Source organism: Rhododendron vialii, chromosome 6a (genome assembly GCF_030253575.1).
Source record: "Rhododendron vialii isolate Sample 1 chromosome 6a, ASM3025357v1".
Taxonomy (NCBI): domain Eukaryota; kingdom Viridiplantae; phylum Streptophyta; class Magnoliopsida; order Ericales; family Ericaceae; genus Rhododendron; species Rhododendron vialii.
This window is the reverse complement of record NC_080562.1, coordinates 39,194,301-39,317,453: the sequence shown is the minus strand read 5'-3', so window position 1 is coordinate 39,317,453 and position 123,153 is coordinate 39,194,301. Positions and strand designations below refer to the sequence as shown.

Below are 123,153 nucleotides of genomic sequence, written 5' to 3'. Positions count from 1 at the left end.
GACCGTACCTTCTTTAATTTTAATTATTTGAAAGAGTACAATTAATTTCTTAGTTTTTATTAATCTCAACCAAATCGACAAGGGGTGGCTACCTAAGAGCCAGTTTAATCAGTAACAACCCGAGTTTTTAGTCAGCACACATGCATCACCGTCTCTGTGGATTCGACTTCGAACTTATCGGATATTATGCTACGTCGGTTTCCGCCCTATGCTTGGGGCAACCTATTAATTTAGGACTAGGAAATCGTCAAGCATTGAAAATGTAAAAAAGAAGACGAAAATATTTTTCGTCGCCAACTTGGTCCATTTGGCGACGAAATATTTTTTTCATCACCGAATAGTTATTTTTGGAGACAAAAACTAAATTCGTCTTCTTTTTTACTCTTCTGGCGACGAAAATTTTATTTCATCGCCAAATAGGTACCTTTGGTGACGAAAATATTTTTTTCGTCGTTAAATAGTTATAATTGGTGACGAAATAATTTTGTCGCGGAAGTTGTCAAAACAGTGACGAATTTATTTTTTCGTCGCCAAATATACTCATTTAGCAACGAAATTAAATTTTGTCGCCACTTTTACGTCATTGAACATACTTTTTCTTGTAGCGAAAAACAAGAGATTCAACTTGAGAGAAAAGATGGTTAGAGTAAACTTTTCGAATTGCCCAATGTTACTTCAGGCTGCAAAAGTTTACACTCCTCCACTCTTTGACTTGTTCCACAAAGAGTTTGACAGAGGCACAGGTTGTACATGTAAAGTGATAAAATTGGAGGTGTTAGGAGATGAAATTAGATGTGTGATCCAAAAGCATGACGAAGAAAGAGAATATGTTGTGTTGGGTAGTGTGGAACTTGATGCAATAGAAGCTAAAACTCTTACAGAAGTTCGTTGTATAGTTGTCAAAAATTTGAGAGCTTTGGAATTTTATGTGGTCATGCAATCAGAGTGCTCTCACACATGAATGTCATGGAAGTACCCGTGAAATACATATTAGGTTGATGGAGGCTAGATGCAAAGAGTTGTTCATCTAAGGGAAAAGAAGTTATGGTACGTGGAGGAGAATGATTGAAAGTTGGTAATATCGGCACGGTATAGACATATTTGTCCTAAAATGGTGACATTAGCGGCTCGGGCATCCGAAGATGATGAAGCATATAAGTTGGTGATGGATACTATTACGCTTTTGTGTGCACAAGTGGATGATATCACTCTTCCCAAGCATGGAGTTGGTGCTTCAAGTAGTGGTCCCGACATTGACATGGGATTAGATTTGATCGATCCTAATTTTAAAAAAGCATAGGGCTTGAAAAAGAAAGTGGCTAACCGTGGAATCAAAAGTGGTAAAAGACTAAAGGCTTGGCATGAGAAGATTAAGAAGAGGGCAAATGGTGTTCCAAGATCTCACTTTAGTCAGGTATTAATTAACCGTAGAATGTTATGTCACAATTATTGTTTCTTTCCTGTGATCTTATTTTTTCTACTTTGATAATAGGATGGCGAAACACCCTATTATCCACAAACGGCGCATTTATTGTCTCAAGCATCTTGCAGTACACAAGTTTCAGAGTTCTTTAATGTACTTAACTTTCAACTATTGTTTGGTTCCGATTATGATATTAAAATCTTACATTTTACAATTGGCACTTTGCAATTTGGAATACTATGTTTTGCGGGTATGTGTGAAATTGTAGAAATTTGGGCAGCCAAACGGAGCCCTTATTGGCTGAAACATTAGGAGCAACATAGCAACAAAACTACGCCGTCTTGCTATGCAGCACGGGCTACACAGCATAATCCCCGGATCCCAAGGTATTATTGCCCCAACGCATGCATGTGCGGTATGATCACTTACAGATAGTGATGTGGTGTGACGGGACAATATTACTTGGCAGATTCTGAATGCCAACAAAGTGTTAATAGGTAGTGGCGAATTCAAAAATATCCTATAAAAGGAGTCACTTCTCAAGCTTAAAGTTCATAATATTTTTTGTAATCCTACATAACAAGAACATGGGATCAGGAAAAGAATATAACAAGAACATAAAATATTTATATTAAGAAAAAATGAATGGACTAGTGTGTTTTTTGTACTCGTAATACATTATTTATATTTTTTATTTATGTTGTAGGTATGATGGCTTATGTTGGTACTTCGTTTAGATAAGTTCTCAGTGGGCGGGTTTGACTACCCGTTAGCTACAAATTTTGAATATAAGTTTTTTTATTTCAGCATTCGAAGAAACAAAAGGCAAGAATCAATACAGCTTTTTGAACTCGCAACCTCACGCGTAGAGGTGTAACCTTAGCCGTTAGTGCTAGACGTTCAATGAATTATAACTTGGGTAGTTGAATATATATTACTCCGTACTAATTTCTTTGGTTCAAAAAAATAATCCCAACAATTTTAGGAGGGTCGTGTAACCTCCTGTGCTTTAATTGAATCTGCCCTTGATAAGAGAGTACGATAAAATTTATATGCAACTGTAGGCTAACTAAAAATTTCAAGTGGGTTAACTAAAAACTCCAGGTACTAGACAAATTCCCGCCGCACCGAAAAAAAAAGAAAGAAAAGACAACTACGCTTTTATTGCACAAATTATTTTTCAAGTTTGGTTTTGGTCAATCGTTGGAGATAAGCCCAACATCATGGGAATTACATGCATCAAACTTGGTTATTTATTGAGTTGTAGGAGTCTAGTAAAGTAGTAATGCGTATCCACAAAATTTGGTCCGTCCATAACCTAAAAACTTCAAGTGGGTTAATAAGTTTCATTTACAGGTTTTGGATAAGTTATTGCTACTTCTGTAGTTCAACTTCCACACCGTGTAGTGTGGCCGATCTGATGGCTCAAATTTTCATCCTAACAATAAACGATTAAAATTTGCTGATTACAGAACAAGACAAGAAGTCAACCTCCACACACCCAAACACGGCTTCAAATACAATCACCCAATAAACAAACTACCATCAGCCATCATTTCCATCTCAGAGACCACTAGATACAAGTCTGAAGAAATGCAAAGCAATCCAGAGAAACATACCGTCCGAAGACTTCAAGTTCCGGTAGCCAGAAATCGTAGTTTCCGGAGTAATTCCATGGCATCATCGTTTCCTAGGCCTCACGACATATGTACACAGTCATCATCTCTCAGGCCTCAGCACATGTGTACGCGCTCATCATCATGTAACTCAAGACCGTTCCGAGGTGTCCGTCACGAGATTCCAGTTCTTGGAAACAGGTTGAAAAGGCACTGTGCAGACAAAGAGATCCTGAGGAGGGCATTGACCCTGCCAGTTCGTAGGCAAAGTAGGCGGTTGTGGAATTTCTGGCCGACGTCAAGCCGGCTTTGTAACATGTCAAAGACTTAGATTGCTTTTCCAATTCATTTTTGTATTTGAGGTCCACAAAAATTCAACTAGGCATAAACAGGAAGCGTAATTCCGGGTTTCTAAATTTGCAAAGATGTTCACAGGACTTGAACCTTTTTTATTTTTCTTTTTTTATTTGTGTGAATTGGCTGATATCCACATTTCCTACGTTTATCAAAGGGGCAAAAATATCAGTTACAGGCATAATTCAACATGAAGAAATTAGCAATCTAAATGAGAAACTTAACAGCAAAGCCTGCACAGAAAAGCAGGAAGAATTTGACAAGTTGAAAACAAATTCCAAAGAATAAGAGAATGTTCCAGTCCAGAAAGACAGCAGATTAAGTAGTCTCGAGTCTCTCGACCGGGAATACCAGGCGATCTTGACCTTCCACTACCTTGGCGGATCGAATTAGATCTCCCGTTTTAATCTCAGGAAGAATTTCTCGTCCAACAGTTGTGTATCTACAGATTGGCGTGGGAATTAGTTTTTACAAAATGTAGTTTGATTCACCTGACCGAAGAAAATCAAGATTTGAAAAGGAAGTAGGTAATCGTTCTTGTTCAATGATTTCTAAGCGCTCTGTCATGATGGATACCAATTTGTTCGATGTTTCCAATCTGTTCCGATGATTGCTCCGACAATTCTTTTGACTCGTTTTGCTATGGGTTTTTTTTTTTTTTTCAAAAGTGAGAAAATTGTATTGATAAACGCTTAGCAGCACTAACAAACGGAGATCATTACAAATAATTTGGACAAAGCTAAACTAATCGTTTAACAAATACAAAACGAGTAAATCACAAAACAATTGATATCTTAAGGATAAAAGACACCAAATATCCAGATGATGATCAGATGCACTCCAACCAAGTATGAACGTACCAATGAACTTTCAAGAACTACAAATCTGTCAAGTCGTCACGAGTTACCCAGCCAAAAACATCGTGTAGGGATAGAAAGCTGAAGCACAAATATCGTTGTGAAGCAACCTCGATTGAGAGAACCCGATTTGTAGACAAAAATTCATCCAACGACGAAAATAACAACTCTCGTAAAATGAGAGACAAAATTCTCACAGATCAGATGACAAGTCGTTGATATGGAAAAAAAAAGGAAAAAACAAAAAAAGAGAGTTGAAATAGTACCATAACCTTCCTCTTCTGCTGCCGCACACTGGGTTGGAACGCGGGGTGTGATGGAAAGGGAGAAGAAAAGTTGTGGTGGCTAGGGTTAAGAGAAAGGGAGAGAGAGAGATACGGTCGGCTAGGGTTGAGAGTCCAAAGGTAGTACACAGTAGCTGCCACCACACTTTTCATGAGAGTGCTTCTAAGCACTCTGGACTGGATGAGGAGTAATTACTCGAGCCTTTATCATCTCCTTCTCAATGTCCCGTGGGCTTCCCTTTTCCCTGCCAATTTGCTGGGCTATTTGGCGCCATCGTAACAATCACATCTTTTAAAAAGCCTAATGAGAGTCCTATCCCTCTTTATATTAGAGTTAGGACAATCATTTCTAAAGCGGTGGAGTGGTTTTTGTTAATGGTTAAACTGCGTATCAGGAGAGAAATTAGTTCCCTAGAGGGTTGGGTGTTGCTACCTGTGGGTAAGCTCAAACTCAACACGGACGGTTCCTTTAAATTGAATGCAAAAAAAAGGTAAAGCGGGGGGACTCATTCTTGATGATAGTGGGCCTTTGGGTGATCGGTTTCTTTCACTCTTGTCGGCTTCTTCTAGTACTATGGTAGAAGTCTAGGCATTAGGGAAGGTCTCAAGCTTGCCAAAGATAGGAATAAAGGCTTTTTTGGCTAAATAATCTATTTGGATTATTTTTTATATCATTATTCAATTTTTTCGTATTTGTTTGGTTTTTTTTTTTCCGTGTAAATTATTGCTTCGTTATGACAACAGAAATCTAAAAAGTTGGCTTATTTTTGTTTTTATTACAAAAATTGGGTTTTAATGTTAATTTTTTACTTTTTAGATTTTTCTCATCATGACGATGCAATAATTCAAAAAAAATTGACAATAAACTAACAAATGCCAAAAAAAATTTTGAATAAGTATAAAAAAATAATTCAATTGGATTTTAGCCAAAAAAGTCCTAAGTTCCTTTGAACATCTAAATTGAAAACCCGTTAGATTATTAGGGTATCACCAATGAGTCAATGACATAATCAAATTTGAATAATTAACACTTGACACCACATCTTTTGGTTATTTATTTAAGGGATTGCTAAACTTAACACAGTAAAAAAAAAAGAAAAAAAAGAAGTCCCACAATGTTCCATAATAAAAACACCTTTTTAGTAGAAAGAGCTGGGAATAAATATAAATGGGTGAGTCCAATGATAGTGATATTCGACCAGTTGGTTTGACGCTCTCAAATTAATTTCCTTTGAAGTTTGGACACCTAGATTATTCAAAGCCATTGAGCTACCGTCACGTGATGTCCCCAACCTCTACTCAACCACATATTTCTGTGGGGCCTGAAGCTAAGTGTGAGGACCCCATAACAATGCGAGGTGTTAAGAGGCTTTGCCCCCTGAAATAGTCCGGAAGTATTGCCACGTGATACTCTGAACCCCTTTACAACCACATATTTCTATGGGGTCTACCATTAAATGTATAGACTCCACAAAAACATATGGTTATAAAATAATCTGAAATACCACATATCGGTACTCTAGGAACTATTAAATAATTACTCATTGGCCGCAAGGGTATTGAATAATCTCTCCATCTTACTACAGATCCTCTAAGCGCTAGTGTTGCTTTTTCCTTGCAAGTCACTGGTGGCGGATATTTCCTTTGTCGTTTTTTACCGTTCCCTTTCAAACTTGTATATTTTGGGAATGTTCGGGCTACTCAAGATGCGGAATTGTCCAATATAAATACATTTCAAGTCGTAACCCTCAAAGGTATAAAAAAAAGAAGTTTGCTACAAGCAATCCACTAGAATTGCTTCGTTTGTAACTTATTCTTTTTTCTATTAGGTGCAACGGAAATTCGTAACTTATTCAAACATTACTAAGAGTCTAATATAATTAAATACATTTTAATTGTTTATAAAGTCGTAATCCTCCAAGGTATAAAAATGAAATTTGCTCGAAGCAATCCACTGGATTCTTTTTTATATTAGTGCAACGAAAATTCGTAACTTATTCAAGCATTACTAAGAGTCCAATATAAATACATTTTAATTGTCTATAAAGTCGTAATCCTCAAAGGTATGAAAAAGAAATTTGCTCCAAGCAATCCATTAGAATTGCTTCATTTGTAACTTATTCTTTTTTCTTTTAGTGCAACGAAAATTTGTAACTTATTCAAACACTAGCGGATGCCAAACGAGATATAGTCTCAACTTAAATAAGTTGTTTGCTCTACCAGTCCAATATAACCTACTCACTCTTTGCCTCACTTTAAGAAGCTCATGCCAAGGTAGAGAGAAGAGATAAAAATAAATAAACATTCTCTTAATAGGACGGCTACGATCTTAGCTTGAAGGCGATCAATGGCTGTAAATGTGCTCATGTTTGTATATGTAAACAAAATCTACTTTGTTTTATAATATAGATTACTAAGAGTACTTACCACCTAGCAATCTTGACTCCACTCCTGGCATTAGCTAGCATTTTATTGGGTAGATGGTATTCAAATCAATTGCACATCCATCGGGCCGGGCTTGTACTAGATAATAACAAGATTTGTGAATGTCCAAGATCAGCCCATTAATGATCGAGCTTCATTTAATAATATTTTCAAGCCCGGCCCTGTCAAAATTTTATTTTCCAAACCCGTCCAATTTGTAACGACCCGCATCGACTGACCTGCTAACCTTTCGTCTAATCACATGGCTCAAAAAGTTAACGTCAGGTTAATAGTAGTTGATGGACATTTTCTTACATACCACATTATTTTCCTGTACATTGCCAATATATGGGACATTGCACAACTTAGTTGATCTGTTTTTTGATTGTATAGTGTCCAAGTATATATTCATCATCCCCACAATTGTAAATTAGATTTTATAATCATAATAAGTATAGTTGTACAACGACCAAGGATAAATGTGTATGTAGGCATTTAAAAAAGGATATTGTCTATATATAAGTATACTAGTACGTGGCTTTTTCTTCCTCCCTAATATTTTTTGATAATATATATATATATATATATATATATATATATATATATATATATATATATATATAGACACACACACACACACTCCCTCTTTCTCTATTTAACGATCCTTCGTTCTATTCTAATTAGATAAAGAATAAGTGTTATTTCTAAATCGATTATAAATTTTATCTGCAATATGGATCTTGTTTGATAGAGTTTCAAGTAGTTTTACTGGACAATATTTTCAGAATCACAAGAAACTTTATGAGAAAAACTTTTTAACAGGGCCTCTTGGAGATAAAGTTTATGGAAGCCAATCTCGATCGTTCAAAAGTGTTTTGGACGATCCAGATTAGAGAAACTATTAACGGTATGAATTTATACGGTAATAGTTTGAAAACATATCTCAATCGTTGATTGCCAAAATGGATAGATTAGATTGCACGAAGCCGTGAATAAGTTTCTCCCAAACTTTATATATTGAGAGATATAATCTATTGAAAAGTGACATAGACTCCTAAAAATAGCTACTCCCTCCCTCCATTTTTTAGAGTTCAGTATTCTATTTTGGGTTGTTATTTAATAAGTGTTTATTTTGTAAAATTAGTGGGTAAAAGTTGGTGCATTTTTCATTTTGCCTCTAAAAGTAAATTCTATTTTGAAAAGTTAGTGAGTAAAAATGTAATGATGATGTCTTCATAGAGGGTAAGTAGAGAAAATGAATAGAAAAGTTGATGCGAAATGTGTAATGATGATGTCTTCTTAATAAGTTAGAGTTATGAAGCAGGACAGTTAAAAATGGACGGAAGGAGTATTAAATAAAGATGAATGGAGTACGACATATCATTTTTCTTATTTTATTGGGCCGGGCCGGGCCAAGGTTGATTTTTGTAGATATTCTAATGCCCATCCTATTAACTAAAAGAGCTTAAAAACTCAAACAAATTCAACCCTATGAGCCTAAATACATATCTTAAACTCTTAAAAAAATGGACAGATTGGGCGGGCTAGAAGGCCAGTGTGCAGCCGTAATTAAAAGGGAAAATGACAGTCAAGGACGTGTTTTGATAATTAATACTCGTCAAGGGACATTTTCAGCATTAACAAATGTATGCATATGCATCACACGATTCACACCTACGTCTTTTTTTTTTGAGTAGGTAGCACGTCATGTATACACATGTTTACATCGAGTGTTCTATCTTCACATGCATCACACGATTCACACCAACGTCTTTTGTTTTTTTGTTAGTACGTTCGAAATTTAATTAACTAAATTAGGAAGGTTTACAACAGAGTCATAGCAAAGATAAAGGACAGAATAGACTGAGATAAGGCCATGAACACTAATCTAAAACCTACCTAAGAAGGCCATCTCTAATCAAGAACTCGTGTAGGGAGATGAGCATAGTCACTGCAATAATCAACTTGTCATTTTGTTTGGCTCCCAAGCTAGCAAGATGGTCGGCACATTGATTGGCATTGCGGTAAGTGTAGGATAACTTGGTGCTTGTGCGATTTAGCAGCCCATGAGCTTTAGTTATGATGATACTTTGAGCGTGATTACCTAGATTGCCTTCAATGATGAGCTCAACAGCCACAAGAGAATCAGATTCGATAGTAACATTTGCCAAATTTTTCTCCAGGATAATAGTAAGCCCTCTATAAATTCTCCAGAGTTCCGCTTCAAGGCTAGAGTCGCATATGAGCTTACCAAAGAACCCTAGGACCCAGTCTCCCTTTGAGTCTCAAAACAATCCTCCAAAGCCTCCTTTACCGTTTGATTCGTACTAGCAACCATATGTGTTTAACTTGATTGAATATGTACAAGGAGCAATCCAATTTGCACATTGTGAATGGGGCGGCCATGCATGTGGAGGGATTTAAAGGCTTCCTCAATCTTGCGTGCATAAGAGTCTTTGTACATAAGCATCAAATTTTTTTCAAAGCGGCTAGCCCTTTATCAATTGAGAGCCCTGCTTTGGGTACAATACTTTTGTGTACAACACTTGTACAAAACTAGTGCTCTTGATTTTTAATTTCAAAATCTATACCAAAATTAAGCACTAATAATTCAAAGGTTTTTTTTTAATGTGTGCCTTGAGGGCAAACATTAAAAATCGTGAACTAAAAACAAACAAACCCCACAAGTGTTAGGGTACATGAAAATGGTCCATGAAACTGAAATAAACGGTTCAGATGTGCAGGGCCGACCCAACGTATTTTGGGCCCTAGGCCAATTTATAAAAGGGACCTTCTATTTATTGTTAAAAAAGTAAAAATTAATAATGGTTTTTTGCTAGTAGATAGGAGTTAATTAAGATATAAAACACTAATTTTTTATTTTTTTTGGCCCTACACGTATTAGGGTACATGAAAATGGTCCATGAAACTGGAATAAACGGTTCAGATGTGCAGGGCCGACCCAACGTATTTTGGAGCCCTAGGCCAATTTATAAAAGGGTCCTTCTGTGGGCACACGCCCAGAAAATTCTGTTTTCGTGTATAACATCGGGTGCGCCCTTTTTTGGGAAGCGCGGCAAAACGCTACAATTCAAAGTCGCCACTCGGGTTTTGCGGTGAAACACTCAAGGAACCGAACTTGAAACATTTTCTACGTTGTTTGATTTTGAAAAGGTATAGACCTGTCCGTCGTCACCTTCGATATCTGAGATTCGGGAGCCAGGTTACGAGAGGGAAAGGGTTTTATGGCACCCCTCTTGCCCAATCCGAAGATCAGTCTCTATTCGGGCATTTTTGTAAAAATATTTGCATTTTTCTCTCATTAATCATTTTTAGCCAATTAGGGCGGGGGAACAGTTAAATGAGATTAAAATTGTAAAAAGTTGCATTGATGTGGCAAAATGGCATGGGTGATTTGCTTTATTGAAACAAGTAACATAGATTGAGAACAAGTATCTGTGAGCGTTTTAGACAAACTGGAACACACTGATATGAAATGATGCACGTGCACTGGCGATGCCACTGCATGCAGAGATGACCTGCATACGTCAGTCCAATACTGGCGTGCGCCGGTAGGCCTAAACTCACAGCTTCCATTCTCAACCCTCTGGGCTCTGGAATGGACCAGTACACACCCATGACAAACCACGCAGATAATAAGGCAGAATAAATACAGTTACAGACAGTGGAAACAACTTTAAAGAAACAAAATGGACATTCACCCCATAAACAGTGTGGGGAAGTAAATAGAGGTCAGATTGAACTACCATGCAGGGGCCACCCAGTGGATCGTGACATAACTGTCGTACGCCTGTTTTAAGAGACCGTACGCTAGTTACTTCATTTGTCCAGTGCTTGGCTTTGCATTATCTGGGCTCTGAAATATGACCAGAAGGATCCGAGAGGCCTTCCCAAAGCAGAAGAAACAAATAACAACTAACAATCTTAAAATATAGAAAGCTGTAAACTGGTTAATATGCATGCTTACAATGATGAATAGACAAGAAATAAAGCATAAAACAAATATTCAGACCCCAGTTCACAACTGGAGTACGTCGGTTCCAGACAGACCAAGTTAAAAAAAATTGTACGTAATGCCACGGATCGGCGTACGCGTGCTTATGACTGGCGCACGCCGATTCTAGTCTGCTTCGTTCGCTCCGATGATAATAATAATGCGGAATAATACCCCAAGCGTAGGGCTTAACACGTCGGTTGAAGCATAATAAACCGGAAATCCGGGATCGTACCCAAGGGAAAAATTATATGGCTTGGTCGGATTTGTAGATGCAAGTAAGGGCTTTCGGCCTTTAGACGGCCAACTTTGTTTTACTTTGAAAGGTGGAAATAAAAGGGCTAAATTAAAGCGAATTAACTAGGGAAAAGATAGGCTAGGTCTAGGAATTATTAACACCCAAGACTCGAGCTAAACTACACTCTTCACCCAATTACACAATTTAAGATACTTGATTAAAGTTCTCAAGTCGGAAAATCGAATGATTTGAGAACCAAGCTAGCTCTAGAATTCATTTGACAAATACCTCGTGCGAAAGAGCTCTAAGCATCTTATGTGGTGGGTAGTCGACGCTCCCACCTACACAAGATCAAAGAGGTTAACACCTTGGTGATTTATCAAACAAACCCGAACCCCACATCAATTTTCAAATCAAAGTTTGAAGCTTTATTGGGTGTAAAATGCAATTTTCGCCCGGGCCATGAGATGCTAATCATCCCATGACCTAACCCTTGAAACTACTCACCCATATCTAGAGAGATAGGAGCAAGCAAAAATCTAGCTACCATAATGAAATAACAAGACTTGAATTAAACTAGAGACTAAGATAGATCGGGAGAAAATAAACAACTTTAATTAAGGCAACAATAACAAAAATTAACAACTAAGGGCAGAAAATTAAAATATAAGTGCTGGAAAAATGAAGAACAGCAAGAACAATTCAAAATGCAAATTGAATCTAATTCTAGATCTAAAATTAGGTAAGCAAATCTAAGTCTACTTGTTTGTACAAAATAATGACAAAGGCTTTTATACTCCGAAGGTCCGCGCCTGGAATATTCCCAAGATGCTCAGAAAATCCGCTCTTAAGCCCCTCGGCATCGATGGCAACGGCCTTAGAATGCTCTACTATGGGGTTCGGCATCGATGGAAGATGATTTGTCCCATCGCTGCCGAAGTGGTTAAGGGGTATTTGCCACTAAGGGTCTCGGCATCGATGGGATGTAAAAGTTTACATCGCTGCCGAGGCCAATAGTGGGTCATTGCCTTGGCCGCCTTCCTCTTGCTCGGGCAAATCTGCTTCTTGCTCGGGCAATGATGGGTTCTGCTCGGGCAACTCTGCCTCTGCCTTGGCCATCGGGTTTCTGCTCGGGCAAATGAGTTCCTGCCTTGGCAACTTCAACTTCTGCTCTGGCCATCGGGCTTCTGCTCGGGCAAATCTGCTGCTGCTCGGGCAATTCCTTGGCCATCCATCTTCTGCTCGGGCGATGACAGGCTCTGCTCGGGCGATGACAGGCTCTGCTCGGGCAATGAACCTCTGCCTTGGCCATGACAGGTTCTGCTCGGGCAAAGACATGACTTATGCAACGAGCAGTCCCTTTTGTGGCAATTTACCTACAAAATAGAACTAGGGCACTATACGAGCAAACACGTTAATAATAACTAATAAGTAATTAAATTAGACTAAAACTAGAAACTAGCGCACCCTACATTACATTCTCGGGTGCTTATCATAGTCAGAAACGGCTTTTTTGAAACCTTGCTAGTTTTAGGGCTAAGAATGGTATTAATTATCAACCTTGACCCTACCAGCCCCCCTCAGGGATCAGAAGAGATAGTTTACAAAGATTGGTATACCTTTGATTTAGAGCTTGATGGAATGTTTGAGTTTTGAACTTGGAGTTTGAGGGATGGATGATGAGCAAAAATAGTATAGATAGTGTGTGGAAGAGTGTCTTTTGCTTATTCTTTCAATGAATGAAAGAAGAAGGAGCAAAGACCAAGGAAGAAGAAAGAAAGAACTTGAGAGCTCCTTATGAGTGTAACCCTTTTTTTTGTGAACCCTTTACAAGGATGAAGAGAGGGGGTATATATAGGAGTGGAGAGGGATGTAACCAGTTGTGTTGAAGGCTGGTTGGTTTTGGAGGAAGAGTCTCCCATGTATTTAATGAAGATGAGAGGTGATGGGAGGTATGTGGGGGAAGAAGGGAACATCCCCTGCACGTATCCACCCACCAGACGATGTACAGGATTCTGAAGGACCCAAAAGTCTGGAGCACATGGTTGAATAAAGGTGATTTGACTAGCTTTAACTGGAGTACGCCAGTTCAAGCCTGGTGAACAGTCAAAGTTGACCGATGACTGACGCGTGGCAACGGACGAGCGCTCGCCAATATAATACCAGCGTATGCAAGTAGGGCTTTGTTGAGGCCTTTTGGTTCTAGTTTAGAGAGTTTTGAAAGGGGTCAAAAAGGGTTTCGGAATGCTCAAAGTTCAAACATACTACCGTTTCCGGGGTGTTCTTGATCCGTTTCATCATCGGAGAATCAAACACCGTAAGTAAACTAATTTGGAAAGTCCAAAATAGGGTGTCTACACCTTTTAATGTAAAAAAATAAAAATTAATAATGGTTTTTTGCTGGTAGATAGGAGTTAATTAAGATATAAAACACTAATTTTTTATTTTTCTTGGTAAAAGTCATGTGTGTAAAAATATCTTGAGTTTATTTAAACTTGTAAAAGAAAGAACCAATTAAGGGGGAAATATAAGTTGCTCAAAAAACAGAAAAGGCATGTTCCCACAAAATAGAAAGTGAGGCTCTAAAGGCTTGAATTTGGGTACTTTACATGGAACACTCTCGTAACTACCACTTGGCTGCATAGCAGGATACATTTCTATTATACAATAAATGTTGGCCTGAAACTATAAGGCTCTGAAGCTTGTGTTTTGTTTGTTATCCTTTACTCTGGTTCAATAATCTGGGTGTCCGGACCAACTAAACGCAGATCATCCATACCGAAATTACAAGATTCAAAAAAAATTACTTTCTTGCGGTTTGACCCAAGAGTTGAACCGTAAAGACTTATGCATGAAAAAAACCCGCTAACCAACCGGACTAAAGCTCGGGACTTGCTATATCTTATCTTTCTCCTTCCGTGTTTTAATTCAGTTTCACTCCACAACAAAGTGCAGAAAAAGAGACTATTGAAAATGGTCCCCCATCCGTACCATACTGATCATCGAATACACGGTCCCTTTTTAAGATTTTTTTATTTATTTAGATCCGCGGTCCCTTTTTAAGATTGTAGGGCCCAAACTCCTCGGTGGGCATGTTTACCAAAATGGGGCCCAAGTTCGGGCCTCTAATTGGAGGTCCTAGGCCCGGGTCTGCAGATATGATCCTTTCATTGGTTTTTTTTTATTTTTTATGTACAGTACTATCTAAGGGCCGTAAACGAGCTGAGCGGAGCTTTATTGAGTTCGAGCTCGGCTCGAGCCTTAACGAGCCGAGCCCTTATCGAGCCAAGCTGAGTTATTTACTAATCGAGCTTATTTAATCGAGCCGAGCCACCCTTAATGAGCCGAGCTTTTGATGAACGAGCCGAGCCGACTCGGCTCGTTTCGTAAACGTGCCGAAAACTCGAGCTTGAGCTCGGCTCGTTTACGTAACGAGCTGAACCGAGTCTTAACGAGCTGAGCCGAGCCGAACTCGCGAGCTGTTCGGTTCATTTACAGCCCTATATCTAACATAGGAAATAGTGAAAGAAGTTAACGAGGGAGAAACTTGTTCTACTAAGACCAAAATGCCCTTGCTTATAAAAAAAATACCAAATTAAAATGTCATTTCCTCATTTCTTTAATAAAATGATACTTTTGTCGATAAAAAAAAAATGCCGTTTTACTTTTCTCTTCTCTGTCCTCCATTTTCCAAGCCGTTTCAACTCCAACATTTTCTCTTAAAAAAAAATAACTTGTGCCCTACTCTACTTCAATTCTGCATTTTAGAAAAACACGTGTACTTTGCCAGAATGCCTCGTGAAGGTTTGCGTTCCCAACAGAATCTAGTCGTCTATAAATAGCAATCAATGGTGCTCTTTATTCTACACCATTACTCAGAGGGTGGAAAGGATTAGAGACTGTTGATCTTCTCTTATTCCTTCCAATTCCAATTTTGTGTTTCATTCCACTTCTATTATTCCTTCCCGTTTCACAGCCACCCAACACAGAAAAATGGAATTCTCTGCTATCCCAACTGCATTATTAACCTCATCAAGTGAGGCACCGCCACCCGTTCAGGTCGCACAACGTCGACCAGAATCAGTTTTTCATCCTAGTGTTTGGGGAGATCATTTTCTTGTTTACGCTTCTGCTGACATGGTAAAATTATTTGTATTTGTTTTTCTTTGAATGAATATATTTTTTCGATCAGATTTAAATGAAAATTAATCACGCATTACATACTAGTATATACTCTCCACATCATTCTAGCCTTCTAATAGTGTAAATTAATTTTAATTCACATTTGGTCCATTACTTCAATGGCGAAATAGAGAACGGTGGAAAGGGATCGGAATACTAAAGAGTTCTGTTATTGGACAAATAATTTAGGACTTCTTTGTGTTTCGATCAAAGCAAATTGGGTTATCGAAAGGTAATTGATTTTCGCACTCCTTTTTTTTATGACCTGTAACGCCCCGACTTTCTGGAAGCAATATAAAATAAAATCTTAGGAAAATTTGCTAAATAAATATAATTTTTCAAAATAAAGTTTAACTATTACAGTCACAAGATAAATTTACTGATTCAAAATACATTAATTTCAGAGCTGACTCTAGACTTGATACAAATCCGAAACATACTTGATCTTCGTTCCTGATATTCTTTCCGTGTTCAACTGCAACATCTTTGAATTCTCTCAATTGAATCCTGTGCCCATTGACAAATTGATTGCCGAAGCAAACGATTTGCCAGGATACAGACGTATCCATGAGTGATAAATCACCCAATAGAATAATCCAACCTAACTACCCCCTTACTTTACAGTTAGCAAGCAGCAGGATAATAGTAGTGCGAAAAAGTAAAACAGAGTTTGTTCCATATAAACAGTTTATTACTATCCATTAACTTGACGTGTAATCTAAGATCTCCTCCATGGGATCTTTCCTCCTCAACCGCTAGCTATGCTCTGTCCCATGAGCTCACTTTCATTTGATGTCGCGGATTGCACCTAAGTTATGTACCCAGTGTGTATCCTTTTCATTACAACAAAAGAAAGCTTATCATGCCCGAATAATAACTAGGGTTTTCCTATCTTATTGCACCACATCACAATCATCACATTCATCACTAGGCTTACTTTGCCAGTATCAATTCATCACTGGACACCCGCCAGTTTCAGTTCATCACTGGGCTTACTTTGCCAGTTTCAAACCATCACATCCAACTCATCACATCTCAAAATTCCGCTTGCAGGCATTCTAAAGAAAACAAAACTTTTCAATTCATCCATTACCTAGCATCGTCTAAGTGAACTCTATTCGCATACCACCCCATGTTTCTAGGGTCCATTCTAACATTCAAATCAAGTGTCGGTGCAATATACAATTAAATCAAATAATAATTAAAACAATTAACGAGCAATGCAATCACACAACTTTTTATGAATGGACCGTTGCCCTTATTCTTGTATGGCCAAGATGATAATAAGTAAGAGCTTTTTAAAAGAATTAAAAAAAATATTTTTCTAGACTCTCATTAATTATTTCTAAGTAATTAGATTAATTAAAAATTAATTTAATGCATTAATTAGGTAAAAATATTAAAATAATTAACATGATCTGATTAAGAGTCCTAGAGGTCCTATACGACCAGTTGAGTATCAAAAGTTGGGTTCGGAGGGTCGCGAGATTATTTTAAATGAAGACGTTAAATAAAGTGGCGGAAAGTGAAGTAAATAGATAATAAATAATTTACTAATTAAAATATGTTGAGGTTAACAAAGTTTCATCTTCGGAATGTAGGGAGTCTAAATAAAATTACTCGTGCATTAATAATAAGGTTTATATGGTCGTAAGGTAATTTTAATTGGAAACACTATAAAAATAACAATAAAAAGTAATTTAAATAAAAAAATATTAATTTAACAAGATATCATCTTTAAGATGCAAGGAGTTTAGGAAAAATTAGTTTGGGTGTTAAAACGTTTTTTGAAAGGTCGCAAAGATTTTTCGTTTGTAAACTTTGATAGATAAATAATAAATAATTTAATAAATAGATAATTAAATAAAAAAATATGATCTCAACAAGTTATGATATTTGAGGTGTGAAAAGTCTAAGAAAAATAGTCCGGGCGTCAAAAATGAGGTTTGGAAGGTCGCAAAGTTGTTTCGAAACATTTAAAACCAACTCAATCAACCAGATAAATTAAAGTGATATAATTAATACGTTTTATACTAAGTTGATATTACATTGTAAGACAATAATATCATGTCAGTTGTTTTTTATAATATTAATATCAGAAAGATTTTAAAATAAATATCATAAGGGTCATCTTTGTCGTAAATAATTACAAATAAAGTGTCGGACTAAAAAATAATATCATAATAGTGAATACGGCAGAAAACGCGCAGTGAACTATTTTTTTTTTTGTTCGGGATATATGGTTAAGTATATAAACACTTAATATACTTGGAGAAGAGGTTGGATAGGATTATAGTACCTTGAATTGGATCGGATTGATTTAAAAACGAATCTTGAATTTTAGGAAAGAAGACTTCGGGTTCCTTTGATTGGGAGACTTTGGGATCGAATTGAGAGATGTTTGGCAGTGCTAGGGGTCGTAGGAGATGTTTGGATTGATCAATTTGAGTTTCGGTAGGACGAAACTATGAAACCCACTTTTCTCTCTCTCTCTCTTTCTCTCTCTAAAACTCCATGGGTTGGAACTTCGTTTTCTTCTGTTTTTCTCTTCTTTTCTGGTCGGTGGAGTGTGGAAAATATCGTGGGTCAATGGAGTGGGGTATTTATAGAAGAATTTTGGTGGAAGAGGATAAGAGTGAATTTAATGTGGTTGGATTCATGGGATTTGGAATGTACGAATTGGGCTTGATTTTAGGGTTAGGGAGAAAGTAAAGACTGAGTAGGAGACAGAGAGACGGAAGGAGTTTGAGGTGAGGGAGGAGAAGGAGTGTGCATGCAAGCATGTGTGTGTAGAAAAAAATTTAAAAAGAATGCATGTATATATTGCATGGATAATTGTATTTAAAAAAAAAATTGCATTAAAGAAAATAATTCTAATAATATTATATTTAGGAAAAAAAATTGGGTCAAAAATCCGGGTCGTTACATGACCACCCTCTCTTTCAATGGCCAAATAGCTAACACTTTCACGCTTAAAATGACAATATTATAAATTCACATCACAAAAAGACAAAAAAAAAAAGAGAAGGAAGTGTGGTTATAAAAATAGAAAGTGTGAAAATCACTACCCTATTGACATTGACAAAACTAGAAAAGCCTAACATGACAGATGAGTAATATATATAGTATATAAGAAAGAAACCACCATTCAAGCTCAACTAGATTAAAATTTGTGTGTGATGGGCTCGCCCTGTTTGGAAAATGATTTTGATCGTGTTCAATTTTAAAGGCCAAGCTTGGAAAAGCAAGTATTCTATTTCTAGGTCACGTAGTTTTCGTTTTAATTTCGGTTCTCACACCTATCCTAGATGCGAATGTACTTTCTTGAGGTAATAAAAATAAATTTTAATTTTTAAAAAAAAAGTAATAAAGTTATAAGTAACAGAATAAGTACTTTTTTGTTAGACAAATCAAATACAATTCCAAACCATCAACAAATGTATTCACAAAAGTTCAACTCACAATCTCATTATACCTAAGTGTAATTATGCAACCATTAAACCAACAGTTTTGACGTTCGATCTGGTCCACATAATAATGTTAATACATGGTTATATTTGTTTGTTTGTTTTTCTAAAATTTTTTGGCAGGAAGTGGATATCAACATGAAGCAAAATCATCAACAGCTTAAAGAAAATGTGAGAAAGCAGCTAGTGAAAGCAAAGGATAAATGTTCACAATAGCTAGACCTTATTGATGCGATTCAGCGCCTTGGCGTGGCCTACCATTTTGAAATAGAGATTGAGCAAGGATTACATGAAATATATGAAACCTATCATCAAAGTGGTCACAAAAATGTCAACAATGATGAGGATCTTTACATTACTGCTCTCTCGTTTCGATTACTGAGACAACACGGATATCGTGTCTCTTGCGGTAAGTCACTTTTGTCTGTTGTACAGTTAAGGAAAGTGATTTTTTTAATGGCAACGGAAAATTACATTGTTATTAAAGATAAACAATGAAATTGAGAACGATCAATAGAGAAAAAAAAAAACGTGAGAGCTGTTATCTTCACAACTTAAAAAGCATTTTTTAAAAAATTCTCCCTAGATTCCCCCTACTTCCAACATTTCTCTCTCTATCTCTCTCCACTTATTACTCCTACTATTTTTCAAATCTCAATCCAAACATAGCATTAGAGAATGCATATATATTGTTTAAGTGCTGTTATCGCTAGAACTCAATTTACCCTTAAGGCTCAGTTTTTTATAATAAGCAACAAGAAGAGAAACAAATAAATGTCATTACCATTATGGAAACAGATTTCCATCCATAGCATCAAAAAGTAGGTCACAGTAAGCCAAAAAAAAAACACGAGCATATACATGACGATAAAGGAGAGCTTAGAAATCATATATTCTGGGAATACATATCCAAAATGTTATCTTTTTATGGAAACATGAAAACATATTAGTCTATTACTTAGTTTCTTTGCTTGTGAAATTTTTTTTTTTTGTCGGCAAAAGGAAGATTTTATTAAAGCTCTTTTTGACTACTACTAAATACCGATAGTCGCATGGGTCATAATATATAATTGCATAGAATATATATAACTATATCGTCCGTTAAAATAGACACCGGTAATACTGTATTATATTTCCTCTCTAATTTGGAAAAAATAATTGCCTTTATAACTACTTTCATGAAAGTTTTTGAAGCCGGAACTACTAATTCTTGTTACAATCGCCGATAATTTTCATATTTCTAATATACTATTTTTCAATTGATCATGTTTCTGAGTGGTTTATGCAGATGTATTCAACAAATTCAAGGACAATGAAGGGAAATTTAAGCAATCGTTGATTGGTGATGTGAGAGGATTATTGAGTTTGTACCAAGCTACATTTCTGAGTGTACGTCAAGAAGACATACTAGATGAAGCAATGGAATTTACCTCCAGTCACCTCAATTCTGCACTACCGAACTTGAGCAATAATCCAATTGCGGCACAAGTAGTTCATGCTCTATATCAACCCATCCACAAGGGCTTGACAAGGCTCGAGTCAAGGCTTTTTATTTCCTTCTATCAAAAAGATGATTCCCACAATAAAGTTCTATTGGATTTTGCAAAATTGGATTTCAACTTATTGCAGAAATTGCACCAGAAGGAGTTAAGCGAAATCACAAGGTGGGTATAATACAACTTGTTCAATAAGTCTCTCTAGAAACTCTTCTTTTTGGCATTTAAAAAAAAAAAATGCTACATATTATCGGTTCATCTTCGTAACGAAATTCATAATTTATGAAAGAAAAAAAAATTCAATTTTACAAATTCATTCCACCCCCTACCCCTCTCAATTCCCCACTCCTATAGGACCGATTGATTTCCTCGTAACAAATGAGATAGATTTGAAACTTGCAGTTGAGATAAAGTTCATTCAGTCCTCCAATTGAGATGAATTGAAGAAGAAAATGAAAATTTGCCTAAAAGAAGAAGAAGAAAAATACTACTAGTACAGTCGAGAAGAATTTGTTTTCTATCCAAAACAGGGCATTAATACATTGGATTGGATGATCTTATATTTTTCATGGTTCAATTTTTGGTTTAGGTGGTGGAAAGAATTGGACGTTGCAAGGACACTACCTTTTGCAAGAGACAGAGTGGTGGAGTTGTACTTTTGGACATTGGGAGTTTACTTTGAGCCTCAATATGTTCTTGCTAGAAGAATTCTAATCAAAATGATTTGTATGATTTCGATTATTGATGACATCTATGATGCTAGCCAGGCTACCATCGAAGAACTTGTGCTCTTCAATAAGGCAATTCAAAGGTTAAATTCCCCCTCTCCCTCTCCCTCGTGGTCTAAATTTTGATTTTACCTATTATAAGAATCGAAACCCCTATGGAATGTTCAAGTTGAGATTTTAAGACCATGTTTGAATCTTGAATTTGTGATAGAATTTGCGTCATAGGAAAATGTTTTTTGTACTCTACTACTTTCTTATAAATGCTGTCAAAAAATTGTCTTTTAGTCCTTCATATCACACCACTACAAAAAAAAAAAGAAAAAAAGAGCGACAGTGACAAAAATATTGTCACTAAGTTGTCACTAAAAGTGTGTTGCTAAAAATTTTTAGTGGCAGCTTTTCACCTAAAGTGACAAATAGTTGTCACTCAGTTTAAGGTGCTTAATTTTAGGTCCAGATTTTAGATTGTAAGCTACTAAAAAGTTAATTTCCATTTTTTTCAGTTAACAATACTGGTTCTACTTATAACTTATTAATCGTAATCATTTCCCAAAACCTATTTGATTTTCAGGTGGGAAGTTAGTTTGTTGGATCAACTTCCGGACTACATGAAAGTTGTTTATCAAGCGGTTTTGGATGCTTACAACATGATTGATGAAGAAATGGCCAAGCAAGGAAAACCATATGCAATCTACTATGCAAAATCCGCAGTTTGCCTCGAAATAACTTACTTGTTTTGTTATATTATATTAGTAAAAATATTGAAATTCCGTCCAATATTCACTCATTAATTGTTCTCGAATTCCAGCTGAAAGATATGGTCAGAGGATACTTTGCTGAAGCCAAATGGTACCACGAAGGCTATGTTCCAAGTTTCGAAGAGTATATACCAATTGCAATATTGAGCGGTGGTCAACAAGCGCTTGCAATCACTTTCCTTCTTGGAATGGGAGAGTTGGCGACCAAAGAGGCCCTTGATTGGCTGTATACTGATCCTTTAATTGTTCACGGTGCATCAGTGGTAGGTAGGCTCATGGATGATGTGGTAGGCCATGAGGTAAGATAGAATGTGTTTTCAGATCGGGATACATATAGTGTATCGTTTTTTTCATTTTATAAATCGTATCAAGATATATACGTATTGTATATCGTAAGATACATTAATCATAATTAATATAAAATTAAAAAGAATTTATACCTATGCATATATTGGGGAAAAAAATGTTTTAAGAGTCGGTTTGAAGTCTATCAACTGGAGTATTTCACATTGAGGATTTTAATGCCTTAGTTTTTTTTTGGTAAATGACTACTGCCTTAGTAATGGAAAGAAAAGAAGAGCTCTTTTATAAAAGGACATTGATTTTGGAACCAGTGCAAAGTGGAGCGCCTGCGTATAAAAGTGGAGCGCTAAAATCAATTTCCTATATGATTCAAGCAAAACATAATCGAAGTACGGTCCTTTTTTCTATTGCCAAAGAGAGGATCATTTGCGCGCCTTTAACTTATGTAGTAGGGGCAAAATAAAGCTGCCTTTAATGTAACAATGTGAGTTGGAGTCACGAGAATCAGCCTTTTAATATTAGGGTTGGCTTTGTCGGCGGTTTTATTAATGGCATTAAATAACTGTCATTAAAAGACACTTTTAACGGCATTAATAAGACCGCCGGAAATAATTGCTCTAAAACGGCGGTTTTTCTGGGACTGTTTTTTTGAAGACTTTCACCGGCGGTTTTTTAAAGGAACAACAAAAGTTAGGAGCAAGGTTATGCAAGCTCAAGGAGAAATGTCATTATTCAGCACATATTTATATGCCTATGTTCTTGTGAACTGTCAATCTTTGTAATATAATCATGCCTGGAACTTTCTGGAAAGAGGTTGCATATCTACTTGATCCTCTATACCCAACACAACAAGAAAAATGAAAATTACTGACGAAAAAGTGGCGACGAAATTTAATTTTGTCACTAAATGAGTATATTTGGCGACGAAAAAATAAATTCGTCACTATTTTGATAACTTTCGTGAGGAAATAATTTCGTCACCAATTATGTCTGTTTAGCGACGAAAAAAATATTTTCGTCACTAAAGGTACCCATTTGGCGATAAAATACATTTTTCGTCACCGAAAGCTTAAAAAATGTGACAAAATTATTTTTCGTCGCCAAAGATAATCATTTGGTGACAAAAAATATATTTCGTCGCCAAATGTAAGCAATTTAGTAACGAAATATTTTTTTGGTCACCAAATGCTTAACTTTGGTGACGAAAAATAATTTCGTCACCATTTTAACGCTTTCAGCGACAAAAAATATATTTCGTTGTCAAATGGGTACCTTTCGTGACGAAATTTATGAATTGCGCTTTGTCACTAAATGTATTTCGGACATAACTTTTTACTAAAATTTCCGATTGAGATAATTCAAATTGGGTTTGAACAATAACTCAATTGCCTACAACTTTCATGCTTATCAAAATCGCTAATTCTAATGTTTAAAGGTCCAAAATTACATTCGAAATATATTTTCATGTTAAACATATGTGTTATATATTAGATATTTCAAATATTTACTGAAAAGTGTATGTAGTATAGTTGGTTGGAGCTTGTGCGAAAAACTCAAGAGACTCGGGTTCGAAACCTAGCAGGAGCAAGAAAGATGGATTTCTTTTCCCATATGAAAACATCTTTCGCAACGAAAAATTTCATCACCGATTTCTTATATTAGTGACAAAAAATTTTGTCACCAATGTGACGCATCGGTAACGAATTTTTTCGTCGTCAAAAAGCACAATAAGTGAGGAAAAAAATTTCGTCACCAATTATTCACTTTTTGGTGACGAAATATATCATTATTAAAAGGCACTATAGGTGACGAAAAATAAATTTCGTCACCAGGTAAGAATCCTCGACAACCTTTAGTTGACAATTTTTTTTTTCGTCACCTATATTATTTGTGACGAAAAACATGCAATTTGTGACGATTTTCATTCGTCACCCAATTGAATTTTTCTTGTAGTGCAAGTAACTCATGTCCTAACAAATTGTCATGAGTCTCATGACACATGATCAAGTCTCGAGATTCAATTTGTTTTCAAAGATTAATAAATTTTCTTTGCTATTAAAAAAAAAGTCTCAAGATACGAGATTCAAAGGCTATCAATGAATAAAAACACGGGGAGGAGTTTTTATAGGGGTACATACTACCTTTTAATCATGCTAACACATTTGTGTGATGGTGCAATTACAATTTGAGCAAAAGAGAGGTCACGTAGCCTCGGCAGTTGAATGCTATATGAAACAACATGGTGTAACAGAAAAAGAGGTAACTGTTGAATTTGGAAAGCGAGTTACAAATGCATGGAAAGACATGAACTCAGAGTGCCTCAACCCAACTGCTGCCCCAATGCATCTCCTCGTGCGAGTTCTCAATCTTGCGCGAGTGGTTTATGTTATTTACCATGACGGAGATATTTACACTCATTCTAAAACCAAGCTCAAGGACTATGTGACCTCAGTGCTCGTTGACTCTGTGCCAATTTGAAATCTCTGCAACAGGTTGAGCCCGAAGATCAAGTCATATGAACACTTATCTGTATCGATTTCTATGTCGTCAAATAAAACATACGGAGTATATAATGAACACTTATGTTTATTATTATATATAGATTGCTCTAGTACTGCTTGAAGAACTAAAGCTAGAGATGCTTCTAAAGGCCTTGTTTTGATCAAATAAACCAGTGGAATGCATGCTTTTATTGTTTTTTAAGCTAGGTTTAGGGATCCTCCGTGTTTATTGCGTGCAATGTACGGATTATTCCATCCAGAAATAAAGTTGTCTTTGCTGTTGTTTAAACGCCTACCGAATCGTCTTCGGGGTATTTTGCTTATATGACGATCACTTGTTCGGATTTTTTAATCCAAGGAGCTTTTCCATTATTTTGGTCAAACGTTTTGACAAGAAAAATGGAAACAGTACGATCATTGTCTCATCAAAAAAACGAGGGGGGGGGGGGGAAGAGGGTGGGGCGCGGGGCGGGGCAATACGTTACCCAGGTGACGAGAGAAAATTGTTGCTCTCATTATTATTTGGTAACGTCGCAGGGTGTCCTGAACCAGTTTCCGTGCAACTTGGACTAATAAGCCCCTCCCACAGTCGTTCGTTTCACACAATTATACATGGAGGTGAGGCGGTTCCATGAGTTGTTGACATGGAAAATTAATTCAACATGAGACCTTAAAGAAGAAGAAAACACCTAAATCCTAAACCAAGACCACTTAGTGAATCCTTAGGATTTTTTTTTTTTTTGGGGCAAGGTAAAATTTTATTAGAAACCCACATTACACAAATTAGGGGCATACCCCTAATCCAACATAACAAACAAGACCTAAGGGGCATTTCCCAAAGAGAAAAACAATAGACAGGAATTTAAGAGTTTACACGAATATCAGAGGCAACTGCACTAATAATTTAATCTTGAGTAGAACTCATTCCTTGAAAAATGCGCCTATTCCTCTCCCTCCACAATTGGTAAACAAGTGCAACACAAGACAACTTCACCAAAAGGCTTTGTAGGTTAGCACCACCCCTATGAACATTGATCTACTGGATCTCATTGAGCAAAAGGAAGCAAGACCAATGGATGCTATTTTTCACCAAAAAGTATTGCCACTCACAAATGGAAAACAGGCAACCAAAGAACAAGTGCTCATACACTTGTATGCTAAGGCATTTTTAGTGAGATGCAGAGTTCTTGGTTGAGTTTAGAAGATTAGACCACCTAGTTTTAATTTTTATGCACTTGTTTGCTAAGGCATTTTTAAGGGGTTCTGACATGCAGGTCCTCTTTTGTAAGACTATAGCCGTCCAAGCCCTCTGCCAAACATGAATTAACTATCTAGGCCCGTTTTCTCCTAATCCTAGCTATCATATAAAGAGTGGAAGGAACATCACATGCATTGCAGTACCCAATTCATGAAATTTCGCCCAATACTAGCTCATTGTCATCAAAATTCCAGTTGAAAGATTTGGTTGGAGTATACTTGACTGAAGCCAAATGGTGTCACGAAGGCTATGTTCCAAGTATGTATGAGCATATGCCAATTGCACTACTGAGTTGTGGCCACCAAGCTTTTACATCCCCTTTGAATTTGCAAGCGCATCTGATGTGAAGTGTTCTATGATTTATATATGGACATCCAATGTAGCTAATTAACTTCATTATTCTTCTTTCTTCATTACTATAGTGATGTTCATCAGTCAATCCACACAACTAAAAATAAAAAAGGTTCAAGTCCTGTGAACATCTTTGCAAATTTACAAACCCCGAATTATGCTTCCTGTTTATGTCTAGTTGAATTTTTGTGGACCTCGAATAATGAAAGGAATTGGGAAAGCAAATCTAAGTCCTTGACATGTTACAAAGCCGGGTTGGCATCAGCCAGAAATTCCACCACCGCCTACTCTGCCTACGAATTACCGGCGGCGTCAATGCCCTCCTCAGGATCTCTTTGTCTGCATGGTGCCTTCTCAACCCGTTTCCAAGTACTGGAATCTTGTGACGAACACCTTGGACCAGTCTTGAGTTACATGATGATGAGCGTGTGGCCTAGGAATGAAGGAAGAGTTGATACCTTTAACAAGCTTAGCATTACCATGGAATTCCTAAAAAAATTGAACCAGATCATCCTTCATAAAACTCCAAGCTTTTTTGATGAAACTGAAGTTAAAACCATCAAGCCCTGGAACCTTTGAGCTATGACAGTCTTTGATTGCAGCAAGAATTTCCTCGGGGGCAAATTCTCGTTCCAGAAGGCTAGCTGATGTAGGAGAAAGTATTCTGGGAAATGAGCCTTCGATAAAAGATCGATTCAGCTTGAATTCCTTAAGTGAAAATTTTGGAAAAATGATTGACAGCAGCTGCTTTAATCTGTATTGGATCTTCAATTACAACGCTTTCCACTTTGATAGAGCCAATGAGGTTTCTTTTGAATCTGTAATAAATTGGCCATGATTTGAAAAAATTTGTGTTTCTGTCCCCAAGCTTCAACTAGTTAATTCTTGATTTTTGCCTCCACAATGTTTCAGCCAATCTATTGCATTTCCAAAATTCACTCTTAAGAGATCGTTTAGAAAGCTTTTCCTCAGAAGTAAGAACCCTTTCTTCACTGAGAATATCCATCTGATGAAGCTTCTCTTCTAACACTTGTGGCTTGACATTGATATCTCCAAAAACTTCCTTGTTCCACACTTATAATTTTTCCTCGACTGCCTTCAGTTTTTGCACGAGCATGAAACCAGACCAGCCATGAACGATTGAACAGTTCCAGATTTCTTTAGCCAAGGACATGCAAGAGGGATTTGAGAGCCCAGCATCTTGGAACCTGAAGGGCTTGGGACTCCAATTCCTGGAGTCTTCAGAAAGCATAATGGGGGAGTGATCCGAGATAGGCCTATGGAGCCCCCATTGGGCGAGATTAAATTTGTACAAAAACTCTTGAGAAAGAAGAAATCTGTCAATTCTGCTTTGAATTTCCACATCCTGGAAATTAGACCAAGTGAATTTCCTGCCAAGTAAGGGGAGATCTTGGAGTTCCATGATATTGATGAAGTCAATGAAATCCCTCATGTCTCTATCCATCCTAGTGCACCCAACCCTTTCAGAGATAGAATTTATTGAGTTGAAATCCCCACCTACACACCATGGTAACTGTAATGTACTGTACTTTTTAGGCCGAGGGCAAGTTCCATCCACAGATTCCTTCTACTGATGGGATCATTGGGAGCATAAATATTTAGGAAAACACAATGGAAGCCATTTCTTGAGTACCTTCAACTAGAATGTAGTGCTTGTGAGAAGTTATTGCATGAGGCTTGAAAATTTCAGAGTTCCAGGGAGTTAAGAGACCCCCAGAGGCCGCTTCAGAACTTGAGATAGAGAAGCCCACATCAGGATTACCCCAAATTCTCTGAATTACATCTTGCACCACATTCTCTAATTTTGATTCTTGAATAAATATAAAACATCAGGCTTCCTATGCTTAACAAGCTTGGATAGGAATCTTTTTTTTTTTTTTTAGATTAATTACTACCCAATCCTCTCATATTCCAAGAAATAATCTTCATTGAAAACGATTAACCAAGAGCCACCGAAGTACATAGATTTAGGAGCAATCTCTAGAAACCCCCCATCATCTTAGAGTATTCAATAGCCTCATTTTCAATCATTTTGAACAGAGTAGGATTATCAATTAATAAGTCCATTATAGTGTAGAAACAAAGAAACGAAGGAAATGTCCATCTAAGAGAAGAATACCTACGTACAGGTGGGAAGAATAGTACACTTGATCTCCCAGTGAGATACAAGAGTCCTGACTAACTAAACTAGTCTAGGTTGGTACAAAAGATAAGTTTTTCTTTTTTTTTGATTAGTGCAAAAGATAAGTTGTCCTTGGCAAGAAAATAAGTTTTTGGCAGATTTGCTTAGTAAAGAACATATATAGGTAATATTAGGATATTAATCACATGGAAATGTTTAGAATTTTTGTTTATGTTGCTAAATGGTTGCTGGGGTTGGGAGAACGTCAGTTTGCATGCTTGAATTGCTTAGGCTGCTCTTGATCTTGATCCTGCGATTTGCAAGGTTGCTCAATTCGAGACGAGTAGTGTAATGGCTTCTTCTGCTGCCATGGTTGAAGCAGAAGCTTGCTTGAATGCACTGAGGTGGAGACCTCTCTCTCTCTCTAAACATCTCCTCTGCTAGGGTTTTCTTTCCTCCTCTGCTAGGGTTTTCTTTCCTCGGCGGCGGCGGTGGAGGCGCCTCCCTCCCTCCTCCCCAGGCTCCTTTTTCCTCCTTTCGATCTCCCGCTATCTCTCTCTGCTTCCTCTCCTTTCCTGATCGAGATCATCTTTCGTTTTTCCTATTTCCGTCTGTGCCCTCTTTTGCGGGGAGGGCGTGGCAGTGGTGTGTGGTGCACTCCGTCACCTACCGGAGGTTTCCTTGGCTATCTCTGGAGACCTAGCAGCGTTGGATGTTTTAGATGTTTGGTGGTCATGGGCGGCGGTGTGTTGGTGTTTAATCTGGTTTGTCCGGGTGGAAGCGACGGGCGGTGGTGTGGTGGAGGTGGAGGTGTAGTTAGTTTTTCTTAATCTCTATTTTAATTTGCAGGTTTTTTCAAAAAACGATTGGCGAAGATGGCGGTCTGATCAGTTCGATTTCTCTCCGGTGGTGGCAAGGTGGTTGCGGTCCCATGGATGGGTTGATCTTGGTCGTCTTTGTGTGCTGAATTCCGGCCGGCAGCCTTTCTAAGCTCTCATTCAGGCGAGAGGCCGACAGTTCGTCTCTTCTGGTTTGATGTTGCTGTTGTTGAAGATCGTGTTGTTGAAAGGGATTATTCGGAGTTATGGCAGATGGTGGTGGTGGTTTGCCCTCAGGCCCTGACTGCGTCGGCTTTCACTTTCGTAGGCTGGCTCCTGCCGCCGGTCTCTACATCTGGAGAGGTCGGCTCAGCTTAACATCGAGGCTGGGCTCCGATGGTTTGTACGACGGTGGTTGTTTGTGGACCGGTCCGGGCTTGGGCCGGGTCTTGAGTGTTTGGGCTGTCTTTGTTTAATTTGGGTTTGGGTTGAGCTTATTGTATTTTCTATTGTGGACCCTGGTAGACCTTTGGGTATTTTGGACTTTGCCCTTATGGTGTATTATCTAACTGTTTGTTGGATCCCCTTCCTCTTTTCCCGTTTTTAATAAAATTCATCCTTTGCGGATAAAAAAAATGCACTGGGGTGGTCTTCAAAACCAGTTAATTTTCTGAAGATTCTATCTTCACTTGATTGCTTAATTTTGGTGCAGTCCCTGAAGAAGGAATTCTTGTGGAAGCTTAATGGAGTCCATTTTGGTTGATCTTATTAATTGCTGCATTTGAATCCTTTGTCGTTTAGTAAACACGATTTGTTAAAACAGCTACAAGAAGAAGTATTGGCTAATTTTATTTTATTTTTCCAAACAACAAAAGAAATTTTATTAATTTTTGAAATAACCATTACAAAGACTAAAGTAAACAAGGATAAGACGGCGTCACAACCTTCGGCAAACATCCCAATGAGGTCAACAAGGATGAAGAGTGTGGACCAATATGATCACTAAATGGCAAAAAGAATATAAGCCTTAGAACAATCATATGCTATCATGACCCAAAACGAGGAAAAAAAATTAGTCTAAGGCCATTCACAGTGGTATAATAAAAAAAGAATAACCAAAAGTTGACACATCAGCTTTTGATTATTCACTTAAGAGGTTGTTAAGCTTAACTTTTTTTTTTTTTTGCTCGGCAAAAGGAACTTTTATTAATCTCGAAGGGGTACATCGAGGATAAAGCAAAAATTACAAAGAGCTATACGCATAGAAAATATCCAACCAGAGTTGGATAAAACACCTCTTTTATCCAATCTACATCTTCATTTTTCGAATCCCATCCAGGTACCATTTGAAATCCCTCACTGTGTAGATCTTGATATTGAACTTCGCCTTCATCCACATAGCTACTCTAGTTTTAACTAAATCTTTTCGAATCCCATCTAAGATTAACAATGTTGATTTTTACAATGGTCACTTCTAGTCCATAATCAAAATAAGGGGTCAATTACAATTTCACTCTCTCTTCTCTCCCCTTCTGTGTCTCGCCATTCACTTAATTTCCTCCATTTACGTTTTAGTTTTGGGGGGAAATCAGTGACTTTCTTCTCTCCTACTATGAATTTTTATTTTTGTTTTTCTTTTTTTGGGGGACAATAGAAATGCGAAAGAATAGTGAAAAACATTAATCCGGCGATGATGGGTTAAATTGTAAATAATCGAAAGATATGAGTTTCACTTTTGGAGGGAAAGAAAGAGAAATAGTTTGTGGGTGAAGTGAAAAAGATATAGAGCAGGCGAAGAAGAGAATAAGAAAATACCAGTTGAAACACGCGTATATACAAATTTTGGAACTAATTAACTTATACAAATTTTGGAACTAATTAACACGTGTCCACAATTTTTGATTATTGAAAAATGTTGCTAGTTTTGGTTATCCAAAATTCAAAATTTGATTATTTCTAAGGATGTTGTTAAGTTTGATTATACTATTGCTAGCCATTTTTTACACCAACATTATTAACTTTAAAAATAATTGGCTTTTGATTATACCACTATGGATGGCCTAAGAACAATCATAATTATATGCCAATTAGGATTGTTTACGTAGATGGGGGTTGGGATAAAGTCAGTTTGAAGGCTTTGATTGCACTACAAGAAATTTGCTCTTTGGAGACCAATGAAATTAAATCGATCGTCACAGATTGAATGTTTTTTCGTCACAAATAGTATGAGTGACAGAATTTTTTTTGTTGACCAAAGGTTGTCAAGGATTCCCACCTGATGACGAAATTTGTTTTTCATCACATATAGTGTTTTATGATGACGAAATATTTCCTCGGCAAAAGTGAATAATTGGTGAAATTTTTTTTCCTCGCTTACTTTTTCACACAACAAATTTAGCCACCAATTTTTCTTTTTGGCAACGAAAAAATTTGTCGCCAAAGGTGATTCATCGATGACGAAATTTTTTGTCGCCAATATAAGAAATCGGTGACAATTTTTCGTCACAAAAGATATTTTCATGTGGCAAAAAAAATCCAATTTCTTGCTCCAACGAGGTTTCAAACCCAAGTTTTCTAAGATTTACATGCAAATTTTGTCCAAATACACTTTTTGGTATATAATTGGAATATTTAATATATACGTACGTTTAACATAAAAATATATTTTGAACCTTTAAATATTAAAATTAGCGATTTTGATAAACATGAGAGTTGTAGCGGTTTGTGTTATTGTTCAAACCCAATTTTATTTATCTCAATAGGAATTCTGAGCAAAGAGTTATGCTAGAAATACATTCAGTGACGAAGTGCAATCTCTTTATAAATTTTGTCACCAGAGATATCAATTTGGCAATAAAATACATTTTTCAACACTCCGAAAGCGTCAAAAAGGAGACGTGCGCAATAATTTTTTTAAAGATAACTGCTCAAAGAGTGGCTAATTAATGTATGATATCAAAAACACTACTCTATAAAGTAAAACTGCTCAAAGAGTGGCCAATTAATGTATGATAGCTTCCTAAAAACGAAAAAGAGTACTCTATGAAGTCAAACGCTCAAAGAAATGGAAGAAGTGGCTGCTCAAAGAAGTGGGCTAAGTAATTTATGGTATCAAAAAGACTACTCTACGGAGTAAAAGTACTACTCAAAGAAGGGAAAATTTTCAATACACATTCTTTTAAGGTGTGTATCATATGCACTTATTGAAGAGATATGTGCATAGTCTGTCCCAAGTTATTGATAATGAGCCACTGCATGTTCGCAATGATTTAACCTATGATTAGCAACCCGTAATATTCTGGATATGAAGGAGAAGGTCCTTCGCAACAAAACGATTCTACTGGTCAAAGTTCTGTGGCACAATCATGCGGTTGAGGAAGCCACTTGGGAGCTTGATGAGAAGATGCGCAAAAAGTACCCGCATTTGTATAATTGAGCTTAGTATGCAATTTCGAGGACGAAATTTATTTTAAGGAGGGAAGGATGTTACGGCCTAGGTTTTTATTTATTTATTTAAATAGTTATATAGCCGTTATTAATTAGCGTTATGATTGGGTCCCAACTAATTAATTTGTGCGTGCTATGGATATTGTTGACACGATTATACTATTTGGGGTATGAAATTGATTTTGGGTAAACTAGTGGTACCGGATGGTAATTTTACAAATTGTGTTACGTTCTATCTTATTCTAATTAGTTATAATATAGGAAGTAGTGGGTAGTTTTACAAAGTTAAGAGATATTTTCACGGTGTAGGGTTTTATTTGGGCAGAGCATAACGTTCAGAGAGAGAGAGAGAAAGAGAAAGAGCCGCAGTCAAGGTTTTGCGTGGTGGAAGATTGCTGAAGTGGTTTGTTCATTTTCCTTCTTGTTCTCTTTTCCTTCTCTTCCTCTTCCACGTTACAGTAGTTTAGGGGTTTTAGCTAGAAAACAACTTGGATTTTTTTTGGTGGTGTAAAGATCGGTGGAGTTAATAAAGGAAAAACATATGGGTTTTGTTCGTTTCTTTTTAATGCTAATGGACAATGGAGTTTTGAGGTGGTTTAATTTGTTCGGTGTGTACGAGGGTGATGATTTGCTGTAGTGGGGATAGGTGTTTTGCCTTGTTTTGCTTAGGGAGTATATAGAATCTAGTTGTATTATGAGGGTTTGTCTTGGAGTAATATTGGTCTATGGGCAGAAGTGTTGGGCTTTAGTACTAGGTTAGGAAAGTATTATTTCTAGGTAGTTCCTTATTGTTGTCGATAAGGTGATACAGTTAATGATAATTTTGTATATGATTATTTTGTTCAGGTTAGCATCGTTTGTTGTGATTCGAGTTACATTACTTTTGGACCCAGGTGAGTGGTTAAGCATGTTACGTATTTGTGAACTTCCCTGTATCTCTTAAATTATTGTTTTAGAAAATTAATGATTGAAATTGGGAACATATATTTGTTTGATTTGGTTCTTGAAATTGGCATGCGGATTGGTGAAACCATTTGTTGATCGAATAATCTTTTGGTGAGAACTTTGTGGATATTGATGGGAACATATTTTGGGAGTCCAGGGAAATTAATCATCTGTGTGCGGGTGACTTTGGCCATTAGGGAAGAAACCGGATTAGGTCGGTGACCCTAATGCTCATCGGTTGTTATTGACCGGATCGTTCTTTGGGAAAAGTTCCACGGGCTGCCTACTCGTGGTGACTCTAAGATTCGATATTGGATCCAATTATGAGACATTTATTCATTGGCATTTGGTACTATTGGTTTTGGTTGTGGTTCCCCATTGTTGTTGGAGATTAGATTGAGAACACCATTAAAATTTATCGAATGAATCGTTTATATTGACATGGTAAATTATTTTGATCCCTGTTTCAGAACTTTATTCTAATATACATGCTTTTCTGCTCACTGAGCTCATCAGCTGACGGATTTATTCCAACTTCTTTTTCAGGCAATTTGGGCAGTTAGGAGGACTCTGGCGGCATCTCGAGGACTTCTTTTAGTTTGACCTCCTTAGGGTGTCATCATATTTTTATTTTATTAATCGCTTCCGCATTTGAAACATTTAATCAGACATATGGATTCTTTTATTACTGTTGGATCACTGGATTTTATTTGGTTCATGGGATGTTTGTGCCCCATACTTTTTTTGAGGAACTTAATTTGTTAGTGTTGTTCTTTATAAAAAAAAAAAAAAAAAAAAGGTTGACTGTTTGGTGGATCTTTGCTTGGGAGTTTTTATAAAATTTCTTTTTAGGCTGCATGTTCTACGAGCTTTGGTCTTGTGGTTAGGTCCTTATTTTTTAATTACTTATTTGAGAAAATGGAACGGGACTTCAATTCTCTCCTTTAAACCTTTAAAGCTGGAAGAGAAAAAAAAAAGGATGGATAAAGGGGACTCGGGAATTGTCGAGCAAAAAAAAAGGGGACTCGGGAATTCTGTAGGCCAGGGCGAGCTGCCCAACAAGGGTGTAATGCGGCCGATCCGGTTATTCATTTCGGCAATGGATGAGCACTAGATGGTTCTGATCACTAGGAAGTTGAATTAAATTTGAACCGTTTGTAACGAAATGGACGGCCAGATCGGCTGCAGTACAGGCTGTGCAGTACAGAATTTCCAAGTCCGGAAAAAGGGTTGGTGGTGTAACTCTGAATTTAGAATTAAATCACGTGCATCGTTGGCTGCAGAGTTGTATTTTGCAAGAATGCCTCGTGAGAGTTTGCATTCCCAACAGATTCAGGTGGCCGGTCTATAAATAGCAAGCATTGTTGCTCTTTATTCTACATCCAGAGGGTGGAAAGGATTAGAGACTGTTCTTTTTGGTTCATACCCCTTCTCTTATTCCTTCCAATTCCCATTTTCTGGTTCATTCCTCGATCTCTTATTCCTTCTTTTTTTTCTCGGCAAAAGAAACATTTTATATAAACTCAAAGGGGTACATTGAGGAGAAAGTACAACAAGAAAAAACTATCCAACCAAAGTTGGATACAAAGAAACACCTAAAGATTGCATTACAACTTCACTTTTCGTATCCCATCAAGATACCCTTTGAAGTCCTTCACTGTGTAAATCTTGATATCAAACTTAGCTTTCATCCACATAGCTACTCTTGTTTTGATTAAATCTGCCACTTCCAAAGCCTGAGGTGATGTATTGTTGAAAATATCCATTCCTCCCTATCCAGATAGACCAAAGGGTTGTAGAGAAACACACCTCCCAGATACATTTCTCCAAGTTCCGAAACCTAATCTCAAACCACCAAGATGCTAGTTCAGCTAATGAAGATGGGCATGCCCATTGGATTCTCCACCAGTCCAGAATATTTGACCAAATTTCCCATGAAAACCGACAGTGTAAGAGCAAGTGTTGAGTAGCCTCCACTTGCTCGCTACAAAAGGGGCACAGAGCCAATTGAGTCTCCGAAATCAAATTCCTATTTAGAAGCACTGACCTTGTTGCAACTCTTCCTTGAATGGCCATCCACGAAAAAATTTCCACCTTCGGGGGGCTTAGGTTCTTCCACAGTGAACCTAAAACAATATTACGAGATTGAGTCTGAATTTCCCATTCTCTATACACTAAATTTACAGAAAATATCTTGTTTGCTGTCCATATCCACAATAGTGAATCAGATTTAGATGGGTCTAGAACCACTCCATGCAATCTTTGCTTCAGTTGCTCCAGTTCTAGACTCTCCCGCACACGCATTCTTCCCCTAAATTGCAAGTCCCAGTCACCGTCATCCCCTCCTACAAAAACACTGCTCAGGACCGCATCTTTTTGAGTAGATCGCAAGTACAATCTGGGGAAGTCATCTTTAATAGCTGTATGACCCAGCCATGAATGCTCCCAAAATAGCGTGTCTCGACCTGAATTTACTTGCACTTTGAATCCCTCCCGAATAGAGAAACCAAGGCTCGAATCATTATTGCCCACTGAACAAATGTCCTTCCAAATATTAGAGGTAGAACCATAGTTTTTTATGTACGGTAGCCAACATTGCTGGTCCAAATTATATTTCCCTTGAATAACCTTAACCCAGAGTGAATCCTTCTCATTTCCAAATCGCCACCACCATTTAGTCAGAAGAGCCAAGTTCTGTTGTACCAACCTCTTGACTCCTAGGCCACAATTTTCCTTCCTCCTGGTAATCCCCTCCCAGCTAACTAGGTGCATCTTCTTCTTGTCCGGTGTATCTCCCCAAAAAAATTGTCTTTGTAGTTTCTCTAGGATCCTCACCACTGTTGATGGCATTTTGAAAAGGGACATGTAGTAAATTGGCAAGGTGCTTGAGTTAGAATTGACAAGAGTTAATCTACCCCTTGTAGATATGGTTCTTGTTCGCCAAATGCTTAATCTCTTCCGAGTTCTTTCAATAACGGACTCCCACATTTTGATCCTCCTTGGATTAGCTCCTAGAGGTAGTCCAAGGTATTTAATGGGCAAAAATTCTACTCTACACCCCATCACCCGAGCAAGGGCTGTTATATCCTCAAGTTGAACCTTTACACCACAGAGGGAGCTCTGAGAGTAATTTATTTTCAGGCCAGACATCAACTGAAAGCACCTAAGAATCCTCTTAATATTTGTCATCTCCTCCATATTATTGTTGCAGAACAAGATTGTATCATCCGCGAACTGAAGATGAGAAATAGTCACTCCATTAGTTCCCAACTTAACCCCTTTAATGATATTTTTCACTCGGGCTCTTTCCAGCATAATGTTGAGTGCTTCAACTACAATGTTGAAAAGAAAAGGAGATCAGGGGTCCCCCTGTCTCAGTCCTTTCTAAGTTTGGAACTCTTGAGTGGCTGACCCATTGATCAAGACAGACATAAAAACTGAGGAGCAGCATTCCCTAATCCACCCGCACCACCTTTCCCCAAAGCCCACCTTCTTAAGCATATCCAGCAAGAAACCCCAGTTTACACAGTCATATGCTTTCTCAAAATCCAATTTAAGAATTAACCCCCCTTGAGTGGAGTGTTTCCAACTGTGGATGACTTCATTTGCAATAAGAACACCATCTAGAATTTGTTTGCCCCTTACAAAAGCTGCTTGAGACTCACCAATAACAGAATTAAGATGTTCTTTAAGCCTATTAGCAAGGACTTTAGAAAGAATTTTATAGATGCACCCCACCATGCTAATAGGCCTAAATTCTTTAAAAGAAGAAGGGCAGTCAACCTCAGGAATCAACGCAACAAAAGTAGAGTTAATACCTTTCAAAAGCTTTCCATTTGAGTGAAAATCTGAAAAGAATTGGAGAAGAAGAGCCTTCATGAAATCCCACCCTTTCTTGATAAATGAAAAGTTAAAACCATCTGGTCCTGGAGCCTTTAAACTGCTGCATCCTTCCAGCGCAGCCTTAATCTCTCCTTCTTCAAATTGCCTTTCCAGATGTAGTTTTACATCTTCATCCAAGTGTCTTGGGAAATGTGCCCCCAACGTTGGTCTAGCCGCTTTTTCCTCAGCGAAGTTACTGCGAAAGTAGGCCACCGCAGCGTCCTTGATTTCCTTAGGATCCTCCACTACCCTCCCATTTACTTTGATTGAGCCCACCATGTTTCTCTTAAACCTGTTATTCGCTGTGATCTGAAAAAAGCTGGTGTTCTTGTCACCTAATTTCAGCCAATTAACCCGTGATTTCTGTCTCCACAATGATTCTGTCAGCTTATAGATCCTCAGTATTCTGCTTTGGTTTTGCACCTTAATGCCTTCTCCTCTGGGTCAAGTGGCCTATCCTCAGCTAGAACATCCAACCGGTGAAGTTGAACTTCATTATCCAGTAAAGCCTGATTAACATCCCTAAATTCTTCTTTGTTCCAAATCTTCAATCTCTCTTTGATAGCCTTCAATCTCTGGACAATGCCAAAGCCTGCCCACCCCGCCACCTGAACCTCATTCCACGTCTCTTTGGCTATCCTCATGCACTTAGGGTTAGAAAGCCAAATATCCATAAACTTGAAAGGTTTGGGGCCCCAATCTCTGCTATCATCCATAATTGTCACTGGGCAATGGTCAGAAATTGGTCGAGGAAGGCCCCATTGTGAGACATTATACTTTTCAAGCCATTGATGAGAGATCAAGAACCTGTCCAGCCTGCTATGGATGGCATGATTCTGATAATTAGTCCCAGTATATTTCCTACCCAGCATGGGAAGGTCCACCAACTCCATGTTATTGCAGAATTCTATGAAGTCCTTCATGCCTCTTTCAAGTCTTACACACCCCACCCTCTCAGTTGTTACTTTTATTTCATTGAAATCGCCACCCAAACACCACGGAACAAGGGACTCTGACTTAATCTCCAACAACTCCTCCCAAAGCACTCTTCTGGCAGATGCTTCGTTAGGGGTGTAAACATTACCCAATGTACAGGGAAACTCATTGAATAACAGACCCTTCAGTAAAATGTAAGATGGCTGAATAACAATACTAGAAGCTGTAAAAAAATCTTTATTCCAAATAATAAGCAAACCCCCATACGCACCCACAGAATTGGAACAGACAAAATCCAAATTGGCACCGCCCCAGAGTTTCTGCATAGTAAATCTCTCTACCAATTCCAGTTTAGTCTCTTGAATAAATATCATGTCCGGTTTCCTTTTCTTGATGAGTTTTGACACAAAACGTTTTTTTAGACTACTCCCCAATCCTCTAATGTTCCAAGTTAAACTCTACATTAGAAAGTAAAACCCTTCACAATAACCCCACAAAATTAGTCACAGAGACTAATTACCCCCTTCTATCTCCTTCATGAGACAGTATTCCAGAATTTCTAATTGAATCATTCTCCTTAAAGTTTCATCGTCACCTGGTAAAAAATTAAGACCCAACTCACCTCCGACTGCCATAGTATCTTTGACCTCTTTGATAATTCTGGGGTTGACTTGGCTTAGATCCTCAGGAGATGAGTTGGAAATATCCTCCGAGCTGGGTTCCCGATCCAACTCTTCCCGAATGAGCATTAAGTTTGACATTTGTCTCCTTCTTCGTTTCCTGCATTCAGTGTTGTTGAGGTCCACCATGAGATTGATTGAAGGGATTTGAGAAGAATGCACCCCTAGCTGATTTGTCGAACTTTCCTTTGGGACTCCGTTAATGGAGAGCTCTCCACTAACTGGGAAGCAATAGGTCTAGGCCGGTCTTCAGATATCCTCTCCTGTGCCCAGCCCAACTCGTTGTCTATTCTCAGCACCGGCCCATCAGTTGGTTTAGAAGACACAAGGGGTTTCTCATGGGCTTTGTGAGTAGACTCTAAGTGGGCCAAAAAGCCCACTTCTGAATCTGAGCCTTTGCACTGGTCCACGGAGTCCTTTACCAAGGATTCAAACTCCTCTGAATTCCCCTGCATTACCCCTTTGTTACACATTATGCTCCTCTGCAACCGTATGCTTCGGGCCCCCAACCCCAACGTCTTCTTTCTCTCTCCCATGCGCTGTAGCAGAGCCAGAGTCCTCTGCAACCTCACCTACCCCATCTTTCCCATTGGTTGGGCCAGCTCCAAGTATTGCCAGGTTATCATCTTCTTCCTCCATCCCTTTTGCAGCATAGCCAGTGCAGTCTTTCAACTGGGTTTTTGCCTCTGGATTAGTAACTCCATGACCCATTAAACTTGGGATAGCAGCTTCTTCTGGATTAGTACATGAGGAAATCTCTTTCACCAGGACATCAAATTTCACTCCTTGCACCTCTAATTGGACCCACTGTTCTATCTTCTGAACTTCCTCCGTTGCTATCAAGATTTTTCCGAGAGCAAAAGATGAGTCCCTCAACGTTTCCTCATCCACCGAGATGAAGTGACCCCAGATATGACCAATCGTTTGAAAAGTTGTGGTATTCCAAGCATTGAGCGGCATCCCTTGACATCCCAGCCACACAAACCTTTCGTGACTCGCTTGTTCACCACTCCACGGTTTCACCATCTCAAACCACCTTTCCATCCACGGACTGTTAATGAGAGCGTCCCTTATCTCTTTGTAGCGGACCAAACGCAACCGCTCGTAGCCTAACATCGCTGCCGTACCTGGATTGGGGTTCGGCTACTGGCCGAGACTCATCCATGGCGAGAATGTTTGTTTGGAACTTCGGGCGACACGTGTTGTTCCGGATCGGCCACCGTCAGTAGAGAACATATGTTAGCATGGTTTTTGTACTTATCACTCGTCAGGCTCGGCCAGGAGCGGGGCTCGGTAAGTTACGGGGCTCGGCCACCCACTGAGTCACGTGGCCATTCACGTGACAAAAACGGTTACGCTAGAAGATAATGATTAGTGCATATGGAAGGTGCCAGCTCACGCTAAAACGGTTATCAGATCTATTCCGTAAGGTCACAGTGATGTCATCTGGCTCGTGTAAGGCACGTGATGATACTTGAAGAGCAAGTTGGGGAGACTCTATAAATGCTGAAGGATGATTACTTTGGAAGGTACACACTTTACACAACCTCAAAACCCTAACTTCTCACTTGATTCTTGGCATATTCTGATCCTCTCGCCGGAGGGCCTTGCCGGACAACTCCGGCCAGGTCTTAGTCGTGTGTTCACTGTGCAGGACTCAGGGAGAAGACAGGAGACCCACGAACCAACGGAGGAGGGTTGCAGATTAACAAATCACGGGCCACACACTCTTGACTTTGGAAAGTTATTAACACGTATCTTCCCCCCTCACTCTGAACTGGACAACTTTATCCGTCTCCAGACCAAAACTTGCCTTCAAAGTTGTCATGGAAACAACTCTATGCATCACCGCCACCGCACTCCGGAGTAGCCAACCATTCCCAACAGGACTAACCTGGATTATGGTTTTAGGGGATGGTTGCTTTGATGACTCACCGTTCACTACTTGGACGTTCCTCTTATTCCTTCCCATTTCACAGCCACCAAACACAGAAAAATGGAATTCGATTCTATCCCAACTGCTTCATTAACCTCAAGTAAGGCACCCGTTGATCAGGTCACACAACGTCGCCCTCAATCAGTTTTTCATTCTAGTGTTTGGGGAGATCATTTCTTTGCTTACACTTCTGTTGACATGGTAAAATTATTTGTATTATTTTTCTTTAACCAAATATCTTTTTTCGATCAGATTTAAATGAAAATCACACAGGACTATATTCTCCCTTTCAATGGCCAAATAGCTGTTGTAAAGGCTCACTCTTTCACGCTTGAAATGACAATATTGTAAACTCATATCACAAAAAAGACAAAAAATGAGAGCGTGGCTATAAAAAAGGGAAAATCACTACCCTATCAAAATTAACAAAACTAGAAAAGCCTAACATGGCAGACGAGTAATATATAAGGAAGACATCGCTAGTCAAGCTCAACTAGATTAAAATTCGTGTACGATAGGCTTGCTCAGTTACGAAAATAGTTTTGATCTCGTTCAATATTAAAACCCAGCTTGGAAAAGCAAGTATTCTAGGTCATGTAGTTTTCGTTTTAATTTCGGTTCTGATTACACCAATCCTAGATCTGAATTAATGTACTTTCTTGAGGTAATAAAAAAAATTTAATTTGCAAAAATAAAAGAAGTAATGAAAATAAGTAAACATTTCTCGTGTCAGATGTCTAATCAATACAATTCCAGCCCACCGACAATCTCACTGCATTTGAGTGCAATTACACACAACTGTTAAACCTACAGTTCTACTGTTCTAGTCCACGTAATAATGTTAAAACATGGTTATATTTGTTTTGTTTTTTTGACAGGAAGTAGATATCAACATGAAGCAAAATCATCAACAGCTTAAAGAAAATGTGAGAAAGCAGCTAGTGGAAGCACAGGGCAAATATTCACAACAGCTAGATCTTATTGATGCAATCTAGCGACTAGGCGTGGCCTATCATTTCGAAACAGAGATTGATCAAGGGTTACATCAAATATATGAAACATATCATCAAAGTGGTCACAAAAATGTCACCAATAACAAGAATCTTTACAAGACTGCTCTTTCATTTCGATTACTTAGACAGCAAGGATATTCTATCTCTTGTGGTACGTAACCTTTGTCTCTTGTATGGTTAAGCAAAGTGTTTTATTTTTTAATCGGTAACGGGAGATTACATTGTTATTAAAAATAAACAATGAAATTGAGAATGATAGGAAAAAAGAAGAAGAAAGAAACGAGAGAGCTTTAGAGAATGCATATATATACTATTTTCGTGTGTTATCGCTAGAACTCAACCTAGCCTCAGTTTTGATAATAAGAAACAAGAAGAGAAACAAATAAATTTCATTATCATTAATTAAGGAAACAGACTTTTTTGCGGGGCCTTTGTCTCTGTTCATTGACATAATTACTCTTTATATCCAGAAAGGTGTATCAAAAAGTAGGTCACAAGAACGACAAAAAAACGAGCATATACATGACGATCAAATTAAATGGGAAAACATATTATTATTTGTTACATAATCTGTTTGCATAATGATTTTTTTTTCCTCGGCAAAAAGGAAGATTTTATTAAAGCTCTTTTCGATGACAACTAAATACTGAGAGTCGCATAGCACATAATAATCGTATAGGACATAATAATCTGTTATAACATCCACTAAAATAGATTGAGGGGCAAGGGTATACTGTTCTATTGTCCACTTTAGTTTGGAAAAAAATAATTGCCTTTATGACTACTTTCATCAAAGTTTATGAAGCCGCAACTACTGATTTTGTTACAATTGCTAATAATTTTGTTACAATTCATATTTCTAACATATTGTTTTCCAATTGATCATGTTCCTGAATGGTTTACGTAGATGTATTCAACAAATTTAAAGACAATGAAGGGACATTTAAGGATTCGTTGATTGGTGATGTGAGAGGATTTGTTACGGCCTAGAATTTTATTTAATTTATTAATATTTTGGCCATTATTTAATTGGGTGTTATGGTTGGGTCCCGATTAATTATTTTTGTGTACACAATGGGTACAATTGCCGTTATTATAACTACAGGGGTATGAGCTTAATTAACCATAGTAATTTAGTTTTTACCTCAGTTAGAATTTTAGATATTTTGTTTAACCTGAATGGCTATAATTGTGGGTGTTTGTGATTAGTGGGTACTACCTTAAGGATATATCTATAAGCTGAGTAGGGTTTCTGTTATATTGAACATATCGCTTTGAGGAAAACGAAGGGAGGAAAAAAAAAAAGAATAGGAAAGAGCCGCACCTTCTGAGGTAATGCTTAGTTCTTAATTTGTTTCTTTCTTTTCCATTGGACGGCACAGATGCACAGTCATGGAAATAAAATAAAATAAAAACTGGGGTTTATTGGTGGAGTAGATTAGTGGAGTTAATGAAGGGATAAATGGGTTTTGTTCGAGTTTTGGGCAAAGTTCTCTGCGAGAATTATTTCTTCGCATCCTTCTATTGGACCATGGAGTTTGGAGATGATTTGTGTGCGTGGTTGTGCGTGAGGATTTGTGTGAAGAGGTGGTGATTTGGAAAAAAAAAAAAAAAGGATTTCGAAGTTGGTCGATAATTGGTTTGGACTGATATAGTTACCTAATTTATTAGTGATCAAAGGTGATTTATCTGGAAGGGGTTTGTAGGTGGATTTTTTTTGGTGGCTACTATTGGCTTAGGAAACTTAAGGAATGTTTAGGTTTGGGAAATTTTATAGCAGTAGTGTTCTTTGTTTCTGTTAGTTACTCGTATGCTCTATTTTTGTACAGGATAGTCTCATTTTGCATATTTGACTTGCATTACTTTTGGATACAGATGAGTGGTTAAGCATGTTACGTAATTTCAAACTTCCCCGTGTCCCTTAAATTATTGTTTAGAAGATTTTATGATTGAAATTGGAAACCCGTAATTGTTTATTTGGTTAATTTATTAAATCGGCATGCGGGAAAATATTTGGTGAAATCTTTTATTGTTCGAATAAATCTTTTTGGTGAGAACTTTGTGGATATTGTTGGGAACATATTTTGGAAAGTCCAGGGAAATTAATCCTTTGTGTGCAGGTGACTCTGGCCTTTAGAGAAGAGACCGGGTTAGGCCGGTGACTCTAATGCTCAACGGCTTTTTTTTACCGGGTCATTCTTCTGGAAAAGTTCCACGGGCTGCCTACTCGTGGTGACTCTAAGATACCATATTGGATCCAATTATGAGACATTTATTCACTGGCATTTGGTTCTATCGATGTTGATTGTGGTTCCCCATTATTGTTGGAGATTGGTTTGTGATCACCATTGAGATTTATTGGTAAATAATTTATGGCCAAATTTGTTGGTTTAATGCACACCTTCGTTTGCCAAAATACATTATCGTGATAATCTATTTTTAGCCATGTTTTAGAATTGTATTATTATACATGCTTTACTACTCACTGAACTCGTCAGCTGACGGATTTATTCCAACTTCTTTTTTAGGCAAGTTTGGGAATTAGGCAAGGACACTGGCGATATCTCGGGGATTCCGTTGTTGACCTCTTTAGGGTGTCTCATCCTAGCTTAGTATTTTTTTTTCATCGCTTCCGCATTGAAATATTTTGTCAGACGTCTGGATTCTGTTATTACTGTTAGATCACTGGATATTATTGGTTTATGAGATGTTTATAGCCCATTCTTTTTGTGGAATTTATTGGTTGGGAATGTTCTGAATAAAAAAAAAAGATTGTCTGTTTGGAGGCTTGAGAGTTTTTCTAAAATTTATTTTTAGGCTGCATGTTCTATGAGCTTTGGTTTTGTAGTTCATGGCCGGTCACTTCTCATTTTGGGGCGTGACAGGATTATTGAGTTTGTACGAAACTACATTTCTGAGCGTACATCAAGAAGATATACTAGATGAAGCAATGAAATTTACCACCACTCACCTCAATTCTGCACTGCCAAACTTGAGCAACAATCCAATTGCAGCACAAGTAGTTCATGCTCTATCTTAGCCCATTCACAAGGGCTTGAAAAGGCTTGAGTCAAGGCTTTACATTTCCTTCTACCAAAAAGATGATTCCCACGATAAAGTTCTATTGGATTTTGCGAAATTGGATTTCAACTTATTACAGAAATTGTACGAGAGGGAGTTAAGGGAAATTACAAGGTAGTATAGTACAACTTGTTTATATATATAATAAGCCTCTCTAAAAACTCTTCTTTTTGGCTTTTAAACAAAATACTACATTGTCGGTTCATCTTCATAAGGAAATTCATAAAATGGATCATTTTCAAAAAGAACATTGAACCCGAAAAAAACTTGTGAATTTTCTGAGATAGAGCTGAGTTTTACAAGCTCTTCAGTCGCAACTTTTTAATCGATCATAATCTCACGCAAATATAGCTACTAGCATATATGTTTTCGACTTATGCTAGAGTATATATTAATTTCAGAATCTAAAAGTAGAAGCTAAAGTTATCTAAATTTGATTCCCATACCTCACTACAAGAAAAATTCAATTGGGTGACGAATGAAAATCGTCACAAATTGCATGTTTTTCGTCACAAATAATATAGGTGACGAAAAAAAATTTGTCGACTAAAGGTTGTCGAGGATTCCTACCTGGTGACGAAATCTATTTTTCGTCACCTATAGTGCCTTTTGATGACAAAATATTTCGTCACCAAAAAGTGAATAATTGGTGACGAAATTTTTTTCTTCACTTATTGTGCTTTTTGACGACGAAAAAATTTGTCACCGATGGGTCACATTGGTGACGAAATTTTTTGTCACTAATATAAGAAATTGGTGACGAAATTTTTCGTTGCGAAAGATGTTTTCATATGGGAAAAGAAATCCATCTTTCTTGCTCGTGCTGGGTTTCGAACCCGAGTCCCTTGAGTTTTTCGCGCAAGCTCCAACCAACTGTACTACACACACTTTTCAGTAAATATTTGAAATATCTAATATATAACACATATGTTTAACATGAAAATATATTTCGAATATAATTTTGGACCTTTAAACATTAAAATTAGCAATTTTGAAAAACATGAAAGTTGTAGGCAATTGAGTTATTGTTCAAACCCAATTTGAATTATCTAAATCGGAGATTTTAGTAAAGAGTTACGTCCGAAATACATTTTGTGACAAAGCGCAATTCATAAATTTCGTCACGAAAGGTACACATTTGACAACGAAATATATTTTTTGTCGCTGAAAGCGTTAAAATAGTGACGAAATTATTTTTCGTCACCAAAGTTAAGCATTTGGTGATGAAAAAAAATATTTCGTTATTAAATTGCTCACATTTGGCAACGAAATATATTTTTTGTCACCAAATGATTATCTTTGGCGACAAAAAATAATTTTGTCACATTTTTTAAGCTTTCGGCAACGAAAAATGTATTTTATCGCCAAATGGGTACCTTTAGTGACGAAAATATTTTTTTCGTCGCTAAACAGGCACAATTGGTGACGAAATTATTTCGTCACGAAAGTTATCAAAATAATGACGAATTTATTTTTTCGTCGCCAAATATACTCATTTAGTGATAAAATTAAATTTCATCGCCACTTTTTCGTCACTAATTTTCATTTTTCTTGTAGTGCCTATCGCTATATATAGTACCGTTAATGATATACGTACCGACCATTTGTAAGGAAACCGTACCGACCGGCCGCGCCGGGCTGTCTCCAGCCACCGGACGGCTGATCCAAGCCGTCCAAAAAAATTTAAAAAAAAAACCGAGGGGCCCTCGCAAGAATCAACGGCATCCAATGTGTGCATGGTGCTTAATCTAAACACCATTTTTTCATGTACATGTATATGCATGGTGCTTGATCTAAACACCATTTTTTCATGTATATGTACATGATCTAAACACCCTTTTTTCATGTATATGTATATGTATACATATACATGAAAAAAAGGTGTTTAGATCAAGCACCATGCACACATCAGATGCCGTTGATTCCCACGAGGGCCCCTCGGTTATTTTTAAAAAAAATTTTGGACGGCTCGGATCGGCCGTCCGGTGGTCGGAGACGGCCGGTATGGTTTCCCTACAAATCTGTCGGTACACATAACATGACTCATATAGTACCCCTTAGTCATTTCCCGTACCTTATTTGATTTTCAGGTGGGAAGGGATCAGTGCCTTGGATCAACTTCCGAACTATATGAAAATTGTTTATCAACAGATTTTGGATACTTACAACATTATTGATGATGAAATGGCCCAGGGAGGAAGATCATATGGAGTCGAATACACAAAATCCGAAGTTCGTCTTGAACTAACTTATTTTTTATTAGTAGTAATATTGAAATTCTGCCCAATACTAACTCATCGTCCTCAAAATTCCAGTTGAAAGATTTGGTTGGAGCATACTTGACCGAAGCCAAATGGTATCACGAGGGCTATGTTCCAAGTATGGACGAGCATATGGCAATTGCACTATTGAGTTGTGGCTACCAATCTGTTTCAACCATGTCCTTAATTGGAATGGGAGAGTTGGCAACCAAAGAGGCCTTTGATTGGGTGTCTAGTTATCCTTTGATTGTTCATGCTTCATCAGTGGTTTGCAGGCTCATGGATGACATGGCTGGCCACTAGATAAGATATACAAGTCCAAGGAACTAATATTATTATCCACCACTTGCTTAGTATCTTGATTTTGATCTACAAGTCACATGGCCCAAAATGCTTAAATACGAGGCACTAGCAGTTAGTATCTTACATGATTGATTATATGTCCAAGATCACACATATAAACTTCCATTATAGGATGTGGTATCACATTACTCATGATTACTACCCCAAACATGGGGTATTACATTGTAACCTTCTGGAAATAAGTTGTGAATCTATGACATTCGATCCTTGGTATCCAAATATACACAAGTGCTTGCCTAATGAATTTTGATGACACCTGATCATGCCTTGAGATTTGAGATTACAACCATGCATGTTAAATGCTGTCAATTAATGACACAAAAATGTAACAAATTACTACTACCACTTTTCCATTCTGACATTTGTGGTGGTGCAATTATAGCATGAGCAAGAAAGAGGTCACCTAGCCTCCTCAATTGAATGCTACATAAAACAATTCGGTGCAACAGAAGAAGAGGCTATCATTGAATTCCATAAACGAGTTACAAATGCATGGAAGGACATGAACTCAGAGTGCCTCCATCCAACCCCCGTCCCGATGCCTCTCCTCCAGCTACCTCTCAACCTTGCACGAATTATTTATGTTTTATACAAGGGTGGAGATAATTACACCCGTTCTGAAACCAAGCTCAAGGGATTTGTGACCTTAGTACTCGTTGATTCTGTGCCAACTTGAAATCTCTTTCGCAAAGATTGAGTCCAAAGATCAAGTAATCTTATGTATGCTTTCCGTTGCTTGAAGAAATAAAAGAGTCTTCAAAACTATGGCCTTGTCTTTAATGAAACATGCAAAGATTGAGTCCAAAGATGAAGTAATCTTATGTATGCTTTCCATTGCTTCAATAAATAAAAGAGTCTTCAAAACTATGGCCTTGTCTTTGATGAAACATGCAAAGATTGAGTCAAAAGATGAAGTAATCTTATGTATGCTTTCCATTGCTTAAAGAAATAAAAGAGCCTTCAAAACTATGGCCTTGTCTTTGATGAAACATGCATGCATTCAGCGGAATGCATGTTTTTGTTCTTCTTAAAGCTAGGTTAAGCCGTGATCCTCTGTATTTATTGTATGCAATGTATTATTTCCATCAATCAATACAATGCATGTTTTTGTTCTTCTTAAAGCGAGGTTATGGATCCTCTGTATTTATCGTATGCAATGTATTATTTCCATCAATCAATACAATGCATGTTTTTGTTCTTCTTAAAAGCGAGGTTAGGGATCTTCTGTATTTATTGTATACAATGTATTATTTCCATCAATCAATACAATGCATGTTAGTGCTCTTCTTATAGCTAGGTTAGAGCATCCACAGTAGAATAAACAAAAGAAAAACTTGTTAAACTTAACAATGTTTAATAAAAAAAAGTACTCACATTGGAATAACCAAATCTAACAACATCTTAACAACTCATCAAATTTTGTCTCTCGTCAATAATCAAAACTGGCAATATTTTGTCAATAACTAAATTAAGTGGACCCCACCCTACACAAGTTACTACAACCCGGAGGCCTCCTACTTGGGCAACACGCTCGTCATAATTGGTCGGCTGAAAAAACTTGGTGCACGTCCAATGCGCCTTCTCTCTCCTCTTTCCTCTGGGTTCTCTGCTTTCCTCTTCAATATTCTCACCGTTGCTTTCTCTTTCTACCACAAATTGAAGGTCGTCCCTCTTTATCAACAAGAATCCAACTCACCGTTGCTTTCATTTTCCTTTGTTTTCCTTTGATTTTCTAATTCCATTTGAGTTGAAGATTGTGAATCCATAATTTGATTCTCTATTTCCATTGAAAGATGAGCGAAGACAAAATAGTTAACAAGGGTAGTAGGTGTGAATGGAGGGGAAAACAAGGGGACGAAACAGCGGGAAAGAATTGGATGGGAGGGAGCAGCGGGAAATTTTTAGGGATGAAATAGGCATGAATAATTTGGAGGGAAGGACCGCTAGCTTAGTTTTGATTATGGACAATAAATAACCAGTGTGGAATTTGACATTATTAACTTTAGCAACCTCTATAATGAATAATCAAAATCTGATATGGCATATTTTGATTATTCACTTTTGCTTATTCCACTGTGGATACTCTTAGGGATCCTTTATAATAATCGTATGCAACGTATTATTTCCATCCAGCAATATAGTTGTCTTTCGCTGTTATGTGGTCCCCACCGAGTATATTTGTTCAGAAAAGCACTCAGACTTTTTAGACACTTGTTTAGCCATTTATTTGTGCATAAAAAAGGGTGTTCAAATATATATTATTGGTATTCGAATTTTCTTTCTAAATAACATGTCTGTACGTTTCAATAAAATTATATATATTTGAATATCATTTTTCTATGAGATCTTTGGCCTAGCTGCATCATGAGTGCACTCTTTTTTTCTAATAGCAATAAAAAAATCTAATTAATTTTTTATTAGCAAAAGAAATTTTTATTAATCAAGAAAAGGTACAACAATTAAAATGACGAGCGCACAAAGCGTCACAACGATGAGACTACATTTCAACTATTTTGGCACCTTTTGCTTCGACAATCATATGTGATATGTTACACTTGACCCCACAAAGAGATATAAAAACCCAGATTGACAAGTTACCAACCAAAAAACAAGCAACCAAATGTGATGCAGGGAAGCAAATAAGAAAACTGATGATCAAAGCGACTAGGACAATCATAAACTCAATAGTTTAGAGAAACTCTCTCTGACTCTTTTCTTTATCAATAATCAACTGCCCAGCCCTAAGGCGTAAAACCGAATATATAGGTAGCAACCCTAACCCTAGAAAACATAAAAAACAATACCGAAATTATTACAGACCCATAAATTAGAGGAAAAAACAAGACTGAGGAAAAAAGAATGGGCTGAAACAGAAATTCCTACGGAAAATTATAAGAGTGCAAGAATGACAAAAAACGGAACGAAGGCCCATTGGGAGGCCTAAACGGCCTCGGAAGGCTAAAAAACTCGCGGCACATGGCCAAAGCCATGCATTCTAACCGTTTGGCGGTTTCGGATTGAACCCAGGTGGGCCCGTTGCCTAAATCCATGGTCAATTATATTACGAAAATGCCGATTAGTACAACTAGGCCTTGGTTAAGATGGAACTCTTCCTCTTTGGCTACTGCATCAAAATGTCTCAATCCAATGCATATTAAAAATCCGGCCTCTCCTGTCATGAGCCATATATAACAACTGCTCACCAAGGCAGAGGCCTTTTGAGACAACTACATGCAACTAACCCCACTGACTTCAAAAATTCCATAGGGATAGTTATAGTTTTCGCCCCATTTTTACTTATTTGACCTCAATTTAAAATTCATTTTCCTAGCCCATATAAGGATCTTGTACTTGAGAAAAAAAGGTGGTCAAAATAGAATCCGTTCCCATAAAAATCCCCAAAGATCTAATTAGAGGGATTTCAGTCATTTCTCAAAAAAGAACAAAAAGGGTTTCATTCGTTTCAAACTGTCTACACCAAAATCTCCCTGGAGGATCCGTGGGAGGTCAAAACGGAAGAACCTCTTTCTCTTCTTCATTGTCTTCTCTCTTTGGCCTCTTGCATAGAAGATGGTTGAGACCCAAAGAGATATAGCATATTTCTTGATTTATAGACTTCTTAATTTTACTGTCACACAGTAGAGAGAGCATTTTCCACTATGAAAATTATAAAAAATTAGGCTTTAAAATCGAATATGTGATCAATGAATGTATAATATTTTGGTTGTGTACATAAAGAAAGATATTTTTGAAAGCATTACAAACGAGGCTATCATGCATCGTTTCTAAAGAGGTCAATTGTAAATCGAAACTACATTTTGTTATTAATTTATTATTATCTATCTACTTTTTGATTAACTTGTTGATCAAATTGTTTCTTTCAACTAACAAATAGAAAAAATGGATGTCAAATAATTCAAATTCTCGACCCCACTCATTAAAAATTCTTGCTCCGCCTCTGAGTGCCCATGACAGCCATCAACCAAAACAAAAAACATCCCACTAAACCGAGTTCCAAATCACAGCTCCACCGCACTTGAGATTTGTCGAAGGAGTCAGCAGGCAATCTTACCCTATACTGCAAAGAGCACCACCTTAGATCTGTTGGAATTTTTGGGGGCAGTAGAAGCAAATAATAAAAAGAATCAGCCCACACCTAAAATCCCTACTCCTCCTTTTGAGAATTGGAGTTGGGTCTGGAAAAAAGAAGCTCACCCTAGGGTTCGCCACTTCTTCTGTCTTCTTCTCCATGAGAAAATTGTTGGAAGTTTGTCCGATGCACCGACCCGCCACTGCATGCTCAAGGCCCAATTTGTATTGGAGTAACGGCAAAGAGTTCACCACATTACTTGAGCTCAATATATATTAAATGACCTATATCTACTTAAAAGGCTAAACCTTATATATTAAAGTTCAACCATTTTTTATTTATCTGATGTGGGACTTAATGTTGAAACATATTCTAACAAATCTCCCCCTCATGTGTGAACCGTCCATTGGGCCTTAATCTCTCTCTGCATCCAAACTCTGCCTTGATTCTGATCTATTACTCACTCCTATCTCCTGAACTGGGCTTATTCTGCACCCACTTCATTGATTCGCAGTCATCCACCACACTCAATTGGTAGCCAACGTGCCTAGTCACCGGCACTATGCTCCCCGACGAGAATTCCATTGAGAGCCGGCACTATGCTTCCCGACGAGAACTCCATTGAGAGCCAATGTGCTCATTCAACAGCACCATGCTCTCCGACGAGTCAACTCCATCGATAATGAGCTATCCAATACTATCACTTGTTGGGAATTTGTCCAATGCATCGACCCATCGGGAGTAACGGCAAATAGTTCACCATATCACTTGAGCTTAACATACATATCGATTTAAAAGGCTAAGCCTAGTAAGTGGTAAGTCATTCAATTGTATATTAAAGTCCAACCATTTTTCTATTTATCCGATGTGAGATTTAATGTTCACACATGTTCTAACAAAAATTTCCAACCAAAGTTTTCCTGTGTCACCGTAACATTGCTACGGATCCTTTCTGTCCGTACGGCTGTGATATGGAGGAAACCGTTAGTCATGTCTTACGTGATTGTCCCTTTTTTTTATTTTTTTTTTATAAGTACTTTTCTATTGAAGCTCAAACAAGATTTACAAAACTCTCAGGGGCAAGAGCCAATGGGCTACAGTAACAAAGAATTACAAAGAATCAAAGACACTTTTGACAACCGAAACGAAACATAGTGCTCAAGAAAAAATGCTACTGGGCAGCCCCCAATTGGCACACAAGTTTTTATTTTCCTGAGATTGCTTTACACCTTTCTTAGAACACAAAAACGCCCTAATGAAATTTACTATCTTCTGAGTGAGCTGCACTTTATCAGAAACTTTTTGTTGAAATACTCTCTGATTCCGTTTCATCCAAAGGTAGTACACAATAGCTGCCACCACATTTTTCAAGAGAGTTCTTCTAAGCCGTTTATCCTGAGCATTCTCATCAGCACACCAGTGATTGTCCTTTTGCTCACGAAGTGTGGGATTGTATCTCCGTTCCGTCTTCTCGCGCCTCCTCCATCATTCTTAACACCCCAGACTTGTTGAGGACTAATTACTCAAGCCTTTATCATCGCCTTCTCAATGTCCCGTGGGCTTCCCTTTTCCCTACCGTTTGCTGGGCTATCTGGCGCCATCGTAACAATCACATTTTTTAAAAAGCCTAATGAGAGTCCTATACTCCTATCCCTCTTCATATTAGAGTTAAGAAAGTCATTTCTAAAGCTGTAGACTTGTAGAGTGGTTTTCGTTCATGGGTAATTCCCTTATAAGGACAGAAATCAGTTCCATAGAGGGTTGGGTGTTGCCACCTGTGGGTGAGCTCAAGCTCAACACAGGCGGTTCCTTTAACTTGAATGCAAAAACAGACTCATTCTTGATGATAGGGGCCTTTGGGTGATTGGTTTCCACCGTGAACTCTTGTCGGCCTCTTCTAGTACCTTGGCAGAAGTCTGGGCATTAAGGGAAGGTCTCAAGCTTGCCAGCGATAGGAATAAAGGCCTTTTTGGGTAAATAATCTATCTGGATTATTTTTCTGTCATTAAAAATTCACCATGATACCAGCAACGACGAGGTGATCGCTCGAGTTCTTTATGCTCTGGAACTGAGCCAAGAAATTCGCTATGATGGATCCACTGAAACCATGTGCTGATTTGGAGAGAATAGGGAGAGATTCGGTTCAACAATTTATAGGGACTGTAAATCTGAGGGACTAAACAAAGAAGGGGTTTGTGAACAGTGAGGTTTTAACTGTGGAGACAACCAGCGTTGTCGTCAAGGCCGCGGTTTCTTCTCCTTTCGGCTGTAATATCCTGAATTTTCTTGTTCTCCCTCTTTCAATATATACTTTAACATATGTAGGTATGTACTGATATCCGGATGTATCTTTTCTGATCTTCAGATTGCAGTAGATGACAAGGATTGTATCATGGCTAGCATTCTAGCAGATTTGAGGGAAAAGGGTTCAGAGTTGTATGATTCACTGATAGATGGGAAGGTACTTTGGAAGGAAGAGATTTAGCTCCTTTGGATGACAAGTAGATGCAATTTCCATGACATTTAGAAGACGATGATATTGGGGTGGTATGTTAAATGGGAACCCAACAAGCTGAATTCAAAGTGATGATAAGTAGGGGTGTCATATGAGCGGGTTTAGATTAAATTGAGTAAGTTGTAAGTGGGTTGGGTTTTTAATGGGCCATTAACCCATTTAGAACCTATTAGTTTCGAGGGCAATGATCCACACCCGACCCGACCCATTTATTTAAAATTGAACCCGACTCGCCCATTAGCTCAATTAGATATATATTAAATTTTAAAATAACTAAGGTATTTCCAGACCAAACAGTAACTTTTTTTTTGTCTTTTTTCAAATTTTTGTCGTATTTCATAATTTTGCGTCAAACTTTTGTGATTTAGTAATTCGTCTCCTCAAGAAAAATCAGAAAAGTAAAAAATTATGATCAAAACTCATATTTTTTCAAAAAGACAAGAATCTATTTTTTTGTCTTATTGACTTATTTTTGTCATTATTTAAAAATTATAAGTTTCGATCAAATTTTTTTACTTTTCCAATTCCTCTAGTCAAAACGAATCAGTCACAAAAGTTTGATACAAAACAAAAAAATGCAAAAAAAATTTGAATAAGGACAAAAAAAATAAGTCACTTAACTTTTTAATCCAAACCATATGTGGGACTACCACGAGAGAAACTTATTCACGGTGGAGCGCAATTTCACCAGTCCATTCGCATAATCAATGGATGAGATGTATTTTCAATTTTGACTGGTCAAAATAATTAACAATTGATTTTTAATCCGGACTGTCCAAAACATTTTTGGAAGCGTGTAATTTAGCACAGAATGATTGAATAAACGAGAGAGAGAGAGAGAGAGAGAGAGAGAGAGAGAGAGTAGGCCATTCTCCTCGGTGTCCCAATTGCAAAAGACCATTATACATCGAGGCTTCCTCCCTTTTTCTGCAGCTTACTGAGCCTTTGTGCAACCTTCATTCCCAGTGAAACATGGTAAAGAGACGGGAATTTTGGTGGGTTGCTTTAATGACCCATTGGGTTATTTAAGTTGATCCAATTGATGCCCAATTAAGACCCAACTAATATTGGGTTAGCTGGGTTTGGACTCATTCTTATCCAATTAATAAATGGGTTGGGTTTGGTCTATTTTTTAGTTGATGAATATGGATTTGTTACTGCCTTGCTTCTTTTTGTCTCGGTAGATCTTATGTTTTTCATTCAGGTTGTATTCTGCCTGAGATAGAAGTTTTGCTTTCAGTTGATGTAAATCGCCTTTCACTACAAGAAAAATGAAAATTAGTGACGAAAAAGTGGCGACGAAATTTAATTTTGTCACTAAATGAGTATATTTGGTGACGAAAAAATAAATTCGTCACTATTTTGATAACTTTCGTGACGAAATAATTTCGTCACCGATTATGCTTGTTTAGTGACGAAAAAAATATTTTCGTCACTAAAGGTACACATTTGGCGATAAAATACATTTTTCGTCGCCGAAAGCTTAAAAAAGGTGACAAAATTATTTTTCGTCGCCAAAGATAATCATTTGGTGACAAAAAATATATTTCGTCGCCAAATGTGAGCAATTTAGTAACGAAATATTTTTTTCGTCACCAAATGCTTAACTTTGGTGACGAAAAATAATTTCGTCACCATTTTAATGCTTTCAGTGACAAAAAATATATTTCGCTGTCAAATGGGTACCTTTCGTGACGAAATTTATGAATTACGCTTTGTCACTAAATATATTTCGGACATAACTCTTTACTAAAATCTCCGATTGAGATAATTCAAATTGGGTTTGAACAATAACTCAATTGCCTACAACTTTCATGTTTATCAAAATTGCTAATTTTAATATTTAAAGGTCCAAAATTACGTTCGAAATATATTTTCATGTTAAACATATGTGTTATATATTAGATATTTCAAATATTTACTGAAAAGTGTGTGTAGTGCAGTTGGTTGGAACTTGCGCGAAAAACTCAAGGGACTCGGGTTCGAAACCCAGCAGGAGCAACAAAGATGGATTTCTTTTCCCATATGAAAACACTTTCGCAACGAAAAATTTCGTCACCGATTTTTTATATTAGTGACAAAAAATTTCGTCACCAATGTGACCCATCGGTGACGAATTTTTTCGTCGTCAAAAAGCACAATAAGTGAGGAAAAAAATTTTGTCACCAATTATTCACTTTTTGGTGACGAAATATTTCGTCATCAAAAGGCACTATAGGTGACGAAAAATAGATTTCGTCACCAGGTAGGAATCCTCGACAACCTTTAGTTGACAAATTTTTTTTCGTCACCTATATTATTTGTGACGAAAAACATGCAATTTGTGACGATTTTCATTCGTCACCCAATTGAATTTTTCTTGTAGTGTTTAGTGCTTTATAAAATTGATCTTTTCAAAAAAAAAAAAAAAAAACACTTTTGTAGGCATTGGCTTTATCCATTAATTGGCTACACAAAAATGCTACTCCTCCGTTCCATAATGGATGGCCAAACCAACTATTCACACCTATCAAAAAGTCATTTAGATTTTGTAATTCATAATACTACTTTGTATGATTTTTTAATAAAACTATATGAGTTCTATCAAACAAAATCCATATTGAATGTGTAAAACATTATAGCTTGAAAAACAGAGATAATTTTGTCATATGCTTGAATAGTAGTTCGGGTCATCCATTTTGGAACGGATGGAGTAATATTTCAATTTGTTGCTATAATTTCTGTGTGGGATTGGCCAGGTAAGATTGAAAACTCTTCGTGAGTGCATAAAGGATAAGGATCCAGATAAAGTATTAGTTGGTCTAGCATCTTCACTAGATGCTGTTGCACAACTGGAGCTGTTACAGGTAACCGTGTTGCTTCTCTGTGCTTTAATTTAGAGTCATTTTTCTACGTCATTAGAAGGTGCGAAACGTTATGTACTGGATATTGATGCTATATGGGCTTGGAATTTCATTGTTGTATGTGTTGCAACTTGCAAGTAGTATACTATCTAAAGGGTGTTTTTTTTTTTTGAAAGGCCCCAGGGTAGTCCTACTTGCTGCCTCAGCAGTACTTGGAATATCCAAGGTAAAGCATCTCCACGGATTCTCAAATTATATTACAATCAGTGTTCTAAAACAAGAAATTAATCGGCAATTAATGGCTAGCAGGGTCTATCCGATTAGGTCCGACTAACGATTAATCACTGATTATGCACTGATTAATTGCCGATTAATTCCATTAATCGCTCGAAGGTGGCCGACCGTCCAATTAGTGCCTAACGACTTTTAGAACATTGATTACAATCACTATATCGATTTTGGGATCATACAATACCGTTACTGATCACAAAAGTTAAGTTGAAGTGGAGGTTAATTATATGTCCAGTGCACACCGGAGGAATCAAGTGTAAGATACTAAAGGGGACATGAACCCTTGGCCATGCGTGTTTGTGTGCCAATCACATGTGACAGCTATTTGGGTCGATAAGCGCGATCCAGATTCTTTTCTTTATCAGCAAATTGTGTTACTCTTGTAACTAGAGGTTCCTATATCAAACGGCTCCAATTTACCTCATTTCTTTCAAATAACTCGTAGATATTTTCCTTGAGTTCTTCAGTTCAGGCCTTGAGGTATAACTAGTAGTTTTTGAGTAAATTGTGTTCTGTGATTCTTTTTTTTCCCTTGTTATATATGCAATAGAAGAACGTACTTTGACCCTAGCCCATCCCAACTGATCTCAATGGATATCAAACTCCTTTCCAATGGATTTGAACCCACAACCTCACAGCCTGAATTGCTGTTACACAACCATTAGACCAACTGTTTTAGTTCGCTCTGATATTGAAACAGTAATTTTCAACAATGTAGAGCCTATCTTACAGCAAGCCATCAGAGGCGGACTGAGGAGGGTGAAAGCGGGGGCTCGGACTGAGGAGGGTGCAAACAGTAATTTCCTAGTAATTGTATGAGATCCGGATTCAACAGGCTGGCTTAGGTGGGTTGTCTTTTGATGAGGGCCAGTTTTCTGTCTTTGGGTGTGTCCTGACTACCTTAGCAATAGCTGATCTATGCATCCTTTTACCTATTCCTTTTGAAATCTTGCTTTTCTTCAGTTAGGTAAAGCTAACTGCATTTTATAAAACTTCCCATGCCAATGTGTAGTTACACAACTGTTGGAAGAGAAACTCTTCCTGAGATTAAAACCGGGGATCTGATTCGATCCATAAACCTAGCGGAGGGTCAAGATTGCCTAGCTAGTATTCCCGGTTGAGAGTTAATCTGTTGTCTTTCTGGACTGGAAAACTCTCCCGTTCTTTTGAATTTGTTCTCAACTTCTTAGATTCATCCTAATTTTCTGTGCAGGCTTTGCCGTGAAGTTCCTGATAGTAGATTGCTAATTTCTTCATGTGGAATTATGCCTGTAATTGATATTTTGGGGTCAGTTTGGGGAGAAACAATTTTGGGGAGGTGTTGTTCGGTGGGTTGGGGGAAATGATTTATTTTGGAGTGAGTTTGGGGCGAAACGATTTTGGGGAGGTGATGTTTAGTGGTTTGGGGGAAATGATTTTGGGAATTTAGCGGGTTGGACACTTGGGCTTATGGGATGGCAGGTTGGGCTAACTCATTACCTCTAATTGGGCATTTTTTTTTAATTTATTGGACTTAAAAAGAGTTCTACTCAAACCCAAATAGTAAAAATATTAGAGTGCCCTGAAAATTGAAAATTTTGAAATGCCCCAGGCCCAGACCTCTTGAGCCTTAGGGTTGGGCCGGCCCTGAGTAGATTGCTAATTTCTTCATGTGGAATTATGCTTGTAAGTTGTAACTGATATTTTTGCCTCTTTGATAACCATGGGAAATGTTGCCAGCTTATAGCTTTTACGTCCCTTTGAAATTTGCACGTGCATCTGATGTAAAATGTCACTACAATAAATTTAGGATCTCCTAACGATTTTTTTCGCAACGGTTGAAAAAATCGTTGGTATAGATGGTGTATAGTAATGGTTTTCAAAACGTTACTAGATGTCATGGAACTATTTTTCTCACACGAGATATCATTTTTTGTAAATGAATATTACTCCGTACAAAATAAGACTCCTATCAAAATTATTATCCTACTCTGCATCAATCTAAACAATTATAATTAAATATAGTGTCATATATGACTACATGCATACATGCATTTATACCAATTTTGACAGGTAATTATTGAACTTAGCGTTAAATTCTATGTAATATTAATTTTATTCTTCGTACGAATATTGTACTCCTTATTATGTAAAAAATAGATGGTTCTGATCGGAAAAAAAATGATATTAGAAGGTGTTTGTGTAGTATAAATCGGATTTAACAAAAAAGGAATTAAAAAAAATCAAGTTAGTATAGTATAAATATTAAAAGGTGTATAAATTTGAACAAGTGATGGGCTAGCACAGTTAGTTCGCGCACGCGCGCGGGCACACGAGGTTGGTGGTTCGATTCCTAGGGGGAGCAAAATTATTTCACATCCAAACGGGTGCCACGTAGGTGACACGTAAGCGCCACGTAGGCTGCCACCACGTAGGATGCCACGTTAGCGCCACGCGGGTAACATGTGGCGCCACATGGATACTTACATCACACATTGGTTGGTTTTAAAAAATAAATAAATTTGCCTTTAGCAACGGTTATAAGCATCGCTAAAGAAATCGTTACTAAAAAAAAATCTGTACTAACGCACGCTCGTCAAAACCATCGCTATACCTCTACAACAACAGATATATTGCAACGATTTGGCCGACGGTTGGAGAACCATTAGTATAGCCTAAACGGGTCTCTACCAACGGTTTTTGGATTTTTTGGCGACGCTTTCGACCATTGCTATAGAACGATTTTCTTGTAGTGTGTTGTTTGATTTTTGGACATCCAATGTAAGTAGCTAACTTCATTCATCTTCTTCTTTTTATTTTATTTTATTTTATTTTACTGAAGTCTTGTTCATCAGCTAGAAATTTTGGCCAATCCACACACAAAAAAAGGGTTCACGTCCTGTGAACATTGTTGCAAATTTACAAACCCCAAATTATGTTTCCTGTTTATGTCTAATTGAATTTCTGCTGAGCTCAACTAAAAGAATGAATTGGAAAACCAATCTAAGCCGTTGACATGTTACAAAGCCAGCTCGGCATCGGCCATGCCGACCGGAAATTCCGCCACCGCCGAGTGGGATATCAATATTATTTTCTAGTAATAATAAAAGTGCATGATCTTATAATAGATCAAGAGCTTAAACTTGGTAAAAATGTAAACCAAGCAACTGGGAACATACAACCCAGTCTTATTTTCTTGTAATAATAAAGATCAAGAGCTTAAACTTGGTAAAAAGGTAAACCAAACAAGTGAGGATGTATCGATCAGTACTGCTTCTCCTTCATTAGCATCTGCGATACCATCATAGTGATGGAATTATCAACAACAGTGAAACCCCCATCAACAGCTAAATTATGACCACTGACATAAATGGATGATTCATCAGAAGCGAGGAAGAGGGCAGCCTCTGCAATATCCTTTGCTTTCAATTCAACTCCTTTCAAGTTGGCCGCAGTACTTGCTACTGCTTCAATTGCGCTCACGTTATCCATGCCCAGCGCTAAAGACCACGATATCCCCATGGGAGTGGGAACAAAGTAAGGAGAAACACAATTGACCCTTATCCCATGCTTCCCAAGCTCACTTGCAGCGGCTCTAACCAGACCCACCAAACCATGCTTCGCAGCAATGTAACCGGCAGTACCCAACCCTCCTATAACGGATGCCGAGCTGGCCGTGCAAATGATGGATCCCCTTACTTGTCTTTTAACCATGGCTCGAGCAGCATGCTTTATGCACAACGCCGGTCCTCTTAGATTTACAGCCATGGTTCGGTCAAAGCCCTCCTCCATGTCCATGTCTAGGATGCTCTCCCATGAACCCATGATCCCGGCATTGCTGTACATGATATCGAGGGTGCCGAACTTTTCGATAGCGAAAGCCACGGTTTCTTCCACCTGCTTCTCCACAGTAACATCGCACTTCTTGTAAATGGCTCTGTCGACATCAGGGCCTGCTATAGAAGCCACCACTTTGAGACCCAATTCCTCTTGAATGTCAGCCACCACCACGAACGCTCCATTCTCCACGAATAGTTTTGCAGCTGCCTCCCCAATCCCACTTGCTGCTCCTGTTATTATTGCAACCTTCCCTTCTAATCTGAAACCAAACATTAATAAACATTAAAAAGCATTCTACAATCAGAAGCTTCTCATGATCTGCATGGCTTAATTAACCCCAAGAAGAGGGGAGAGAGAGAGAGAGAGAGAGAGAGAGAGAGAGAGAGAGAGAAGTCACCTTCTCGGCTTAGACATCTTGATCAGGAGACTGGTGTGCAGGGGACGGCTTCCTCAATGCAAGGATACGATAAGAGAGGAATTGAGATACAAGTGCAGAAAAGTATATATGGACTTGCAGTACTCTTGTGATGTGCTTTATATAGAGCCTTATAGGGCATGTTTTGCATGGTCCTAGCTTGTGGCACATTAATATTGACTGGTTGGTTGCTCAAATTTGAATGCTAGGAATCTTCTTGTTGTAACAAAAATGGAGAATATTACCCGGATGCAATTATTCTTTTACACGCAAAAGAAGATTAACAATGATAGGGTGGTGGAGATTCAAGCACAGATCAATCACTCTCTTGAAACTATTCGTGCCGTTTACAGAATACTTCGGGTATAATAGACCACAAGTAGTCTGCACATCGTTCCCGGGATACAAGAAGCCCAATCACCTAGTTGTATAACCATACACAAGTTTACACAACTTGAAGAGTAAGCTCTGATCAAAGGCTAATATTTGTTGAAAATTGACTAGAATTCCTAAATTGATTAGGATTCCTATTCCTAATCGGTTTAGGTTTATTTAGTGCTTTCGTATAAATAAGGATCTTGGGGGTTCCTAGGGTGATGGTTCTTTTATTTAAGGGCTTAGATATTAGGAATTTATTTATCTCTTAGGGTTGCACTTAGGGTTTGTGTCTCTATTTTGGGTTCTTCCAGATATTTGTCTCTGAATATCTATTTGGTGCTTCATTCAGAGTTATGGGTGTAGTAGGCCGAGCCAGGGGCTAGTTCCGTACCGAGCGAGATTCCGAACCCTTCTTTGGAGGTTCGCCTAAGTACAAGTCATCACCCCGTTCCGGTTCGGCAAGCCGACGGGTTCATCGTTCAAGTTTCACTAAAATCAATCGAAACGAACAATTCGGCCCATTGACCCTTTGACAGACAGGCGCCATGTTCGGCCGTGAATGAACGTTGGGGCCATGGCCCTAACTCACCCACGTGGGGACTGCAACCGTGGCTATGATGACGGACGTGACGTCATCTGAACGGTTATCTGGATAATGATGGAGGCATGTGAAGGTGTCAGCTCATCCAACAAACGGTTATAAAACCCTAATGTGATGCATAGGTGACATTAGCTGACGCGTGATGAGCACATGTGTAATCTTGGGGGGCCAAGCTAGGAGTATCTCAATAATCAAAACTTATACTGACAAAAATTGCCCCATCTCAGCTGGTAATCAAAATATCTTACACTGATGGCAAAAAAAATCCTAAGCACAGATGCAGGGTTTGGGTGTTGATGGCTCTGGTTTGCAGCACAGGATCCCAGTGGTTTTGTGGCTTGGGAAACAGAAAGGAAGGGTTTGTCTGTGTTGTGCAGCTTGTGCGCCCCCACCTGACGACACAATTGACACTAGGCAAGAGCTGCAAGAGAGACTGCTTAACCAGCTCATGCACAAAATTTCAGAAGCCATAGACAAGTAATAACAAACTACTTACATTTCTGACACCGAAGTAGCAAAGATAAGATGTTGATATGCTGACAAAGCGATTGTCCAAAACTATAGGAAATGGCACGCTGGAGGAAATGATAAAAATATGTTTCTACATGTGTTTTGAATGAAAGTTTTCTTTGAGAAGTAAAACACAACGCTAGTTAAAATTAGAGAGCCTTCTATAACTTAAAAGACCAATATATTATCCAAATAGTAATAGTATTCAATCAAACATGCTACGCAAAGGATTTGCTAACCATTGTCCATTCAAAAAAATGCTCTAAATACGCCAGCAAACTTTCATGATGCTCTACAGACACTCGAAGGGACCAGTCGGAGGTGCCAAATGAAATAACAGACTATAGTTAAACTTTACCGAAGGAGACCACCAAACTCTTGATTTCAATGCCATAAAACCACTTTTGTCTTGTATTAATTCTTTTTTGGCTGGATAAGGGCTCAGTTTGGCAACACAAAAAATGAAAAAGAATAAAAATACATTTTTTGGTCTAAGCCAAATAAGGCCCTTGTTTGAGTGAACCTAGTGGATTACAAACTTGAGAGGTGGATTTGGTGGGTTACAAATATGTTATAATGGATCCTAAACCAATTTTTTATTGATATTTGGTTCAAGCTGCTTGTTTTCTGTGGGTAAATTTTATGAATTAAGCAGGTGAAACAAATGTTCCATATGTAAAAGATTTACGCAAATGTGAATGTCCCTAGGTGAAGTTTGAATTGATTATTATTACTACGTATTAAATTTTTTTTTGAACGGCAATTGAATTGATTATGTTGACAGTTGCTTAAATGTGAAGGCAAAGAGTCGCATAAAGGTCATCATCTAATCTTGAAAAAAGCACATGTGAGAAGTTCTTTAGTCATCATGTGATTTTGCTAATACCCTATTACACTTTGTTGGCATTCGGAATGTGATTCCTAACACATGTAAGTGTCTGCATGTGGAAAAATTATCAGTGCCCCTGAAAAACCGCTACATGGTACCTTGAAACTCTTTTCACCATAGGGGAAGAGTGATGGAGCACCACATACCAGTAGGTATCCAAATTGAAAACCCATGGTTACTGAAAAATCAAGATTCCCTAACAATCCGTAAAAACCCTAACAATATGAATGCGAATCACAAAATAATACTACCAGCAAAAACTACGTAAGCATTCAAACCCGCAACGCAGAGATATACGTGGAAAACCCCAAAACGGGTAAAAACCACGGAAGGAATCAAATCAACATCATCATTGTGCAGTTACAGATATACCTATCCAAACGTAGTAAATCCTCACAACGTTCTAAGTACTACCTGCCGAGTCACGCGTATACCGCACCCAGTGATCTTAATTGCCAACGGCCTTGAGTCCACAAGCCTTCCAAAAACTTAACAAAAATCTCCTTTGGAATAGCAAACAAAACGTTGCTTCAATGTCATCACCTCCAGCCGCCGCATATATATAAACCTTGTATATAGTCTGTAGTCCTCTCTATTTTTCTTGCCGTGCATTTTCTTTTATAATGCTGTAGCTGTAGTCCAAAACCTAGGAGGTCAAATAAGGCAACTAATTGTATTAGTTATCATGTGTACACCTGTCCATCAATACGCCTTAGTAGTCAGTAGTATTCGATGGATATCCGTTCCGATTTAGCTCCTTTCCATTCGTGAAGTCATTCTGCCTTTAGACGTTTGATTCACTCTCACTCAATTACAAATAAATAGATTCCTTCCACTTTAATTTTATACAGACTCACTAGCCTATTAAAAATAATAAAATTACAACTCGATAAAAATTATGTGTTTTGTCAAACGGAATTGCCAATACACAAAGACTCAGAAATTGGTCCTTACAGTTACACGTAGCTGAGGTTGGAAGAAATCATCTGTGATGATCAGTAGGTTTGACACTGTCAAATTTAAGTATACTTCTCCTCTTGACACCTAAATTGAAAACCTGTTGGATTATTTACATTACAAGAACTGTCAAAGCTGCTCCATGATTTTTTTCTACAGAAGAAATCGTCTGCGACCAGTTTTGGTTTGGCACTGTCAAATTGAGTCCTCTGAACACGTGAGTTGAAAACCAGTTACCCAAGAACTGTCAAAAGCTGCTCTATGACTGAGTCTTGCTACAGATCCTCTGAACTTAGCACTACACAAGAACTGTCAATAGGGTTGCTTTTTTCCTTGCAAGTCACTTGTGGCAGGTTGCCCCGGCAAGTGCAAGACTTAGCGAGTAATTCTCTGGATCTAGGGTTCGATGGTGTGCTGTAGCTAGCGCAGTCTCGTTTATTTAGTGATTTGGCTGAAAGGCTATTCCTCGGTTATAAAAAAAAAAAAAAGTCCCTTGTGGCGGATATTTCCTTTGTCCTTTTCCCCGTCACTTCCCACTACCCTCATGTATTCTAGAATTTTGTTAGCCAAAAACCTGAGGACATTTTTAATCAGATCATGCATATACACTTTTATGGAGCCTATCTCGGGTTCTACCAATATGATCCAAACACCTTATTTTTTTTAAAATAATTTATTAGGAGCTTCTGTTAAAAATCAACTCAATGGGATATCGGTAGGGGTTTTTTTTCTATAGAAATCGTAGGACAAATTTCGCCCTACGATTTCTAAAAAAATTCTTAACGATCTCCGATGAAGTTGATCTTTTACAAAGACCCTTAAAAAATACTTAAAAATTAATGAATGGTTCAGATCATCTTTGTGTGACCCGAGATGGGTCCCAAAAAATGTATGTGCACAATTTGTGCAAAATAGTCTGTGAAAGAAGCATGGCTCGTTAGTGCCATTCAAGATCAAAGTGATCCCTCTCAATTGCGAAATCGTCCAATATAAATAAATTTTAATTGTTTATAAAGTTGTAATCCCAAAGGTATAAATAAACAAATTTGCTCCAAGCAATCCACTAAAATTTCTTCATTTGTAACTTATTCTTATTTTCTTTCAGTGCAACGGAAATTTGTAACTTATTCAAACACTAGAGTTTGCCCGTGCTTGAAGGCACAACGCACGGCGCAACGCGTTTTGAACACAACTAAAATGAATTGCGAAACTATTGACCACTCCCGCCAACAAATTGATTTATACGGGAAGATTTTTTCTTAAATTAGGATCAAACAAATTTTTTTCTTACCCTTTTGATTAGTTTAAAAAAAACACACACACCAAAAAAATTGAAATTGATCAACTGATAAATAAAAATATTTCTTACCATTTTGTTTAGTTTACGATATGCTTTGTCACTAATTTTATACATGAAATTTTATTACTTTCTATATTCCCATAGAAAAAGAGAGTTTGGATAGAAAAAGTTAGAGAAAATTTCACCTTGCTTTGGAGAGAGAGAGAGTGCTAAAGTTTAAAAAATTATTTTCCTTTCTTATTTCAACTCAATGGGCCTAAATGCATATCTCATATCCTTACAAAAATGGGCTGAGTTGGGCGGGCTAGAGGCCAGTGTCCAGCCCAAATTCAGATATTAGAGAATATACATAAAACACACCCTCTCTCTCCTTATTAATTAATAAAATCATAAACATCAAAGAGTTCTCTTATTTTAGGAGCACTAGGTAGGTAGCTCACGTCGTGTGTAAGTATGCTTACATATAGTAAACCAAGTGTTCTATCTTCGCGTGGGTCAAACACATATAGAAAACCAAGTGTTCTATCTTCGCATGCGTCAAACATATACTCCCTCCGTACCATAATATTTGTCTGGTTCGCAAAACGAGAATGTAAAAAAAAATTGCAAGAAAAATTTAAATTTTTTTCAACAATTCATTAGATATTGATGAGTTCTTTTAATTTATGAAAAAAAATTTAATTTTTTTGAAAGAAATTCATTATTTTTTAGTCCTCGTTTTACGGACTGAACAAACATTATGAGATGGAAAGAAATAATAAACATTAAAAATCGTTGACCGAAAACGAACAAACCCAGAACCATAGGAAATAGAGAAAGAAGTTTAATGAGCGAGAAACTTGTTCTACCTACCCCAAAACGCCCCCTTACTTTTCTCTTCTCTCCCCTTTTTTTTTCCTTGGTCGTTTCAACTTCAACGATTTCTCTAAAAAATAAAAACTTGTACTCGGGTATCCTGTAGGGTGGACTGGGCTGCCCTAAAGAGTGTAATGTTTTGGCAATGGACGAGCAATAGACGGTTTTGATCAATAGGAGGTCGGATTAAATTTGAATCGTTCGTGCTGAAAATAACACCCAAATCAGCCGCACCATAGGCTAAGCGCTGCGGGATTTCCAATTCTGGATAAAGGTACATATTCTAGAGAGAAAATCTTGTTTACAGAGCAAGTATAAACAAGTGTTTACAGAGCTCAATCTCGGCCGTCCAAAAGTATTTTGACGATTCAGATTAAAAACAATACTGTCCAATGCTGAAACAGACGGCTAAGATCACTCAACTCCGTAAAGAACCACTTTGCAGCGGCTCCGTAAATAAGTTTCTCTATTCTAAGTGTTTTTTTTTTTTTCCAATATTGCATCCTTCGCTGGAGAGTCGTTTTTTTTGCAAGAATGCCTCCTCAAGGTTTGCATTCCCTATAAATAGCAAGCATTGTTGCTCTTCTCTTATTCCTTCCAATTCCAATTTTCTTGTTCATTCCTCTTCTCTTATTCCTTCCCGTTTCACAGCCACCCAACACAGAAAAATGGAATTCTCTGCCATCCCAACTGTTTTTTTAACCTCATCAAGTAACGCAACGCCACCTGTTCAATGTCGCGCTGAATCAGTTTTTCATTCTAGTGTTTGGGGAGATCATTTTCTTGCCTACGCTTCTGCTGACATGGTAAAATTATTTGTATTATTTTTCTTTGAACATAAATCTTTTTTTCGACAAGATTTAAATGAAAATCACACAGTACATACTAGTATATACTCTCCACATCATTCCAGCCTTCTAATAGTTTAAAGTCGCATTCCATTGAGAAAAATAAGTACTTAAAAATAAGAACCTTAGAAGAACGGGCCATAAGTCTACTTTTCCAAAAGAAGGTTCAAAACAAGAAATCTGGCATTTATCGTGGAATTCTGACACAAAAAAGAATTAGAGCCTACCCATTTGAGAGGAACAATAAGCCCCTGTTCCGCAAAGATTTTTATTTTTTCGTTTGACGAGACAAGTCATATTATGACAATACATCATCTTAATTCAAAAAATAAGTGCTTCAAATAAGTATTTATTTGAGATAGCAGAACGGTGCCTAAATTTTAATTCAAATTTGGTCTGTTACTACAATGGCCAATGATAGGTGCATAAATGTTCTCATATAGACCCCATTTATTTATACTTATCGGTCATTAGTTGCGCTTAGTTAGAAATTATTATTATCTTTTCGGTCATTCATGTTGAATTATTAATTTGCAGGAAAAGAATGATTACAACTATTATTTAGGCTGTCGGGTGCATGAAGCGGAAAGTCTAATTCTATGTGGTCAAACAAAGTCCATGATCGAATTAACTCTAGTGGGCCCAAGTTCATGCCCGAAGAAACTACAAGATGCCGAGACCGTGGGCATGTAACACTTATATTTGGGCATAGAATTCATTATTTTTCTTGGTGGGCCCAAGGGCTTTTTGTATGAATAAAGGTTACTGAGATTCTTAAGTCAAAATTGGAGTATGGGTGGTGGGCCCACCGGGTGATTTATAAAAAGGAGAAAAGAATGGTTTTGCGGGGGATCTGTTTTCCACGCCATAGTTGTCAATCCCGTTCCGTACCGGCCGGTACGTACCGGATTTGAAGAAAATCGGTACCCTAACACCCTAATACCGTTTCGGACCAAATGCCGGTAGGTACCGGCCGTTTCGGGAAATACCGGCCGGAAAACAGATACCGGAAATTCCGTCCGGAATTTTGCTGTTTATTTATATATTTTTTTTTTCTGTTTTCTGGAACGCTGTACAAAAAATTTTGGAACGCTTATTCTGGAACATTTATAATAAAAAAAAGTTGCCGGTTTCAGAATTTTAGCAAAACGTGGGCTTAATCATAGTACGTGCGCAAGGCTCAAATCCCGAATTTGCACCCCTCCTGCGCGCGAATAACCCGTGACGCGCACCCGATTAATTGGTTTTCGAATCAGTTTTTCCAAATTGCCTTTGGCCACGGCCCATTTTCCTGAGCGCGCGAGACCTCTTCTTGGATCTTCATTCACAAGTTCACTAGTGTGCAAAGTCATTTAAGATGGAAAAGAGTTTTGTAATAAGGCAATGTGGGACAAAAGGCAAATACATATGTGTTTTATGATAAATTGCATGGTATGGGGGAATTTTTTGAATTATAATTATTATATATATTGTAGTTGCGGTAAATCCGAAACGGTACCCGGTACCTGACCGGTACCGGTACGTACCGTACCAGTAGAAAAACCGGTACCCTGTCCGAAACGGTATTCAGAACTATGTTCCACGCTACCACAGGACGAAAAGGCGGAAGAAAAAAAAGCTGCGCGGAATAGCCTCGGACCTCTCTCGCGACCCACGGCTGGAAACAGACCAATATTGCTTCAGTTATTTTTCTTTTCAAGTTTTAAAGCTTTGTTTGATTACTCGAACTTCAGTAACTTATATTGATTTTCATTCTTTATTTAAGTTGTTCGTTGGTTTTTATTTACCTTTGATCTTTTGTTTATTTTCTATCTCGAGCAATAGAAGCATGTTTAAATTTAGGATTTCTCTTATTTTTTATTTGATGTTGAGTGAGTAGTTATTTAGGTAGGGTCGCGGGGTGATTAGCACGCCGTGATCAGTTCGGGTACTGCTCATGTTTTCAAATAATTAGAAAAACGATTTAAGATTGGAAAAATACTTCCCGCGGACGAATCTGGGCATTGTCGGAACCCATGTGAACGGGGGAATGGGGGTCCAAAACCCATTCTCCGCTGCGCATGGGTAAACGGCGACCATAGAATCTCACATCTTGCGGGGTATCTTTTTCAATCTCAGATCGAACGTTTATAAGAATACCGAATGGAGCAGGTTAATCCGGACTGGTTACGAGTGCTATGAATCCTACGACTTTACCTTTCTTTTAATTATTTGAAAAGTACAATCAATTTCTAGGTTTTAAGTTAATCAATCAACTAGAAGACAAGGGGTGGCTACCTAAAGCTAATTTTAATTCTACAACCCGAGGTTCCACAGCACACACTTCACCGTTCTTAGTGGATTCGACTCCGGTCTTACCGGATATTGTGCTACATCGATTTCAGCCCTACGCTTGGGGCAACCCATTATTTTAGGTCTTGGAATCGGTCAAGCAACCAAATAGAGAACGGTGGAAAGGGAATACTAAAGAGTTTTGTTATTTGATTATTTAAAATGGATCAATAATTTAGGACTTCTTTGTGTTTCGATCAAAGCAAATTGGGTTTTTGAAAGGTAATTGATTTTCACACTGCTTTTTTTTTTTATATTATAACCACACTCTTTTTCAATGGCCAAATAGCTGTCGTGAAGATTCACTCTTTCGCGCTTGAAATGACAACATTATAAATTCATATCACAAAAAGACAAAAAAAGAGAAGGTGGCTATAAAAAAAAGAGAGAGTGAAAATCACTACTCTATCGAAATTGACAAAACTAGAAAAGCCTAACATTGTGGATGAGTAATTTATGAGAAAGATACTGCTATTCAAGCTCAAATAGATTAAAATTCATGCGCTATGGGCTCTCCCGGTTAGGAAAATGATTTTGATTGCGTTAAACTTTAAAACCAATCCTAAATGAGAATATACTTTCTTGAGGTAATAAAAATAAATTTTAATTTGGAAAAAATAATAAAAATAAACATAAATGGTGTCAAATGATGAAGACAAGTAACAAAATAATTAAGTACTTTTTTTAGACGAATCATGCAATTCCAAAAGTTGAACCCACAATCTCACCACACCTAAGTGTAATTACGCAACAGTTAAACCAACAATTCTAATGTTCTAGTTCACGTAATAATGTTAATACATGGTTATATTTGTTTTTTGTTTTTTTTTTTAAATTTTGGCAAGAAGTGATCGAATATCAACATGAAGCAAAATCGTCAACAGCTTAAAGAAAAGGTGAGAAAGCAGCTAGTGGAAGCAAAGAGTGAATCTTCACAACAACTAGACCTTATTGATGCAATCCAGCGCCTACACTACTACAATAATAGATATGTATCACACTAAGGAGATTCACAAAGATCACGGTTTTTAGTGAAAGCGTGATAAAAAGTGGTGCTTAAATTTTTTTTATCTCAGTTTAAGTCTAAAGCTGAGATAAAAAGTGGATTTTAGCGCGGAATAAAAGACATCGCTCTTGCGGCGAGATAAAAGAAAAACAATCTCACCCTTGCGGTGTGATAAAAGATTTTTAGGATGGAAAAGAATGAGATAAAAGATCTCACTCTTGTAGCGAGATAAAAGAGAAAAGATCTCACCATTGTGACAGGATAAAAAAGAGAAAAGATCTCACCCTTGTGGTATGATAAAAGATTTGAAAGCGAAAAAGAATGAGATAAAAGATCTTGCTCTTGTGGCGAGATAAAAAAAAAAGTCATCACCCTTATGGCGTGATAAAAAACTTTAGCGCGAAAAAAAGTGAGATAAATGATCTCACTTTTGCGGTGAGATAAAAAGCTTGCCCATTTAGGCGCGTGGTCTGAATTTTCACGTGGGCGGGCTAATACTCATATAGGCGGGCTTTTAAAAGTTATGTGAGAAAAACGATATCGTTTAAGGACTTTGAAAAGTTTTTTTTTTTTTACAAAAAGTAAGAAGATAAGCCTTAATTACACTCACCCCACGACAAATCCCACGACTGGGTTCCACTAGTGCCCAGTTATTTCTTCGACGACAGGCGAGCTGTTCCACTAGTGCCCGATTTTCACGTAGGCGAGCTGTGATCTTTATGATTGTAGTAGTGAAACTTTGTTATTTCGAATGTCTTCCAAGTGTTTGATACATTAGGTAAAAAAATAATTATATTATTATGGCTTAACCTTGTCTGAAAAAGATTAAAATTTAATTGGAAAGCCACCATTGAAATTGAAATTCATTATAAACACAAAATCTATGTGAAATGGATCGTTTATAAAAAAAAAATCTAAAGTTTGTCCATAATGTTACAATCTACAGGTTATGATAATTTTTATAAAAATACAAAGCGCACACTACAATAAAAAACACTATTGTCTACTAAATTTACTGGCTAAAACTAAATTTTTCGCCCCAAGAAAATCCTTTGGTAGCCAACAACTAATTTTGATTAGCAAAAGATCTGTTGTCGTATTTTTAAATTTTTTTAAACAATGTTTATATATGCATTTTAATATATTTTAATATCATGTTAATTGTATTTCAAAAATTCAGAAAATTTTAAGGGAAAAAAAAGTTTTCTCACTTTAAGAAGTAAGTATAAATATTTTTGTTTTCCTGATGTAACAAAAGTTCTTGGCTAGCTTAGTAGTAAGGGCTTGGGAAATCAACCAAGAGTGTGTGGGTTCGAAACTTGGCAATGACAAGAAAAGATAGTCTAGTAGATACAAAGAAAAGATCACGCACAATGGTTTTCCACCTCAGTTTATGGGGTGTGATCATTTTGAACTTTCAATCACGGTTATAGACCGTGATCTAAAGTAACTTACAATCACACCCAAAAAAGAGAAAAGATCACGCCTAAGAGAAACAACACGGCTTATAACAGTGATAAATGAGAAACGATCACGCCTATTGGCCGTGATTGTTTCTCTCTTTCAATCACAGTTTATAACCGTAATAAAATAGAGTGACTTACAATCACACCCAGATCTATCACGGTAGCAGGAGCGCGATAGAAAACTTACAATCACGGCCAATAGCTGTGATCTTTATGGTTTATTGTAGTAGTGCTAGGTGTGGCCTACCATTTTGAAACAGAGATTGACCAAGGATTACATCAAATATTTGAAACCTATCATAAAAGTGGTCACAAAAATGTCAACAATGATGAGGATCTTTACATTACTGCTCTCTCGTTTCGATTACTTAGACAACGCGGATATCGTGTCTCTTGTGGTAAGTCAACTTTGTCTCTTGTATGGTTAAGGAAAGTGATTTTTTTTAATCAGCAACGGAAATTACGTTGTTATTAAAGATAAGGGAAATACTACAATACAAATCCTTTATTTGAGTGTGTATCATATGCACCCCTCAAAATGTTATGAATTATGGAAAAAATATTACGAATCGTATTGCTAAAAAGTTACAAATCGTATAAAAGTTACGAGATATACCAAAATGTTATGAATCATAATGAAAATTTTACGAATCGTACTGCTAAAATGTTATGAATTCTAAAACAAAAGTTACGAAATATACTAAAATGCTATGAATGAACCATAAAATAGATGCATATAGTACACCCTTTTAAGGGGTGTGTATTGTATACTGTTTTAGTGCTAAATCAAGAAAGATCAATAGAAAAAAATAAAATAAAACGAGAGAGCTTTAGAGGATGCATATATACTGTTTTAGTGCTGTTATCGCTAGAACTCAACTTACCCTTTAAGCCTCAATTTTAATTTTTGATAATAAACAACAAGAAGAGAAACAAACAAATTTCATTATCATTGACATTAAGCAAATAGATTTCCATCTATAGTCCCTTTTTATTCCTTATACACTTTTTTGCGGGGGCTGTGTCTATGTTCAAAATAATTACTCTTCATATCGAGAAAGGTGTATCAAAAGTTGGTCATAGAACGACCAAAAACAAAAAACGAGCGTATACATGACGGTAAAAGGAGAGCTTGGAAATCATTTATTCTGGGAAAACATGTCCAAAATGTTTTCTTTTTATAGAAACATGAAAACATATTAGTTATTACTTAGTCTGTTTGCTTGTGAAAGTTTTTTTTTTTGTTGACAGAGGGAAGATTTTATTAAAGCACTTTTTTTAACTACTACTAAATTCCGATAGTCGCATGGGACATAATATGTCGCATAGGACATAGTCATATACCATATCGTCCCTTAAAATAGACATAGGTAATACTGTTTTATATTTCCTCCCTAGTTTGGGAAAAATAATTGCCTTTATGACTACTTTCATGAAAGTTTCTAAAGCCGCAACTACTAATTCTTGTTACAATTGCTGATAATTTCCATATATTTCTAACATGTTGTTTTTCATTGATCATGTTCCTGAATGTTTTATGCAGATGTATTCAACAAACTCAAGGACAATGAAGGAAAATTTAAGGAATCCTTGATTGGTGATGTGAAGGGATTATTGAGCTTGTACGAAGCAACATTTCTGAGTGTACATCAAGAAGATATACTAGATGAAGCAATGGAATTTACCACCACTCACCTCAATTCTGCACTACCGAACTTGGACAATAATCCAATCGCAGCACAAGTAGTTCATGCTCTATATCAGCCCATCCACAAGGGCTTGACAAGGCTTGAGTCAAGGCATTATATTTCCTTCTATCAAAAAGATGATTCCCACAATAAAGTTCTATTGGATTTTGCAAAATTGGATTTCAACTTATTGCAAAAATTGCACCAGAAGGAGTTAAGCGAAATCACAAGGTGGGTATAATACAACTTGTTTAATAAGTCTCTCTAGAAATTCTTCTTTTTGGCATTTCAAAGACAAATGCTATATTATCAGTTCATCTTCATAAGGAAATTCATAAGTTATGAAAGAAAAAAAAAACAATTTTACAAAATCATTCCACCCCACAATTCCCCACTCCTATAGGACCGATTGATTTCCTCGTAACAAATGAGATAGATTTGAAACTTGTAGTTGAGATAAAGTTCATTCAGTCCTCCAATTGAGATGAATTGAAAAAGAAAATGAAAATTTGCCTAAAAGAAGAAGAAGGAAAATACTAATACAGGTGAGAAGAATTTGTTTTCTAGACATATCCAAACAGGGCATTAATACATTGGATTGGATGATCTTATATTTTTCATGGTTCAATTTTTTGTTTAGCTGGTGGATAGAATTGGACGTTGCAAGGAAACTACCTTTTGCAAGAGACAGAGTGGTGGAGTTGTACTTTTGGACATTGGGAGTGTACTTTGAGCCTCAATATGTTCTTGCTAGAAGAATTCTAACCAAAATGATTTGTTTGCTTTCGATTATTGATGACATCTATGATGCTAGCCGGGCTACCATCGAAGAACTTGTGCTTTTCAATGAGGCAATTCAAAGGTTAAATTCTCACTCTCCCTCGTGATCTTAATTTTTGATTTTACCTTTTATAAGAATCGGAACCTCTAGGGAATGTTCAAGTTAAGATTTTAAGACTGTGTTTGAATCTTGAATTTGTGATAGAATTTGCGTCATAGGAAAATGTTTTTCTACTCTACTACCTTCTTATAAATGCTGTCAAAAAATTGTCTTTTAGTCCTTCATATCACACATTAAAAAACTCAGTTTGAGATGCTTAATTAATTTTTGGTCCATATTTTAGATTGTAAGCTACTAAAAGTTGATTTTCCATTTTTTCAGTTAACAATACTAGTTCCAGTCATAACTTATTAATTGTAATCTAAAGTCATTTCCCATAACCTATTTGATTTTCAGGTGGGAAGTTAGTTTCTTGGATCAACTTCCGGACTCCATGAAAGTTGTTTATCAAGCAGTTTTGGATGCTTACAACATGATTGGTGAAGAACTAACCAAGCAAGGAAGATCATACGGAATCGAATATGCAAAATCTGCAGTTAGCCTTGAAATAACTTAATTGTTTTATTAGTAAAAATATTGAAATTCCGTCCAATATTCACTCATTGTCCTCGAAATTCCAGGTGAAAGATATGACCATAGGATACTTGGCTGAAGCCAAATGGTACCACGAAGGCTATGTTCCAAGTTTCGAAGAGTATATGCCAACTGCAATGTTGAGCGGTGGTCAACAAGCGCTTGCAATCACTTTCCTTGTTGGAATGGGAGAGTTGGCGACCAAAGAGGCCCTTGATTGGCTATATACTGATCCTTTAATTGTTCAAGGTGCATCAGTGGTAGGCAGACTCATGGATGATGTGGTAGGCCATGAGGTAAGATAGAATGTGTTTTCATATTGGGATATATATCATGTATCATTTTTCACATTTTATAAATCATATTGGGATACGTATCGTATTTCGTAAGATACATTAATCATAATAAATATGCAATTAAAAAGAATTTACACCTAATAATACCAACAAACTATGCATATATTGGGAAAAAAATGTTTTAAGATTCAAAGTTTGAAGTCTGTCAACTGGAGTCTTTCACATTGACGATTTCACTGCCTTAGTTTTTTTTTTTTTTTTCCTGGGTAAATTAATGACTACTGCCTTAGTTATGGAAAGAAAAGAAGAGCTCTTCTATGATTTAGGCAAAACATAATCGAAGTATGGTCCTTTTTTCTATTCAAGCCCTAGGTTGAGGTTGGATATCTTGCAAATGGTTTGAAAGTTGGCACAATTATATTTTTCTTTTGGTAAATTAAGTCGGCACAATTAGATCAAACGACTTAGAATGAACACTCTTTAGTCCTTGTTTTCACTCTTAAGCACGTTGAAGTACAATGTGCTTGCTTTTTCCCAATAAGCTAGTAATTGTAGGATAGGGAATACGATTGTATATGGTAAGATAAAATTGTAATCCTTGAGGAGCCCTCATTCAATCTCCTGCTGGAGGAGTATTGCTTTGTTTTTCTTTTCGCTGATGAGTTGAGTTAGTTTGCTCCCCAGAGTTGAGTTTGTTGAGTTGAGTTAATCCTTGTAACCTTTTGAGTTTAATAAAATTTCCTTCTGCCGAGCAAAAAAAAAGATACGCCATCGTATCGTAGAGTATCGTAGAATTTCTAAAGAAAAAGGATACGGAGTGGGATACGTATCCAGTATCGTAGGTTTTTAACAACCATGAGATTGATAACTAGTTGCAAAACATGTTCTAAATGCGAAATACAATAATGTATGTTCAAATCTGGTTCACCCCTAATTATAGTTATTGACCTTAATTTCTCAACGATGAGTGCAATCTGCGGGGCAGTTGGCACTGTGGGAGCGGAGAGAGGATATTTTTACGCCTTTTTAACTTACGTAGTAGGGGCAAAATAAAGGTGCCTGTAATGCAACAATGTGACTTGGAGTCACGAGAATCAGCCTTTTAATTTTAGGGGCAAGGTTATACAAGTATAACGCCAAATTCTGGTTTTATCTGCAGTTTTATTAATGACATTAAATAACTGTCATTAAAAAGACACTTTTTACGGCATTAATAAGACCGTCGGAAATAATTACCCTAAAACGACGATTTTTATGGGACTACCGTTTTAAGGACTTTTACCGATGGTTTTTTAAAGGAACAACAAAAGTTAGGAGCAAGGTTATGCAAGCCCAAGGAAAAGTGTCATTATTCAGCACATATTTATATCCCTATTATGTTCTTGTCCATAACACTTGATCCTCTATACCCAAGTAACTCATGTCCTAACAAATTGTCATGAGTCTCAAGACACATGATCTAAATCTCGAGATTCGATCTATTTCAAATATTAATAAATTTTCTTTGCTGTTTAAAAAAAAAAAAAAATTCTCGAGATTTGAGATTCAAAGGCTATCAATGAATAAAAAGATGGGGAGATTTTTTTTATAAGAGTACATACTACCTTTTAATCATGCTAACACATTTGTGTGATGGTGCAATTACAGTTTGAGCAAAAGAGAGGTCACGTAGCCTCTGCGGTTGAATGCTACATGAAACAACATGGTGTAACAGAAGAAGAGGTAACTGTTGAATTTGGAAAGCGAGTTACAAATGCATGGAAGGACATGAACTCAGAATGCCTCAACCCAACTGCCGCCCCAATGCCTCTCCTCGTGCGAGTTCTCAATCTTGCGCGAGTGGTTTATGTTATATACCATGATGGAGATATTTACACTCATTCTAAAACCAAGCTCAAGGAATATGTGACCTCAGTACTCGTTGATTCTGTGCCAATTTGAAATCTCTGCAACAAGTTGAGCCCGAAGATCAAGTAGTATGAACACCTATGTGTATCGATTTCTATGTCGTCAAATAAAACATATATATGAAGTTATGAACACTTATGTTTATTATTATATATAGATTGCTCTAGTGCTTGAAGAACTAAAGCTAGAGATGTTTCTAAAGGCCTTGTTTTTTATCAAATAAACCAGTGGAATGCATGCTTCTAAAGGCCGTGTTTATCGCGTGCAATGTACGGATTATTCCATCCAGAAATAAAGTTGTCTTTGTTGTTGTTTGTCCGGTCCCGACGAGTATATCTCTTCAATTCATAAATGACGCACGTACATTTTCATAACATTTATTCACAAATCACAAGTGTGTGTATATATATATACAGTCATTTTCAAATAATGAGGTTCTTATTTTAGTTAAAATAAGGACCTCTCCATTCCTCCCATTTCCCGTTCGAATTTCGATGATCCGAGCTGCTCAATGTATTCAGAACGTGATTTTAAGAGTAATTTGCAAGGAATCAGCAAAAAAAATCACCGGGAAGGGCTTCATACGAGCAGTTTTTATTTGAACCGTTCAATAAAAAACAAACAAAAACTGCTCGGATGAAGCCTTTCGGTCATTTTTTTTTGCTGATTTCTTGATGGTATCTTTAAAATCACGTTCTGAACACATTGAGCGGCTTGGATCATCGAAATTCTATCGGGAAAGGGAGGTCCTTATTTTATTAAGTTAAGGTGATCCTTAGGAGAAAGAGACTATATATATATATATATATATATATATATATATATATATATATATATCTATTTTTAGGGTGAAAATTTTGTCACACTGAATACTATACCAGAATTTTAAACCTTACAGGACTGGTTGGTTGTATTTGCTTACATGATCACTTGTTCGGATTTACAGTCGTTCGTTTTACACAATTATACGTGGAGGTGAGGCGGTTCCATGAGTTGTTGACATGGAGAATTCAACCTGAGACCTTAAGAGAAAGAAAACACCTAAATCCTAAACCAAAACCACTTAGTCAACCCTTAGGATTTGTTGCTCTAATATTATCAACCTATAAGTGTGATGAATGATGGTAGATGTTTGAAAATTTTGTTGAGCTAAATCTGTAAAAAATTAGAGATGTAAATTCGTCCCAAGTGTCAAAAAACATGTGCCCCCACTTAGCATACGCTCCCTCCGCCATTGGCAGGGAGGATACGATTGAGGACAATTTAGTGGACGTTTGGTAACCGTTTTGTTTTTGTTTTTATTTTTTTGAAAACTAATAAAGAAAACTTGTTTGGTAACAAGTTTCTACTTTTTTGTTTTCATAAACTTTTTGAAAACTATAAAAAACTGTTTTTCCCAGTTTTTTTTTTTTTTTTGAGAAACACAAATATTACCAAACATGTTTCTTGTTTTTGTTTTTATGAAAATATAAACCTGTTTCCACTTCTAGTAGTTTACAAAAGAGGACCTGCATGTCAAAATCCCTTAAAAATACCTTAGCATACAAGTTCTTAAAATTAAAGCTAGGTGGTGGTCTAATCGTCTAAACTCAACCAACCAGGGATGGAACTAGAATTTTACCCTAACAGTGGTGAAATGTATATTAAAAAAATAAAAAGATGCATTTCAATATTAATAGTCATCGGCTCCAAAAAAAATTAAAATAACATAAGAAAAACTATAGTAAATGATACTTTTCATTTGCACATGGAGTATGAAAAAAGACTAACTTTAATTTTGGGCATTGATAGTGCCACTCCCCAAATTTATAATGTTACTCCCCAGATCCCTATATGGATTTCCTAAATTGATAACCGCATTCCCTTTTGGGAGTAACATTATAAATTTGGGGAGTGGCAGTGTAATTAAATTCTCTTAATTTTTTAGGTAAAGTTATTTTAGGGTTAGAATGTGGAGTTTTTTTTTTCTTAATTACACATCATCATTTATATTATTCCACCTTGGCCTATTGAATTTAGTTTTAGAATACTTTTTTGGATCTCCTTTCTTGAAAAAAAAATAGAAGATTTATGACTAGTAAATAATATAAATAAGGAAAAAACCTTAGCAGTGGCGAGACTATATAAGCTCGGAGATAATTTTTTTTACATATAATATAATAATTGCATTTTTTAAAAATCTTGTTGTGGCGGCCGCCTCTACTAGACCTCCCCTGGTCCCATTCTTGCATCTCACTGGAAGATTAGAAGTTCGAATCTCTCCAACTATGTGCGGGTGTTCTTTTCTTAAGTGGGATTTTCTTCTTTTTCTTTGTGTTAGTTGAGTTATTGGGCTTGGTTATCTCGTGGAGTCTCATAATTAATGTAGTGTCTTGAGTTTGTATTTTATTTATGATATAAAATGATCTCTCTTAAAAAAAAAAAACGTTTAAACTCTAAAGGAGAATATGGTTGAGTTGTCATTTTGGTCCTAAATTTCAATTATGGCAATTCGGCCCCTAAATTTTACTTTAGAGGGTAACATTTTCCCGTTTCTTTCGTCCTCATATATCAAAGATGACATGTTTGCAGCAGCATTTAGGCCATTAATAATTGATAGTATTCAGGGAAAAAAGAACGAGCCTTTGACGATAAATGAACGAGCCTTTTTACGGCTACATTTTGGGTGGAGTCACCCACCGATCCTCACGTCTATACAAACAATTTCGACACCCCAAAATGGTGAGGACTTGAAGCGAACAATTGGTTTGCATAACATCCCCAGAATGGAACCCCCACCAAACAGCATATTTTATCAATAACACAATCGGGGAAAAGCGAAAATCATTAGCCTCAATACAAACGGATTTTCAGATTCCGAAGTTGTAGTCAGGTTGTAGGGAATAATCGGGTTTGTCATTTTCCTGTTCTAGTGATGGATTTTATTCAGAACATAACGCCATACCAGCCACCTCATACACTAACTCATTACACATATTTCTGAATTTTCGGCAATTCTGAATTTATTGGAACGACAATAGAATTTCACCCCAAGGGAATTCTAAAATCAAGCTTTAGATTTCTAATCCTTAAGTCATGATCTTACAAGCTTAACTAACTTTAAACAAAACCGAAAAATAATAACATCATATGATCCAAGTGCGATAGGCAATATTTTTTTGTATACTTCGTTTGTTGATATTAGTAATCACAACAAGAGTTGATAATAGGAACATGTTATCTGTAGCGTAAAAGCATTCTATTAATTTAGTAAATCCTTACCTTCAAAAAGACCTAGAATAGAGAAACATAATTTCATTCAGATCAATGTTATCCAAAGCACCTTATATGAAAATAAAAGTACAATGGATAATACAATCAGGAGATTAAATTCTTTACACCGCCGGTGTAAACATTTGTTTCCTTCAAATCAATTATATTGCGTTACGTCCCCATATTTTATTGATTGAGACCACTGTTTTGTAACGTAGCGCAATGTAATTGATTTGGAGAAAACAAATGTTTACACCGGCGGTGTAAAGAATTTATTCTCTATAATAAGATATATTATGAGTATATGACTATTCCTACGTACTCTTGCTTTGTTCATCTTAGACTTAGATTTTGGGGATAGTAGTACTGGTCGTACAACAAACAAATTTTTTTTTGTGCTAAAACCATTATTAATCTTGGTGGAAATCCTCGAGTAATCCAACTCCTATTCAATTCCACAGTAGAGAGAAAACACCTCTATCATATTCTGCCCAAGGACAGAAAAGAACCATACCTTATAGACCGGTACTTCTCATAATATGAGATCATGTTACTGTGAGAGGCAGGCTGTTTTTTTAACTTCCAAAGTTTAATTCGACCTACTATTTCGATTTTCAAATGAACTTTTGAAAAACTGTAATGGATGCAAACAATCAGGCATAATAATCAATCTTGTTAGTGTGAAGATCTATAATACGTTTTCAATGAATTGAACAAACAAAATAAGTCCACAGCTAAGAGCATTCAAAAGCAGCCGATAAAACAGAAAAGAAAAAGAGCATTCAAAAGCAGTTGTCGTGAATTAGAGTTCATATATAGTGAGGAGAATAATGATTCAACGAACTTAGGGGCTGGGCATATACACTAAACTCTTTGCTCCGTGTGTGTGTGTGTGTCTATGTCTATGTGTGATGTTTTTTTTTGCTCGGCAAAAGGAAATTTTATTAAACTCGGAAGGTTACATCGAGAGGAAAAGTTGGGGAGCAAACTAACTCAACTGAGCAAAAAGAAAAAACGAAAACAATCTCATCCAGCAGGAAATTGGAAGAGAGCACCTATGTTGAGTTCTGTTATTGTCATTGAGACATTATATCAAACAGATAGTAGGCAAATCATATGGAAACAGTCTGGTTTAAGTTTGCACAAAGGATATGTTGCCTTCATCAGAAAAGCAGTCGAAAAACATAAACAATTACCAATGGTGAAGTTCAACCGAAACTCACCTTTTCTACCCTATAGCCCGCGCGCGAGAGAGAACCAAGGAGAGTTTGATTGCAATGGCCTTGTGGTTCGTGATGGCTTTGCGGGGGAAAATGGGGCAAGGGCAGTTTTGGAATGGAAAAAGTCGACAAACAATTGAGACTTTTATAAGAAATGTATGTATATATATATATATATATATATAGAGTTAGGTTCCGGTGAGGGATCCCTCATTTTAATAAAATGAGGGACTCTCCTTCCCGATTGAATTTCGATGATCCGAGCCGCTCAAAGTGATCAGAACGTGATTTTAAGGGTCCCCGTGAGAAATCAGCAAAAAAAATGACCGGGAAGGGCTTCATCCGAGCAGTTTTCATTGAACGGTTCAAAAAAAACTGCTCGGGTGACGCCCTTCCCGGTCTTTTTTTTTGCTGATTTCTCGCGGGGACCCTTAAAATTATGTTCTGCACACATTGAACGGTTCGGATTTTCAAAATTTGATCGGGAAATGAAAGTCCCTCATTTTAACAAAATGAGGGATCCCTCACTTGAAAATTCCTATATATATATATATATATATATATATATATATATATAGATGTAGATGTAGATAGCCGTTCAAGCCCTCTGCCAAACATGAATTACGTCCCTATCTAGGCCCTTTTTCTCCAAATCCACACGCACTGCTAAGTTTAACATTAGTAGACTCATCAAGTTTGGAAGGAACATCACATGCATTGCAGTACCCAATTCATGAAATTTCGCCCAATACTAGCTCATTGTCCTCAAAATTCCAGTTGAAAGATTTGGTTGGAGCATACTTGACTGAGGCCAAATGGTGTCACGAAGGCTATGTTCCAAATATGGACGAGCATATGCCAATTGCGCTATTGAGTTGTGGCCACCAAGCTGTTTCAATCATTTCCTTAATTGGAATGGGAGAGTTGGCAACCAAAGCGGCCTTCCACTGGGTGTCTAGTTACAACTATGTTACTACCACACACACAATCACACAAAGTCTCTCATATAAAACATATGTGGGCCCCATTTTGATGTGAGAGAGTTTGTGTAATTGTGTGTATGGTTAGAGAATTATTGGTCTAGTTATCCATTGATTGTTCAAGGTTCATCTATGCTTTGCAGGCTCATTGATGATCACATGGTTGGCCACAAGGTGAGATATACAAGTCCAACGTACAAATATCATTATTCATTGTAAATTTATATATATGCCTCATGTCCTATATAACTACTAGCTTAGTATCTTACATAGTTTAATTTGTTATATGCCAAGCAGATCACCCATATAGACTTTCATTGTGAATGTGGTATCATATTACTCATGACTACTCCCCCAAACATGGGGTACTACATTAATTGTAACCTTCTGGAAACAGGTTGCAAATCCATGACATTCGATCCTTGGTGCCCAAATATACACAAGCGCTTCCATAATGAATTAATTTTGATGACACTTGATCATGTCTTGAGATTCTTGATTCCAACCATGCATGTTAAATGATGTCCAAGAATTAGGACACAAAAACAAATTACTACCGATCTTTTCCATGCTAGTTAGCAATTTTTTGGGTGAAATTATAGTTTGAGCAAGAAAGAGGTTACGTAGTCTTCTCAGTTGAATGCTACATGAAACAATATGGTGCAATAGAAGAAGAGACTATCACTGAATTCCAGAAACAAGTTACAAATGCATGAAAAGACATGAACTCAGAGTTCCTCCGCCCAACCCCCGTCCCGATGCCTCTCCTCTGGCTACCTCTCAACTTTGCTCGAGTTATTTATGGTTTATACAATGATGGAGATAATTACACAAATTCTGGAACCAAGCTCAAGGGATTTGTGACCTCGGTACTCGTTGATCCTGTTGCAACTTGAAATCTCTCTCAAAGAAATTGAATCCAAAGATCAAGTAATCTTATGTATGCTTACTATTGCTTAAAGAAATAAAAGAGTCATTCACAAATATGGCCTTGTCTTCGATCAGCAGGTTCCGCGACCTAACAACTTATTTGTACATGGCAAGACATCACAAACTCATAAACTCCACTGAAGAGCAATGAAAATGATCTTAAAAGAATCCAAGCGGCTCAGAGCACGACGTCACTGTTATTATCCGTTTCGGATCAAATCTGACACTAAAAGGTCATTCAACTCCCGTAATCAAGTAAACAGCACAAAAACTGATACAGTAATGTAGAGCAACATTTTCATACAGTAATGTAGAGCAACATTTTCCAGTTAAGTCATCACGATAAAGATCCGTAGAACGTGATATTGTAAATAAGTCGAGAAATCCGAATGAAAGATGTGCAAAGCTAGAGGATGCCAGCAACGACGAGGTGATCCCTCGAGTTCTTTATGCTCTGGAACTGAGCCAAGAAATTCGCCATGGTCGATCCACTGAAACCATGCGCTAATTTGGAGAGAATAGGGAGAGATTCGGTTCGACAATTTATAGGGGCTGTAAATCTGAGGTACTAAACGAAGAAGGGGTTTGTGAATAGTGAGGTTTTAACTGTGGAGACTACCAGTGTCGTCGTCGAAGTCGCGGTTTCTTCTTCCCATGGTGAAAGAGATTCACATCTCGATGATCAGGTGCGCCGCGCCCTCTTTAGGTTCGATGATTCGGGGTTGGGTCATGAGATCTGCACCACACGATTAGTCCTTTTTTTGACTCTCCGAATAAGCGATTTGTGACTGTTTGTTGGCGTGGCTATCATCTGCTGAGTGTGTTCCAATTTACCCCTTTAAAAAAGTAGCAAGTACTTATTTATAATTTTAAATTTGAAAATAATTGACTTTCGAAAATAAAAAAATATGCAATATCGATATTTTTTGATAGATCTATCAAACCCTGTAAAAAAAATTGAAAAATTATTTTCATAAGCTCATTATTTTTAAATTTGAAAATAGGTCCTAATTTTTTAAATATTTATTTGAGAAAGTGGAACGGGAAAACACGTGCGAATAAGAGTGCGAAAGCGGGAGTGACAATGCTATTAAAGTACAAGACAACGAGGATTGAGAACGTGAGGCCCGAACAAAAATGCCAAACTGAATATGATTCGACTCTATTTGTTTTTTTATCTCTAGATTCAACTCCTTCCTCTGCGCACTGTCCCCAATATCTTTTTTTCCAATTATTACTCTAATTTTTCTATCTATTTCTTCACTCATTATCCTAAAACTTCCCCCAAAATCTAAACCAAACATAATCGAAAGGTTTATGATATTGGCAAGAACTGCTTACTCTGGTTGTCTTACTGCTATCTACTACCACCAAGTGTGTTGCACTTCCGGTAAGGGCTGCAAACAAGTTGAGCCGAACCAAGTTTTGTCGAGCTTGAGCTCAGCTCGTTTATTAAATAAGTCAAAAACTTGAGCTCGAGCCTTAACGAGCCAAACTATTAATAAGCCAAGCCAATCTTAGTCATTTACTAAACAAGCTTCTTTAATTGAGTTGGGCCTCCTTTAACGAGCTGAATTCCATAATAAACGAACTGAAGACATAAGTTCAAGCTTGACTCGTTTTAAGCGTTAACGAGTCGAGCCGAGCTCGCGAGTTGTTCGGTTTATTTGCAGCCCTACTCCCAGTCGAGTCTCCCATTGAACTCCCGTCTTTTTTGGGGTTGGTTGTCCTCGTTACTGGTTAGGCAACCCCTCATCGCAACGGGCTCAGCCCATTCTCATTGTGTGGGAATTGGGCGGGCTGGAGTTGGGTCACAGTGGGGCTTGTGTTGGGCCTTCGAGCCGGGTCAATTTTACAACTCTACTCGAATTCTTTTGCCAGCCTTTTGCCCCTTTTTTTTTTTGGAAAATGACGGCTAATGACGTGTTTTGATAATTAATACCCGTCAAAGATATTTTCAGCATTAAAAATGTTCTTAGCATGTCATCGGCGGGTATTAATTATCAAAACACGTTCTGAGCCGTTATTTTCCTCTCTTTTTTTGATCAAAAGCCTTTTGCTTTTAGTAACACTTTTAAAATTCTAAAAGTTGTCATAGAACAATAATTCAATTTTAAGTAATGGGTAAATTAGACTAATAGATAGATAGACGTTACATATTACTAGTGAAATGAAAATATGATAAAACACTTCACTAAAGTAAATCAAAAGAATGGAGACAAATGCCTTGCATGATTTAATTTTATAGGATCAGGGATAGACACTGGAGGGAAAATAAGGAAAAAGTACTCAGATATTTTTAAAAAAATCTAGAGAAGAAATACACATAAAATTTTAGAAGTAAAATGAGTAATCAAAAGTTTTAAAGCTGCTATTTAACAAAAAAATACTTTGTTACTCAATTACGCTCTATAGTATAGCCGAGAAGAAATCTGAGCCATCTATTGCTGAGCATGAATGACCCGGATTGGGCCAACACGCATCACAGGATGCACCCCGGGTTCATGTGACCTAGTTTAGGATGCATGATTTCCTTTTTCTTTATGTTTACGGGTATTTGCCAGGACATTATAGACATTTGGTGAAGGCTAGAAGAATTTTTTTTTTTGGTAAGTAAATTTTACTAGGATTTGGTAAGGCTAGAAGAAGTTATAGATGAGGGATTTGGATGAGGCGCGCCAAAATAGCTTCCCCAATTACCGTTCATGGCGTTTCCTCTATCCTCCGCCTTCATATCTCACAAGGCCTCTATCGCTACCTCTCTCAATCCGTCTCTTACACAGCAACGCAGCCACCAATTTCAATCAAACCCTACTTGTAGAAAAAGCGCAAGAGCGCCATTTCGCCCCACACTTTGCTGCATTTTTTCTAAAAACCCGTCGTCGGTTAGTTCAAATCTAATCATATTGCTCATTCTTTGTTGATGATTTAGTGCTTTTGTTTTGGGGATAATTGGAAATTCAGTAATGCATTGTTCTGTTGGATTGCAATTTTCTTGATCCTATTGGTCTTTCGGGTAACAAGGGTCGAAATAGGATTAAGAGTTTAATGAACCACTATAAGTCAGATGAGTGGTCTTAATGCACATAATACGTTGAAAAGAAACCTGCCAATACATCAAACGAGTATGTATAAAAAAAATTAGGGTATTTGAACCAGCTTAGAGTTTAATTTCAGCATCATCACAATGTGGTAAAAACCCAACTAATTAGACTTAGGTGGTGTTTCTGTTTGAATGGTTAGTTAGCTAGGTTAAGTACTTAATTGGTTAGTTAGCTAGGTTAAGTACTTAATTGGTCAGTTATGCCAGCTCTAATTGGTTAGTTATGGTAACCGTAATTAGCTGAGATTGTCTAAGGTTAGTTAGGATCATTTTCTAGATCTAGGAGTAGGGGTGAAGTCTGTATTTTGAAGCATTGTGAATCATTTTGAACAAAATATCACTGTCTGAATTTTGTCTCTTTTGATAATATTGCCACACGCTACCTTCTGAGGCTTCGACAGGTGGTCACACTCGCATTTGGTAAACTGGGAATGTTATTTTTCCAATGTTGTCGTGGTGAAACTCAATGTGGTAAAATGCTGCCATTCTTATTTAGGCTTCGGTTGCAACTTGTGGAAAGAAGTGGAAAGGAAGAGAAAACTTTAGTGAATTCTCTTCCCTTGTTTGGTTCTTAAAGAAAGAGGAGGAAATTTCAAATACAAATGCAAATTTTCCTCTAATTTCTCTCTAACTTTGCCTCTCATTTCCTTTCCATTTATTTTCTTAAGTTCCAAAAAGAGTCATTGGGTTGCATTATCTATCGGTTACTCCTTACATTGCATTAAGGGAGACAGGGCACAAAAAAGCATTTTTTTCGTAGTGGACCTAATGACTTTCAAATGCATTTTTATTTTCTCCTTTTGCATGCAATCATTACAATTGTGAAGATGTGAACTGGAAGGAAGGGTAGTGCAGTATCACCAGTCACCACATATACGTGTATTTGCTTTGGTCCACTTGTGTGGATTGCTCTAGCACTACATATATCTAAGCTACTTGCTTATCAACCTTATGCTAAATACGGCAACCCTAGTGGACGGTGGGATTGTTTTCACAGGATTAGTCAAGGTGTGTGTAAGCTGGCCCAAACAACCTGAGCTATAAGAAAACAACAAGAAAAAGAAAAGAAAACTGCTTAACAAGGCAACGGTTATGTGACGACAATCTCCTCTCATTTTGGGTTAATTCCATTTGCTGTAAAATGGAAAATTGATTCATTGTTTTACCAGCTAGATGTCTGAAAATTTAAATACTGATGTTGGAATATTTATAATTGGATGAATTATGTACTTTTTCCTGTTAAACTCCAACTCATGATTTGTTATCATGCAGCAAGTCAACAGGAAGCACAAAATTTTGTCCAACTTTTGTGCATCAACTTTTAAAGATGGAACTAAAAGATTTGAGAGCACAATTGCTGTGATCCTTTGTTTTGTTCAAATTGCATCCCCATTACCTTTCACCGCTTGGAATTCTTTGTCTATTTCTCCTGCCGAAGCAGTGCTTTATTCTCCAGACACTAAAGTTCCTAGAACAGGGGAACTAGCCTTGAGAAAGGCTATCCCAGCAAACACAAATATGAAAACTATTCAGGTCATATTCAAAACATTATGTACGTCTACGATTCCACTGTCTACAGAGTGACAAATATACCTATTTTTTTAATTTCCTTTAGGATTCTCTGGAGGACATCTCATACTTGTTAAGGATTCCACAGAGAAAGCCCTTTGGGACAATGGAGGGCAACGTGAAGAAAGCTCTAAAAGTATCACTTATCCTATACCGATGCGCAATGCTGAGTTGGGACTATAAGCCAGTCAGTTATGTTGGAGAATGATACCCTACTATGGCAAATTCTGTATGCTTTTGTTTAGGATTCCATATTTCTTGGTCATTATGGTTTATTGCCCCCTTTTTTTGAATTACACTGTGTGGCAAATCGATGCATGCCTAAATCTTAAAATTGTAAACCAGGTGAAATAATATCCTTTATTTTCTTGTTCTCCCTCTTTCAATATATACTTAACATATGCAGGTATGTACTTATATCCGGATGTATTCTTTTTCTGATTTTCACATTGCAGTGGATGACAAGGATTCTATCATGGCTAGTATTCCAGCAGATTTGAGGGAAAAGGGTTCAGAGTTGTATGATTCACTGATAGATGGGAAGGTAATTTGGAAGGAAGAGATTTAGCTCCTTTGGATGAAAAGGGCTAGTAGCTTGAATGTTGTATGCACTCTGACTTCCTGGATGGCTGGACTCGTCAAAACTTGCTCTATTATCCAACTCCGATTGCTTTTCATGATAAGTAGATGCAATTTCCATGACATTTAGAAGACAATGATTTTGGGGGGGTATGTTAAATGGAAACCCAAGCTGAATTCAAAGTGATGATAAGTATGTTCCTGGTTTATTCTGGGAGCCAGTGTGATCTAGGATGAATGCTTGACAAACCACCCTTACTTTTCTTATGTGGCTTACATTCTTCGCAATCGCATTGATAGGAAGCCTCTATTAAAGCATGAGAAACATTTTTTTCCCTGCGATTTGATATCCATAAAGAAGCTTAGTCTCAGTTTTGGCAGGCATTGGCTTTATCCATTAATTGGCTACACAAAAATGCTACTCCTCTGTTCCATAATGGATGGCCAAAGCAACTATTCACACCTCTCAAAAAGTCATCAAGATTTTGTAATTTATAATACTACTTTGTATGATTTTTTAATAAAACTATATGAGTTCTATCAAACAAAATCCATATTGCATGTGTAAAACATTATAGCTTGGAAAACAGAGATAATTTTGTCATATGCTTGAATAGTAGTTTGGATCATCCATTTTGGAATGGAGGGAGTAATATATCAATTTGTTGCTATAATTTCTGTGTGGGATTGGCCAGGGAGGATTGAAAACTCTTATTGAGTGCATAAAAGATAAGGACCCAGACAAAGTATCAGTCGGTCTAGCATCTTCACTAGATGCTGTTGCACAACTGGAGCTGTTACAGATAACCGTGTTGCTTCTCTGTGCTTTAGAGTCATTTTTCTACGTCACTAGAAGGTGTGAAACGTTATGTACTGGATATTGATGCTATCTGTGCTTGGAATTTCATTGCTGTATGTGTTGCAACTTGCAAGTAATATACTATCTAAAGGGTTTTTTTTTTGAAAGGCCCCAGGGTTGTCCTTCTTGCTGCCTCAGCAGTACTTGAAATATCCAAGGTAAGGCATCTCCACGGATTCTCAAGTTATGTAACAAATTTACAATCACTGTATCGATTTCGAGATCATACCATACCGTTACTAATCACAAAAGTTAAGTTGAAGTGGAGGTTAATTATATGTCCAGTGCACACCGGAGAAATCAAGTGTAAGATACTAAAAGGGACATGAACCCTTGGCCATGCTTGTTTGTGTGCCAATCACCCGTGACAGATATTTGTGTCGACGCGCACGATCCAGATTCTTTTCTTTATCAGCAAATTGTGTTACTCTTGTAACTAGAGGTTCCTATATCAAATGGCTCCAATTTACCTCATTTCTATCAAATAACTCGTACATATTTTCCTTGAGTTCTTCAGTTCAGGCCTTGAGGTGTAACTAGTTAGTTTTTGAGTAAATTGTGTTCTGATATTCCTTTTTCCCCCTTGTTATGCAATAGAACGTACTTTGACCCTAGCCCATCCCAACTGATCACAATGAATATCAAACTCCTTTCCAACGGATTTGAACCCACAACCTCACAGCTTGAATTGCTGTTACACAACCATTAGACCAACTGTTTTGGTTTACTGTGTTATTGAAACAGTAATTTTCAACAATGTAGAGCCTATCTTACAGCATGCCATCAGAGGTGGACTGAGGGGGGCGCAAGTGGGGGCTCGGGCCATTGCATGCCTCCCAATAGTCCAATTAACTATACTATATTTTCAGGTTAATTTGGAAAAGTTCTATAGGATTGGCCCCTGTGTGTGTGTGAAAAAGACCACTAAAATTGCAAGTTATCAACCACTCTTCGATTGTGATTATAAAATTAAATACGATTATATATGTGTACACAATCTCGTCTTCTTCTCAGAACTAGTTAGTAGAAATATTTATTTTATAGACTATATTTTTCGTTATTAGAGTAAAAGTACTTGTGATTCGGTCCCCCGCTGAGTACAGATCATGCGTCCGCCATTGATGCCATGGATCATGATCCTTAGGATTTTTTCTAGGGAGAAGAAATGTGATCACATTTATATACCTAGGCAATCCAGAGAAGATAGAAAAAAGACAACTACTAGAAGCTTCGAGCACTTAGTATGCTGTGTTTTATGGTCACAGATATTGAAACAGAAATACATGTCAAATCTTAATAGTACATGAAACAATTCACTCGTACCTACTGCCTTTAAACTGGTTAATCTCTTTTCCATGGTAATTTCTATATGATAGAATTGGCGTATTTCAAAATCAGCTTTGTTCAATGTTATTTTCATGTTTATGATGATCTATTGGCATACCGGCTTCTGTGCTTGATTCTAACAACTACGAACTATTTGAACAAGTGGATCATTCAAACACCCTATAGAGGTTAAGAACATAGTAGGTACGGCTTAATTCATACCTAGGTCATTAATGCTTTACTGAACTGCATAGTCTTACAGGGAGAGGAATTGTAGAGTTAGTCATTGAGAAAGGTGATGGTGCAACATTCTCTCCCGAAGCTGGTGGTGAGCCATGAAAAACAGCCACAATTCAGGTAAGATGAAATCCCATGTTTGTCAATGACAAACTCGTGTCCTAAGATGTCAATTAGGTCAGTGAGGTTTTCTGTATGGACACTTGTCCCCCGAGCTCCATTCCTGTCTTCTTTAGGTTTACTGATGTTGTAGTGTTTTGCAAAGCACATAGCTATACATTTGTCTTTCTTTCATTTTTAATTCCATCATGGGGATTTTTTCTTGAAAAAATGAAATAAGATTTTGTTAATAATGGGAGATAAAACATCTTTCTCACTCTCTGTCTCTATGAGTGTGTGTTATGCATTGGTCATACAACACTAGCAAATGCCTTAGTTGATGAACTGATAATTAAATATGTATTCAGGTTGTTTTAGATGGATATTCAGCACGATACATCTTTCTCACTCTCTGTCTCTATGGGTGTGTGTTATGCATTGGTCATACAACACTAGCAAATGCCTTAGCTGATGAATTGATAATTAAATATGTATTCAGGTTGTTTTAGATGGATATTCAGCACCATTGACTGCAGGGAACTTTGCAAAACTGGTAAGGTAGTGAAATCTCCCTTATCCTCCGTTTTTTTGAACATTTTGCTGACACCGTAGGAAATTTTTGGAATGAAATAAGCCATCAGACATCAAAATATTGTACCTAACAAGGAAACATTCTTCCTAGAGAGAGAGAGAGAGAGAGAGAGAGAGAGAACACTAGTTAAGAGCTCTGTTAAAGCATCCAACTCAAAACCAATTGGCAATGAGTGGAGTTGTCGCTCAGGCTCATATACTAGTTTTTGAGGTAACTATTGACCGATGTGGGACAAACACTAACAATCCCCCACACTCGCACGTGGTGAGGTAAATAAACGATTCAACACATACGACAACAATCAACTATCAACGACAAACAAAGGGAAAAACCAACCATCAATGACATATAGTCTTGTCCAAAAACCCCCGAAAGCCTAGCTTTGATACCATGTTAAAGCATCTAACTCAAAACCAATTGGCAATGAGTGGAGAGGCCGCCTAGACTCATATACTAATTTTGGAGGTGATTATTAACTGATGTGGGACAAGCTCTAACAAGCTCTATAACTCACTGTTTTAACAAATATCTGGTCTTTGTAAGTTTGAAATTCAGGAAAGTACTTGTGTTGTGTCTCAAAGCATAACCCATAGCAAGTGGACTGAGCCTTAAAGAGAAAATCTTTTGATTGACTGATGCGGTTATTGATCAGTTTTGTTTTTATATGATACAAATTTGCACAATTGAAATGTGCGGTTTACGTGGTCGACGGGGCTTACAATGGGGTGAAGCTCAGTTGTATTAACCAAGCAATTCTCTCAGACAGCAAGAACAGTGGTTATAGTGTTCCCCTGGAGATAATGCCATCTGGGCAATTTGAGCCACTGAACAAAACAACTCTCAGTGTGCAGGTCTGTTGATATTTCACATTTTTATAGGGTCTATAATCAGATACAAATTATACATGTTTCCAGCACTCAAAGTTGAAACTTGTCCTTTGGCAGGATGGAGAGCTGTCTGTGCTTCCTCTATCTGTTTATGGTGCAGTTGCCATGGCTCACGGTGACTTTTCCGAGGAGTATTCATCACCATATCAGTTTTTCTTTTACCTTTATGATAAGAGAAGTGTAAGTAGCATTCAAGGCACTTCTTGGTGGTTTGAAAGTCTTAAGCTTCTTAACTAAAAAATAGTTTTGAAATCAACATGAAGGTTTCAAACCCTTCATTGCTTGTCATTAGAATCATTTGTTTCCTTATATATACCCTAGCTAAAGGGGGGGAGCTCCCAATTCAAAAATCAATTTCCTAGTATTAATTGTATGAGATCTGGATTCAACAGGCTGGCTTAGGTGGGTTGTCTTTTGATGAGGGCCAGTTTTCTGTCTTTGGGTATGTCCTGACTCACTTAGCAATAGCCGATCTATGCATCCTTTTACCTATTTCCTTTTGAAATCTAACTGCATTTTATAAAACTTCCTATGCCAATGTGTAGATACCTAACTGTTGGACGAGAAATTCTTCCTGAGATTAAAACCGGAGATCTTATTCGATCCGCAAAGCTAGTGGAGGGTCAAGATCGTCTGGTATTCCTAGTTGAGACTTAATATGCTGTCTTTCTGGACCTATGGAGAGCAGAGAATACCCATTGTGGTGTTAGGGCCTATGGAGAGCAGAGAATCACTAAGCTTCTTTGACTTGAAAACCCCCAACATAAATGTATTCGACTAATAAGATATATTGTTGAATATACTACAGAATGCTCACTTGGGCATTCTAACTGATAGGAAATTGTTTTGTAAAAACAAAATGATATTTGGTTCAAGCTGCTTGTTGCCTAAATTTATGAATTAAGCAGGTGAAAACAAATGTTCCATATGTCAAAGATTTACGTAAATGTGAACATGCCTAGGTGAAGTTTGAATTATTATGTTGACAGTTACTCAATGTTGATGGTTGTTGCAGCAATAGAACTTAAATGACAAGGCAAAGAAGAGCGTAAATGTCACCATCTAATCTTGGAAAAAGCACAATATGTGAGAAGTTCTTTGGTCTGATAAATAGTGAAATGCAAGCAGGCATTTTTTACAATTGCTAGAGGAGAGGAAAAAACGAGAAAGGGGAGATGATTATAAAAGGGTAAAAGTTAACCATCATCCCAGTTGGAAGCAATTGCAGCAGCCAATTCACACACATTTCCAACATGCTGGTTAGCCTACAGTTGCATATAAATTTGCCAACATTGTGCTCGTTCGATGCATGGAAAAAACAAAAAATCATAGTGGTGATTTTTTTGGTCCTGTATTGAACGGGTTCAACGCTAATTGATAGAAAAATATTTTAATATTTTTCCTGCCCCAGTCACAGTAGCGTGTTTCCATTTTATGCATGGGAAACTACTACAACAGGAACAGCCTTTTGCGAGGAAAAATTGTGAGAAAACAAGATAAATTCAATAATTAAAAAGCGTAATATTTATTTATCTTTGCCTTCTAATAAAACTTACCTTCCCACTTCCCCTTAAAAAATCTCTCTCTCTACCCTCCCCATGTCTCTCTCCCACATCTCTCTCTTTCTTTCCCCACCCTCCCCACGTCTCTCTCCCACATCTCTCTCTCTCTCTCTCTCTCTCTCTCTCTCTCTCTCTGTGTCAAAATTAAAAAATCAAAAGTCTAGAAAATTAGGATTGGGAGTTTGAAGGCTAGGGAGGTACACACATATTTGCTTATAGTATAGTATAGTATAGATAGATAGATAGATTGTACCCTATTACCCTTTGTTGGCTTTCAGAATGTGATTGCTAATACAACAATGCTACAACTACAAACAAATACACAAATACTTACACACACCCACAATGGGGTAGGCTCCATACACATAATTTGGTGTTTGAAAATTATCATTGTTTTTAGATAGTATATTACGATATAGGAGTTTGAAAAAGAAAAAAAAAAAAAAGAAAAAGAAAAAGGAGGAGAGTAATAGTCTGAAAAACAGAGGTGGCATTATGCATGGATTTTAACATGTGGCAAAGTATAGGCCAAGTAACATTGGGACAAATATCAAGAGGTGGCACTTGTATGAGCTAATACATGGCACGTACGTACAAAATCTTCGTAGGATGACTAGTATGTACCTAGTACTGTTATATTTGTAATGAGACCAAATGATAAAAGTTATGAGTGAGATATTCTTATTCTGTGGTGAGAAAGAGCCGTGCTGAGAAAATTATGGAGGGAAAGAGATTTGGATGGACAGATCCGATGGTGGGTCAAATGGCGTTCGACTGCAATTAAAATTTGAGGTACCGGGTTATGTGCAATACATTTCTTGCTAAATCTCTTTGCGCATAGTGTTCTTTTAATTCTCTTGTATTTGTACTCCTTGATATCTAAGCTTATTGATTTGATTATTGTCAATTTTTTGTATCGTGACATAGAAAATATTTGGTTGAAAGCTATGGAACAGATTGGTATATACATGTGCAAGTCCACTGGGTCAAAGAAGTACGAGAAATGTATGAATGATTGCCCTACGAGGAGTCCAGAATTTTTATGGGTCCCAAGTGGCTATACAAAGTTTTGACCTGGGTGGTGCTTGACATGTTACCGAAATAAGCCGGGTATATATGAGGCTGTAAGGGGAAAACATTTCAGAATGATCATACTTGATTTGTTATATATCCTCGTTTATTCATGAGCATATTCTCATTGCTAGCCACGTTTATTGTCCTCGTATTGTATATACTACCAGGCGTTTTATATTTTTCAAGTGCAGAGCAAGTTAGTGGGGATTCGAATTAGAGTATTGGAAGTTTTAGTTATAGAGATTATTTTGGAGGATTTTAGGGCCCATCAGGTCGATTAATTTATTCGGAGAGTTGTAATTATTGGAGACATATTTGTTTTGAGGAATGTAAAAATTCAGGTCTGTCACACCCGCCCCCATTGTGAGTGTGTGCAAGTATTTGTGTGTTTGTTAGTAGTCTAATACTTATTGTTGCTAATATGTGCAAGTGTCTGCATGTGGAAACGTATTGAAAAAATTATTGGTGCCTTTGAAATACCGCTACGTGTACCCTAAAACCCTTCTTCACCATAGGTTTACGTGGGGTCTAATACAAAGTAAATCAAACCCGGCATGCTTCAGTGGTGGGGAAGAGTGACGGTACACCACATAGTGATGCCTGGCTCCAAGACAATTGGATATAAGCAAACTGCAGCCATATATGGGATAGGGAAAACAGGTTTGCCGACACTGTTAAATTAAGTTCCTCGCACTGTTAAATTGAGTTCCTCTGAACAATTCAAAACCCGTTAGACTATTACAAGAACTGTCAAATTAATCTGCTCCATGATTTTTTCTACAGATCTTTGGAATAAATCATCTGGTCCATTACAAGAACTGTCAAAGCTGCTCCATGAGTTTTCTAAAGATAACCAAACCAAACCAAACCGAGATGAGTTTTTCTACAGATCTTCGGAATAAATCATGTGGTCCATTACAAGAACTGTCAAAGCTGCTCCATGAGTTTTGACACAGTCAAATTTAGTTCCTCTGTACACCTGAATTGAAAACCAGTTACACAAGAACTGTCAAAACTAAGCATTTAGCAGAAAAAACAAGAACTGTACGTCAATAGGGTTGCTCTTTCCTTGCAAGTCTCTTACTAGAGATCCTTTGAACTTAGTACTCAACTCAAGAACTTTCAATAGGGTTGCTTATTCCTTGCAAGTCACTTGAGGCGGATATTTCCTTCGTCCTTTTTTGCCGTTCTCTTTCAAACTAGTATATTTTTCATAACTTAATTATTCAAGCATATTACTAAGAGTCACTGCCGAGCAAAACGTATTCAAACATTACTACGAGTCACTGCCTAGCAATCCAGACTCCGCTCCTGGCATTAGCTAGCATCCTATTGGGTGGATGGTATTCAGATCAGCTGCACATCGAGCCGGGCCAGATTTGTACTAGATAATAATGAGACTTGTGAATGTCCAAGCTCGGCCCATTAATGATTGGGCTTTGTTTAATATTGTTATACTAGTAGCTTTTGTTTTCCTTCCTAATATTTTTTCATATATATACATACATATAACTGTCTTTGGGTGGGTTGTCTTTTGATGAGGGCCAGTTTTCTGTCTTTGGGTATGTCCTGACTCCCTTAGCAATAGCCGATCTATGCATCCTTTTACCTATTTCCTTTTGAAATCTAACTGCATTTTATAAAACTTCCTTTGCCAATGTGTAGATACACTAACTGTTGGACGAGAAATTCTTCCTGAGATTAAAACCGGGGATCTTATTCGATCCGCAAAGCTAGTGGAGGGTCAAGATCGTCTGGTATTCCTAGTTGAGAGTTAATATGCTGTCTTTCTGGACCGGCACGCTCTCCGTTCTTTTGAATTTGTTGTCAACTTCTCATATTCATCCTAGTTTTCTGTGCAGGCTTTGCCGTGAAGTTCCTGATTGTAGATTGCTAAGGGAAAAGATTTTGCCACACCATTTTTTCATAATGCCACACCCTGCAAGTGTATTTTTGCACCAAAAAATGCACTTGCAGGGTGTGGCATTATCAAAAAAAGGTGTGGCAAAATCACTACCCATTGCTAATTTCTTCATGTGGAAGTATGCCTGTAACTGATATTTTTGCCCCTTTGATAACCATGGGAAATGTTGCCAGCTTATAGCTTTTACATCCCTTTGAAATTTGCGCAAGCATCTGATGTAAACTGTTCTTTGATTTTTGGACATCCAATGTAGCTAACTTCATTCTTCTTTCTGTTTTTTAATTTTACTAAAGTCTTGTTCATCAGCTAGAATTTTTAGCCAATCCGCACAAAAAAGGTTCAAGCCCTGTGAACATTGTTGCAAATTTACATACCCCGAATTGTGTTTCCTGTTTATGTCTAATTGAATTTCTGCTGAGCTCAATTACAAAAATGAATTGGAAAACCAATCTAAGCCGTTGACATATTACAAAGCCGGCTTGGCATTGGCCGGAAATTCTGCCACCGCTGAGTGGGATGTCTAAAAGAATACCCATTGTGGTGTTAGGGCCTATGGAGAGCAGAGAATCACTAAGCTTCTTTGACTTGAAAACCCCCAACATAAATGTATTCGACTAATAAGATATATTGTTGAATATACTACAGAATGCTCACTTGGGCATTCTAACTGATAGGAAATTGTTTTGTAAAAACAAAATGATATTTGGTTCAAGCTGCTTGTTGCCTAAATTTATGAATTAAGCAGGTGAAAACAAATGTTCCATATGTCAAAGATTTACGTAAATGTGAACATGCCTAGGTGAAGTTTGAATTATTATGTTGACAGTTACTCAATGTTGATGGTTGTTGCAGCAATAGAACTTAAATGACAAGGCAAAGAGGAGCGTAAATGTCACCATCTAATCTTGGAAAAAGCACAATATGTGAGAAGTTCTTTGGTCTGATAAATAGTGAAATGCAAGCAGGCATTTTTTACAATTGCTAGAGGAGAGGAAAAAACGAGAAATGGGAGATGATTATAAAAGGGTAAAAGTTAACCATCATCCCAGTTGGAAGCAATTGCAGCAGCCAATTCACACACATTTCCAACATGCTGGTGAGCCTACAGTTGCATATAAATTTACCAACATTGTGCCCGTTTGATGCATGGGAAAAACAAAAAATCATAGTGGTGATTTTTCTGGTCCTGTATTGAACGGGTTCAACGCTAATTGATAGAAAAATATTTTAATATTTTTCCTGCCCCAGTCACAGTAGCGTGTTTCCATTTTATGCATGGGAAACTACTACAACACGAACAGCCTATTGCGAGGAAAAATTGTGAGAAAACAAGATAAATTCAATAATTAAAAAGCGTAATATTTATTTATCTTTGCCTTCTAATAAAACTTACATTCCCACTTCCCCTTAAAAATCTCTCTCTCTCTACCCTCCCCATCTCTCTCTCTCTCTCTCTCTCTCTCTCTCTCTCTCTCTCTCTCTCTCTCTCTCTCTCTCTCTCTCTCTCTCTCTCTCTCTCTCTCTCTCCCTGTGTCAAAATTAAAAAATCAAAAGTCTAGAAAATTAGGATTGGAAGTTTGGAGGCTAGGGAGGCACACATATTTGCTTATAGTATAGTATAGTATAGATAGATAGATAGATTGTACCCTATAACCCTTTGTTGGCATTCAAAATGTGATTGCTAATACAACAATGCTACAACTACAAACAAATACACAAATACTTACACACACCCACAATGGGGTAGGCTCCATACACATAATTTGGTGTTTGAAAATTATCATTGTTTTTAGATAGTATATTACGATATTGGAGTTTGAAAAAGGCAAAAAAAAAAAAAAAAAAAAAAGAGGAGGAGAGTATTAGTCTGAAAAATAGAGGTGGCATTATGCATGGATTTTAACATGTGGCAAAGTATAGGCCAAGTGACATTGGGACAAATATCAAGAGGTGGCACTTGTATGAGCTAATACATGGCACGTACATAATCTTCGTAGGATGACTAGTATGTACCTAGTACTGTTATATTTGTAATGAGACCAAATGATAAAAGTTATGAGTGAGATATTCTTATTCTGTGGTGAGAAAGAGCCGTGCTGAGAAAATTATGGAGGGAACGAGATTTGGCAGATCCGATGGTGGGTCAAATGGTGTTCGACTGCAATTAAAATTTGAGGTACCGGATTATGTGCAATACATTTCTTGCTAAATCTCTTTGTGAATAGTGATCTTTTAATTCTCTTGTATTTGTACTCCTTGATATCTAAGCTTATTGATTTGATTATTATCATTTTTTGTATCGTGACATAGAAAATATTTGGTTGAAAGCTATGGAACAGATTGGTATATACATGTGCAAGTCCACTGGGTCAAACAAGTATGAGAAATGTATGAATGATTGCCCTACGAGGAGTCCAGAATGTTTATGGGTCCCAAGTGGCTATACAGAGTTTTGACCTGGGTGGTGGTTGACATGTTACCGAAATAAGCCGGGTATGAGGCTATAAAGGGAAAACGTTTCAGAATGATCATACTTGATTTGTTATATATCCTCGTTTATTCATGAGCATATTCTCATTGCTAGCCATGTTTATTGTCCTCGAATTGTATATACTACCGGGTGTTTTATATGTTTCAAGTGCAGAGCAAGTTAGTAGGGATCCGAATTAGAGTATTGGAAATTTTAGTTATAGAGATTATTTTGGAGGATTTTAGGGCCCATCATGTCGATTAATTTATTCGGAGAGTTGTAATTATTGGAGACATATTTGTTTTGAGGAATGTAAAAATTCGGGTCTATCACACCCACCCCCATTGTGAGTGTGTGCAAGTATTTATGTGTTTGTTAGTAGTCTAATACTTATTGTTGCTAATATGTGCAAGTGTCTGCATGTGGAAGCGTATTGAAAAAATTATTGGTGCCCTTGGAATACCGCTACGTGTACCCTAAAACCCTTCTTCACCATAGGTCTACATGGGGTCTAATACAAAGTACAGAAAAGCTACAATTACAGCATTTGCTGCACAGCAGCCATGCACAGATCCGTTTTGCGCTCGTCTCGGGTCCTGCAAAAATGATCGGAGCCGCTCATTTTGTTCCAAATGCGTCGTTTATGGTCCCTGTATAAAATCACCTCAATCCGATATCGGGAAAGGTATTTACGAATCATCCAACTTTGCTTCAAAATTTCTGCGCAAAACAGATCTGTGCATGGCTGCTGTGCAGCAAGTGCTGTACCTGTAGCAAAGTTCTACAAAGTAAATCAAACCCGGCATGCTTCAGAGGTGGGGAAGAGTGACGGTACACCACGTACTGATGCCTGGCTCCAAGACAGTTGGATATAAGCAAACTGCAGCCATATATGGGATAGGGAAAACAGGTTTGCCGACACTGTTAAATTAAGTTCCTCGCAATGTTAAATTGAGTTCCTCTGAACAATTGAAAACCCGTTAGATTATTACAAGAACTGTCAATTAAGCTGCTTCATGATTTTTTCTACAGATCTTTGGAATAAATCATGTGGTCCATTACAAGAACTGTCAAAGCTGCTCCATGAGTTTTCTACAGATAACCAAACCAAACCAAACCGAGATGAGTTTTTCTACAGATCTTCGGAATAAATCATGTGGTCCATTACAAGAATTGTCAAAGCTGCTCCATGAGTTTTGACACAGTCAAATCTAGTGGCTCTGTACACCTGAATTGAAAACCAGTTACACAAGAACTGTCAAAACTAAGCATTTAGCAGAAAAAACAAGAACTGTACGTCAATAGGGTTGCTTTTTCCTTGCAAGTCTCTTACTAGAGATCCTTTGAACTTAGTACTCAACTCAAGAACGTACCGTCAATAGGGTTGCTTCTTCCTTGCAAGTCTTGAGGCGGATATTTCCTTCGTCCTTTTTTGCCGTTCTCTTTCAAACTAGTATATTTTTCATAACTTAATTATTCAAACATATTACTAAGAGTCACTGCCGAGCAAAACGTATTCAAACATTACTAAGAGCATCTCCAATCCACCTTTATTTCTCCAAAATAGAGGATGGATGTGACACATTGAGGGGAGATTTTATAATTTATTCTTTTTTTTCTTCACTTTTTGTAATTTTTGGGAGAATTTTTGAGGGACCCACAGTCCTTTTTAGAGTTTGGTCCTCTAAAAGTAAGTTTGGTCCTCTAAAAATGGAGGATCAAAAGTAAATTTGGAGTACAAAATTCCTCCAAAACTCTAAAAATGACGATGGGTCCCTCAAAGATTCTCTCAAAAAGTACAAAAAGTGAAGAAAAAATAGAATAAATTACAAAATCTCCCCTCAATGTGTTACATCCATCCTCTATTTTGGATGGATTGGAGATGCTCTAAGAGTCACTGCCTAGCAATCCAGACTCCGCTCCCGGCATTAGCTAGCATCCTATTGGGTGGATGGTATTCAGATCAGCAGCACATCGGGCCGGGCCGGATTTGTACTAGATAATAATGAGACTTGTGAATGTCCAAGCTCGGCCCATTAATGATTGGGCTTTGTTTAATATAGTTATACTAGTAGCTTTTGTTTTCCTTCCTAATTTTTTTTTCATATATATACATACATATAACATATCATTTTCATTATTTTATTGGGTCGGGTTGGGTTGGGCCAAGTTTGATTTTAACAGATGTTTCCAAGCCCATCCCATTAACTAAATGGGCTTAAAAACTCAATCAAATTCAACCCAATGGACCTAAATACATATCTCAAACCCTTACAAAAATAGGCTAAGTTGGGCAAGCTAGTGAGCCGGCGTGTAGCCATAATTCAGATATTTAGAGAATTCAGCGAAATCAGAAGGTGGGTATAATACAACTTGTTTAATAAGCCTCTGTAGAAACTCTTCTTTTTGGCATTTAAAAAAAAAATGCTACATTATCATTTCATTTTCATAAGGAAACTCATAATTTATGAAAGAAAAAAAAAATATTTTACAGTATCATTCCACCCCCTACCCCTCTCAATTCCGGATTCCCCATATTGAACCAACGCAACTACAATATCGGAAACCAGGCCATTGCTGCCAACTGGTAATCCTCACCCACGTAAGTTGTCGATTGATTGATTTCCTCGTAACAAATGAGATAGCGCTGAAACTCATAGTGTACATAAATTCATTCAGTTCACTAGTTGAGATGAATGGAAAAAAAAGAAAGAAAGAAAGAAAATTTGCCTAAAAGAAGAAGAAGAAAATACAAGTAAAATAAGAAAGAAATTGTTTCATAGACATCCAAGACAGGGCATTAATATGTTGGACCTTATATTTTTCATGGTACAATTTTTGGTTTATAGGTGGTGGAAAGATTTGGATGTTGTCGGGAAACTACCTTTTGCAAGGGACAGATTGGTGGAGATGTACTTTTGGATACTTTTTTTATATTAGTGCAACGAAAATTCGTAACTTCTTCAAACATTACTAAGACTACTCTCGTAGCTTCTTCAAACTTTACTAAGACTACTCACCGCCTAGCAATCCTGACTCCACTCTTGGCATTAGCTGGCATCCTATCTGGTAGATGGTATTCAAATCTTGTTTCTAATAAATTAACAAGTTACGAATGAAGCAATTCTAGTGGATTGCTTGTAGCTAGCAAACTTCCTTTTTAGTACCTTTGAGGATTACGAGTTTAAAATGTACTATTTATATTGGACAATTCCGCATCTTGAGTAGCCCGAACCGGACAATTGTTCCCAAAATACGCTACAGTGGTTTGAAAGAAAGAGAACCATGAAATGGGACAAAGGAAATATCCGCCGCCAGTGACTTGCAAGGAAAAAAAAACACTAGCGTTCTCAAAGGAAATATCCTCCTGCATTTTCTCTTACCCCGCTAGATTACTCATCCTTCTCTTTCCTAATCATCATTAATGGGCTGAGCTTGGACATTTACAAATTTCGTTATTATCTAGTACAAGTCCGGCCCGATAGATGTGCAACTGATTGAAAAAATGACGGCTCAGGACGTATTTTGATAATTAATACCCGTCAAGAACATTTTCAATATTCACAAATATTCTTAACTTGTCATTGGAGAGTATTAATTATCAAAACACGTCCTTAGCCGTCATTTTCCCTAGAAACAAATACAGTTGAAGAAATTGGGGAGGGAACATAGAAAGTTACCCACGTCTCTCTCTCCTCCCACATACCTTCCCCCTTTTTCTCTCTCCATTAAATTCTAGGTACAAAATAAGAATTGGGAGGTTGGAGGCTTTAACAAGGAAAGTGCTACAATACACACCTTTTATTTGGGTGTGTATTATATGCACCTTCATTGAAACACACCAAAATATTATGATTTTCAAAATGTTATGAATCTATTGCTAAAAGTTACGAATTTTTAGTATATAAAAGTTATGATACAAAATAAAATGTTATGACTGACCAGTCCCACAAGTAATTTTTTATGAGGTGGCACAATATGAACCACACAATAAATGCATATGGTACACACCTTAAAGGGGTGTGTATTGAAGACTTTCCCCTTTAACAAAGATAGTTGAAGGAATTTAGAGCCCTGTGTATTAAACGGGCACAATGCTAGTTGATAAAAAAATAGATTAATATTCTTTTCGATCCCGTATTTAATACACGCTAACATTAATCTGATTCTATGCATTAAAAGACATGTGTATAGTGGAAAATAAATTTGAATTAGCACGTGACAAGAAGCATCAAATGATTTTTCTTCATATTCAACCCCCAAAAGGGGGAGAAACTTCAAAGGGAAATACCTGGCAGGTGGCTCGCTTTATTATTATTTTTTTAGCCAATGTGAAAAAGTGTCGTTCGTCAAATTTGGATCCCTTATTTGTCTTCTTATTGCAATTTGCAGAACCAATTTGCCCCTGCATTGTGTAGTTTTGGGTTTGAATTTTGTAACCACAAGAAATCACCTTCTTTTTAAAAAAAATCATTTTCCATTTTTTGACAAAACACCCACTAAATTCATTTTGACCACGTCCCCCCAATTCAACCCATAGCCCCACGTCTCTCTCTCTCTCTCTCTCTCTCTCTCTCAATCTCAATTTCCTCTCTCTCCACGTTTCTCTCTCTATTTTAAATAAATAAAAAATATCAAAAGTCTAGAAAATAAGGACTGAGTTTTTGAGGCTTTTGGAGCTCAAACACATTTTCATAGAATATTGAAAGATATTGATTACAGTAATTAATTATAAACATCATATGTGTAATGTTTTACACACACACACACACACACACACACACACACACACACACACACATATATATATATATATATATATATATATATATATATATATATATAAAATAAACCAAGTGTTCTATCTTCACATGCATCACACATACGTATTTGTACATAAGCATCGAATTGATTAAGGAAACTTTCGATCTTTTCGAAATCTAAACCAAAATTAAGCACTAATAATTCGAAGGTTTTTTTTTTTTAAAGTGTGCCTTGAGGGCAAACATGCATTAAAAAATACCGCTAACTGAAAATCTCAACAAATAAACCCAACAACCATAAGAAATAGTGAAAGAAGTTAATGAGGGAGAAATTTGTTGTGCCGATACCAAAATGCCCTTTTATTTTTCTCTTCTCGCTCCTCCATTTTCCTAGCTGTTTCAACTCCAATGATTTCTCTAAAGGAAAAAAACTTGTCAGGTGGCGTTCCAGTTTTGCCCCTTAAAGAATAAGTGTTTATTTGTAATTTTCAAGCTTAAAAATAATAGGCTTACTGAAATAAATAAAAAATGCAATATGGATCTCAATTGATAGATTTCGATGAGATCTATTAAACCCTACAACAAAATTAAAAAAATATTTTCGTAAGCCCATTATTTTTAAGTTTGAAAATAGGTCATTATTTTTTAATTACTTATTTGAGAAAGTGGAATGGGGCCTCAATACTCTCCTTTAAACCTTTAAACTTGGAAGAGAAAAAAAAAGGATGGATAAAGGGGACTCGGGAATTGTCGAGCAAAAAAAAAGGGGACTCGGGAATTATGTAGGGCATGGACGGAGCCACGATTTATACGTAGGAGGGGTGAGTATACACAATTAAACAATTACTTAGTATTTGTTCAAATGACAACAATATTAGTACAAAATTAGTACTTGTTCTAATGACAATATTAAACAATTACTTACTCTTTTATTTAATTTTAGCCCATAGCTTTAAGTAATTGTTCGTTGGTATCCTTATTTTGTTTTAAAAGGGTTGGAATTAAACCTCATTAAGACTAATTTTAGTAAAAAGTTATTTCATGACTAGAAAAATATTAAAGCTATTATAATTAACTTTTTTAACAAAAAATGGAGGGGTGACGAGATACATCTCTGGAGGGGGGCGGGGCTATATAGTTCGATGGTAATTTTTCTTTTTGAAATGTAATAGTAACGTTTTTTAAAAATCATAGGGGGGCGACCGCCCCTATTAGCCCATCTCTGGCTCCATCCTAGGGCGAGCTGCCCTACAAGGGTGTAATGCGGCCGGTCCAGTTATTCATTTCGGCAATAGATGAGCAATAGACGGTTCTAATCACTAGGAGGTTGGATTAAATTTGAACCGTCTATAACAAAATGGACAGCCAGATCGGCTACAGTACAGGCTGTGCAGTACAGAATTTCCAAGTCTAGAAAAAGGTTGGTGGTGTAACTCTGAATTTACAATTAAAACACGTGCATCGTTGGCTTGAGAATTGTATTTTGCAAGAATGTCACGTGAGAGTTTGCATTCCCAACAGGTTCAGGTGGTCTATAAATAGCAAGCATTGTTGCTCTTTATTCTACATCATTACTCAGAGGGTGGAAAGGATTAGAGACTGTTCTTTTTGGTTCATACCTCTTCTCTTATTCCTTCCAATTCCCATTTTCTGGTTCATTCCTTGATCTCTTATTCCTTCCCATTTCACAGCCACCCAACACAGAAAAATGGAATTCGATTCTATCCCATCTGCTTCATTAACCTCAAGTAAGGCTCCCGTTGATCAGGTCACACAACGCCGCCCTCAATCAGTTTTTCATCCTAGTGTTTGGAGAGATCATTTCCTTGCTTACACTTCTGCTGACATGGTAAAATTATTTGTATTATTTTTCTTCAAACGAATATCTTTTTTCGATCTGATTTAAATGAAAATCACACAGTACTACTGTTCTAGTCCACGTAATCATGTTAATGCATGGTTATATTTGTTTTGTTTTTTGGCAGGAAGTGGATATCAACATGATGCAAAATCATCAACAGCTTAAAGAAAATGTGAGAGAGCAGCTAGTGGAAGCAAAGGGTGAATATTCACAACAGCTAGACCTTATTGATGCAATCCAGCGCCTAGGCGTGGCCTACCATTTCGAAATAGAGATTGACCAAGGGTTACATCAGATATATGAAACCTATCATCAAAGCGGTCATGAAAATGTCAACAATGACGAGGATCTTTACATTACTGCTCTCTCATTTCGATTACTTAGACAACAAGGATATCTTGTCTCTTGTGGTAAGTAACCTTTGTCTCTTGTACGGTTAAGCAAAGTGTTTTTTTTTTTTTTTATCGGTAACGGGAGATTACATTGTTATTAAAAATAAACAATAAAAAAGAGAATGATAGGAAAAAAGAAGAAGAAAGAAACGAGAGAACTTTAGAGAATGCATATATATATACTATTTTAGTGTGTTATCGCTAGAACTCAGCCTACCTTTTAGCCTCAGTTTTGATAATAAGAAACAAGAAGAGAAACAAATGAATTTCATTATCATTAATTAAGGAAACAGATTCTCAAATATAGTCCCTTTTTATGACTTTTTTGCTGGGCCTTTGTCTCTGTTCATTGACATAATTACTCTTTATATCCAGAAAGGTGTATCAAAAAGGAGGTCACAAGAACGACAAAAAAACGAGCGTATACTGTTCTAACATCCACAAATAATCGTATAGGACATAATAATCTGTTATAACATCCACAAAATAGATTGAGGGGCAAGGGTATACTGTTCTATTGTCCACTTTAGTTTGGAAAAAAATAATTGCCTTTATGACTACTTTCATCAAAGTTTATGAAGCCGCAACTACTGATTTTGTTACAATTCATATTTCTAACATATTGTTTTCCAATTGATCATGTTCCTGAATGGTTTACGCAGATGTATTCAACAAATTTAAGGACAATGAAGGGACATTTAAGGAATCGTTGATTGGTGATGTGAGAGGATTATTGAGTTTGTACGAAGCTACATTTCTGAGTGTACATCAAGAAGATATACTAGATGAAGCAATGAAATTTACCACCACTCACCTCAATTCTGCACTGCCAAACTTGAGCAACAATCCAATCGTAGCACGAGTAGTTCATGCTCTATCTCAGCCCATTCACAAGGGCTTGAAAAGGCTCGAGTCAAGGCTTTACATTTCCTTCTACCAAAAAGATGATTCCCACGATAAAGTTCTATTGGATTTTGCGAAATTGGATTTCAACTTATTGCAGAAATTGTACCAGAGGGAGTTAAGCGAAATTACAAGGTGGTATAGTACAACTTGTTTATATACAATAAGCCTCTCTAAAAACTCTTCCTTTTGGCTTTTAAACAAAATACTACATTGTCGGTTCATCTTCATAAGGAAATTCATAAAATGGATCATTTTCAAAAAGAACATTGAACCCGAAAAATAAGTGTGAATTTTCTGAGATAGAGCTGAAACTAGCTCGTAGTTTACAAAAAATCTGTTCCATCCTCTAGTTGAGATGAATCGAAAAAGAAAGATTGCAGAAAAGAAGAAGTAAAATAGTAGTAAAGTCGAAAGAAATTGTTTCATAGACATCCAAAACAGGGCATTAGTACATTGGATCTTATGTTTTTCATGTTACAATTTTTGGTTTATAGGTGGTGGAAAGATTTGGACGTTCCAGGGAAACTACCTTTTGCAAGAGACAGAGTGGTGGAGATTTACTTTTGGATATTGGGAGTGTACTATGAGCCCCAATATATTCTTGCTATAAGGATTCTAACAAAAATGCTTTCCCTGATTTCCCTTATTGATGACATTTATGATGCTAGCAATGCTACCATTGAAGAACTTGTGCTCTTCACTGATGCAATTCAAAGGTCAAATTCCGTCCCCCCAACCCCCCGTATTCTTAATTTCAATTTGACTTGTTTTAATTTTTTTTTTCAAAGGTTAAAGTCAATTATCGATTCACATAGGATCTAATAACCAATCAAGAAGTAAAGCTTCCCGAGTATGAATACTAGAACCTCACAAACCCAAAATTGCCAGAGTGCGTGCAATTGCATTCGCCAATCTACGAACACATAAAAATCACAAACCCTTATTTGATCAACTTCTCTCGAAATATCTTCGATAAGAGTACAAGATTTGAATCATGAATTTGTGATGGAATATTTCAGTGCTAAAAATTGATCCACTTTCTTATAAATGCAGTAAAATATTATCTGTTTAGTACTTCAAATTACACAATACAACTCTATAAACTTTATCAAGTATATATTTATATGCAAATCGGAGAGCAAAAATTATTTGGCAAAAGAAAAAGGGAAAATAGAAACTTCCTTAAATGGTCAAGACATGTAATGTAAGGAACTGTTTGATTTTTGAAGGGTCATATATCGAAGATATGTCTAAGAGCAATGCATGGATGTGCATGTGTACAAAAAATTCGAGGATTAGTTTTTGTGATTTTAGAAGTCAGTAGAGCTTGTTAAAAAATGTTATCAACAGACCTTTACATTGTAGAGATTTTAAAAAGCTGAAAAACAATAAAATCTAATTGTAGAAAGACTGAGTTTGAGGTACTTTTGGGTCTACTGAGTTTGACGAGATTTTCGGTCTAGAATTTAGATTATAAGCAACTTAAAAGTTGATTTTCATTCTTTTGTAGTAAATAATATATAGTAGTTTTCATTTGTCGCAACTTTTTAATCGATCATAATCTCACGCAAATATAACTACTAGCATATATGTTCTCGACTTATGCTAGAGTATATATTAATTTCAGAATCTAAAACTAGAAGGTAAAGTTATCTAAATTTGATTCCCATACCTATCGCTATAGTACCCCTTAGACGTCATTTCCCGTAACTTATTTGATTTTCAGGTGGGAAGCGATCAGTGCCTTGGATCAACTTCCGGACTATATGAAAATTGTTTATCAACAGATTTTGGATGCTTTCAACATTATTGATGATGAAATGGCCAAGGAAGGAAGATCATATGGAGTCGAATACATAAAATCCGGAGTTGGCCTTGAACTAACTTACCTTTTTTTATTTTATTAGTAATAATATTGAAATTTCGTCCAATACTAACTCATTGTCCTCAAAATTCTAGTTGAAAGATTTGGTTGGAGCATACTTTACTGAAGCCAAATGGTATCACGAGGGCTATGTTCCAAGTATGGACGAGCATATGGCAATTGCACTATTGAGTTGTGGCTACCAATCTGTTTCAACCATGTCTTTAATTGGAATGGGAGAGTTGGCAACCAAAGAGGCCTTTGATTGGGTGTCTAGTTATCCTTTGATTGTTCATGCTTCATCAGTGGTTTGCAGGCTCATGGATGACATGGCTGGCCACAAGGTAAGATATACAAGTTCAAGGAACAAGTATCATTATCCATCACTTGCTTAGTATCTTGATTTTGATCTACAAGCCACACGCCCACATGGCTTGAAATGCTTAAATTTGAGGCACTAGTAGTTAGTATCTTACATGATTTGTTATATGTCCAAGATCACCCATATAAACTTCCATTATGGGATGTGGTATAACATTACTCATGACTACTCCCCCAAACATGGGGTATTACATTGTAACCTTCTGGAAACAGGTTGCGAATCTATGACATTCGATCTTTGTTATCCAAATATACATAAGTGCTTGCCTAATGAATTTTGATGACACCCGATCATGTCTCGAGATTTGAGATTCCAACCATGCATGTTAAATGCTGTCAATTAATGAATTAGGTCACAAAAACGTAACAAATTACTACTATCTCTTTTCCATTCTGACATTTGTGGTGGTGCAATTACAGCATGAGCAAGAAAGAGGTCACCTAGCCTCCTCAATTGAATGCTACATGAAACAATACAGTGCAACAGAAGAAGAGGCTATTGTTGAATTCCAGAAACGAGTTACAAATGCATGGAAGGACATGAACTCAGAGTGCCTCCACCCAACTCCTGTCCCGATGCCTCTCCTCCAGCTACCTCTCAACCTTGCACGAATTATTTATGTTTTATACAATGGTGGAGATAATTACACCCATTCTGGAACCAAGCTCAAGGGATTTGTGACCTTAGTACTCGTTGATTCTGTGCCAACTTGAAATCTCTCTCGCAAAAATTGAGTCCAAAGATCAAGTAATCTTATGTATGCTTTCCATTGCTTAAAGAAATAAAAGAGTCTTCAAAACTATGGCCTTGCCTTTGATGAAACATGCATGCATTCAGTGGAATGCATGTTTTTGTTCATCTTAAAGCTAGGTTAGGAATCCTCTCTATTTATCGTATACAATGTATTATTTCTATAAATCAATAAAATGCATGTTTTTGTTCTTCTTAAAGCGAGGTTAAGGACCCTTTGTATTTATTGTATGCAATGTATTATTTCCATCAATCAACACAATGCATGTTTTTGTTCTTCTTAAAGCAAGAGGTTACGGATCCTCTGTATTTATCATATGCATTATATTATTTCCATCAATCAATACAATGCATGTTTTTGTTCTTCTTAAAGCGAGGTTACAAATCCTCTGTATTTATTGTATGCAATGTATTATTTCCATCAATCAATACAATGCATGTTTTTGTTGTTCTTATAGCTAGGTTAGGGATCCTCTATAATTATCGTATGCAATATATTATTTCCATCAAGCAATACAGTTGTCTTTCGCTATTATGTGGTCCCCCCGAGTATATTTGTTCAGAAAAGCACTCAGACTTTTCAGACACTTGTTTTGCCATTATTTGTGCATAGAAAAAGGGTGTTCAAATATATATAGATTATTGGTATTCAAATTTTCTTCCAAATAACATGTCCGTATGTTTCAATAAAATTATATATATTCGAATATCACTTTTCTATGAGATTTTTGGTCTAGTGGCATCATGAGTGCACTCTTTTTTTCTAACATCAATAAAGAATCTAATTAATTTTTTATTAGCAAAAGAAATTTTTATTAATCGAGAAAAGGTACAACAATTAAAATGACAAGCGCACAAATCGTCATAACGATGAGACTACATTTAAACTATTTTGGCACCTTTTGCTTCAACAATCATTTGCTACACTTGACCCCACAGAGAGAAATAAAAACTTGGGTTGGCAAGGTAACAACCAAAAAACATGCAACCAAATGTCTCAATCCAATGCAAATTAAAAATCCGGCCTCTCTTGTCATGAGCCATAACAATTGCTCACAAGGGCGGAGGTGTTGTGAGACAACTGCAGGCAACTAACCCCACTGGCTTCAAAATTTTCATAGGGATAGTTATAGTTTTTGCCCAATTTTTACTTATTTGACCTCAATTTAAAATTCATTTCCCTAGCCCATATAAGGGTCTTGTACTTGAGAAAAAAAGGTGGTCAAAATAGAATCTGCTCCCATAAAAATCCCCAAACATCTAATTAGAGGGATTTCGGTCTTTTCTCAAAAAAGAACAAAAAGGGTTTCATTCGTTTCAAACTCTCGGCACCAAAATCTCCCTGGAGAATCCGCGGGAGGTCAAAACGGAAGAACCTCCTTCTCTTCTTCATCGTCTTCTCTCTTTGGCTTCTTGAGCAGAAGATGGTTGAGACCCAAAGGAATATAGCATATTTCTTGGTTTATCGACTTCTTACTTTTACCTTTATTTTATCGGTTGCTACTGTCATTGGATGACAATGAAAATGTCACAAATTGCATATTTTTTGTCACAAATAATATAGGTGATGAAAAAAAAATTGTCAACTAAAGGTTGTCGAGAATTCTTACCTGGTGACGAAATCTATTTTTCATCACCTATAGTGCCTTTTGGCGACGAAAAATTTTGTCACGGAAAAATGACTTAGTGACAAAATTTCTTCGTCACCTATTGTGTTTTTTGATGACAAAAAATTTCGTCACAAATTATTCCCTTTGGCTCATCAAAAGTGGCCCATTGGTGACGAAATTTTTCACCGCCAATATAATAAATTGGTGACGAAATTTTTCGTTGCAAAAGACATTCTCATATGTAAAAAAAATTTCACTTTCTTGCTCCTGCTGTGTTTCAAATCCGAGTCTCCTAGGTTTTGCGCGCAAGCTTTAACCAATTACACCACACACACTTGTCAATATATGTTTGAGATATCTAATATATAACACATACATTTAACATTAAAATATATTTTGTACAACATTTTTAACCATTAAACATTAAAATTAGCATTTTTGATAAATGTGAAAGTCGTAGCTCTTTATGTTATTGTTCAAATTCAATTTAAATTATTTCAATCGGAGTTCTAAGCAAAGAGTTATGCCCGAAATATATTTGGTGACGAAGCGTAATTCATAAATTTCGTCCCCAAAGGTATCCATTTGGCGACAAAATAAATTTTCCATCGCTGAATGATAAGTGTAAAAATAGACATATTTGGCCCTCTAATATACATTTATTAGTCCTTTATTTTTGTTAACTGATTTTTGTTATGTGTTTTTATGTTTATAGGTTGCTCGAGCTCGATTTCCAATAATGTGGGTAAAAAGAAGAATTTATAAAAGTTCTGAATCAAAATGCAAAGTCTGTAACGCCCCCAATTTTTGGTACGTTAAAGAAGGCAATTTCATTGAAAATCTAGAGTCTGGCTCTTTATTACAACATAATTCTCCCAAGAGTACTTTATTAAACAAAAGGAGGGTAGACTAGGGTTCCTATCTACTGCTCCGCCTCTTCTTCCATTCTGGTCAGCTCCTCGGCTCCGAAAGCTTCCAAGGTAAAATGTTCACCCTGTTCATCTATAAGGTCTGACACATTATACCGGCGTCGCCACCAATATAATATGTCAGGGTCACCAAAGGTAACACCGTGAGCTTACAAAAGCTCAATAGAGTAAACCCTACCCACTAACTCATAACTTTCAAACAGTAAATCATACACGACGAATAGTAACAATCACACATCCACATTCACTATTCAAGTATCGTTGGTGTCCATGTTTTTCTGTGTTTCTCCTACGCAACTCATCGTAGACCGTGTCTCCATTTTAACTTTTCATCACCAAATCAACATTTTCAAAATCCGTTTTTAACACACCCAACCTCGGTTCCGCCGTTCCGGGTTCCCGAGTATCCTCACAATGGTTCCGCCGCACCGGGTTCCCATTGGCACACATTTGCATATGCTCCTCTCCGCGGATAACCAAGCCACACACCCAACCTCGGTTCCGCCGTTCCGGGTTCCTGAGTATCTTCACGATGGTTCCACCGTCCCGGGTTCCCATTGGCACACATTCACACACACATCTCACATAATGCCATCAAAATCGGTCATTATGTAGTTTCAAAAATATTTCCTCCTTCGAAACACATTTTTCTTGTTAACCACACCCTAGGTGTCATGTTTATATTTTCTCGATTTCCGTGTCTCGTTCTCATGCATAGACTCCGCGGTAGGACTTTTCACATACACAACCATAAATCATTCATTGTAATCTAACAAGATCATCCAATTCTATATTGCTAAACATGCTCGAAAAGATCAAAATATGAATACTTCAAATCAAGCGTTAAAATCTTATCTTTCGAAAATCGTTATATCTTACTTTTTGAGAAATTCAATACAACATATGTTTATTTAAGACAAAGTCATTTATCCAACATGTTCATACCTCCATTAGTGAGATAAACTTATTGACAATCATGCATTTTAAACGATAAGCTTATTTACTTGAAACCAAACAATAGATAATCTTATCTACGATATTGATACTTTGAATCAAGAACATGCTACTTTCTAACGTAGATTCTATACTATGCGTAGAGTTATTGGACTAGGGTTTCTACTTATACTTAGGGAAGTGAGTAGAGAAAATCTACATGATCGAAATGTCATTTCAAGATTTTTGTAAAACGAGCTTGCTAATTATTCCTAATACTTTAACTTGCCTTATCATAAACAAAAATAACTAAAGTTATACTAGGGAGAATGAGTAGAGATTTATCTACCTTGATCCGAAACTTAGTCGGGGCCGAACAAGCTAGTTGGAAGTTTTTTACGAGCGGTGAAACTCGCAAATCTGGGCCAAACTTTGGATGGCAGTAACTCAGTCAATATTTGGCCGAATATGATTGTTCTTGAGTTGAAATTGAAGCTCTCGAAGTGCTCTACAACTTTCATGAAGGAAGTTGATCCTAGAAACTACTTTAGGTAGGAGAAAAATGGTGATAAAGGAGAAGACAGTATGCTGTCTGAAAATAGAAATCCGAGATTTTTATTGAACTTCGGATGCCAATATCTTTGTCATTTCTTCACCGATTTGGATGGTTCTTGGGTCTAACTTGAAGGTTTCGAAGTGCTCTACAACTTTTCCGAAGGGAGTTGGTTCTAAAAACTACGTTAAGCAGGAGAAAAATGAAGATTTGTGGAGGGCAGTAAGCTGTCTGGAAATGGAAATGGTTTTTGGAGAGGAATGAAAGCAAGGGAGTGAAGGTGTGAGTTGAACTTGGAGTGAGTTTGCTATTTATAGGCACAAGTCTTGACTCCCTCCCCTCTCCATATGGCCGCCCCCCCCCCCCCCCTCTCCTCTCTTTTCCCCATGGGTTTGCTCCATAGTCTTGTCATTTCAAGACCTTAGTCAAAGTCCTAGCCTTTTCTCACATGTCAATCCAATAATAGGCCAAATCCTAGGTTATAATGAAGGTTTCATGGCTTGTCAAATCCTAGAATGGGTTGGCTTGTAAGAAAGAATAACATCATTGGCTAGGATCATACTTAAAGTGGTCTAGTCATGGGTTGTCAAGTAGTAGCTTGTGTAAGTGTCCATAATTTGCACACACACACACACTCCCTCTCTCTCTCCCCATCCGGCCTCCCCCCCTCTCTCTCTCTCTCTCTCTCTCTCTCTCTCTCTCTCTCTTGTATCTATATACATCCAAGAAAATCTAGGAAAGTAAGTCTAGGATTTTAAGACTAGAACATAGGTGTGCATGCATGGCAAGGCTAGCCTTGCTTCCCTTGGAAGCAAAATGATGGGATTCTTTGTATGACTTGTCTTGTCATGCTTATTGGCAAGTCAAAGGTCTATTAACCAAGGGACAAAAATTCCCCTAACAATTATGGACCAAGGGGTAAAGGAATATTGGTCATAATTAGGGTTTGAAATGACTAAACATAGGAATAAAATGATTACTCCTATAGTCTAATGGTTCAATAGGGTTCGGAGGGTTTCATAAGGCTCAAAGACGGTCAAAAAGGTCCATCTAGGGTTATGAAATTGTAACTAGATTGAAACTGTAATTAGGGTTTTCTAACGAATTGGTTGGAAACTAATTCTACTTGCCAAGTAGGATTTCTAGCCAAGAAATATAATTTAAAGATTTTATTTAACTCACTAGAAAAAAAAATACAAATGCTTCTCCAAGCATATTTGTCTTTAGAAAATGACTAGATTGCTTGGCGTGAAAATATATAATTTTATAAATCTCAAATCTAATTATGACGGATTATTAAAATTAAAAAGAAATTTTTAGTAGCAAATCCAAGTAATTAAAATAAATTTTAAATATTTAACGAAATTTTTATTTATCAAAAATCAGGGTCGTTACAAACTATCCCCCTTAAAATAATTTCGTCCTCGAAATTGGTTCGTGGCTACAGATCAGATCTCGTCGTTATACTGGTCTTGGAATCATCGTCTATCCCCCTTAAAATAGGAGCAGGTCACCACCAATAGCGTGATATTGAGGTGATCACCTCCGTCATTTGAGGATATCTCCATCACGTAACCTTCGTAGACTAGGTTGGCAGCTATTCTTCCCCCTGAAGTGATAACCGGTTCAACAGTGATCCTATGAGTTCAGTTTCTAGGTATGCAGTGATAAACAGTTTAGGAAAAACCTTCTCATTCCAAGGGTAGATTCTCGATTGGAAGAGGATAGAATACGCTACATGGGTATAGGTACCCTTGCAGTGTTGATCAGGCTCGAAAATTAGGATTTCAACTTATGACTGAACGGAGAGGGGTGATGTCAAGGAATGAAAGAAATGCCCCTACAAAATCAGGAAGGACCATATAGGTATATTTTAAGCCAATCAGCGATCTAATCAAGATTCGAATACTCTGGCAACCCACAAAACACTTTGGCATCACACGGCTACTGTCTAAGGCTCCGGCAGGTCCTAGAAGTATCTCGAAGTAAGACGACAGTGTTTTAGGCATCTCTCACAATCTTCTGCATGTTTTGTTAATCGAATTAAGCCTCATCACTTGCTTAACAAGACGAGGTTGAAGTTGCTTCAGTCGTCGAACAATTTGCCTCGTAGTATGCCTTTGATGAAGTTTCTATCGTAGATACCAACGTCAAATGCAAAACTTCTACCAAATCATCATGCGGACTCGTATCCCACAAGCATTTTCTTATCACGTCCCTATCAAATCAACATGCTTCCCACCTAACGATATTAAACCCATTTCTAAACTAGGAAACAACGGATCGCTTGGGCAGAATCGCTTCATTATCGTAAAGCGTAAGTACTCCATCCTCATTCAGGGGGAAATCGAACATCAGCAAGCAAGCCTTACTATATTCTAAAAGCTCAGATATTTTAGCAAAGGCATTGAAAAAACCTATGCAGTCACGGGAAAATAAACCTAGGCAGCATCGACTTCTGGCAGTAATTTCAGAGGTACGGCTATCTTGAAAACAAAATTTCAAAAATCCAAGATAATCCTAGATGTCGGGACGGGAATGACTGAGTTAAGCTGCCCTCAAGTAGCGCAAGCTTTTGATAAGGAATCGATGATACCTGGTTGGTTCAAGGAAGGGTACCCATCTCCCAAGGTGATTAGTTTCAAACAAATTTGAAGAATCGTACCATAAGAATGAAACAAGGAGTTTTTCATAGACGATTTGAATATCATCAAGAGATGATTTGAATTTACTGATTACGGACGAAATGGAACAGTTGTCAATGATGGAATGGACCAATCATCAAGTCTTATGCGAAATGGTATTGCCAATCATTATCGAAAGTGTCAATAAAAGTTGTATCGAAAGAAAATAATTGTTACGATTCTCGAGGTTCAAAAACTCAAAGGATCAATGTCAAGCAGTTACGAAAATTCGAGGGATAGTGAAAGGTTCTAAATGATAATAGTTAGGATCAGTAACACCATAGGGTGCATCGCTTGGCCAATAAGGTCGGGTCAAAAAATACCCAAGATTACGCTACTCTTGTCAATAAGTGTCGTAAAGAGTTCAAATGGATGACTTCATTACTTGAAGCAATGAGGGTTTTCTTCACACGGATGTCAATCTCAAACAGAGATTTGAGAGAAGCAATGTAGTTAGGAAATAGTACGGATATAACTAGCCGATTGGTATATGCTTCTTACCAAAATTTAACCGGCGGAAGAAATTATCGTTTCCTTCGAGCATTCCCAATCTAAACGAACTTTTCGACCTCAGTGCTCCCGGTTTGTGTCCGGTACAGGTGGTTAGCGTCCGCAGCCCTTGAATAGTTTCACGCCTTCCTTTGTCGATTTACGATTCCAAGGAATCTCACGGTGTTAGAGGTTAGAATGGAAACTTTGGAAATAATGGTTGATCCTGCTGGCTTCAGACGTTGTGTTGGGATGCTCTTTTAACTTTTGCATCGATGTTGCCCTCATCGCTTGTGTGGTGGCCTCGCCGTTGGCATCTTGACTTGCTTTCGTAGTCCTTCCTTTTTAGTGTTAGAAGGGATTCACAATCTAGTTTCCTAACGGCGCGTAACTCGAAATTGCAAGGTTCTTACTCCTAGTGAAAGGGCTATGAGGTGAGAAAAGACCATCGAGATTTTGAAACGCGAACCAATTTTCAAAGCAGCAATGGAATAGGATGCAATTGAATTCGGCTATGGTTCCGGCCACTTAGGCCTAGGGTTGGTTAGTGCTAAGAATGGCTAAAATAGCTTAGTTAGACCTATTCTGCGTTTAGAGGGTCCTCCGTTATCGTATCCAAATCTGTGGCCCGTATTCACTATCTACGTGGGGAAAATCGAAAGGGTTTTTTTTTTTTTTTCTATAAAAACAAATGGTGTATCTTTCTAAAGGTCAAAAGCATTTTTATCACGTAGTATGCAACCATACTCTTTAAAATAAAGCAAGTTTTTCATAAATAAAAGGAAATTACAATCATAAACATAGAGTTCTACTATAAGGCAAGTAGGGACACGAACGTGAATAGAGATTAAGAAACATATAAGAATAAGTAGTAACTGAAATAAGCCCTTCATTAATAACATAGGAAGAGTACAGATTTAAACAGATAGGAGTGATCCTAATTTTCGACATCCTACATCCCGAAGGATTACAATCGGCCTAATATATGTCTAAATGGCGTCGTTGGGTTCGGGTCTTGCCCATCCTCGAGATTTTCTACCATCTTTCGTTGTAAGCTTGGTGCAACTGACGTTCGTACTCTTTTATGACTGCGGCGAGTGCGACGGCCACGACGAGAGTCCCGTACCAGAAGGTGTTGAGACGGTTATTCACGGCGAACCACTGTGGCATGCCTATTGTGACTACCGCACAAAACAGGACGAGGGTAAAGAGTTGCAACCATAGGGTTTGGATTGTTATGGTTATTTCGGCTCGCTCGATTTCTCGGAATATGGCGTCTTCCGGAAATCCTCGTCGTCGGGTTGCCATGGCTCGGCTCGGTTTGATAGGATAGGATTGAGATTTGGAGGAGTTAAGATGGTGAGAGGGGTGAAGAAATGGAAGTGGTGGTGGGGTATATATAGGGGCCGAAAAGGTGAGTGGAGGAGGGAAAAGATTGAAAATTTAAATTTGAAGTTTGAAATTTGAATTTTTGGAGGTTGAAATTTGAAATTTGAAGGTTAGGGGGGTGCGGTTTGCCGCGCCTAGTGGGGTTGTACTCGGCACTCGGTGCTAGGTTCCGCTCTCGTCCCTTAAGAGGCGTGGGAAAATATTTATCCAAGAACGGGCCGCAAAGGTTTACTAACACCAAAATGTTTTCGAGTTTCTAAGTTCCACATTCGATTCTTGATTTAAGTCATCATCCAATTGTTCGGGAATTCCCAGCTCGGCGGTACTGCCAATTTTCGCGCCTTGCTTCAATCCGAGGATTGTTTTGACAGAATTCCACCCAATTTGGGACGGTAAACTTAAACTCAATTCACGTTTGTGCAATGGTCAATCTATCTCATGGTTCTACCCATTCTACCCATGGCCGAGCTTTTGAACCTAAAGCTTTGATACCAAGTTGTAACGCCCCCAATTTTGGGTACGTTAAAGAAGGCAATTTCATTGAAAATCTAGAGTCTGGCTCTTTATTACAACATAATTCTCCCAAGAGTACTTTATTAAACAAAAGGAGGGTAGACTAGGGTTCCTATCTACTGCTCCGCCTCTTCTTCCATTCTGGCCAGCTCCTCGGCTCCGAAAGCTTCCAAGGTAAAATGTTCACCCTGTTCATCTATAAGGTCTGACACATTATACCGGCGTCGCCACCAATATAATATGTCAGGGTCACCAAAGGTAACACCGTGAGCTTACAAAAGCTCAATAGAGTAAACCCTACCCACTAACTCATAACTTTCAAACAGTAAATCATACACGACGAATAGTAACAATCACACATCCACATTCACTATTCAAGTATCGTTGGTGTCCATGTTTTTCTGTGTTTCTCCTACGCAACTTATCGTAGACCGTGTCTCCATTTTCACTTTTCATCACCAAATCAACATTTTCAAAATCCGTTTTTAACACACCCAACCTCGGTTCCGCCGTTCCGGGTTCCCGAGTATCCTCACAATGGTTCCGCCGCACCGGGTTCCCATTGGCACACATTTGCATATGCTCCTCTCCGCGGATAACCAAGCCACACACCCAACCTCGGTTCCGCCGTTCCTGGTTCCCGAGTATCTTCACAATGGTTCCACCGTCCCGGGTTCCCATTGGCACACATTCACACACACATCTCACATAATGCCATCAAAATCGGTCATTATGTAGTTTCAAAAATATTTCCTCCTTCGAAACACATTTTTCTTGTTAACCACACCCTAGGTGTCATGTCTCTATTTTCTCGATTTTCGTGTCTCGTTCTCATGCATAGACTCCGCGGTAGGACTTTTCACATACACAACCATAAATCATTCATTGTAATCTAACAAGATCATCCAATTCTATATTGCTAAACATGCTCGAAAAGATCAAAATATGAATACTTCAAATCAAGCGTTAAAATCTTATCTTTCGAAAATCGTTATATCTTACTTTTTGAGAAATTCAATACAACATATGTTTATTTAAGACAAAGTCATTTATCCAACATGTTCATACCTCCATTAGTGAGATAAACTTATTGACAATCATGCATTTTAAACGATAAGCTTATTTACTTGAAACCAAACAATAGATAATCTTATCTACGATATTGATACTTTGAATCAAGAACATGCTACTTTCTAACGTAGATTCTATACTATACGTATAGTTATTGGACTAGGGTTTCTACTTATACTTAAGGAAGTGAATAGAGAAAATCTACATGATCGAAATGTCATTTCAAGATTTTTGTAAAACGAGCTTGCTAATTATTCCTAATACTTTAACTTGCCTTATCATAAACAAAAATAACTAAAGTTATACTAGGGAGAATGAGTAGAGATTTATCTACCTTGATCCGAAACTTAGTCGGGGCCGAACAAGCTAGTTGGAAGTTTTTTACGAGCGGTGAAACTCGCAAATCTGGGCCAAACTTTGGATGGCAGTAACTCGGTCAATATTTGGCCGAATACGATTGTTCTTGGGTTGAAATTGAAGCTCTCGAAGTGCTCTACAACTTTTGTGAAGGAAGTTGATCCTAGAAACTACTTTAGGTAGGAGAAAAATGGTGATAAAGGAGAAGACAGTATGCTGTCTGAAAATAGAAATCCGAGATTTTTACTGAACTTCGGATGCCAATATCTTTGTCATTTCTTCACCGATTTGGATGGTTCTTGGGTCTAACTTTAAGGTTTCGAAGTGCTCTACAACTTTTCCGAAGGGAGTTGGTTCTAAAAACTACTTTAAGCAGGAGAAAAATGAAGATTTGTGGAGGGCAGTAAGCTGTCTGGAAATGGAAATGGTTTTTGGAGAGGAATGAAAGCAAGGGAGTGAAGGTGTGAGTTGAACTTGGAGTGAGTTTGCTATTTATAGGCACAAGTCTTGACTCCCTCCCCTCTCCATATGGCCGCCCCCCCCCCCCCCCCCCTCTCCTCTCTTTTCCCCATGGGTTTGCTCCATAGTCTTGTCATTTCAAGACCTTAGTCAAAGTCCTAGCCTTTCCTCACATGTCAATCCAATAATAGGCCAAATCCTAGGTTATAATGAAGATTTCATGGCTTGTCAAATCCTAGAATGGGTTGGCTTGTAAGAAAGAATAACATCATTGGCTAGGATCATACTTAAAGTGGTCTAGTCATGGGTTGTCAAGTAGTAGCTTGTGTAAGTGTCCATAATTTGCACACACACACACACTCCCTCTCTCTCTCCCCATCCGGCCTCCCCCCCCCTCTCTCTCTC

At 37.2% G+C, this 123,153-nt stretch overlaps 3 protein-coding genes and 2 pseudogenes across 5 annotated transcripts; 4 read left to right on the top strand and 1 right to left on the bottom strand.

The window, feature by feature from the left end:
* The first annotated feature begins 15,091 nt into the window (after window positions 1-15,091).
* On the top strand, window positions 15,092-24,640 carry LOC131330915 ((-)-germacrene D synthase-like; annotated as a pseudogene).
* Window positions 24,641-34,999: 10,359 nt separating this feature from the next.
* On the top strand, window positions 35,000-78,311 carry LOC131330913 ((-)-germacrene D synthase-like; annotated as a pseudogene).
* LOC131330911 (peptidyl-prolyl cis-trans isomerase CYP37, chloroplastic-like) lies at window positions 54,277-94,741 on the top strand. 2 transcript variants are annotated; one of them, XM_058364669.1, is made up of 8 exons: window positions 54,277-54,311; window positions 57,104-57,211; window positions 90,781-90,830; window positions 92,253-92,355; window positions 92,834-93,777; window positions 93,871-93,993; window positions 94,206-94,255; window positions 94,359-94,741. In XM_058364669.1, exons 5-8 carry the CDS (start codon window positions 93,727-93,729, stop codon window positions 94,468-94,470), a joined length of 336 nt encoding a protein of 111 aa, XP_058220652.1. In that variant the 5' UTR covers window positions 54,277-54,311; window positions 57,104-57,211; window positions 90,781-90,830; window positions 92,253-92,355; window positions 92,834-93,726; the 3' UTR covers window positions 94,471-94,741. The 2 variants fall into 2 exon arrangements, with proteins under 2 accessions (XP_058220652.1, XP_058220651.1); XM_058364668.1 differs by lacking the exons at window positions 54,277-54,311; window positions 57,104-57,211 and adding an exon at window positions 89,617-89,778 and having other exon boundaries at window positions 90,509-90,830.
* LOC131330908 (short-chain dehydrogenase reductase 3a-like) lies at window positions 60,565-61,876 on the bottom strand. Its single transcript, XM_058364665.1, has 2 exons — window positions 61,716-61,876; window positions 60,565-61,577 (listed from the first exon to the last, which is right to left on the bottom strand). The coding sequence occupies exons 1-2, from the start codon at window positions 61,730-61,732 to the stop codon at window positions 60,743-60,745; spliced, it is 852 nt and encodes a 283-aa protein (XP_058220648.1). The 5' UTR covers window positions 61,733-61,876; the 3' UTR covers window positions 60,565-60,742.
* A 12,456-nt stretch (window positions 94,742-107,197) lies between the features above and the next one.
* On the top strand, window positions 107,198-111,741 carry LOC131330900 ((-)-germacrene D synthase-like). Of its 2 annotated transcripts, none has more exons than XM_058364650.1 (7): window positions 107,198-107,455; window positions 107,592-107,877; window positions 108,522-108,900; window positions 109,260-109,481; window positions 110,492-110,633; window positions 110,725-110,973; window positions 111,431-111,741. In XM_058364650.1, exons 1-7 carry the CDS (start codon window positions 107,315-107,317, stop codon window positions 111,722-111,724), a joined length of 1,713 nt encoding a protein of 570 aa, XP_058220633.1. In that variant the 5' UTR covers window positions 107,198-107,314; the 3' UTR covers window positions 111,725-111,741. The 2 variants fall into 2 exon arrangements, with proteins under 2 accessions (XP_058220633.1, XP_058220634.1); XM_058364651.1 differs by having other exon boundaries at window positions 107,200-107,455; window positions 108,522-108,897.
* Window positions 111,742-123,153: the final 11,412 nt, after the last annotated feature.

Bases quoted from the DNA above. Each gene is read 5' to 3' on its own strand.
- LOC131330911 (XM_058364669.1), top strand. From the start codon at position 93,727: ATGCCATCTGGGCAATTTGAGCCACTGAACAAAACAACTCTCAGTGTG. The intron at 93,994-94,205 runs GTAAGTAGCATT...TGGATTCAACAG, and splicing joins ACCTTTATGATAAGAGAAGT to GCTGGCTTAGGTGGGTTGTC. The intron at 94,256-94,358 runs GTATGTCCTGAC...GCCAATGTGTAG, and splicing joins GGCCAGTTTTCTGTCTTTGG to ATACCTAACTGTTGGACGAG.
- LOC131330900 (XM_058364650.1), top strand. From the start codon at position 107,315: ATGGAATTCGATTCTATCCCATCTGCTTCATTAACCTCAAGTAAGGCT. The intron at 107,456-107,591 runs GTAAAATTATTT...GTTTTTTGGCAG, and splicing joins CTTACACTTCTGCTGACATG to GAAGTGGATATCAACATGAT. The intron at 110,634-110,724 runs GTTGGCCTTGAA...TCAAAATTCTAG, and splicing joins TCGAATACATAAAATCCGGA to TTGAAAGATTTGGTTGGAGC.